General features: G+C 43.4%; 1 protein-coding gene and 3 long non-coding RNA genes across 4 annotated transcripts; all 4 read left to right on the top strand.

Annotated features, from left to right (window-relative positions):
* Positions 1 to 33,528: 33,528 nt before the first annotated feature.
* On the top strand, positions 33,529 to 35,014 carry LOC137327700 (uncharacterized). The gene is made up of 3 exons (XR_010964525.1): positions 33,529 to 33,593; positions 34,306 to 34,386; positions 34,956 to 35,014. It is a non-coding gene; the product is annotated as an uncharacterized lncRNA (long non-coding RNA).
* A 1,470-nt stretch (positions 35,015 to 36,484) lies between these two features.
* LOC137327699 (uncharacterized) lies at positions 36,485 to 37,971 on the top strand. Its single transcript, XR_010964524.1, has 3 exons — positions 36,485 to 36,549; positions 37,263 to 37,343; positions 37,913 to 37,971. It is a non-coding gene; the product is annotated as an uncharacterized lncRNA (long non-coding RNA).
* Positions 37,972 to 39,441: 1,470 nt separating this feature from the next.
* On the top strand, positions 39,442 to 40,928 carry LOC137327698 (uncharacterized). The gene is made up of 3 exons (XR_010964523.1): positions 39,442 to 39,506; positions 40,220 to 40,300; positions 40,870 to 40,928. It is a non-coding gene; the product is annotated as an uncharacterized lncRNA (long non-coding RNA).
* A 29,089-nt stretch (positions 40,929 to 70,017) lies between these two features.
* On the top strand, positions 70,018 to 133,848 carry LOC137327780 (aspartic and glutamic acid-rich protein-like). Its single transcript, XM_067993586.1, has 16 exons — positions 70,018 to 70,124; positions 72,136 to 72,450; positions 73,308 to 73,409; positions 74,163 to 74,240; positions 94,844 to 94,924; positions 95,495 to 95,608; positions 97,008 to 97,121; positions 98,744 to 98,824; positions 99,395 to 99,508; positions 100,908 to 101,021; positions 104,453 to 104,875; positions 105,580 to 105,657; positions 118,558 to 118,638; positions 129,732 to 129,866; positions 130,797 to 130,877; positions 133,758 to 133,848. Exons 1-16 carry the CDS (start codon positions 70,112 to 70,114, stop codon positions 133,772 to 133,774), a joined length of 1,941 nt encoding a protein of 646 aa, XP_067849687.1. The 5' UTR covers positions 70,018 to 70,111; the 3' UTR covers positions 133,775 to 133,848.
* Positions 133,849 to 144,179: the final 10,331 nt, after the last annotated feature.

Genomic DNA, 144,179 nt, shown 5'->3' with positions numbered 1-144,179 from the left:
ATCGTTTTGACGTGTGTTTCCAGCTCAGCAATGATCTCTTTTAAGTGAATGGTCATTGCCTGGTCTTCCTTTAGCTCCGAACCTTCCACCTCGTTCCCTTTCCCCAGTATCTTTCGCAGCTGGTCCCTTAAAATATTAACCTGGGTCTGTAGCTGTGCGTTATCCATGCTGTTGACGAGGGACCTGCCCGTGTTAAAAGCTGTGGTCATGCCATTAAACGTCCCTCGCCTCTGTCTACTCGGATTAATCCCATCGTACGCATCCATATTATACAGTTCTTCCCGACTCACATCCCCGTGGCTGAGCTTGAAAAATTGACGGAACATCTCTTTAATAAGGGCTTCGTAAAACTGCTCAGTCTCCTTCGGACATCACTCGGGCAGCTGCACCCGGGTTAAATTTAAAATGACCGACATGACCGCGTAATGCACCCCCTGGAATATAACCTTCCCGGTGGAGATTAAAACTAAACCATTCCCTGGGCCCGGTGTGGTGCTGGGACACCCAGCCTCTGTTCCCTGTACCCGTGGGGCTGTGGGCAGGGGCTTCCTCTCCAGTGCTACATGTTCTGTGGCATTTATTATGTTGGGAGGGTCTGGGATCACGCAGGAAGCCATACTCCGATCCCATTCGATCCCGGTCCCAGAATCCTGCCATCGCCGCAAAAAGGCAATCGACACACCCACGGGGCAGATCCGTTCCGACCCCCCCCCACACACACACGTAAATGCCCTGCTCCTCCTTCCACCACTTGTTCCGGCACACTTCCGCGCCCCCTTTATCCCCGTAATCTGTCGGTACGTGTCGTCCCCCAGTCGCTCCCAGTCCGTGGATGTGTCACCCTTGGCCTGGTCCAACTTCCTCAACCACCACCACTGTCCCAAGGGAATGTGTCCCTTACATCTCAAGCACACGCGCTCACCCTCGGTTAGGACATCAAAGCACTTCTTACACTGAACCCAACTGCGTGAGCTGGTGCCGCTGCTGCTCACCTCCTCTGCCATCTTGAGCCAGGTGACAGAGGCAGGGCGCTTCCTCATGTCTGCTGGGTACAGCGCCTCCCTCCTCCTCCTCACCCCAGCCAGTAGCACCTCAAGTGAGGAGTCACTGAACCTGAGTGCTGGTTTGCTCCTTTGTTGCTCCATTTGGCTCAATTCCTCCTTTCTCCCACAAAAGCCATTCTTGCGATGGCCCTTTAAATAATCCAGCTGACAGCACTCGGGTGCGCAGTGCGCCCGCTGCGCAGCTTGGAGACGCCAAACCCGGAAGCCACACTAATCACCATCAATAACGTCGCGACCGCTCGAGTAAAGGTCGGAAATATTTCCCCGGGTTTCCCACGTACCCATTGATCCCCTGCTGACATCGCGCCGTAAATCACGCCCAACGATTCAGGTCGATGACCTTTCGCCAGAACTGGAAGAAGTTAAAGATTTAACAAGTACAGAGCCAAGCAAAAGGTGGGGAGGAGGTGGAAGGGAGGAAAGAACAAATGGGAAAGTGTGTGATAGGGTGGAAGGCAGGAGTGATTGTCGTTGTTGTTGCACTCTGGATGGCTTGCACTCAGATAAAAACCTAACCAGGCGGGTCACCTGCCCATTTGGAATGAAAATCGGGCGGCTTCCAAGCCGGAGGGCAATCTTCTCTGGCTGGTTGCCACCCAGGTGACAAGGTTGAAAATTGCCCCGCTTATATTAAGGAAAAGTGACATTTTGTTTGTTTATGAACAACAACAGCAAAATGGTATGAGGTGCGAGTGATGTGATTTCATCTTTTTTCGATGCAATATGTGTTTAGAAAAATGTTCTTGTTCACAATCTTTTTATAATTGAAATGCTTCTCCTTTAGATATCAGTCAGTAATTAAACTGCTGAGCTTGAACTCTGTCCCAGATAAGAAAAGTTCTATTTTATTTGCTCGCCCTTGGTAATCAACCATACAAAGGTTAACAAAGTTAATAGTGAAAGTGGAAGACTGAATTTGCTCTGCAGTGAACACCCACCTGTTCATGGATATAATTTAGAAGCTCACAGTTCTCAAAATAAGGATGGAAACTTTGACTTTGTGCTTTATTGTATCATTTATTTCAACATCAGGTAAGGTATTACTGATCTAAGTTCTCTTTTAGTATTTGTACGATGACAAAATGCAGCTGGATAACAAAAACGTTTGGCGAGTTTTTGCTTCTTTGCAGTCGACAACTACAAGTTTAAGGAAGATCCGTTTAATAGCAAAGTCCACTCATTGCTGCATAGAAAAGTTACAAATCAACTATAGTAAACTATAAGACAGTACATTGTAGCTTGTATAGTAAGAAGGTTAGGGAAAGTGGGGGACGGAGGAGAAATGAATTTAAACACCTGCAGGGTTGGGGGCAGGTTATAGATTAGCAATTGTAATAAAAGAACAATCAAGAAGAAATAAGGAGAGCAAAGGTAGCTAGAAACATGCTGATAAGAAACATGGAGAGTTGTCATGGGTAAATAAAGACATGTCGAAACTAAAATTTAATATAATGTGTATTTCATTTTACACTTGCCCATGTTCTTGGAAGCTCCAAAGAGATTCTGTTCAGTTTGCCAAAGTTTGATTACAAAGACATAAGGAATAATAATGAAAGTAAAACCATAATAATTCACTAAAAATTATGGCCACGTCTTAGAATCTATAGGTAACAAAAAGGGGTCAAATTCCTTTTTAGTGTAAGGTAAAATCAAATTTCTTACTTCTATGTATTGCTTCTTTCTGTTCAATTTCTCGAAACATTACTGAAATTATTTATTTTGATTTTCAAAACTGTGTGAACATGAAATGAAGGCAGTAAGACAGCAAGCTATTTACAGTGAGTTTTTATTGAGAGATTGTGGGAAATATATTATTATTAATGCTACCAAGGGTTGTTAATCTTTCTTAATAATAACTTCCACAATGATTCGGGCCTGAGTGTGACCAAACATACAAGCTTGAATATATACACAAGAACAACGTTCTAATGCAGTAAGACCAAACAACAAGTATTTCTACAACAACTTCCCTAGGAAGTTACAGGATGATCAGGCCTGGTTCGTAGGGTGTCTGGACCTCTGTTCGTCCTGAGAAACTGCTTCTGACTTGTAGTGCCTCAGTTTATTTATCTTTCTGAAGCATATTTGCTTCTAGTAGCTTAATGACATTAGTCCCATGATGTCACCTGTCCCGGACATCTTCCCCCCAGGGTGCCCTTGTTCCAGACCTCCTTCCGCTATCCATTCTATGGTGTTAACTGTTGTCAATTCTATCTGTCTTATGGGGGAGGGACATGCCCTTCTCTTTCTGTGCATTTGGATTGTTCAGATGCAGACATTTAAGAAGTCTCATCCTCTGTATGCCAATCACGAAGGTTCCCTAATTATCCGAACAAAGCTCCTGCAATTAACAGAATAGGATTATAGAATCATAGAATAGTTACAGCATGGAAGGAGGACATTCGGCCCATCGAATCCGTGCCTGCTCTCTGCAAGACCAATCCAGCTAGTCCCACTCCCCCGCCCTTTCCCCGTAGCCCTGCAAATTTTTTCACTTCAAGTTCTTATCCAATTCCCTTTTGAAAGCCATGATTGAATCTGCCTCCACCACCCCCTCAGGCAGTGCATTCCAGATCATAACCACTCGCTGTGTAAAAAGGTTTTTCCTCATGTCACCTTTGGTTCTTTTGCCAATCACCTTAGATCTGTGCCCTCTGGTTCTTGACCCTTGCGCTAACGGGAACAGTTTCTCTCTATCTACTCTGTCTAGACCCTTCATGATTTTGAATACCTCCATCAAATCTCCTCTCAACCTTCTCTGCTCTAAGGAGAACAACCTCAGCATCTCCAGTCTATCCACATAACTGAAGTCCTTCTTCCCTGGAACCATCCTACTAAATCTCTTCTGCACCCTCTCTAAGGCCTTCACTGCCTTCCTAAAGTGCAGTGCCCAGAATTGGACACAATATTCCAGTTGTGGCTGAACCTGTTTTTTTATAAAGGTTCATTATAACTTCCTTGCTTTTGTACTCTATGCCACTATTTATAAAGCCTAGGATCCTGTATGCATTTTAACTGCTTCCTCAACCTGGCCTGCCACCTTCAATGATTTGTGCACATATACCCCCAGATCTCTCTGTTCCTGCATCCCTTTTAGAATTGTTCCCTTTAGTTTATGTTGCCTCTCCTCATTCTTCCTACCAAAATGTATCACTTCGCTGCGTTAAAAATTTCATCTGCCATTTGTCTGCCCATTCCACCAGCCTGTTTATGTTCTCTTGAAGTCTATCACTATCCTCTTCACTGTTCACTATACTTCCAAGTTTTGTGTCATCTGCATTAGTCTGTGTGCAAGTCCTGAGCCTTTGATTATGCCTTGGGACTTCTTATCTGTTTCTGACAATTGGTCCACAATGTGTCTGTTTCACACTTGCATTGTCTCTGCAATATTCCCAATTGCTTTGCCGATGGCCTGATGTCAGACGTATAATTTCCTGTGGAATGCTGGCTCCCTTTGTATTCTCACAGATGCAAGGTCTGCGCTTTGTGTTTTTGCCAAGCATCTGAAGCTTTGCACGATGGGATACGTGATTATGATTTGGTCTAGAAATCACATTTCTTACAGAGGGCAACTTGATATTATCATTTCCCTCATCTGAAATTTTTTACTTTTTATTAGTTCACAATTGGTTAACTTTCAAGATAATCAGAGTAATGAACAAGATTTGGATTGTGCTGTTTGTGTCTTACCTGAGTTATTTTACAATTGTTCTAATTTTGTACTGTAATGCTGGTTCAGTACAATGACCTAACTTGGCCATGTCCAGCCTGTGGCCTGCAGGCCAAATCCAGCCCCTGACCTGATGTGCATGGCTGTCGAACGTTTGGTTCCTCCAACTGGTAGAACCATCTGATCTGCTGGTGGGTGCATGGAAAATTTAAAAAATACTCAGGCAGCACCATGGGTTTTTGTAAGCAGGAGCACTGTCATATTTTGGGATTTTTGATTATTTGGCCTAAGGATGGCAAGTAGGTTTACTTTACATTTACATGCTATTAAGTTAAGTTCAGCACACGAGGGGTTAACATGTCACAAGCTTCTGGGAGTGTGGATTAAATTCAGACAGACTATGTGTTCAGAATGGTGTTTCGTGCTTAGTGCAACAGTTTGAGACAATGAGGTTTGTTAATATGTTTCAGTGACATTCACGCACCAATATGCTCGAATAGTTATATTTATTTGAGCCCAGCAGGGGCAGGAGGACGTTAGCTCCAAGGGGAGCCTACACCTGACAGGGCAGTAGGAGGTTTGATTAGCAGCTCAACTGGCTAATCCCTGACATGGAGAAGATCAGAGGTTAGGTTTTAGGTTCCCTGCCTCGTTGGATCATAGACAGTCTGCAGAGATTTGGAGTAGAAACAGTCACTGAGGCAGAATTCTCTCTTCCTAAGGTTAGCGATGACTAGTTTCAGAGATTTGTCAGTGTGTAAAGCGAATTTAGCCCAGTAACAGAGGTAGTGTCTCAGGCTGAATCAGACTGTTTACAACCTTGGCGTCTTACTTGTCCCCAAGCTGAGTCCCCGACCTCATATCCTCTTCATCAGCTAGACTGCCTACTTCTACTTCTGTAACATAACCCACCTCCGCCCAAAACTCAACCAATCTGCCATTGAAACCCATATCTGTGCCTTTGTCACCTCCAAATTCGACTAATGCTCTTTGGGCCTGACCCCATCGACCACCGTCCCTAAACTTCAACTCATTCAAACTCTGCTGCCCAGATTTTAACTCGCACCAAGTACTATTCACTCAGCACCTCTGTCCTTGCTGACCTACATTGGCTCCTGGTCTCCCACTGCCTCAATTGTTATCTTTGTGTTTAAATCCCTCATGGCATTGTCCCCCACTATTTCTGTAACATGGTCCAGCCCTACAACCCTCCAACTCTGGCCTCTTGTGCATCTCACTCCATTTGCTCCACTATTGGTCGTCATGCCTTCAGCTGTCTAGACCCTATACTCTGGAATTCCCTCCTTAAACTTCTCCGCCTCCCCACTTTCCCATCTCCTTTAAGACCCTCGTTATACCCCACATCTTTGACCAAGATTTTGGTAATACTTCCCCTCTTTGGCTCAGCATCCATTTTAATCTCATTATATTTCTATAAAGTGTCTAGGGATGTTTATCCACATTAAAGGCACTGTATAAATGCAAGTTGATGTTGTTTAACCTTTTCTAACCTTACAATCCCTCGCAAACTCTCCACTCCTCTAACTCTGACTGTAATGACGTAATGGCATAGGGGAAGAAGTAGCAGATGAGTGGAAATGCAATTCAGCCACAGGATGCCATGGTGCGTGTGTGTGTGGGCAAGAGAGTTAAGTGGTAAGAGTAAAGGAAGGGAAACGGGCCAAATACCCTGCTCTGCGTGGCCTCTAACCTCACCATCTCCAATGTGTGTCCTCCCCCTGCCAGTAATATCGATGGCAGCATCCTCCATTGGAGTGAGAGTTTGCAACGTGACTTGTCCTTCCCCGGTTCCTGCAGTCTCTCTTCTGTTGTGTGCAAGCTTGTCCTGTGAGAAGAGTGGGAGTGGGTTAAAGTGCAGCCTGTGAAAAATGTCTGAGGCAGCTTGGCATCAGATGCATGCTGCGAGGACGAAGGAGCAAGTGTGTGCAAGAGGGGAGAGTTATTGAAAGAAAGTGTCTATAATGTGAAGTTTCAAGGAGCTAAACAGAAATGTGAACTTTACCTGAAAGTCCAAACAAAATAAAAGCCGAATGTTGTTTGTTCCTGTTTTGGAGGTGGCAGCAGGTGTTTAGTCTGTGGGTACGAAAAAGGAGATGTAGTGAAGTGATTGTGATTGGAAGAGAGGTTTGCGCAGTGGGGGAGAGAAGGACTGGCAGTGCTGGGGGAAAATGTGGTATTCCAGGGCTGTATTCAGAGTAAGAGAGATGTGAAGAGGAGTCGTACTCCTCCTGTCTTGATAAGGTCATTAAATTTTTTCCTGCATCTACAGCCAGCTCCTGGGAATGACATTGCTGGTATTGACCTGCTCAGCCACGTCTCTCCACACCTGCTGACTTATTTGGCGTGGCACCCGTCTACCATCTGAAGGAAAGAGGACCTCTTTCCTGACTCTGATTTGTTCAATAAGCACCTCCACGGCAGTAAATGAAAATCAGGGTGCCCTGGCTGTCGAAATTCTGCCTGCTGCTCCAGAAATTCGCTTCCCACACACCACCAACAAAAATTTCACCTCCCCTTTAAAAGTCTAAGGTTGGCTTTGAGAAGCAGCTGGCCTGCTAGATGTCCTGCCCTCCCAAACAGCGAGCTGCCTGTATACAGCAGGATTAGCGGTGGCAGCTTGCCAATCAAATTTGAACAAGGCCTCGTGTCGAAATGGATTGGGCCTCCCATCGACATCATTGGGCAGGTGTAGTGGTTGTCCCGCCCACCCGATGTATGCCACAGACGAAAATCAACCCCGTGCTTTCAGCTTCATTTCAGGGGGGAAAACGGCCTCATGAGTTGATGGAGCTTATGTCAATATACCTGATGTCTCATTAACTTCCTTGAGAAAGAGATATTTTCATTGTACTCTTTTCACTTTTTGGTTTAAAGAAGAACATTTCTGAAGCGAGAACTACTGTCAGTTTGCAGTAATTCGTTCCTTTTCATAACACGCATTTGCTGATCAACTCTGACCTCTGAAGGTCTTGTAGTGAAAATTTTGGACATTCTATAAAGATTGCATTAAAAGTAAACACGGCACGGATATGTAAGTTGCTGCTTTAAACTTACAAGGAATATACAAATGTGTCTTGTGCACAATGCCGTATAGTTTTATCGTGGTAGTATATCTTGTTCGATGTTTTTATAACTTTTATGTTTTTTTTAAAGAAACCATAGGCCTGGAGATATTTCAAAGCCCACTGAAAGTATTAGTAAATGAAAATGTTCAACTGAAATGCAAGGTAACGGGCTATGTTGGTGCCAACATCGACCTAAGAAAGGTAGGAATCGAATGGATCCTTAACAAACAAACAAAAGTGTATTCGTTTGCGGGAGGAAAACATTTACAAACGCGACCTGAAGCACACATTTCTGAAAGTGATCTACTGAAAGGAGATGCTTCACTTTATCTTCCGAAAGTACAGTTAGCAGATGAAGGAAGATACACTTGCATTGTGTACATAACCCCTGAAAAAGCAGAACAGACTTCAGAAATGCAGGTGTTAGGTAAGGATCACAAAAAACACATGTGTGATATCTTTGTGTTCAATGATGTCAGAAAGTGCATAAATATAAAGATGACAGGGTAGAAATTGCTTGGAGCGGTGAACCAACATTTTAGTTGTTTAGATACATAAGAAGCATAAGAAATAGGAGCAGGAATAGGCCGTAAGGTCCCTTGAGCCTGCCCCACCATTCAATAAGATCATGGCTGATCTTCGACCTCAACTCCACTTTCCTGTCCGATCCCGATATCCCTTGATTCCCCTAGAGTCCAAAAATCTATCTATCTCAGCCTTGAATATATTCAACGACTCAGCATCCACAGCCCTCTGGCGTAGAGAATTCCAAAGATGCACAACCCTTTGAGTGAAGAAATTCCTCCTCATCTCAATCTTGAATGGCTGACCCCTTATCCTACGGCTACGCCCCCTAGTTCTAGACTCTCTAGCCAGGGGAAACAACCGCTCAGAATCTACCCTGTCAAGCCCCCTCAGAATCTTATATGTTTCGATAGATCACCTCTCATTCTTCTAAACTCCAGAGGGTATAGGCCAATTCTACTCAATCTCTCCTCATAGGACAACCCTCTCATCCCAGGAATTAATCTAGTGAACCTTCGTTGCACCGCCTCTAAGGAAAGTATATCCTTCCTTAGATAAGGAGACCAAAACTGTACGCACTACTCCAGGTGAGGTCTCACCAAAGCCATGTACAATTGTAGTAAGACTTCCTTACTCTTGTACTCCAACACCCTTGCAATAAAGGCCAACATGCCATTTGCCTTCCTAATTGCTTGCTGTACCTGCACATGTAAGGGGTTTTATTTCCAGGGCTTATTGTAGGTCAGCCAGTTATGTTTTCCTGAGCTGCCCTGCCCGCTGTGCGGTTTCGAATCGCTTTCCCCTTCCTGATTCTGAACTCAGGATTTATCGAGTGGTAATAAGGACAGACGAACAGACCAGTGGATTGGTGAAAGGAAAACCAATGTTTATTAATAAGAAAACTAAAACTACAAGGTAAACAGTATTATACAGAAGATAAAAGGAATCGCTATGGATGCAATACAGTCTTACACTTAACGGGGTGGAAGAAACGGACACATCGAGGGAAAATTCTAAAATCACAATTTTAGCAATACCCCTTTAACTCCCACCCTTACACCTAGCTAGGTTGTCTTGTGACGGCCAGAAAAAAAATAATGCTCACCGGTGAAACAGATGAAAAGGCCTGGCCCCTGTGTCCTGCTGCTGCCTTCGACAGGTGGTTGCAATGTTTACTGGACAGCCTTCCTTCTTGGTTGCTAGCAGGCAAGCAGGACGCCGGGCCGAGGCGAAGAGAAAAAGAGAGAGAGGTTCTGAGACGCCCCAGTTATACCCTCCCGGTAACAGGTTATTTTCGCGCCTCATCAGTTTGCTCCATTGTCCGATTTGGGCGTGAAAATGTAAGACAAAAGGGCCCCGATCTTGACCCATTTACATTAATGGCCGGTACCTGTACTGATCTGTTCCATAACTGCTTTCCATTGTTCCGAATGTTCCTTAATGGGTTACCTTAGTCCTGGGATTATTCCTGCTCGAATTTTGATGTGTAGGCCGGCAACGTTGATGGCTTGCCTCAGGGCATGAATGCAACTGCATTGTTCAAAGATCCCTGTCTGAAACACGGAGCCTGCCAAGCTGTGAGAGAATCCAATTTCAAATGCTGCAGGCCTTTGGCCATGTGTCTGACCGCAGCCATTTTGAAAGACCCTGGATTTTTTAAAACCAGGGTTTCTTTAATAACTCCAATAAATCTTCAGTGGGGGGGGGACATGTGAAATTTTGCGAATCCCTTCACATGCTAACTTTTTTGTATCTTGTATGAGGACACCCAAATCTCTCTGAACACCAACATTTATTAGTTTCTCACCATTTAAAAAAAATTCTGTTTTTCTATTCTCCCTACCAAAGTGAATAACCTCACATTTCCCCACATTATACTCCATCTGTCACCTTCTTGCCCACTCACTTAACCTGTCTATATCCCTTTGCAGACTCTTTGTGTCCTCCTCACAGCTTACTTTCCCACCTAGCTTTGTGTTGTCAGCAAACTTGGATACACTACACTCAGTCCCTTCATCTAAGTCATTAATATAGATTGTAAATAGCTGAAGCCCAAACACCGATCCTTGCAGCACCCCACTTGTTACAGCCTGCCAACCTGAAAATGACCCGTTTATCCCTACTCTGTTTTCTGTCCATTAACCAATCCTCTATCCATGCTAATATATTACCCCAACCCCATAGCCCTTATTTTGCGTAACAACCTTTTATGTGGCACCTTATTTGAGGTTAGGATCAGATCAGCCATGATCTTATTAAATGGCGGAGCAGGCTCGAAGGGCCGATTGGCCTACTCCTGCTCCTATTTCTTATGTTCTTATGTTCTTATCGAATGCCTTTTGAAAATCCAAATATACTACATCCCCTTTATTTACCCTGCTAGTTACATCCTCAAAAAACTCTAATAAATTTGTCAAATACGATTTCCCTTTCATAAAACTATGTTGACTCTGCCTAATCACATTATGATTTTCTAAGTGCCCTGTTACCACTTCCTTAATAATGAATGTTTGGCAGTCATTAAGACTTACCGCACAGTTAAAACTTACTTTAGACCTGTATTTTTAAGCGTACCTGTTCGGTGGTTTAATTAGTTACTTTCCAGCTGGGCTTTTCCAGTTGGCATTTTTTCAATGATTTCTCTGATTGCAGCGTGCGATGTCCCTTTAATTCGAAGCTGTCATATTGCCAGCGAACCCCCAGGAGCAAGTTCCGGATTCAATGCACATGTGCAAACACGGGAACTTGCTCCTGCATTTCACCACTAACAACGGAGAGCGCTGTTGAGCTCTCCGTTATTTCAGGAGTGATTTCTGCCCCAACGATTATTTCCTCAGAGTTGCTCCTGCTCCGCTGCCATAACTTCACCGGACGTGAGGCAGAAATCTCGTCTATGCACGTAAACAGTATTTCTGCCACACTTCAGCATTACAGGATCATGCCAGATGTATCTCGGTGTCCATCTTCCCCCTGAGGTCGCATACTGTTGCATAGTCAGATGGATCTGGGTGCAGGGGGTTACTGTCTCTGCTCTCCGGAAAGAAGAATGAATTGCTTCATCTGCTTCCTTTATAAGGAGCTATTTAAAAAAAACTCAACTACATTTTTGAGGGCCATCAGGCTCGACCCACATATAGGACCCACAACCAGCATTCGGCACACCGGTTTGCCTACTTGTGCTGGCTGCTGAATATGCCCTGTCCTGCTGCTAGGCCAGGGAAACAAAAAAGGCCAATGTAGAGAGATCTCTGGCCCCACTCCATCTGCGTCAAAGCCCATAGGTTACAGGGAATTCCTGGATCAGGTCACGACCCTGTGACCCTGGCTTTCAAAGCACATGCCCAAGGGGAGACTAAGAAAAACACTTAGGATGCAAATTCGTAAAGTTCCATTTCAAACCAAAAGTATTTTTGTTTGCTGGAAAATCCTATGGCTTGGTGTCATCACAAAGACTAATTGTATTCAGATTTGAAAAGGTTCCATGTGAGAATGTAGAAAGGGAAAAGAAGGTATTTTGATCAAATCTAATGTAATTTTCTGGTTTTGTGGTAACTATCAGTGAGGTCTTGCCAGCATATTGCTGGTGTATTATTAACCTATACATTCCTTTACTTAAATTTACATCTGTTTTCTACACAGCTCAACCAAAGATCAGCTTATCCGCACAATCCATTACAATCCAGAGTGGGTCTGAGGACTCTGTGGGATGTGATGTTACTGGATTTTATCCTCGGCAGCTAGACATCCACTGGGTCAAGATATCAGGATGGAGAACAGAAAATGTTTCGTTAGATAAATATACAAATGCTTTTGTCATAAATAGTGATAAAACATTTAGTGTTTACAGTCAACTGAGGATTCAACCAACAATGAATGATGATGGTGACAAGTACAGATGTGTAGTGAGGCACCCAACATTTCCTGATGATTTCACAATGGAATCTTTACTCACTGTACGAGGTAAGTTCTATCATGAGAGGAACATAAATGTGAGGGGAGGATGGAAGAGAGGAGGGGAGGAGGGGTGAGTGAGTTGAGGGAAGGGGAGGAGAATGGGAAGATGGATGCGTGACAGGGAATGGAAGAGTGGAGAATGGGAAAGAGAAAGTAGGTGGTGTTGGAATAATCCTTATTCTTTTAATAACAGATTTGAAAAGCTATAGACAGTAATATGTCTGGCAATTAACTTCATTTATTATTGTTTCAAAACATTCATCTTAAGACAGCATACAAAGCAGTACTTGCGCGTAAAGAACTTCCCAAGAATCGTGAGTGATTGTCTATCCAGACTGCTCACGGTACATCGCCTTGAAGGTAGCTAAAGTTCCTAACTTGAGTGAAGGTTTGTATCCCTCTTCATAGCATGTTAAAAACAATCATACATTGCCCAATTCATGCTAAGTTTAACTTTGTTGGGCGTTTTATTTATTTTTTTACTCGTTCATGGGATGTGGGCGTTGCTGGCGAGGCCAGCATTTATTGCCCATCCCTAATTGCCCTTGAGAAGGTGGTGGTGAGCCTCCCCCTTGTCCCGTCTTTCTGCTTGGCCGGGTGGGACAAGTCTAAGATTAATCCTGGGCATAGCTTCCTGCTTATTTTTTCATACTGTCATGTCATGACTTTCTGATCTGTGGGTGGAGGATGGTGGAGGGAGGGATGGGAGAAGAGCAGTACATGTACTGTTCTCTCCATTCTCAAGTTTATGTTCAGTTACTTTGCTATTTTCCCCAGTCCCGGCTTTGTCCTTGGTGAACGTGGAGAGGCTTGGCCAAGGCCACTTCAAGTTGGGTCACGGCAAGAATTTCCATCTGTGCGAAAGTATCGCTGCATTCTCACTGGGGTCTAGGTTTTGACTTATGGGATCTAATGCTAATTCGGCAATTTAATATCCAGCCTTCCTGTTCCCGTAGGTTACATTGATGATCGTATCATTACTGTTAGACTCAGCAAACAAATTGTAAAAAAAAACTACAAGGGCTCGGCATAATCTTGAAAGCTGTGGGGATGATTGCCAAATGCCACTTACCCTGTTTACACTGGAAAATAGGCTGGCCGGCAATTGAAAATTGGCCTTTTGAGGCATCACCCGACGCAATTTTTTGGTGGGCCTTTTCTGGCGGAAATGAGCAGCTCGCGTTCCAAACCCAAAACAGGCGGAGCCTACTCAAATATTTAAACCGCGGAAGTTGGAAGACCCCAATGCATTTTTCAGGTCACAATGGGCAGACCATTCAATCTATCTTAATTCATCTACCCAGAGAGATCCTAATGTCACCCCACTATAGATCCAATAGTTTCTTAAATGATCTCAGGGATTTTATCTCCACTAGTCTATCTGCAAATCTACTGCACATCTTGTTCACTCTTTGTGTAAAGAACTTCCTGATATCATTTCTAAAATTACATTTTACTAGTTTGAACCTGTGTCTCTTGTTCTATTTCCACAATTTAATTTCAAATAATATTCTCGGTTTACTTTTTCCATTCTCGCAACAAGTTTATGTCCTTCTGGAAGAGCGTTATTTAAATGCCTCCTTTGTATTCTGAAAAGTCTGTCCTTCCAACCTTTCCTCACAACTCAGACTGTTGGTACTAGTGATCAACCTAATGGCTCTTCTCTGTACTGGCTCCAGCACATGAATGTCTCTCTTGTTTTCTGGTGACCAGGAAAGTTCAGGTAAGGACTGACCAGAGCACAATGAAGTTTGATCACTACTTCCTCTGATTTATATTCTACTGTTTTGGCTGCGTAGTTCAATATTCTGTTGGCTTTGTTGATGGCTGCTCTACCTTGGCTGGACATGTTTAGCATTGAGTCGGCCAAGACGCCTAGATCTCTTTCAGCTTCGTTCTTAATTATTTCAACATCACTCATGGAGTATGCGTGTTGTCAATTTTTTCTTCCTGTATGTAGCATGTTAACGACTGCTTCATAGGTTATTATTGCACAGATAATCCTCAAGTTTACTCCTGATAACAATTCCATTATTTTACACTTTATTATTTGAAGTAAGACTAATGGGGCCCGTAGTTGCCTGAGTCTATTTTGTCACCCTTTTTGGTTATGGGCACCTCATTAGCCTATTTCAGACTTTTATTAGCTCCCCAGTGTCCATGGACTCCCTCATAGTGATTGTTAGTGCCTCACAAATCTCCTCCCTCGTCTCACTCAGCCCTCTGGGATAAATATCATCTTTCCCTTTTGACTTATTCATTTTAAGCACTTTTAACATTTCTAAGACTTCCATCTTATTTATGCCAAAGTAATTAATTTTACTTGGAATATCTTTGTTTGGTGAGGGCACATTGCTCATGTCTTCCTTTGTGAATACTTGGATGAAGTAATCATTTACAGCATTTAATTTTTTGTTCTCATCCTCAGTTTTGAGCCCAATCGCTTGTTTTCTAAGCTCTTGTTCTGAGGAACTGAGTGTTAACATTAAATCTGTATGAGCACTGTTAAATATCATGGATCATTACCAGTTCTCCTTACACTTTGAGCCAATTCATTGTTATGGATTTTCAAATAGCTATTTGTTTTTCTACTCTTAGAATTTACAGGATCCAGGGGCCGTTCAAATGTTGTTGCAGCTATAGTCGGTGCTGTGTTAATATGCGCAGCACTTGGCTTTGGAATTTACATTTGGAGAAAAAGTTCAAAAGGTAAGGTACTTCATAATCTTATAAAAAAATAAACTTATCTGTTATTAATTTCTCCTTTCTTTTTAGAAATTCATTCTTGGGATATGGGCGTCACTAGCATGACCAGCATTTATTGCCCATCCCTAATTGCCTTTGAGCAAGGTGGTGGTGGGCCTTCTTCTTGAACTGCTGCAATCCATGTGGTGAAGCTACTTCCACTTTGCTGTTGGGTAGGGAGTTCCAGAATTTTTACCTAGTGGCGATAAAGGAACGGCGATATATCTCCAAGTCAGGATGGTTTGTGACTTAGGAAGGGAACAGGGAGGTGATGGTGTTCCCATACACCTGCTGCCCTTGTCCTTCTAAATGGTGGAGGTCGTAGGTTTGGGAGGTGCTGTCAAAGAAGCCTTGGTAAGTTGCTGTGGTGTATCCTGTAGATAGAACATTCTGCAGCCATGGTGCGCTGGTGGTGGGGGGAATAAATGTTTAAGCTGGTGGATAGGCTGCTGATCTCGCATCTGCTTTATCCTGGATGGTGTTGAGCTTCTTGAGTGTTGTTATGGCCGCACCATCAGACAAGTGGAGAGTATTCCATCACACTACTGACTTGTGCCTTGTAAGTGGTGGAAAGGCTTTGGGGATTCAGGAGGTGAGCCATTCACTGCAGAATACCCAGCCTCTGACCTGCTGTCCATGAATTGATTAATATATAACTGTGATAAAGTGGTATATAGTATTGAAAGAATCATCTTGGCACTGCTGCAGCTCCTTTTGTCTAACTGGCTTCCCTATTCAATGATTCTGATCATTGTTGCCCAATCATGGTGGTTATTGGCCAAACTGATTTGAGAGCAGTCTCTGCAGTTGCATTAATCCTTTCACTAACTCAATCCTCCAGTCATATTTGAAGGAGCCATACTTACGGACATTTTTCTTTTCATCACAGCTTGTTTTGTTTCAACAATGACATTTCAAATCCTTCAACATTGTATGAATGAAATGCATATAAACCAGCTGTGGTTCAATCAGTAGCACCCTCTTCTGAGTCAGAAGGTTGTAGGTTCATAGTCCCAGTCCAGAGACTTGAGCACAAAATCTAGGCTGGCACTCCAGTGCAGTACTGAGGGAGTGCTGCACTGTTGGAAGTGCCGTCTTTTGGATGAGACGTTTCAGGTGGACATAAAGGACAAGCAGGGGGATTCTCCCTGGTGTACTGACCAATCTTTATTCCTCAACCAGCATCACTAAAAAAAATAGATTATCTGGTCATTATCACCTTGCTGCTTGTGGGGAACTTGCTGTGCACAAATTGGCTGCCACATTTCCTACATTACAACAGTGACTACACTTCAAAAGTACTTAATTGGTTTAAAGCACCTTGGGACGTGCTGAGGTCATGAACAGCGCTATATAAATGCAAATCTTTCTATTTAATACAACAAAAATGAATAATTAACAAAAAATACTATTCAGAGGTAAGTTGACTATAGCAGAACTCTGTATATTACTGAATTGTTGCAACAATATAGTGAAAAATGTCAAGCAGTTTTGTTCTTTGTGTGTACCAAAAATAACATATTTTATTCTTCTGAAGAGATCATAAAAATCAGTTTACTGTGAAATAAAATTAAAGCCCCAACTGTATAGTTAGAAAGTAGAAGTATTTAATATATTTAAAAGAATTGTTTCACTATTATTGAATACACAGTCATCCAATTGATTCATGGTACACGGTAGTCCTCAGATACAAATTGAGACAGAGCAATATTGGAATAATGGAAAATCACTTCACATGCTATCTGTGACTAATTGGGTCATTACCAATCAATCTCCTGTAGCACCAATCAATCTCCCGTGGCATTGCACACAGGAATTTAAAACAAGCCTTAGTCTTCAGCTGAAGCAGGCTTAGAACAGGATAAGCAGCAGGAGGAGGAGGAGTGGGGATTTGGGGGAGAGAATAGTGGAGGGAGGGTAGGAGGAGGAGGGAATAAGGAGAGGTCACGGAACCGAGGAGAATGCTGAAGGTGGATGTTGGAAAAAAGAAAACATTTTTAATAAGTTTTTAGAATTAGTAAAATTTGGATTCAAAGTACTTAAATATAATGAAGATAGAAGTGATAAATCTCTAAAACATGCTCCGAAAACCCATATACAAAGTATTCCATTTGAAAATTACCAGTTGGACTGGCAATTATAGTATTTGCCAATTCTGGAACGACAACTGTACTGAAGGATGGTGTTCGAAACTGCTGCACTGGACTATTGGGTGTTGTCTAAAATAAAAGCAAGAAACCTGAAGTGGGAGTGCCCAAGTCTGAGGACTGAGCAGAGAGACGGGGGGGGGGCTTAGGGTCAAGCACTGAGCAGAGAGAGAGGGGGGGGGGGGGGCTTAGGGTCAAGCACTGAGCAGGAAGCGCACAACATCATCATAGACCAAACCAGGAGGCCGAAGACCTGGGTCAGAGCTGCGAATGAAGCGAAAGGAAAGCATTACTTCGACTCAGGAGCAAAGTTAGAGTGGCGAGTGAGCCAGATATCAGGAGCCTGGGCTTCAGCAGGAACAGTCACCTGGGTGGGAAAACGGGGCACAGAGAGGCTGATGGGTGGATACGGGGATGGCAGCTATGGGACGGCGATGGGTCTAGTGATTTGATCTCAAGAGAAGACAGGTGGTGAGGGATGGAAATTGATAAGTTTGATGAGGAGAAAGACGGGACACATTGCATAGTGGTTATGTTACTGGATTAGTAATCCAGAGGCCTGAACTAATAATCCAAAGTCATGAGTTCAAATCCTGCCATGGCAGCTGGGGAATTTAAATTCAATTAATTAAATAAATTCTGGAATTAAAGTATCAGTAAGGGTGGCCATGAAACTACCGGATTGTCGTAAAAACCCATCTGGTTCACTAATGCCCTTGAGGGAAGGAAAACTGCCGTCCTTACCCGGTCTGGCCTATATGTGACTCCAAACCCACAACAATGTGGCCGATTCTTAATTGCCCTCTGAAATGGTCGAGCAAGCCACTCAGTTGTAAAAACTCGCTTAAAAAAAGGTCATAATAAGAATAAAACCGGGCGGACCACCTGGCATCGGACACGACAACGGCAAACCAAGCCCAGACGGCCCTGCAAAGTCCTCCTCACTAACATCTGGGGACTTGTGCCAAAATTGGGAGAGCTGTCCCACAGACTAGACATAACCATACTCACAGAAACATACCTTTCAGCCAACATCCCAGACTCTTCCATCACCATCCCTGGGTATGTCCTGTCCCACCGGCAGGACAGACTGACCAGAGGTGGCGGTACAGTGATATACAGTCAGGAGGGAGTGGCCGTGGGAGTCGTCAACATTGACTCTGGACCCCATGAAATCTCATGGCATCAGGTCAAGCATGGGCAAGGAAACCTCCTGCTGATTACCACCTACTGCCCTCCCTCAGCTGATGAATCAGTCCTCCTCCATATTGAGCACCACTTGGAGGAAGCACTGAGGGTAGCAAGGGCACAGAATGTACTCTGGGTGGGGGACTTCAACATCCATCACCTAAGAGTGGCTCGGTAGCACCACTACTGGCCGAGTCCTGAAGGACATGCCTGCGGCAGGTGGTGAGTGAACCAACACGAGGGAAAAACTTACTTGACCTCGTCCTCACCAATCTACCTGTCGCGAATGCATCTGTCCATGACAGTATTGGTAGGAGTGACCACCGCACAGTCCTCGTGGAGACGAAGTCCCGTTTTCGCACTGAGGACACCATCCAATGTGTTGTGTGGCACTACCACCGTGCTAAATGGGATAGATTCAGAACAGATCGAGCAGCTCAAAACTGGGTATCCATGAGGTGCTGTGGGCCATCAGCAGCAGCAGAATTGTATTCCAGCACAATCTGTAACCTCATGGCCCGGCATATTCCTCACTCTACCATTACCAACAAGCCAGGGGATCAACCTTGGTTCAATGAGGAGTGCAGAAGAGCATGCCAGGGGCAGCAACAGGCGTACCTAAAAATGAGGTGCCAACCTGGTGAAGCTACAACTCAGGACTACATGCATGGTCAACAGCGGAAGCAACATACTATAGACAGAGCTAAGCAATTCAACAACCAACGGATCGGATCAAAGCTCTGCAGTCCTGCCACGTCTAGTCGTGAATGGTGGTGGACAATTAAACAACTAATGAGAGGAGGAGGCTCTGTAAACATCCCCATCCTCAAAGATGGTGGAGTCCAGCACGTGAGTGCAAAAGACAAGGCTGAAGCGTTTGCAACCATCTTCAGCCAGAAGTGCCGAGTGGATGATCCATCTTGGCCTCCTCCCGATATCCCCACCATCAAAGAAGCCAGTCTTCAGCCAATTCGATTCACTCCACATGGATACAGCAAAGGCTATGGGCCCCGACAACATCCCGGCTGTAGTGCTGAAGACTTGTGCTCCAGAACTAGCTGCACCTCTAGACAAGCTGTCCCAGTACAGCTACAACACTGGCATCTACCTGACAATGGGGAAAATTGCCCAAGTATGTCCTGTCCACAAAAAGCAGGACAAATCCAATCCGGCCAATTACCGCCCCATCAGTCTACTCTCAATCATCAGCAAAGTGATGGAAGGTGTCGTCGACAGTGCTATCAAGCGGCACTTACTCACCAATAACCTGCTCACCGATGCTCAGTTTGGGTTCCGCCAGGACCACTCGGCTCCAGACCTCATTATAGCCTTGGTCCAAACGTGGACAAAAGAGCTGAATTCCAGAGGTGAGGTGAGAGTGATTGCCCTTGATGTCAAGGCAGCATTTGACCTAGTGTGGCACCAAGGAGCCCTCGTAAAATTGAAGTCAATGGGAATCAGGGGGAAAACTCTCCAGTGGCTGGAGTCATACCTAGCACAAAGGAAGATAGTAGTGGTTGTTGGAGGCCAATCATCTCAGCCCCAGGACATTGCTGCAGGAGTTCCTCAGGGCAGTGTCCTAGGCCCAACTATCTTCAGCTGCTTCATCAATGACCTTCCCTCCATCATAAGGTCAGAAATGGGGATGTTCGCTGATGATTGCACAGTGTTCGGTTCCATTCGCAACCCCTCAAATAATGAAGCAGTCCGAGCCTGCATGCAGCAAGACCTGGATAAAATCCAGGCTTGTGCTCATAAGTGGCAAGTAACATTCGAGCCAGACAAGTGCCAGGCAATGACCATCTCCAACAAGAGAGAGTCTAACCACCTCCTCTTGACATTCAACGGCATTACCATCGCCGAATCCCCCACCATCAACATCCTGGGGGTCACCATTGACCACAAACTTAACTGGACCAGCCATATAAATACTGTGGCTATGAGAGCAGGTCAGAGGCTGGGTATTCTGTGGCGAGTGACTCACCTCCTGACTCCCCAAAGCCTTTCCACCATCTACAAGGCACAAGTCGGGAGTGTGATGGAATACTCTCCACTTGCCTGGATGAGTGAAGCTCCAACAACACTCAAGAAGCTCGACACCATCCAGGACAAAGCAGCCCGCTTGATTGGCACCCCATCCACCACCCTAAACATTCACTCCCTTCACCACCGGCACACTGTGGCTGCAGTGTGTACCATCCACAGGATGCACTGCAGCAACTCGCCAAGGCTTCTTCGACAGCACCTCCCAAACCTGCGACCCCTACCACTTAGAAGGACAAGAGCTGCAGGCACATGGGAACAACACCACCTGCACGTTCCCCTCCAAGTCACACACCATCCCGACTTGGAAATATATCATCGTTCCTTCATTGTCACTGGGTCAAAATCCTGGAACTCCCTTCCCAACAGCACTGTGGGAGAACCTTCACCACATGGACTGCAGCAGTTCAAGAAGGCGGCTCACCACCACCTTCTCAACGGCAATTAGGGATGGGCCATAAATGCTGGCCTTGCCAGCGACGCCCACATCCCATGAACAAATAAAAGAAAACAGGCCAGAGTCGGGGAAGAAAGGACGGGAGACACCTGAGGCAAAAGAACTACTGAAGGCACATTTTAAGCATTATTTAATATCTGAAGTGAAAAATAAAAAGTTTATATGTATAAGTATAGTTTAAAAAATAAACATTAATGAACTGGTTTCTTACCTCGCACAGGTCCAAAATGGCACTGATTTAGAGCTGAGTAGATGAAAGTAAAATGTCACGTGTCACCGGGGTAGATTTTTGAAGTTTGGCAGCCGACCAGCAGAGTGCGCTGGTCGATTGCCCATTCCGGTGATGAAGAAGCCCCTGTGATTTTGAAGCTCCGGCTTCATTTAAATTTGTCGGACTAGCTGCAGGTCGCCCAAGAGGCATCCTGATGTAGCTCGCCAGATTGAAGCCTGAAAATCGGGCCGGAGCGGCCACCAGCAAGGTAAGTTGTGGGGGGTGGTGGGTGGGGTTCGTAATCGTGGAGGGTAGGGATCCCGTGGCGACAGCGGCCCAGATTATTTTTGTGGGCCACGGAGGAGAACAAAAATAGTTGAACACTAACCTTTAAGCCTCATCTCTTCCATTGCCCTTGGATCTGATCGTCTCCTACCCAAAATGGCAATTTCACACCAGTGGACCCAAATTTTCATATTAAAAGGGACCTACCACCTGAATGAGGCGAGCACTTTGGCCACACCATAAGTGTTAACAGGGCGGCAAGGCTACCGATCATATTTTTATGCCATTGCCGTCCCAGTTAATGCCAGGACAAGGCATTCAAAATTGACCCCAACCAGTGGCCAAAGCCTGCTACTATCCGTAGACTGAAAGCATGTTTTAGCTTTCTAGCGTCACAGGCTGTCATAACAATGGGAAAATTTTATTAAAAACATTACTACACCTACAGATGTGGACACAATTATCATTGTGAACCTCATAAGCACTGTTGACATATATCTTTTGAATAGAAATATGCCAGGACAGACCAATATTAATAATGTACAGATGATGTCAGGTATTACATTTAACACTTAATTCTTCATTACATTTTGAAATGTTTAATTTCTTGTACTCTTGACATTTGTATTCTATCTAGGCCTCAATCCAGGTGATGAAGAATCGCAATCATTAATGAAGAGTAAATCACCGGACCCTAAGGCAGAGACAAGTGCTGTGCAAAAATTAACCGAAACTGAATCAGGTAAGCCATTCGCCATTTGTATCACACAATATTTTTCATTTTTCCATCTTGATCCCAAGTAGTACGTCATTCAGGTAAACTTAGGCTTTAGATTTCAAGGGGAAAGTTTCCATTCTCCAAATCCAAAGAGACAAGTGTATCCAAATTTAATATGGTCTAAATTGACTCAAATTTTGGTGCTTCCAAACATAGTCAATGTGAGATGAAAAGAGGCAACCTGGAAGTTTCCATCTCAGTGAGGTTGAATCTCACCACTGGCTATTATAAGAATGGAACTGGATGTAATGGTTCTTATTTTGTGTATCCCTATACACTATTTGTGTGTGAATTATAACCTTAATCTTTGTTTTTGTAATAATATCTGGATTTTGATCTATTCATTTTGTGTATCTGTGCCATACATGCTAATCGAGAAAACGATCAAAATCTGATAAAGAGCTTCAAAAAATAAAAGAGGATTGTGCCAAAAATTTTGGGGATCTTCCTTCACTTCTTGCTTTGAAATTACAAGTTGATGTGACACGTATTGGCACTGCCTCTTGCTGAATCTGATTATTAAAGTGTTTTAAAATTATTTGTATGTCTGTCACGAAGTGACGTAGTGGCTGCCTCCTCCCCATTCCCAGGTCAGAGAAACCTTTTTCCCTTCCCCTTGGTTTGTGCTGTCATTTTTCTTCATCTCCTCTAAGTTCTTCTCCCCCGCCCTTCTGTTCATGCAACACTGTCAACCCCGGTTCATGCCAGCACTGTCTACTCCAGTTCATGCCAGCACTGTCAACCCCGGTTCATGCCAGCACTGTCTACTCCAGTTCATGCCAGCACTGTCAACCCCGGTTCATGCCAGCACTGTCTACTCCAGTTCATGCCAGCACTGTCTACTCCAGTTCATGCCAGCACTGTCTACCCCAGTTCATGCCAGCACTGTCTACCCCAGTTCATGCCAGCACTGTCTACTCCAGTTCATGCCAGCACTGTCTACTCCAGTTCATGCCAGCACTCTCTACCCCAGTTCATGCCAGCACTGTCTACCCCAGTTCATGCCAGCACTGTCTACCCCAGTTCATGCCAGCACTGTCTACTCCAGTTCATGCCAGCACTGTCTACTCCAGTTCATGCCAGCACTCTCTACCCCAGTTCATGCCAGCACTGTCTACTCCAGTTCATGCCAGCACTGTCTACTCCAGTTCATGCCAGCACTGTCTACCCCAGTTCATGCCAGCACTGTCTACTCCAGTTCATGCCAGCACTGTCAACCCCGGTTCATGCCAGCACTGTCTACTCCAGTTCATGCCAGCACTGTCTACTCCAGTTCATGCCAGCACTGTCTACCCCAGTTCATGCCAGCACTGTCTACCCCAGTTCATGCCAGCACTGTCTACCCCAGTTCATGCCAGCACTGTCTACTCCAGTTCATGCCAGCACTCTCTACCCCAGTTCATGCCAGCACTGTCTACCCCAGTTCATGCCAGCACTGTCTACCCCAGTTCATGCCAGCACTGTCTACTCCAGTTCATGCCAGCACTGTCTACTCCAGTTCATGCCAGCACTCTCTACCCCAGTTCATGCCAGCACTGTCTACTCCAGTTCATGCCAGCACTGTCTACTCCAGTTCATGCCAGCACTGTCTACCCCAGTTCATGCCAGCACTGTCTACTCCAGTTCATGCCAGCACTCTCTACCCCAGTTCATGCCAGCACTGTCTACCTCAGTTCATGCTAGTACTGTCTACCCCAGTTCATGCCAGCACTGTCTACTCCAGTTCATGCCAGCACTGTCTACCTCAGTTCATGCTAGTACTGTCTACCCTAGTTCATGCCAGCACTGTCTACTCCAGTTCATGCCAGCACTCTCTACCCCAGTTCATGCCAGCACTGTCTACCTCAGTTCATGCTAGTACTGTCTATCCCAGTTCATGCCAGCACTGTCTACTCCAGTTCATGTCAGCACTGTCTACCCCAGTTCATGCTAGTACTGTCTATCCCAGTTCATGCCAGCACTGTCTACTCCAGTTCATGTCAGCACTGTCTACTCCAGTTCATGCCAGCACTGTCTATCCCAGTTCATGCCAGCACTGTCTACCCCAGTTCATGTCAGCACTGTCTACCTCAGTTCATGCCAGCACTGTCTACCCCAGTTCATACCAGTACTGTCTACCCCAGTTCATGCCAGTACTGTCTACCCCAGTTCATGCCAGCACTGTCTACTCCAGTTCATGCCAGCACTGTCTACTCCAGTTCATGCCAGCACTGTCTACTCCAGTTCATGCCAGCACTCTCTACCCCAGTTCATGCCAGCACTGTCTACTCCAGTTCATGCCAGCACTGTCTACTCCAGTTCATGCCAGCACTGTCTACCCCAATTCGTGCCAGCACTGTCTACTCCAGTTCATGCCAGCACTCTCTACCCCAGTTCATGCCAGCACTGTCTACCTCAGTTCATGCTAGTACTGTCTATCCCAGTTCATGCCAGCACTGTCTACCCCAGTTCATGTCAGCACTGTCTACCTCAGTTCATGCCAGCACTGTCTACCCCAGTTCATGCTAGTACTGTCTACCCCAGTTCATGCCAGCACTGTCTACCCCAGTTCATGCCAGCACTGTCTACCCCAGTTCATACCAGTACTGTCTACCCCAGTTCATGCCAGTACTGTCTACCCCAGTTCATGCCAGCACTGTCTACCCCAGTTCATGCCAGCACTCTCTACCCCAGTTCCTGCCAGCACTGTCTACCCCAGTTCATGCCAGCACTCTCTACCCCAGTTCCTGCCAGCACTGTCTACCCCAGTTCATGCCAGCACTGTCTACCCCAGTTCCTGCCAGCACTGTCTACTCCAATTCTTGCCAGCACTGTCTACTCCAATTCGTGCCAGCACTGTCTACTCCAGTTCATGCCAGCACTGTCTACCCCAGTTCCTGCCAGCACTCTCTACCCCAGTTCATGCCAGCACTGTCTACTCCAATTCTTGCCAGCACTGTCCACTCCAATTCGTGCCAGCACTGTCTACTCCAGTTCATGCCAGCACTGTCTACTCCAGTTCATGCCAGCACTGTCTACCCCAGTTCATGCCAGCACTGTCTACCCCAGTTCATGCCAGCACTGTTTACCCCAGTTCATGCCAGCACTGTCTACCCCAGTTTATGCCAGCACTGTCTACCCCAGTTTATGCCAGCACTGTCTACCCCAGTTCATGCCAGCACTGTCTACCCCAGTTCATGCCAGCACTGTCTACCCCAGTTCATGCCAGCACTCTCTACCCCAGGTCATGCCAGCACTCTCTACCCCAGGTCATGCCAGCACTGTCTACCTGCAGTTTCTTCTCTCTTTTCCCCACTCAGATCACATCAGTACTCTGCCTCCTCCTGGTTCATGTCAGGATTCTTCTTTAAAGAGCTCCTTGCTCCTACTTAAAGCTGCTGCCACTCTGGGGAATGTAATTCTGCTGCAAGCTGTGGATGAAAACAAAACTAACGTGAGAATTCATGCTCACAGTGGGCAGCAGCGTTCCATCCCCTAGTACAGCAGCAGCGTCAGGTGGCAACTGTGAGGGGCGCAGCCCAGATCCAGGCTGCTTTTCATCCTCAAACGTGGGCACTGACTCAAACACTTTGTGCGTGACATGTGTACAGTCACCTGTCCGTAATACTGTGGCCCAGATTTTTCTCATAAGAAATACTGTTTTCAACTGCATAAATGCAAGAGCGAAGCAAAGGGTTTGGGGGATACATTAATGATCGTGTATTTAAACAGAAAAACAGAATTAATAAGTTGTGACTGTCACAGGTTTCACTGTTCTATATTCTAAATTATTTTATTTTCTAAAATCAATCTAACAATTGTGAATTTTTTTATTGTTTCTATAATCTGTAGTTTAAAAAGAGCAAAATACAATAAGCTCGAGCACAATGTATATTGCATTAAAGATAACTCTATCAGGTTGATGATCTTTCATCAGAACTCATTTTATGCTAGTAATGTCCGTAACATTAAGACCCTGAAGTTCCTTGCAATGGGGAAGGTGGAAAAGGAGAATGAGCGAAGAGCCACTGTTTAGGGCTGAAACTTGTTCTGCCGGGAGTCCATTGCATATCTTCAGGATAACTATTTTCTGTGCCGGGGTCGGGGGAGGGTGAGCGTAATGCGGCTAGATATTCTCCGTCCATTTCCCACATTCAGGGGAATGTCTAGGGAAATTCCCAGGTGACCCTGGAAACTCCGCCTACTGCAGCCACAAATCTTGCCTCAACAAACTTCTTGTTAACTAAGAGCTCAGATAAGTGCTATTGAAGCCTTTTCAAATCCCCAAACCTCACCAGCTAAAGCTAGCTGATCCCAAAGGTGTAGGATTGCCCTTTTAAAATGTATCCCTTAATTCCTACATTACTTCAGTGACTAAATTTCAAAAGTACTTCATTAGCTGTGAAGCGTTTCGGGACGTCCTGAGGTTGTAAAAGGCGCTATATAGATGCAAGCCCTTCTTTCATTTTAATATACTGGAAACCAAAGATGCGCTCCCTCTACCGTCCTCGGAGTGACATGGTGCCAATCCAAGGTTCAGGGCCGATGTCGGGACGGGCGTTGCTCATGCACCCTTGCAGCCTACAGGGGACATCCACATCCATGCCGAAGATCCCTGTCCCTGGTATCTGGGACAGGATCTGAAATTGTCTGTTCAGGCGAATATAGTGTCCGCTCCTCTGCTTTCCCACTGGTGCAGCAATGCAACAGGACTTCAGGAGCTAAAGTTCAGATTGTCTGAATGGGTTGAGGTTTCTTGTCTCAAAACCGTTGAAACATTAAACCTGGAAGTCTTTTCCTTTATTTGAGTGCAGTGTCTAGGCAGAGGACACAAAAGAAACAGGCGATGGAGTTAAGGCAGCACAAAATAACCCTGATGTATACAGTATTGAGAAACAAGAAAAGACAACAAATGTAAAGGATGGTGGAGGTAGTAAATTTGGTGAAACACCTTATGTACTATTGAAAGTGAAAAAAAGAATTGTTTGTAGTCCAGGAATTGAAGTCTGCACAGTGTGACTTCCCAAATTCCTGGAAATACTCTTGCCTCTGAGACAGAAGGTAGTGTGTTGAAGTCCTATTCCAGGACTTGAGCAAATATCTCGACTGACACCCCAGTCCATTATTGATGGAAAATTGCATTGTCACAGCAGCCATCGTATTCAGACTAGAGGAATCTCCTCTTTTCTCAAATTCAGAATTGATGAAATTTTCTACTGAGAACTCCGCTGATGTATCCTTACATCATCCTTGCACAATGGTTAGATCAGAATAAAATATCAAGCTAGAACCTAAATGGGGCAAATGAAGAACCAAGTTGTGGAATTCTGCCAATACTATTTGAAGCTAGTTGACTGAGGAAAATTAATTGCAGAGAGTGAATCCGACCAGCAGATAATATTCTCAGTGAGCAACAATTCTGGATTATTGTCAGGGTCTTTAATGTGGCGCCAATCTGAGAAATAACGACATTTCTACTTTGATAAAGTTGCATCGTGCTCAACAGAATACATGCCTACTCTTTCAGTATTGGTCAATAGCGTTATCACTGCTGTTTCTGCTCCTCTGCACTATGGGGTTTATACTGTTCATATTGTTTTTATCTATTCATGTAGAATCACAGGAACCCCCCGCAATAGAACAAAGCAATATTCAGAAAACAGAGCAAGGTATTGATTATAAGCAGTGTAGATGAAAACATAAAATTACAAAGGGATATTGATAGATTAGGTGAATGGGCAAAACAGTGGCAAATGGAATTCAATGCAGACAAATGTGAGGTCATCCACTTTGGATCAAAAAAGGATAGAACAGGGTACTTTCTAAATGGTAAAAAGTTAAAAACAGTGGATGTCCAAAGGGACTTAGGGGTTCAGGTACATAGATCATTGAAGTGTCATGAACAGGTGCAGAAAATAATCAATAAGGCTAATGGAATGCTGGCCTTTATATGGAGAGGACTAGAGTACAAGGGGGCAGAAGTTATGCTGCAGCTATACAAAACCCTGGTTAGACCGCACCTGGAGTACTGTGAGCAATTCTGGGCACTGTGCCTTCGGAAAACATATTGGCCTTGGAGGGAGTGCAGTGTAGGTTTACTAGAATGATACCCGGACTTCAAGGGTTAAGTTACGAGGAGAAATTACACAAATTGGGGTTGTATTCTCTAGAGTTTCGAAGGTTGAGGGGTGATCTGATCGAAGTTTATAAGATATTAAGGGGAACAGATAGGGTGGATAGAGAGAAACTATTTCCGCTGGTTGGGGATTTTAGGAGTAGGGGGCAGAGTCTAAAAATTAGAGCCAGACCTTTCAGGAGCGAGATTAGAAAACATTTCTACACACAAAGGGTGGTAGAAGTTTGGAACTCTCTTCCGCAAACGGCAATTGATACTAGCTCAATTGCTAAATTTAAAACTGAGATAGATAGCTTTTTGGCAGCCAAAGGTATTAAGGGATATGGGCCAAAGGCAGGTATATGGAGTTAGAGCACAGATCAGCCATTATCTTATCAAATGGCGGAGCAGGCACGAGGGACTGAATGGCCTACTCCTGTTACGATGTTCCAATGTTCCTATGATCGCTGCAATGAAGAAGGCAAGTTTGAAAGGATCAATAAGCAAGGAACTCAAGGTGAGATTAATAAAGAAGACAATATGTTGGGTAAATATCTGACCTAATGAAAAAATATCATCATATATTTAAGGTGAGACATTCAGGAGAGTGTCAGATAAAACTAATTGATTCCAAAGGTCAACAATTCCCATTTAAAATTGTATCTCTTAATACATTGGGTGCAAAAGATGTAAAAAATGACCCTGTGCATTGGGTCCTTCCTGTGCTCTGTCTGTTGCAGTGTCAAAGGCAGAGGACACAAGAGAAACAGGTGATATATATAAGGCAGTATTGTGACCCTGATGCTCACAATACTGAGAAACAAGAAAACATAAATGCAAAGGACAGTGGAGGTAATAAATTTGGTGAAAGACCTTATCTACTATTGTTTGTAGTCCAGGAATTGAATAGAATTAAAGTGATTGGCAAATTAACTATAGGTGACATGAGGAAAAACCTTTTTACACAGAGAGTGGTTAGGATCAGGAATGCACTGCTGGCAGGGTGGATAAAGGGGAACCAGTGGATGTAATGTATTGAGACTTCCAGAAGGCATTCGACAAGGTGCCACATAAAGGATTATTGCTCAAGATAAAGAATCACTGGATTGGGGGTAATATTCTGGCATGGGTGGAGGATTGGTTATCTAACAGGAAGAAGAGAGTTGGGATAAATGGTTCATTCTCGGACAGGCAACCTGTAGCCAGTGGTGTTCCGCAGGGGTCGGTGCTGGGTCCCCAACTCTTTACAATCTATATTAACGATTTGGAGGAGGGGACCGAGTGTAACATATCAAAGTTTGCAGATGATACAAAGATGGGAGGGAAAGTAGAGAGTGAGGAGGACATAAAAAACCTACAAGGGGATATAGACAGGCTGGGTGAGTGGGCGGAGATTTGGCAGATGCAATACAATATTGGAAAATGTGAGGTTATGCACTTTGGCAGGAAAAATCAGAGAGCAAGTTATTATCTTAATGGCGAAAAACTGGAAAGTACTGCAGTACAAAGGGATCTGGGGGTCCTAGTGCAAGAAAATCGAAAAGTTAGTATGCAGGTGCAGCAGGTGATCAAGAAGGCCAACAGAATGTTGGCTTTTATTGCTAGGGGGATAGAATATAAAAACAGGGAGGTATTGCTGCAGTTATATAAGGTATTGGTGAGACCGCACCTGGAATACTGCATACAGTTTTGGTCTCCATACTTAAGACAAGACATACTTGCTCTAGAGGCAGTACAAAGAAGGTTCACTCGGTTAATCCCGGAGATGAGGGGGTGGACATATGAGGAGAGGTTGAGTAGATTGGGACTCTACTCATTGGAGTTCAGAAGAATGAGAGGCGATCTTATTGAAACACATAAGATTGTGAAGGGGCTTGATCGGGTGGATGCGGTAAGGATGTTCCCAAGGATGGGTGAAACTAGAACTCGGGGGCATAATCTTAGAATAAGGGGCTGCTCTTTCAAAACTGAGATGAGGAGAAACTTCTTCACTCAGAGGGTAGTAGGTCTGTGGAATTTGCTGCCCCAGGAAGCTGTGGAAGCTACATCATTAAATAAATTTAAAACAGAAATAGACAGTTTCCTAGAAGTAAAGGGAATTAGGGGTTATGGGGAGCAGGCAGGAAATTGGACATGAATTTAGATTTGAGGTTAGGATCAGATCAGCAATGATCTTATTGAATGGCGGAGCAGGCTCGAGGGGCCGATTGGCCTACACCTGCTCCTATTTCTTATGTTCTTATGTTCTTATATAGGGTGATGGAGGCAGATTCAATCGTGGCTTTCAAAAGGGAACTGGATAAGTACTTGAAAGGAAAAAACTTGCAGGCTACGAGAATAGAGCAGAGGAGTGGGACTAGCTGGATTGCTCTTGCATAGACTCGGCACGGACTCGATGGGCCGAACGGCCTCCTTCCGTGCTGTAAACTTTCTATGATTCGATGAAAGTGAAAACAATAATTGTGCAGACTTGAATGCATATACAACATTGTGACTTCCCAAATTCCGTGAAATATTAGTTGCTTCATTCGGTAACTCTTGCCCCTCAGTCAGATGATAGTGTATTGAAGTCCTATTCCGTACTTGTGCATATATCTCGACTGACACCCCTGTACATTATTGATGGAAAGATACATTGTTACAGGAGCCATCGTATTCAGACGAGGGGAATCTCCTCTTTTTTCAAATTCAGAATTGATGTAATTTTCTTCTGGTAACTCCACTGATGTATCCTTACATAAAAGTACAGTATGTGCAGAATGATTGGATCAGAATAAAGTATCGTGCTGGAACATGACTGGAGCACTTGAATAACCAAGTTGTGCAATTACACTAATATTATTTGAAGCTGGTTGACTGAGGTAAATTCAGGGAAGCGAGAGAAGCCTACGAGCAGTTAGTGTTCTCACTGAGAAACAAGTCTGCATTATGCTAAGGGTCTTTAATGCGATGCCATCTTAGAAATAATGACACTTCTCCTTCGTTAAAGTTGCATCGTGCTCAACTGAATACCTGTTTATTCTTTAAATATTGGCCAATGGCATTATCACTACTGTTTCTGCTCCTCAACACTAGCGGGTTTATACTGTTTATAGTGTTTTATTCGACTCATGCAGAATCACAGAAAATCTCCCCAATAGAACAAAACAATACTGGGAATACAGAGCAAGGTGCAGATGATCAATGCAAAGCAGGAGGTGAGTCTCAAAAGAACAATAAGCAAAGAACTGAAGGTGGGATTAATAAAGAGGATAATATGTTGGGGAAAGTATTAGACCAAAGGAAACAATGTCATCACTTATTTAAGTGAGACATGTAGGAAAGTGTTACAGTTAGAGAAAGCTAATTGATCCCAAAGGCGAATGATTCCCTTTTAAAATTGTATCCCTTAATACACTGAGAGCCAAAGATGAAAAAAAATGACCCTGTTCATTGGGTCCTACTTTTGCTCCCTCTATTATCCCTGGAGTGAAATGGTGCCACCCAACGGTTCAGAGCCAATGTCGGGGCGGGTGTTGCTCATGCACCCTTGCAGCCTCCAGTGGCCTTCCCCATCCATGCAGATGACCCCTGTCCCTGGCATCTGGGGCAGGGTCTGAAATTGTCTGTTCAGGCGAATAAAGTGTCCTCTCCCCTGCTTTCCAACTGGTGCAGCAATACTACAGGACTTCAGAAGCTAAAATTCAGATTGTCTGAATGGGTTGAGGTTTCTTGGCTCAAAGCCTTTGAAATATTAAAACTGAAAGTTCGTTCCTTTGTTTGAGCGCAGTGTCAAAGCCAAAGGACACAAGAGGAACAGATGATGGAGAAAAGGCAGGACAAACTGACCCTGATCCACAAAGCACTGAGGAACAACAAAAGACAAGTGTAAAGGATGGTGGAGGTAATAAACTTGGTGAAACACCTTATCTAATGTTGAAAGTGAAGAAAATAATTGTTTGTAGTCTAGGAAATGAAGTCTGCACAGTGTGACTTCCCAAATTCCTGGAAATATTAGTTGCTTCATTCAATACTGTATTCCCTGAAGGCCGTGTGATGAAGATCTATTCCGTACTTGTGTATATATCTCGACTGACACCCCAGTACATTATTGATGGAAAGATGCATTGTTACAGGCACCATCGTATTCAGACCAGAGGAATCTCTTTTTTCACAAATTCAGAATTGATGTAATTTTCTTCTGTAATTCCACCGATGTATCCTTACATAAAAGTACAGTATGTGCACAATGATTGGATCAGAATCAAATATCGTGCTGGAACATGACTGGAGCACTTGAATAACCAAGCTGCGCCATTACGCCAATATTATTTGAAGCTGGTTGATTGAGGTAAATTTGGGGAACCGAGAAAAGCCTCCGAGCAGATAGTAACCTCACTGAGAAACAAGTCTGCATTATTTCAAGGGTCTTTAATGCGATGCCATCTTAGAAATAATGACACTTCTCCTGTGATAAAGTTGCATCGTGCTCAACTGAACACCTGTTTATTCTTTAAATATTGGCCAAAGATATTATCACTCCTGTTTCTGCTCCATTACACTATGGGGTTTATACTGTTTATAGTGTTTTATTCTATTCATGTAGAATCACAGAAAGTTTCCACAGTAGAACAAAACAATAATGAGAAAACAGAGCAAGGTGCAGATGATCAATGCAATGAAGGTGTGTTTCAAAGGATCAATAAGCAAAGAACTGAAGGTGGGATTAATAAAGAAGATAATATGTTGGGAAAAGTATTAGACCGAAGGAAAAAAGGCCTCTTTTAATTAAGTGAGACATTTAGGAAAATGTTACAGTTAGATAAAGCTAATTGATCCTAAAGGTGAATGATTCCCTTTCAAAATTGTATCCCTTAATACACTGAGAGCCAAAAATGAAAAAAATGGCCCCATTCTAGGGGTCCTTCCTGTGCTCCCTTTAGTATCCTCGGAGTGACATGGTGCCACTCCAATGTTCAGAGCCAATGTCGAGGCGGGTGTCGCTCATGCACCCTGCAGCCTCCAGTGGCCTTCCCCATCCATGTCGAAGATCCCTGACCCTGACATCTGGGACAGGGTCTGGAATTGTCTGTTCAGGCGAATATAGTGTCCGCTCCTCTGCATTCCCACGGGTGCAGCAATGCAACAGGACTTCAGGAGTTAAAATTCAGATTGTCTGAATGGGTTGAGGTTTCTTGTCTCAAAGCCTTTGAAATATTAAAGCTGAAAGTTGTTTCGTTTGTTTGAGCGCAGTGTCAATTTGCGAGGGCACAAGAGGAACAGATGATGGAGATAAGGCAGCACAAACTGACCCTGATCCAAACATCACTGAGAAACAACAAAAGACACGTGTTATGGATGGTGGAGGTAATAAACTTGGTGAAACACATTATCTAATGTTGAAAGTGAAGAAAATAATTGTTTGTAGTCCAAGAAATGAAGTCTGCACAGTGTGACTTCCCAAATTCCTGGAAATATTAGTTGATTCATTCAGCACTCTTGCCCCTCAGTCAGATGGTAGTGTATTGAAGTCTGTTCCGTACTTGTGCATAGATCTGGACTGACACCCCAGTACATTATTGATGGAGAGATGCATTGTTACAGGAGCCATCGTGTTCAGACAAGAGGAATCTCCTCTTTTCTCAAATTCAGAATTGATGTAATTTTCTTCTGGTAACTCCACTGATGTATCCTTACATAAAAGTACAGTATGTGCACAATGATTGGATCAGAATCAAATATTGTGCTGGAACATGACTGGAGCACTTGAATAACCAAGTTGTGCAATTACGCCAATGTTATTTGAAGCTGGTTGGCTGAGGTAAATTCAGGGAAGCGAGAGAAGCCTACGAGCAGTTAGTGTTCTGACTGAGAAACAATTCTGCATTATTCTAAGGGTCTTTAATGCGATGCCATCTTAGAAATAATGACACTTCTCCTTCGTTAAAGTTGCATCGTGCTCAACAATGCAATACCTGTTTATTCTTTAAATATTGGCCAATAGCATTATCACTTCTGTTTCTGTTCCTCTACACTATGGGGTTTATACTGTTTATCGTGTTTTATTCTATTCATGTAGAATCACAGAAAACCTCCCCAATAGAACAAAACAATACTGGGAATACAGAGCAAGGTGCGGATGATCAATGCAAAGAAGGAGGTGAGTCTCAAAGGATCAAATTTCAAAAAGAGAAGGTGGGATTAATAAAGAAGACAATATGTTGGGAAAAGTAATAGACCAAAGAAAACAATGTCATCACTTATTTAAGTGAGACATGTAGGAAAGTGTTACAGTTAGAGAAAGCTAATTGATCCCAAAGGCGAATGATTCCCTTTTAAAATTGTATCCCTTAATACACTGAGAGCCATGATGAAAAAAATGACCCTGTTCATTGGGTCCTACTTTTGCTCCCTCTATTATCCCTGGAGTGAAATGGCGCCACTCCACGGTTCAGAGCCAATGTCGGGGCGGGTGTTGCTCATGCACCCTTGCAGCCTCCAGTGGCCTTCCCCATCCATGCAGATAACCCCTGTCCCTGGCATCTGGGGCAGGGTCTGAAATTGTCTGTTCAGGCGAATAAAGTGTCCTCTCCCCTGCTTTCCCACTGGTGCAGCAATACTACAGGACTTCAGAAGCTAAAATTCAGATTGTCTGAATGGGTTGAGGTTTCTTGGCTCAAAGCCATTGAAATATTAAAACTGAAAGTTCGTTCCTTTGTTTGAGCGCAGTGTCAACGCCAAAGGACACAAGAGGAACAGATGATGGAGAAAAGGCAGCACAAACTGACCCTGATCCACAAAGCACTGAGGAACAACAAAAGACAAGTGTAAAGGATGGTGGAGGTAATAAACTTGGTGATACATCTTATCTAATGTTGAAAGTGAAGAAAATAATTGTTTGTAGTCCAGGAAATGAAGTCTGCACAGTGTGACTTCCCAAATTCCTGGAAATATTAGTTGATTCATTCAGCACTCTTGCCCCTCAGTCAGAAGGTAGTGTGTTGAAGACCTGTTCCGTACGTGTGCATAGATCTTGACTGACACCCCGGTACATTATTGATGGAAAGATGCATTGTTACAGGAGCCATCGTATTCAGACAAGAGGAATCTCCTCTTTTCTCAAATTCAGAATTGATGTAATTTTCTTCTGGTAACTCCACTGATGTATCCTTACATAAAAGTACAGTATGTGCACAATGATTGGATCAGAATCAAATATTGTGCTGGAACTTGACTGGAGCACTTGAATAACCAAGTTGTGCAATTACGCCAATATTATTTGAAGCTGGTTGACTGAGGTAAATTCAGGGAACCGAGAAAAGCCTACGAGCAGATAGTAACCTCACTGAGAAACAAGTCTGAATTATTTTAAGGGTCTTTAATGCGATGCCATCTTAGAAATAATGACACTTCTCCTTCGTTAAAGTTGCATCGTGCTCAACAATGCAATACCTGTTTATTCTTTAAATATTGGCCAATAGCATTATCACTTCTGTTTCTGTTCCTCTACACTATGGGGTTTATACTGTTTATAGTGTTTTATTCTATTCATGGAGAATCACAGAAAATCTCCCCAATAGAACAAAACAATACTGGGAATACAGAGCAAGGTGCAGATGATCAATGCAAAGCAGGAGGTGAGTCTCAAAAGAACAATAAGCAAAGAACTGAAGGTGGGATTAATAAAGAGGATAATATGTTGGGAAAAGTATTAGACCAAAGGAAACAATGTCATCACTTATTTAAGTGAGACATGTAGGAAAGTGTTACAGTTAGAGAAAGCTAATTGATCCCAAAGGCGAATGATTCCCTTTTAAAATTGTATCCCTTAATACACTGAGAGCCAAAGATGAAAAAAAATGACCCTGTTCATTGGGTCCTACTTTTGCTCCCTCTATTATCCCTGGAGTGAAATGGTGCCACCCAACGGTTCAGAGCCAATGTCGGGGCGGGTGTTGCTCATGCACCCTTGCAGCCTCCAGTGGCCTTCCCCATCCATGCAGATAACCCCTGTCCCTGGCATCTGGGGCAGGGTCTGAAATTGTCTGTTCAGGCGAATAAAGTGTCCTCTCCCCTGCTTTCCAACTGGTGCAGCAATGCAACAGGACTTCAGGAGTTAAAATTCAGATTGTCTGAATGGGTTGAGGTTTCTTGTCTCAAAGCCTTTGAAATATTAAAGCTGAAAGTTGTTTCGTTTGTTTGAGCGCAGTGTCAATTTGCGAGGGCACAAGAGGAACAGATGATGGAGATAAGGCAGCACAAACTGACCCTGATCCAAACATCACTGAGAAACAACAAAAGACACGTGTTATGGATGGTGGAGGTAATAAACTTGGTGAAACACATTATCTAATGTTGAAAGTGAAGAAAATAATTGTTTGTAGTCCAAGAAATGAAGTCTGCACAGTGTGACTTCCCAAATTCCTGGAAATATTAGTTGATTCATTCAGCACTCTTGCCCCTCAGTCAGATGGTAGTGTATTGAAGTCCTGTTCCGTACTTGTGCATAGATCTGGACTGACACCCCAGTACATTATTGATGGAGAGATGCATTGTTACAGGAGCCATCGTGTTCAGACAAGAGGAATCTCCTCTTTTCTCAAATTCAGAATTGATGTAATTTTCTTCTGGTAACTCCACTGATGTATCCTTACATAAAAGTACAGTATGTGCACAATGATTGGATCAGAATCAAATATTGTGCTGGAACATGACTGGAGCACTTGAATAACCAAGTTGTGCAATTACGCCAATGTTATTTGAAGCTGGTTGGCTGAGGTAAATTCAGGGAAGCGAGAGAAGCCTACGAGCAGTTAGTGTTCTGACTGAGAAACAATTCTGCATTATTCTAAGGGTCTTTAATGCGATGCCATCTTAGAAATAATGACACTTCTCCTTCGTTAAAGTTGCATCGTGCTCAACAATGCAATACCTGTTTATTCTTTAAATATTGGCCAATAGCATTATCACTTCTGTTTCTGTTCCTCTACACTATGGGGTTTATACTGTTTATCGTGTTTTATTCTATTCATGTAGAATCACAGAAAACCTCCCCAATAGAACAAAACAATACTGGGAATACAGAGCAAGGTGCGGATGATCAATGCAAAGAAGGAGGTGAGTCTCAAAGGATCAAATTTCAAAAAGAGAAGGTGGGATTAATAAAGAAGACAATATGTTGGGAAAAGTAATAGACCAAAGAAAACAATGTCATCACTTATTTAAGTGAGACATGTAGGAAAGTGTTACAGTTAGAGAAAGCTAATTGATCCCAAAGGCGAATGATTCCCTTTTAAAATTGTATCCCTTAATACACTGAGAGCCATGATGAAAAAAATGACCCTGTTCATTGGGTCCTACTTTTGCTCCCTCTATTATCCCTGGAGTGAAATGGCGCCACTCCACGGTTCAGAGCCAATGTCGGGGCGGGTGTTGCTCATGCACCCTTGCAGCCTCCAGTGGCCTTCCCCATCCATGCAGATAACCCCTGTCCCTGGCATCTGGGGCAGGGTCTGAAATTGTCTGTTCAGGCGAATAAAGTGTCCTCTCCCCTGCTTTCCCACTGGTGCAGCAATACTACAGGACTTCAGAAGCTAAAATTCAGATTGTCTGAATGGGTTGAGGTTTCTTGGCTCAAAGCCATTGAAATATTAAAACTGAAAGTTCGTTCCTTTGTTTGAGCGCAGTGTCAACGCCAAAGGACACAAGAGGAACAGATGATGGAGAAAAGGCAGCACAAACTGACCCTGATCCACAAAGCACTGAGGAACAACAAAAGACAAGTGTAAAGGATGGTGGAGGTAATAAACTTGGTGATACATCTTATCTAATGTTGAAAGTGAAGAAAATAATTGTTTGTAGTCCAGGAAATGAAGTCTGCACAGTGTGACTTCCCAAATTCCTGGAAATATTAGTTGATTCATTCAGCACTCTTGCCCCTCAGTCAGAAGGTAGTGTGTTGAAGACCTGTTCCGTACGTGTGCATAGATCTTGACTGACACCCCGGTACATTATTGATGGAAAGATGCATTGTTACAGGAGCCATCGTATTCAGACAAGAGGAATCTCCTCTTTTCTCAAATTCAGAATTGATGTAATTTTCTTCTGGTAACTCCACTGATGTATCCTTACATAAAAGTACAGTATGTGCACAATGATTGGATCAGAATCAAATATTGTGCTGGAACTTGACTGGAGCACTTGAATAACCAAGTTGTGCAATTACGCCAATATTATTTGAAGCTGGTTGACTGAGGTAAATTCAGGGAACCGAGAAAAGCCTACGAGCAGATAGTAACCTCACTGAGAAACAAGTCTGAATTATTTTAAGGGTCTTTAATGCGATGCCATCTTAGAAATAATGACACTTCTCCTTCGTTAAAGTTGCATCGTGCTCAACAATGCAATACCTGTTTATTCTTTAAATATTGGCCAATAGCATTATCACTTCTGTTTCTGTTCCTCTACACTATGGGGTTTATACTGTTTATAGTGTTTTATTCTATTCATGGAGAATCACAGAAAATCTCCCCAATAGAACAAAACAATACTGGGAATACAGAGCAAGGTGCAGATGATCAATGCAAAGCAGGAGGTGAGTCTCAAAAGAACAATAAGCAAAGAACTGAAGGTGGGATTAATAAAGAGGATAATATGTTGGGAAAAGTATTAGACCACAGGAAACAATGTCATCACTTATTTAAGTGAGACATGTAGGAAAGTGTTACAGTTAGAGAAAGCTAATTGATCCCAAAGGCGAATGATTCCCTTTTAAAATTGTATCCCTTAATACACTGAGAGCCAAAGATGAAAAAAAATGACCCTGTTCATTGGGTCCTACTTTTGCTCCCTCTATTATCCGTGGAGTGAAATGGTGCCACCCAACGGTTCAGAGCCAATGTCGGGGCGGGTGTTGCTCATGCACCCTTGCAGCCTCCAGTGGCCTTCCCCATCCATGCAGATAACCCCTGTCCCTGGCATCTGGGGCAGGGTCTGAAATTGTCTGTTCAGGCGAATAAAGTGTCCTCTCCCCTGCTTTCCAACTGGTGCAGCAATGCAACAGGACTTCAGGAGTTAAAATTCAGATTGTCTGAATGGGTTGAGGTTTCTTGTCTCAAAGCCTTTGAAATATTAAAGCTGAAAGTTGTTTCGTTTGTTTGAGCGCAGTGTCAATTTGCGAGGGCACAAGAGGAACAGATGATGGAGATAAGGCAGCACAAACTGACCCTGATCCAAACATCACTGAGAAACAACAAAAGACACGTGTTATGGATGGTGGAGGTAATAAACTTGGTGAAACACATTATCTAATGTTGAAAGTGAAGAAAATAATTGTTTGTAGTCCAAGAAATGAAGTCTGCACAGTGTGACTTCCCAAATTCCTGGAAATATTAGTTGATTCATTCAGCACTCTTGCCCCTCAGTCAGATGGTAGTGTATTGAAGTCCTGTTCCGTACTTGTGCATAGATCTGGACTGACACCCCAGTACATTATTGATGGAGAGATGCATTGTTACAGGAGCCATCGTGTTCAGACAAGAGGAATCTCCTCTTTTCTCAAATTCAGAATTGATGTAATTTTCTTCTGGTAACTCCACTGATGTATCCTTACATAAAAGTACAGTATGTGCACAATGATTGGATCAGAATCAAATATTGTGCTGGAACATGACTGGAGCACTTGAATAACCAAGTTGTGCAATTACGCCAATGTTATTTGAAGCTGGTTGGCTGAGGTAAATTCAGGGAAGCGAGAGAAGCCTACGAGCAGTTAGTGTTCTGACTGAGAAACAATTCTGCATTATTCTAAGGGTCTTTAATGCGATGCCATCTTAGAAATAATGACACTTCTCCTTCGTTAAAGTTGCATCGTGCTCAACAATGCAATACCTGTTTATTCTTTAAATATTGGCCAATAGCATTATCACTTCTGTTTCTGTTCCTCTACACTATGGGGTTTATACTGTTTATCGTGTTTTATTCTATTCATGTAGAATCACAGAAAACCTCCCCAATAGAACAAAACAATACTGGGAATACAGAGCAAGGTGCGGATGATCAATGCAAAGAAGGAGGTGAGTCTCAAAGGATCAAATTTCAAAAAGAGAAGGTGGGATTAATAAAGAAGACAATATGTTGGGAAAAGTAATAGACCAAAGAAAACAATGTCATCACTTATTTAAGTGAGACATGTAGGAAAGTGTTACAGTTAGAGAAAGCTAATTGATCCCAAAGGCGAATGATTCCCTTTTAAAATTGTATCCCTTAATACACTGAGAGCCATGATGAAAAAAATGACCCTGTTCATTGGGTCCTACTTTTGCTCCCTCTATTATCCCTGGAGTGAAATGGCGCCACTCCACGGTTCAGAGCCAATGTCGGGGCGGGTGTTGCTCATGCACCCTTGCAGCCTCCAGTGGCCTTCCCCATCCATGCAGATAACCCCTGTCCCTGGCATCTGGGGCAGGGTCTGAAATTGTCTGTTCAGGCGAATAAAGTGTCCTCTCCCCTGCTTTCCCACTGGTGCAGCAATACTACAGGACTTCAGAAGCTAAAATTCAGATTGTCTGAATGGGTTGAGGTTTCTTGGCTCAAAGCCATTGAAATATTAAAACTGAAAGTTCGTTCCTTTGTTTGAGCGCAGTGTCAACGCCAAAGGACACAAGAGGAACAGATGATGGAGAAAAGGCAGCACAAACTGACCCTGATCCACAAAGCACTGAGGAACAACAAAAGACAAGTGTAAAGGATGGTGGAGGTAATAAACTTGGTGATACATCTTATCTAATGTTGAAAGTGAAGAAAATAATTGTTTGTAGTCCAGGAAATGAAGTCTGCACAGTGTGACTTCCCAAATTCCTGGAAATATTAGTTGATTCATTCAGCACTCTTGCCCCTCAGTCAGAAGGTAGTGTGTTGAAGACCTGTTCCGTACGTGTGCATAGATCTTGACTGACACCCCGGTACATTATTGATGGAAAGATGCATTGTTACAGGAGCCATCGTATTCAGACAAGAGGAATCTCCTCTTTTCTCAAATTCAGAATTGATGTAATTTTCTTCTGGTAACTCCACTGATGTATCCTTACATAAAAGTACAGTATGTGCACAATGATTGGATCAGAATCAAATATTGTGCTGGAACTTGACTGGAGCACTTGAATAACCAAGTTGTGCAATTACACCAATATTATTTGAAGCCGGTTGACTGAGGTAAATTCAGGGAAGCGAGAGAAGCCTACGAGCAGTAAGTGTTCTCACTGAGAAACAATTCTGCATTATTCTAAGGGTCTTTAATGCGATGCCATCTTAGAAATAATGACACTTCTCCTTCGTTAAAGTTGCATCGTGCTCAACAATGCAATACCTGTTTATTCTTTAAATATTGGCCAATAGCATTATCACTTCTGTTTCTGTTCCTCTACACTATGGGGTTTATACTGTTTATCGTGTTTTATTCTATTCATGGAGAATCACAGAAAACCTCCCCAATAGAACAAAACAATACTGGGAATATAGAGCAAGGTGCAGATGATCAACGCAAAGAAGGAGGTGAGTCTCAAAGGATCAAATTTCAAAAAGAGAAGGTGGGATTAATAAAGAATGTAGGGGGTGGTGGTGTGTGTCAGCTTCACCTCTGACTTCTGAGCGGTCCGAATCGCTCCCACTCCCTGGGTTCTAGACCTTGGACTTATTTGGGGGTTGTGACAAAGTGCAGCAGACAACTGATTTTGGTGCAAGAAACTTTGACCTTTATTCAAGAGAGGAAATACAACACAACAATCTTTACACTCTAATAAAATGGGGAACACTACAGTACACGCGAGGGAAATTACAGTAGAAGGACACCTCACCCCTCCCAATCCCACTGTACTAGCTGGGTTGGACTCTAAAAGACCAGGGATAATTCTCACCAAACGAAACCTTGACAGTAATTCACCCAGAGGTAAGTCAGAAATAGATTGTAGAGTGGCAACTTTGCGGATCTTCGGTTTTCTCCCGAGTTGGTTTTCTTTGGTCGCAGTGGCTCAATATCACCCGGTTTGTTGGTGGTAATATTCGGTTGGTTGTTTCGTAAGGCCCTTGTTGCCGCGAGGTGTCTGACGGTCACTGGGGCTGTTGCTCTGGTCTCTTCTTGTTTTTCGGCCAGCTTCTAGAGCTGCTGCCCTTCCCTGTCGAACTGCTTTCCTTGTTGTCTGCTGGAAACTGCAAACTGCTCTTCTTTCCAGACACAGGCAGAACCAACACAAGCAGCCCATCAGAGCCAGCAAGCCAGAGAGAGAGAGAGAGCTTTTGCCTTGTGGCTGTCTCTCTTACAATGGTCTGTTTAAACAGTTCATACAAAGTTCTTTGATGGCCTTTTGATGGTCCCAATCATATTGCAAATTGCTTCTCCCAATGTGTCATTGTTTTAATTCTGATTTGGAGCTTGTCACATAAGGCTTCCTTTTGTATCCAACGTCCTAGGTGTTGATGGTTTTGCTTTAAACAAAGGAATGGCCCCACCATGTCTGGAACAGTTATCTCTTTCAATGGGAGACGGCCTTTTGAATTCGTGCTGAGTGTCGACCACCTGCTGTCGATTTTACATTAAAACAGAGTCATGTCTGAAGCATTAATTCTCCGAAGTTCCACGGTGTGTGTGTTGTTGATTTCGTCTGGTGACCTCTCAACTATCCTTCCATTTAAGGATGATAGTCAATGGCCAAAGTTTTCCCATACTCAGGGTAAAGGTGAATTTCTTTAGGGTTTTTCTCTGGGGGATCTGTGAATTTTGAGAATCTTACACTCCCCCCTGTGATACTTTAACCTTGCTTCAAGTCTCATACTGGTCAAAGGTGAGCAAAATTCTCGATCCTCGAGAGCCAACCTTCCCCTGTAGTTTACCTATCTAAGACCCAAAACATACATTCTGTTCAGATGCAGACACAGGTAAGAATTCAGTTACATTCATATCCAAGCACGGAGGGGGTCCAACACCCCTGCACCACTTGGAAAATACGGTACATACATAGAAAAAGTAATACACGGTAAACAATAATACTTAAACTACCAACCACCTTGTATAAAATTTAACTAAAACACCCAAACTTAACAATCTCAAAATTAAATAACAGAAGCTCTGTACATCCGCCGCCCGTCCCCGGGCGGCCAGGCTAATCCCTGTTCGGGTTACAACACACTACTCCCTTCGGTGTGGCTGCCCTGTCCTGTACCTTTGGTCCCTCGCAACCTGCGGCTGCTGGCTGGGGACCCCTGTGCTCAGATCGATCCCTGACTTGAGGGGCTGCCCTTTTAAACTGGGGAGCCGGTGACCACGGTTTCTTTGGCCGTGGTGTTCGTGGGGGCCTTCTAGGGATTCTGGCTGGTCGGGGTTTTCTGGCTGGTGAGTCTTTAACTCGAGTCACTGTCCCCTCTTGTGCGGTCTGTGGAATCTCCACTGCCGCTGGCTGGGGATTTCTGTCCTCAGGCTGTACCTCTTCTAAACCTATGTCAGGGGCAGGTAACTCTCTGCCCTCAGGTCCCACCTCGTCTGAGTCCCAGATGAGCGGGGGAGTGTCCCAAACGGTGGGTGGGATGGCCCTTCCCTTAAAACAAGTAATTGCACCCGCTTGTGCAGTCTGTGAGTTTGCTCCTGCTGCGGGCTGAGGATTTTTATCCTCAGACCTTGCCTTGCCCCAACTGGCTGTTCCCTTCTCTCCGATTTAAACAACTTACATTGGTTAATGTGGAACCATTTGGTGCGCCTAGGCAGCTTTATGGCGTATACCATGGGGCTTGCCTTATCTACAATGCTGTAGGGCCCCATGTATAATGGTTCTAGACTGCCTACCCGAGCAAAATTCCTAACCATAACCTGATACCCTATCTCCCACTCGTGGTGCGTACGGGGTTCTAACAGCAGTCGGTTACTCCGATGCTGTTTTCCCATGTTGCTAGCAGCCTGCCAGTGAACCTGTTTAAGATGTTCAAACAGATTCCAGACGAAGCTGTCCCGGTTCACCTCTCTGAGCTGACCCTCCGTGAGCACCGGGGCTAGCACATGGGTGGGGGTCCGCATAACCCTACCAGTCATGAGCTCGTGTGGGGAATACCCCGTGCTTTTTGACTGGCTGGCTCGGATCCCCATTAGGACCAACGGTAAGACTTCTACCCACTTTCTAGGTGAGTCTACCGTCTCTTTCCTCAGCCTTTCTTTCAAGGTTCTGTTCATCCTCTCTACAATCCCTGAGGACTGTGGGTTGTGTGCAACGTGCCATTTCCCCTTTATGCCAAGTACCATAAGGGTATTCTGCATGACCTGCCCGGTAAAGTGGCTCCCTTGGTCGGACTCCACGTACTGTGGTAGCCCCCATCGTGAGAACACCTCCCTGACCAGGATCCTGGCTGTACTCATAGCCGTGGCTGTTTGACAAGGGAAGGCTTCTACCCACTTTGTGAACACATCCACCAGGACTAGGCAGTACTTATAGCCTCCCTGGGCGGTGGGTAGGGGCCCGATGTAGTGGACCTGGATCGACTGCCATGGTCCCTCTACCCTCCTGATGTGTCCCATAGGTACTTTCCTTTTGTGGGGGTCAGGGTTGTTAGCAGCACACACCAGACAGCTGGCACAGAACTCGCGGACATCTTCCCTGAGTCCTGGCCACCATCCTGCCTGTTCCACCCGCTGCCAGGTGGTCTCAGGCCCGGGATGCCCCGCTCCGGGACCCTCATGGGCCAGTTGAAGGAATTCCCTCCTGTGCTGCTGCGGTACAACCCATTGCTCTCCCTTAAACAGCATGCCCTCCTTTACAGAGAGGACTGCTGTGCTGTAAGGGCCCTCTACCCTTTTCCCTTCTGCCACTGCACTGAGGACTGCCTTGAGGACGGGGTCTTGGGTTTGGACCGTCTTAAGGTCCGGGGTTAAAGCTACCCCTGCACTCCCCTGTGTCCCATTCCTACCCGTGACTGCTGCTATAGGACGGGACCCAAATGGGTCCCAGAAAGTGCCTGTGCGGGCACCCTCCTTAGCTAGCACGTCGGCCTGCCGGTTGCTCTCACTCCGGGGTTCTGCGGAGGAATGGGCTTTCACCTTATGGATGAAAACCTCCCCTTCCTCCCCCACTGCTGCTAAGATTTTCTCCAGCAAGGGTTTCACTGTGAGGGGTCTCCCGTCAGCGGAGGTGTATCCGCGGCGGGACCAGATGGCCAGGTACTCTGTACACGAATTGCATGTGAACATGCTGTCCGAGCAAATCGTGTATGGGGTGGGGAAGATCTCGGGGTGTGTAACCACGTACACTACCGCGGACAGTCCAGCCTGCTGGGCGCTCATGGTGCTGGGGAGCTTAATTGCCAGGGCAAGGTTTGCCGCTGGGTCATAAACTCCACACCCTGTGAGTCGCTCACCAGCAGATACTGTGCTGGAGCCATCCACATAGATTTCACGGCCTGTGGGGTGTATCCCGGCCCGTAAACCTATGTTTACTTCCCAAACCCCTTCTATGGAACACCGGTGGGCTGTTCCAGGATATATCAGGTTAGCTGCGAGCTTTGACTCGCAGAGCCCTTTTACTTTCAGGTCCATCTGTGAGAGAAGCAGGGTCCAGCGAGCAATGCGGGCACTGCTCACTGTCCCATCCTTGATTCTCCCGTCCAGGAGCATCTGGGTGGGCATGTGATGGGTGAGGAGGGTGATGGGAGAGGTGCCTGTGAAGATCAGCGATCTTTTCACAGCCCAATATGTGGCCAAGAGGTGCCTTTCACAATTGGAGTAGCTCTTCTCCACATCTGTGAGTATCCTGGAGGAGTAGACCACCGGTCTCAGCTTGCCATGCCGCTCTTGGAGCAGCACAGCACTCAGGCTGTCCCCGCTGGCTGCTACCTCCAGTAAGAACTCTTTCCCTCCATCTATGGCCCCTAGAGCTGGTGCGGTCTGCAGATCTTTCTTGAGCCTGACAAATGCTGCCTGGCAACCCTCATCCCAAACCCACTCCACTCCCTTATGCAGGAGTCGGAGCAGAGGGGCTGCTGTGGCCACATAGTCCTCAACGAAGTCTCTACAGTACCCAGTTAGCCCTAGAAACGATCTCACTCCCATGACTGTGTTGGGGACTGGTAACTCCTGTACTGATTCCCTTCTAGCTTTATCTATGGCCCTTTCCCCAGCGCGTATTGTCAGGCCCAGGAATTTCACCTCCTGCTGGTCAATCTGTGCTTTCTTTCGGTTCACTTTAAAACCTTCCTGCCCGAGCAGTTCCAGCAGTTCGGCCAGAAGTGGGCCATGCTCCTCTCTCGAATCGGTGAATAGGAGCAGGTCATCCACGTATTGTACCAGCTGCCTGGGCTGGCTGAAGCCCTTTAAACTGTTTGCCATGCATTGGTGGAAAATGCTGGGGCTATTGTGGAAGCCCTGAGGCAGACAGTTCCAGGTGTACTGTTGCCCTTTAAAGGTAAAGGCAAACTTGTACTGATCCTCTCTCCTTAAAGGGATGGACCAAAACCCGTTGGAGATATCCAGCACCGTGAAAGTGGTCGCGGATGCTGGGATACTTCCTATCAGGTCGGCAACTGCTGCTACCGTGGGTGCACAGGCTGTGATGTTACTGATGAGCACCCGATAGTCCACTGTGGCCCTCCAGGAGTTGTCCGGTTTTCTAACCGGCCACAGTGGAGAGTTCACGTGGGTGGCTATCGGTCTCAGGACGCCCTGTTGCACTAAAGAGGACATGGCTGCTTCCATGTCTGGCTCCGCTTCCCTGGGGAAGTTATATTGCTTTTGTGGTCGGGCCATAGGGTCCCCGTCTACACTGACCTCGAACCCGTTGACCCTCCCACAGTCGTGTTTGTGTGTGGCAAATGTGGCTAGGTGGGCTCGCACAAATGCCTGGAACTCCCTTGGGGTATTGCTGACCATGAGTTCGAGGTTATAACCCTCTTGAGGCTTCATGGTGCACAGGGTCCCCTTCCCCTGTTTCCCTGGGATGACTACTACTCCGCCTTCCTTTCCTGTATTTGCTCCCCACAGGCAGTGATTCCTCAAATCCACTAGGATCCCGTGGCCTACAATAAAGTCGGCTCCCAGGATCCCTTTTCCACCCTCCACTTCCCACTTCATTAGGACACAGGCCCACTTAGAGCGGAGTGTTCCTAAACGAATGTTCAGCGGGATGTAAAATGAGCCAGCCTGTTCTTTACCTGTGAATCCCGACAGACTGTATGGGACCCCGTTAGATAGAGGTGAGGTGGTGGGGTTAGCTGAATGGATCACGGTACATGATGCTCCCGTGTCCAACAGATAGGTCCCCTTTACCTCTTCTACCTCCATCTCAACGAGGGGTCTCTTCCATAAGTCGTAGGTAAGGGAACACAGGTAAACAGGCTGCGCTGTCTCCAGTCAGGGTTGTGGGTTAGATAGGGCTGATGGGGTCAGAGCGCCGGTGGTGGCTGCTACCTTCCCTGGGCCAGTCAATAGGGTTCTCATGGCATCCAAAAATGACTCGACCGTGGCGGGAGGGATTCCTGTCTCTGCCTTCTGGGCTGGGGTTGAGGAATTCTTTCCCTTGTTATCTTTCCAAGGATTCTTACACTCCTTCCTCCAGTGTCCATCCTTCCCACACCCATAACAGTTGAGTTTTGTGCTGGAAGGGTTATTCCCTTCCTGATGCCACTCCTTCCTACCCTGGCCGGGTTTCATTTCATGCACTTTCCCTTTAGGTGGGTGTGCATCGGTTCCTTTACCATTACGGTAAGCTATGGTCAATTGTCTGACCACTGTGAGTTCGGTAGTCAGGGGACTCTTTGGGTCAAACCACATTCCTGCCGTGGCCCTGAACTGTGGCAAGCTGTTTGCCACCAGGCAACGGAGCCAGTGGGCCCGCTGATCCTGGTCCAGGTTAGCCCGGTTAGGCATCCCACTGCATGCGCTCCTATACACCGGCCACAACCTGTCTGCAAAAGCCTGCGGGGTTTCTCCTACGAGCTGCACTGTTTTTTCCACCCGGGAGAAAGGACTTCCCTCATTCATCCCCATGGCCTCAAGAACTTCCTCCTTGAGCTCCCCATAATCACACTGTCCCATCTTTCATTGGTCAGAGAGGGACTGAAAGAGCTGACTCTCCAGGGAGAATAGCAGCATTTTGGCCTGTTCAGCATCATTGCACTCGTTGATGCTTGCTGCTTGTTCCACTTCCCTGAAGTGGACTGAGGGGTCCCCATTTGCAGCAAGTTTAGTTAAATGGCTTACCATGGCCCAAAGCTGTTGGGTGCCGTGGGGAACTACGAACTGGTTTTGGAGGGGTCCCTCATCCCCGTTACCAGCTGGCGGGCCGAACCTTTGCTGCCGGGCCGGGCACATCGGCCCCGGTCCCAGCCTCTCTTGCTGGGGGTTTTCCTCCTCTGCTTCTGCCCCTAATTCCACCCCCCTCTCCTGCCAGATTTCGCTAAAGCTTGGCGCTACGGGTGGTGGTCGTGGGCCCTCCTGCTCCTCAACCAGGTCGTCCCTTGGCACTACCTGTGGTGTCTGAACCGTTCTCCCCAGGTTCCCTGTGAAGTCGACCTGGGCTGCACTAGGGCTTATGAGGCATACCATGCCTTTTGCCGTCCTTAGAGCAAGGTTCAGACTCTCTATCTGCTTCTGGCAGGGGCCATGGTCTGTATCTTCAAACCTCTGTGCGCTCACTATCTTAAAGGCTGCCTGTAAGCCTTTTACTTTCTCCTCCTGCTCTCTTACTTGACTTGCTAGGCGGGCATTCTTTTCCCGCAACCTCAGCTCGTTGTTCTTGGCCTCAGTGACCTGACACTGTAAATATTCCTGCTGGGTCTTATGCTCCCCCACTAACTGCACCCTTTCCTGGTTCAGAGTCTGCAATGCTAACAGTAACTTCTCCCCTGATAGGGCCTTTATTTGGACTTCAAGAGTTGACTGCCGAATATCAGCTGCCTTTGCTTCAACGAGCCTGTCCAAAAGCTGGATCTGTTTCTTGAAGCACATCAGCCAGACTGCCTTTTCTATGGATTTTTTATGATCCTTCCCTCCTGTCCATTTCGCTGCAGCATCTACCGGGCGCCCAGCCTTTAACAGATTAGTGACCCATTTTTTTTCCATATTCACCTTACTGAACACATAATCTGAAATCCTCTCTTCCATTACAGTTCTCTCTTCCAAATCAGTGTCCAATGTGTCACATCCCTTTTGCCAAAGTCCCATCTGGGTCGCCATTTGTAGGGGGAACAATTCTGCATTATTCTAAGGGTCTTTAATGCGATGCCATCTTAGAAATAATGACACTTCTCCTTTGTTAAAGTTGCATCGTGCTCAACTGAATACCTGTTTATTCTTTAAATATTGGCCAATAGCATTATCACTGCTGTTTCTGTTCCTCTACACTATGGGGTTTATACTGTTTATAATGTTTGATTCTATTCATGTGGAATCACAGAAAACCTCCACAATGGAACAAAACAATAATGAGAAAACAGAGCAAGGTGCAGATGATCAATACAAAGAAGAAGGTGCGTTTCAAAGGATCAATAAGCAAAGAACTGAAGGTGGGATTAATAAAGAAGATAATATGTTGGGAAAAGTATTAGACCGAAGGAAAAAATGGCATCTTTTATTTAATGAGACATTTAGGAAAGTGTTAGAGTTAGATAAAGCTAATTAATGCCAAAGACGAATGATTCCCTTTTAAAATTGTATCCCTTAATACACTGAGAGCCAAAAATGAAAAAAATGACCCCTTTCATTGGGTCCTTCCTGCCCTCCCTCTATTATCCTTAGAGTGACATGGTGCCACGACAATGTTCAGAGCCGATGTCGGGGCGGGTGTCTCTCATGCACCCTTGCAGCCTCCAGTGGCCTGCCCCGTCCATACAGATAACCCCTGTCCCTCGCCTCTGGGACAGGGTCTGGAATTGTCTGTTCAGGTGGATTTGGGGTCCAATCCTCTGCTTTCCCTCTGGTGCAGCAGGACTACAGGAGCTAAACTTTAGATTGTTTGAATGGGTTGAGGTTTCTTGTCTCAGAAAGCCTTTGAAGTATTTGTTTGAGCGCAGTGTCAAAGCCAGAGGACACGAGAGAAGCAGGTGGGGGATATAAGGCAACCCAAAGTAACCCTGATGCTCACAGTACTGAGAAACAAGACAACACAACATGTGTAAAGGACGATGGTGATAATAAATTTGCTCAAACGCCTTATCTACTATTGAAAGTGAAAAAAATAATAGTTTATAATCCATGGATTAAAGTCTGCACATTGTGACTTCACAAATTCCTGGAAATTTTAGTTGCCTCATTCAGCATTCTTGTCTCTGTGTCAGAAGGTACTGGGTTGAAGTCTCATTCCATGACTTGATCATATATCTTGACTGACACCCCAGTGCAGTATTGATGCAAAGATGCATTGTCACAGGTATCATCATATTCGGGGCTGATGCTCCAACGGACATCGCTCAAGCATCCTTGCAGTCTCAGGTGGGCGGCACCCGTGTCGATGACCCCTGTAATTTGCATCTGGGACATGGTCTGAGCTACGTAATCAAATGGATTTGGGGTCTGCTCCACTGCTTTCCCTTTGATGGAGCAGCCCCACAGAAAACCTCCACAATGCAGTAGAAAGTGAGATGCAGATGATAATGGGGGGGAAGGGTGTAATTATAGCAAGACAAGTTTACATTATAAATGTGAACATTCGGAATTTATAATATCAAAAAGTTGACAAGAAATGTGTGTAGACATTAGATGTTTTATATATGACTAGAGCAGTATCGCATGATTTTAATTGTAATTTGAACCAGGGCAAAAGAGTAACTAGGGAGAAAGTAGGGCCTCTAAAGGATCAACAAGGTCATCTATGTGCGGAACCACAAGAGATGGGTGAGATCCTAAATGAATATTTCGCATCGGTATTTACGGTTGAGAAAGGCATGGATGTTAGGGAACTTGGGGAAATAAATAGTGATGTCTTGAGGAGTGTACATATTACAGAGAGGGAGGTGCTGGAAGTCTTAATGCGCATCAAGGTAGATAAATCTCCGGGACCTGATGAAATGTATACCAGGACGTTATGGGAGGTTAGGGAGGAAATTGCGGGTCCCCGAGCAGAGATATTTGAATCATCGACAGCTACAGGTGAGGTGCCTGAAGATTGGAGGGTAGCAAATGTTGTGCCTTTGTTTAAGAATAAGAACATAAGAACATCAGAAATTGGAGCAGGAGTAGGCCAATCGGCCCCTCGAGCCTGCTCCGCCATTCAATAAGATCATGGCTGATCTGATCCCAACCACAAATCTAAAGAACACAAGAAGTCGGAGCAGGACCCGGCCACATAGCCCCTGGGCCCTCTCCGCCACCCACAGGGCATTGACCGATCCGAACTCAGCTTCATGTCCAATTTCCTGCCCGCTCCCCATAACCCCTAATTCCCTTTACTTCTAGGAAACTGTCTATTTCTGTTTTAAATTTATCTAATGATGTAGCTTCCACAGCTTCCTGGGGCAGCAAATTTCACAGACCTACCACCCTCTGAGTGAAGAAGTTTCTCCTCATCTCAGTTTTGAAAGAGCAGCCCCTTATTCTAAGATTATGCCCCCTAGTTCTAGTTTCACCCATCTTTGGGAACATCCTTACTGCATCCACCCGATCAAGACCCTTCACAATCTTATATGTTTCAATAAGATCGCCTCTCATTCTTCTGAACTCCAATGAGTAGAGTCCCAATCTACTCAACCTCTCCTCATATGTCCGCCCCCTCATCCCCGGGATTAACCGAGTGAACCTTCTTTGTACTGCCTCGAGAGCAAGTATGTCTTTTCTTAAGTATGGAGACCAAAACTGTATGCAGTATTCCAGGTGCGGTCTCACCAATACCTTATATAACTGCAGCAATACCTCCTTGTTTTTATATTCTATCCCCCTAGCAATAAAAGCCAACATTCCGTTGGCTTTCTTGATCACCTGCTGCACCTGCATACCAACTTTTTGATTTTCTTGCACTAGGACCCCCAGATCCCTTTGTACTGCAGTACTTTCCAGTCTCTCGCCATTAAGAAAATAACTTGCTCTCTGATTTTTCCTGCCAAAGTGCATAACCTCACATTTTCCAATATTATATTGCATCTGCAAATCTCCGCCCACTCACCCAGCCTGTCTATATCCCCTTGCAGGTTTTTTATGTCCTCCTCACTCTCTACTTTCCCTCCCATCTTTGTATCATCTGCAAATTTTGATATGTTGCACTCGGTCCCCTCCTCCAAATCGTTAATATAGATTGTAAAGAGTTGGGGACCCAGCACCGACCCATGTGGAACACCACTGGTTACTGGTTGCCAGTCCGAAAATGAACCATTTATCCCAACTCTCTGCTTCCTGTTCGATAACCAATCCTCCACCCATGCCAGAATATTACCCCCAATCCCGTGATTTTTTATCTTAAGTAATAATCTTTTATGTGGCACCTTGTCGAATGCCTTCTGGAAGTCTAAATACACTACGTCCACTGGTTCCCCTTTATCCACCCTATACGTTATATCCTCGAAGAACTCAAGCAAATTTGTCAGACATGACTTCCCCTTCATAAAGCCATGCTGACTTTGTCCTATTAAATTATGCTTATCTAAATGTTCCGTTACTGTCTCCTTAATAATAGACTCCAAAATTTTACCCACCACAGATGTTAAGCTAACTGGCCTATAATTTCCAGCCTTCTGCCTACTACCCTTTTTAAATAACGGTGTTACATTAGCAGTTTTCCAATCTGCCGGGACCTCTCCTGAGTCCAGGGAATTTTGGAAAACTATCACCAAAGCATCCACAATCCCTACTGCCACTTCCCTCAAGACCCTAGGATGGAAGCCATCAGGTCCAGGGGATTTATCCGCCTTGAGTCCCATTATTTTACTGAGTACCATCTCTTAAGTGATTTTAATCGTATTTAGCTCCTCCCCCCCGAGAGTCCCCTGTTTGTCCAGTGTTGGGATATTCTTAGTGTCCTCTACTGTAAAGACTGAAACAAAATATTTGTTCAGCATTTTTGCCATCTCCATGTTTCCCACCATTAATTTCCCGGTCTCATCCTCTAAGGGACCTATGTTTGCCTTAGCCACCCTTTTTCTTTTTATATAACTATAGAAACTCTTGCTATCTGTTTTTATATTTTTTGCTAATTTCTTTTCATAATCTAACTTCCCTTTCTTAATCAATCCTTTAGTTACTTTTTGCTGTCTTTTGAAGAATTCCCAATCTTCTATCCTCCCACTAAGTTTGGCTACCTTATATGTCCTTGTTTTTAGTCGGATACTATCCTTGATTTCTTTACTTAGCCACGGGTGGCTGTCATTTCTTTTACACCCTTTTTTCCTCAGTGGAATATATTTATTTTGAAAGTTGTAAAATAACTCCCTAAATGAACACCACTGCTCATGTACCGTCTTACCCTTTAATCTATTTTCCCAGTCCACTTTAATCAATTCCGCTCTCATACCATCATAGTCTCCTTTATTCAAGCTCAGTACGCTTGTTTGAGAATCAACCTTCTCACCCTCTAATTGGATATGGAATTCAACCATGTTGTGGTCGCTCGTTCCAAGGGGATCCTTAACTAGGACATTATTAATTAATCCTGACTCATTACACAGGACCAGGTCCAAGGTTGCCTGCCCCCTTGTAGGATCAGTTACATACTGCTCAAGAAATCCATCCCTGATGCACTCAATGAACTCGTCCTCAAGGCTGCTCTGCCCAATTTGATTTGTCCAGTTAATATGATAATTAAAATCCCCCATAATTATGGCTGTTCCCTTATTACATGCCCCGACTATCTCCTGATTAATACTTCTTCCAGCAGAGTTGCAACTATTAGGAGGCCTATATACTACGCCCACTAATGTTTTTTTTCCCTTATTATTCCTTATCTCCACCCAAACTGTTTCATTATCTTGATGCTTTGTCCCAATATCATTTCTCTGTATTACAGTGATTCCTTCCTTTATTAACATAGCCACCCCACCTCCCCTTCCTTCCTGCCTGTCCTTCCTGATTGTTAAATACCCTGGCATATTTAATTCCCAGTCGTTGTCACCCTGCAGCCATGTTTCTGTAATGGCCACAAGATCATACCCATACGTAGTTATTTGTGCCGTTAACTCGTCCATTTTATTACGAATGCTACGTGCATTCAGATAAAGAACTTTCAAATCTGTTTTGTGACGCTTAGTTCCTGCTTTTTCCTTTTTTAACACTTTACCTATTACTCCATACCTTCTGTCCCTTCCTGTTACGCTTTCCTCTCTCTCCCTGCTCAGGTTCCCAACCCCCTGCCACTTTAGTTTAAACCCTCCCCAACAGCACTAGCAAACACTCCTCCTAGGACAGCGGTCCCGGCCCTGCCCAGGTGCAGACCGTCCGGTTTGTACTGGTCCCACCTCCCCCAGAACCGTTTCCAGTGTCCCAGGAATTTGAATCCCTCCCCCTTGCACCATTCCTCTAGCCACGTATTCATTTGAAATATCCTCCTATTTCTACTCTGACTAGCACGTGGCACTGGCAGCAATCCTGAGATTACTACCTTTGAGGTCCTATTTTTTAATTTACCTCCTAACTCCCTATATTCTGCTTTTAGGACCTCATCCCCTTTTTTACCTATATCGTTGGTGCCTATGTGCACCACGACAGCTGGCTGTTCGCCCTCCCCCTCCAAAATGTTCTGTAGCCGCTCCGAGACATCCTTGATCCTTGCACCAGGGAGGCAACACACCATCCTGGAGTCTCGGTTGCGGCCGCAGAAACGCCTGTCTATTCCCCTTACAATTGAGTCCCCTATCACTATAGCTCTGCCACTCTTTTTCCTCCCAGCCTGTGCAGCAGAGCTACCCGTGGTGCCAGGAAGTTGGCTGCTGCTGCCTTCCCCTGATAAGTCATCCCCCCCAACAGCATCCAAAGTGGCATATCTGTTTGAGAGGGGGATGGACACAGGGGACCCCTGCACTACCTGCCTGCATCTCTTACTCTTCCTGGTGGTCACCCATTCACTTCCTGCCTGTATACCCTTTACCTGCGGTGTGACCAACTCGCTAAACGTGCTATCCACGAGTTTCTCTGCATCGCGGATGCTCCACAGTGAGTCCACCCGCAGCTCCAGCTCCGAGATACGATCGGTCAGTAGCTGCAGGTGGACACACTTCCCGCACACATGGTCGGCAGGGACACTGGTAGTGTCCATGACTTCCCACATCTTGCAGGAGGAGCATATCACGGGTGCGAGGTCTGCTGCCATGACTTGCCTTAGCTGAGTTACCCCTTTTAAATTACGTTGAAATTAGAAAATGTTAACTATACTAGGGACCTAGGTTCACTAAAAAAAAACACTATCTGCTATAAAACCTGCAGATTTTCCCTTTCTTATTACTTTACTTACAGTAAAATGGTAGAAATACTCACCAATCAGCTGCCTCCCCTGTGCCGCGTCACTTTCTGACTGGTGACGTCACCCCGAACTGCCGCTGGTTCTCAGAGTCTCGCTCTCAGAGTAAGCTCTGGTCTCGCTCTCTCCGCGCTGTTTATATCTCCGCTCTGGTCTCGCTCTCTCCCGCCGCTCACCGACTGGACTCTCGCTCTCTCTGCGCTGTTTTTATCCCCGCTCTGGTCTCGCTCTTTACCGCCGCTCACCGCTCTCAGGTCCACTACCGCTCTGCAGGAAAAGCAAGGCAAAGCAGCACCTCCTTCCCCCACTTTACCAAACTCCCACACGTACCGAACTCTCAGCACACTGTGTTGTCCTCACACATGGCGGCAGGGAAAAGCCTGGGAACTACAGACCGGTGAGCCTGACATCTGGAGTGAGTAAGTTGTTAGAGTTTATTCTGAGAGACAGGATCTACGGGCATTTGGAGAGGCAGGGACTAATTAGGAACAGTCAGCATGGTTTTGTGAGAGGAAAATCATGTCTCACGAATTTGATTGAGTTTTTTGAAGGGGTAACCAAGAAGATAGATGAGGGCTGTGCAGTGGACGTGGTCTACATGGACTTTAGCAAAGCCTTTGACAAGGTACCGCATGGTAGGTTGTTACATAAGGTTAAATCTCACGGGATCCAAGGTGAGGTAGCCAATTGGATACAACATTGGCTTGACGACAGAAGACAGAGGGTGGGTGTAGAGGGTTGTTTTTCAAATTGGAGGCCTGTGACCAGCGGTGTGCCTCAGGGATCGGTGCTGGGTCCGCTGTTATTTGTTATTTATATTAATGATTTGGATGAGAATTTAGGAGGCATGGTTAGTAAGTTTGCAGATGACACCAAGATTGGTGGCATCGTGGACAGTGAAGAAGGTTATCTAGGATTGCAACGGGATCTTGATAAATTGGGCCAGTGGGCCGATGAATGGCAGATGGAGTTTAATTTAGATAAATGTGAGGTGATGCATTTTGGGAGATCGAATCGGGCCAGGACCTACTCCGTTAATGGTAGGGCGTTGGGGAGAGTTATAGAACAAAGAGATCTAGGAGTACAGGTTCATAGCTCCTTGAAAGTGGAGTCACAGGTGGATAGGGTGGTGAAGAAGGCATTCAGCTTGCTTGGTTTCATTGGTCAGAACATTGAATACAGGAGTTGGGATGTCTTGTTGAAGTTGTACAAGACATTAGTAAGGCCACACTTGGAATACTGTGTACAGTTCTGGTCACCCTATTATAGAAAGGATATTATTAAACTAGAAAGAGTGCAGAAAAGATTTACTAGGATGCTGCCGGGACTTGATGGGTTGACTTATAGGGAGAGGTTGGATAGACTGGGACTTTTTTCCCTGGAGAGTAGGAGGTTGAGGGGTGATCTTATACAAGTCTATAAAATAATGAGGGGCATAGATAAGGTAGATAGTCAAAATCTTTTCCCAAAGGTAGGGGAGTCTATAACGAGGGGACATAGATTTAAGGTGAGAGGGGATAGATACAAAAGGGTCCAGAGGGGCAATTTTTTCACTCAAAGGGTGGTGAGTGTCTGGAACGAGCTGCCAGAGGCAGTAGTAGAGGCGGGTACAATTTTGTCTTTTAAAAAGCATTTGGACAGTTACATGGGTAAGATGGGTATAGAGGGATATGGGCCAAGTGCAGGCAATTGGGACTAGCTTAGTGGTATAAACTGGGCGACATGGACATGTTGGGCTGAAGGGCCTGTTTCCATGTTGTAAACTTCTATGATTCTATGATTCTAACTGTATTGTTATTTATTTCAAACATGTTACATTTTTACAAGTTAATTTATATATATATTTTATCAATTGTATATAATTTTCGTGGCCAAAAATCAATTTGTGTCATTTGTGGCCCCAAGACTGTGCAGGCCTCAGATCGGAGCACTGTTTTAAAACTTCTAATTGAGAGAATTTTCAGCAAACGCCAAGTCAGAATGACTGGTTTGCACCACAACATTTTAAAGCAGGGAAATTGTTTCCCAATATTCAATAAATATAAAAATGTGAAAAAGAGGAGGCTGCAAAGACATTTTGTTATCTCCAATTCTATGTCTGTTTTTGCATAAAAAAAACTTTGGAAACAGAAAACAGTACCTCCAAGTTATCCAGTTGATTGGACAGTGCACAAAGAAATGAAATGCCACTTGCTTGTCATCTGGAGAGCTCAGGCTAACTACTTTATAACAGAAAAATTGTAGCATTAACATCCCAATTTGTTCAACCTAGTTGAACAACTCAGATATTCATACCAGACATGACACCGAAGAGCTAGGACACATAACAGATTGATTCATTCACTCTCTTCTATGGGAGAGTGTTGGATTGATTTTTGAGGTAAAATTATAAAAAGCTACTTTTTGCATTTATAATTATTAATAATTATCAATCTCCCATAGCATTGTTCATGTGGGGATCAAAGACCAAGTATAGTTGTCAGGAAAAGTGTGATTGGAGGACAGGGTATCATTCAACCAAGGTGCACAGACATAACTCAGTCCCCGTTCTGTCTTTATTTTGTATTGTTGCTTATAGTTAAATAGAAACACTTACGGCCAGTAGGGAAGCGGATAAATAAAGTTGTTTAGATTGTCGGAGTCTTTCTGTGATACAGACTGAGGAACGGAGAGGTGCAAAACTGGGGCACTGCAGCGCCACCAATGGCGAGAGAGTGTAATTACACTGTGAGGTGTTTACATAAGCAGTTTTCATTATAATTTTAGGCATAAATATTTATAATGGAAGTGTGCAGAGATGTAAGCTTTTTAATATATATACAGAGATATGGGCCATATTGGTCAAATGCTGAAGTTCAGTTTTTTCCATCGCACTTTCTCTTGTTAAAATCTGAGGATAATTATTCATATTTTTTGTCATACAGAGAAAGTGATCAATGATCCAAGTTAACCCCAGACCGATTCCAGACGCAGAACACTTGAGTATGAGGAAATGTGGTTTCCAACGGTCACGGAGTCTATATGGAGATATTATTTTATTTTAAGATAATGTTAAAACTCTGATATTAAAGGAACTTCAATCGGAACCCATTGCATATTTATTGATGCATCTTTTTTTCTCGTGTTCTGGGCTTTCTGCTGCTGGGTATTGATTAGGAGGAAACTTTGGAATGATGGAGCTGATCCCAGTAATCATTTGGTGCAGCATTTCCTTAAACTTTGGAATAGGATTCAACAGGGTTGTAGATGTTTGGATAATCAAACCGATCTGTACCAGGACTGACAAACCAAAATATTCCACCTTTGTGTCTAATTGGATGGTTGGTTCCAATTTTTTATTGAAACATTTCCTTGAGATATTCTACTGCGGCTTCTCAAGAAGAATTGTTAGATTATTTTATTTTCTGCTTTCTCCTATTGATCTTCCAGAAAGACATAATTATTCATTAATCATACAACAGGGACTGGCTGCTCTTGTGTGCTCATGAGTTAACCCAGCAGCCGAACCCTTACAAGGGAAACAATAGCATTTTGTAAAAAATAATAATCTTACAAGTGTGCATCTTCAATGTATTCCAATAAGAAAAAAGTAGAAAAGAATACGTGGCTTTTTTTCAATAGTGTCCATTGTACAACATTGATATTAGGGAACAGCCGTTCCCCTTCACATGATGTCAGCAGTTTGGAAGCCTTATACTAAGATGCCAGTTTTGAAAACCTTCATATTAAAGGCCTCCAACCACAATTTTTAATCAGTGGAATCTACGATCTGGCGGAAGGAATAATTCAGGAGGCTGATTAGTTGAGGTACTATATTACAAAGTAATTTAAACATATCTTGCCTGACTACAATCTTATCTTACAAATGTTATCTTAGGGCATCATCAAAAGAGAATTTTTAAAGACGTTTGAGGTCGCAGCTGAATTTTTCAATTTCAAAATTGCTGTTTTGGTGCCAAGATGTTGTAATCTTGCAGTTTCTTCTGAAAATGTTTAACTTCTTTCCCTATCACAGCTTGTTTAAATCATGCACTATTCAGATCACTTGCTGTCTGTGTGATTGTATTCTGCAATTGTGTGTGTTTGTCTGCTTATAATTTCTGTCGAAAACTAATTTCCAATTTCAGCTGCAAATGTTTCAAAATGTTTTTCATTGTGAACCAAATTACCATTTAAATCACTAAGCTGTGTATATGTTAAACCTTAACGTCACATGATAGACTCATTTTATCTGGAAATCACATCAAACAAATATTAATTAAAAAATAGCACAAGTACAAAAGTTCCATGCAGTTTTGTGTTTTTTTAATAATTCATAGCTATTACGATAACTACTATTTATTGGGCTAAATTCGGCTGTTGTGCACCAGATGCTGGAAATTGTGGAGCTCTGGCCTTGCAGTAGAAGTGTGTTAACGTCTGCCTGACCTAGCCCCAGTGCTATCCTTATCTGACAGGATGGCACTGGAGGTACAAGAGGCTCCCATTGCTTCAGGGCATAAGTCTCATTAAGCTGCAAAATATATTTAAAACAAAGCCTCAAATCTCAGTGGTAATGCAAGGTCATTATTGTGTTCTGGAAAAGGCCGGCCGACGCACAGCACCTCTCAGTAGGTGCATTGCCACCCAAAGTCCATCTCAGATTGGGAACTGAGAGAAAGACGATATCAGACCTGTGTTCACCATCCTGTGAGGGCTGTGCATCAGTGCTCCAATGTGTGTTATCATGACACTGCCCCACTACATGTAACCTATTATTCTACCTAATATACACAAAAGAAAAGATGTGCCATAATATCACATGGCTGGAAAGGACTTCGAATCAACTGCCCGGTTGCTAAGAGATCACAAGCCAGAGTGTGCAGCAAATATTGGCAGCTTGTTCTGAGTTCAGTTTTAAGTTTCAAAGAATGAACAAAAATCATCCAAGTACTGAATTTAGATAAGCAAGTTTTCTCTTTGTAGAATGGCAGTTCAAATCTCTGAGCATAGTACTTCAGAAAACATTTTTGACAATAAATGATACACTTTAAAATTCCAATCTCACAGCTTCATTTAGTGTTTTATAGAATAAAAAAACAGCTGACTTCCTGAAATGATTCACTGGGGCAGAAATTGCTCAGAGTGGTGAACCAACAGTGCTCACCGCTCCATAGATTTATACGAACCCACTAACTTACTTCGGGCACTTCCTCGAATAGGAAGCGGAGAAGAGCCCAGTGTCAGTTCAAGCGAAGCTAGGAACTGTGGGAAAAGCGAGTGGATCGCTCTCTCCCCTCAACCAATCAGATTGCAGCATTTTTCACAAGCTGTGAAACTGTTTCTGCAGGCTTCCAACCTGAAACCGAGTGAGTGAAAGATACAAAATTAAAATCATTGTAAAAACAGTTATAGACAGTGAAAAAAAGAGAGGGTAAGAAATACTTGAATTAAATAAAAGTGACAGAAGGGAAACGTTTTTTAAAAAGTTTTAATTTTTGAATTAAAATATTGTTAATGACCAAAAGCTATGAAAATAAGGAGTAATGAGACTCCACATTTTGAAAAGTTAATCTTTAGTTGTTTGGCAGTCATTAAGACTTACCGCACTATTAAAATTTAGTTTAGACCTGGTATTTTTAAGCAGGCCTGTTTTGTGGCGATGTTAGTTAATTTCCAGCTGGGCAGATGAGCAAGTTGGCGCTTTTTCAATGATTTTCTTGATTGCAGCCGACGATATACCTTTAATTCGAAGCTGTCATATCGCTGGCGAACTAACAGGAGCAAGTTCTGGATTTCCCCGTTTCACTGCGCATCCCAGAACTTTCTCCTCCATTTTGCCACTAACAACAGAGAGCACTGTTGAGCTCACTGTTATTTTGCAAGCAATGTCTGCCCCATTGGCCCATGAATTGCTCCGAGTGGCGAATCAGCAGAGGTCGCCACTGATTCGATTTAAATTAACCCAATAAATTACCATGTTTTTTGCCGGCAACTTCCTTGAACCGTGAGTTCAAATAACATCAGCGTTCCTTCCTGGGCTGTGTGATTGGTGAAAGGATCGCTAAGGCCCCTCAACCAATCAGCTTGAAGCAAACCACTCTGTGAGAACCAGGAAATGCAGTTCATTCACAAACTGCACAAACTAAAAACACGGATATGTTCGATAAAGTATTATAAAGTGACATAGAGAAAGCAAATAAACACAGGATAAGATTAAAAGACTGAGATAAAAGAGACAGAAGCAAAAAGTTAAAAAAAAAATTTAAATGTTATTTTAAATATCCAAACGCTATTAAAATCACGAGTAATGAGACTCCACATTTTTAAAAGTTAATTTTTAGTACCAGAGAAGTTCTTTGGCAGTTATTAAAACTTACCACACTGTTAAAACTTAGTTTAGACTTAAAAAACTGAGCGCTCCTGTTTTGTGGCGATATTAGTTGGTTTCCAGCTGGGCAGGACAACAAGTTGACGCTGGTCCATTGATTCCATTGACTGCAGCCGGCAATGTCCCTTTAAGGTGAAGCTGTCAGATCGGCATCAAACCAGGCAGAACAAGTTCTGGATTTCTGTGTTTGAGTGAACATTTTCGGGCGCTGTTAGACTCGCCGTTACTGTGAAAGCAATTTCTGGCCCGTAATTCTGGGTTAATTTTAAGCATTTTTATATTTCACAAAATATAGAATTTCATTTTTTTAAAAGAAGAAACAGTGACACTTGGATTTTCAACAGACCAACCAGACCAACACTTAAGAACATAAAAACATAAGAAATAGGAGGAAGAATAGGTCATACGGTCCCTCAAGCCTGCTCCACCATTCAATAAGATCATGTCTGGTCTTCGACCTCAACTCCATTTTCCTGCTCGATCCCCATAATCCTTGATTACCCTAGAGTCCAAAAATCTATCTATCTCAGCCTTGAATGTATTCAATGATTCAGCATCCACAGCCCCCTGGGGTAGAGAATTCCAAAGATTCACAATCCTCTGTGTGAAGAACTTCATCCTTATCTCAGTCTTAAATGGCTGACCCCTTATCCTGCAACTGTGCCCCTTAGTTCTAGACTCTCCAGCCAGGGGAAACAATTTTCCCAAATGTTATCCCCACAGTCACTCTCCTACATCTGACCCCCTTGCCTCAGTTCACAAAGGCAATCTACCCCCTCCAGGCCCAATTCACAGAGATGCTGTACCCCATCCAATTCACGAATCTTTCATAGAGACACCCTATTCTCGCTCAACCCTCCCAGTTCATACTGTTCCTCCGTCAATTCAACCAGGCATTCTTCTCCCCCTCTAGCCTAGTAAAGCTGGTATTCTTCTTCCACTCCCCAGTTAAAGCTAGTACTCTTCCTATTCACCCTCCCTCAAGTTCATGCTGATACTCTCCCAACTCCCCTACTCCAAAATGCTGCTCTGAACGTCTCTCCTCCTCACCCTATCCCAAAAGCACTACTCTCAGATTTTCCCCCTTTCCTCCCCTTTGTTACCATTTCTCCTTCCTTCTCCCCTTAATCCCCCCTTTTCATTTTACTCTTCACTTCCACCCACTCCCCCCTTTTATTGCCATCTATTTCTCTCTTCAATTGCCCATTCATTACGACTATTTGTCCTCTTTCACTTTCACCCACTTCTTCCTTTCATTGCCATCTATTTGCCTCTTACCATTTGTTCCATTTAATTGCCATCCACCCACTGTTCTGCTCAGTCACCGTCCTATTTAAATATACTGGACCAGGTGGCTTTTTCCCGTCAGCGTCGGGAAAACTGAGGGACTGTTCTTGTGAAAGTTCCTGCCTACAGTATGCAGAAATCTGCAATCCCTACCCTGGCACTAGCAGCGGTGTTGAGATTACCCAGATCTGGTGCAGTATACATTGGCAGCCAGACACAAGCTGAAGTGACACTGAGCCCAGCTACGCTGAATGTTGTCAAGCATGCAGACCAAACGCCCCAAACACTGACTGAGAGCATGAAATGGCTGAAGGCTTTGCCACCAATAGTGGAGGAGGAGGGGCACACCGTGGTTCAGGGTTGGAAGATTTCTGCAAACACGATGCAGTGCAATGGAAGAACCAGGAAGGAGCAGGATGCTCGTTGATTAAATTTTCCTCCACCATTCACATTGTCTCTTCTTTAAAAATAAAATACACTCAATGAAATAAATGCTATCTACTCAGCCTGAACATGTTCTCTTGCCAGTGGTAATAATTCTTTCTCGTTGAAAAGGTCATTTAAACCTGGACAGTGAAAACTGAGTTGGGCTGGGGAGTGTTTGCCATGAGTCCAGGAATATGTTGGGAGTTGTCGGACAAAAACAATCGTGTAAAACCAACCAGTTGAACAATTTCATCAGCAGAAAACAAACGAGAATATTCCCTTGCATTTAACTTTAAAGAGTATAAGTTACATGTCAGTTTACAAAGATTCCAGTGAATGTTTGCCCCAGCTTGCTGCGAAAAGTCCTTGGAACAGTCGCACCAGCAACACATAGCTGGGCGTGATAAGTGAAAGTGAAAATCATCCGATACTGGGCTGCAGGTATTCAAGGATCTCCGCCCAGGGGAGAAAATTGTTGGATTTTCCAGTTCAAAGATGAAGATCTTATTTTTGTCTGTTGTCATCGTGTCCTTCATTTCATTATCAGGTAAAATACCAGGGTTCTGGTTTCTCTTGGGTCAGATTGTATGGCACTGGAAGCCGAGACAAACAACCATTTAACGTAGTTCGGGATCATAAACTCGACCTTTTATTTTGCTTCAGACCAATTCTCCGTCCAAGCACAGAGGTTAGTCCCCCTCTGTGCTACATGGAGGTTTTTTTAACCAACGGTTTACCAAAACGTTCAGTAATTGAAATACTCGTAGTCTTGGGTTTTATTTGGACGCAACAAAAAGGGTTGTGCAGTATAATGATTCTTAAGTGTCGGTCCTCAATTAATAAATAGCTGTGTAATAAGGAATGTAAAACAGGCAATAATTCTAAGACACTGTTAAACTGCAGGTTTTCAGATATATATCGGGGGCGGGGGGGGGGGACATTATAATATTGGAGTTTCCAGTTCAAAGATGAGCTTTTGTGTTGTCATTTTGCTTTCAATTTCTCCATCAAGTGAATATTACTGATCTGATTTTTCTTTAACAACTTCTATTACTTTACAAACTTGTGTGGTCACAAACTGAAAGCACAAATAGAAAAGTTTGAAGTTTTTCCGTTGAACTGGACTGTACACTGTCACAACCCACCGATAATATCTAATGTTATAGAAACAGAATAGTATTTAATTTATACTTTTCTGATACTTAAGAACTTTGCACATCTAAGCTCATACTTTTATGTATTTTGCCCTTCTGTTTACTCTTTTAACAGAATTTTTTTTAAATGTAAAGATTATTGCCATAATAATGAGTACTCTTTCAATCATGAATCGCTGTGGTAGGATTTAATGTTGCACTGTAATACAATGTTACTAATCGTTGTCAAATTAAATGTTGCACTGTAATAGAACGCCACTAATATTTGTAAAATTAAGTACAATGGGGCAGAGTTTCCGCTTTGATTTATTGACTCCACCCAACGTACACTTGAAATTGTGCTGGTTAGGTTACATTTCAAGTTTCTGCTAAAATTCATTTGCATACTCACAAAGGCAAAATCTTCCAAATACCAGCGCAATCAGGCAGTGTCATTAAAAACTATCCCTTGATGTATTTAAGAGTGCAGTTTTATTATTACAGCTGGAAATGGGTTTATCACCAAAAATAAACAGTCCTCTGCCTGTGAGTAACCTGATTTAAAATCACTGAAAATGATTTTTAAAAACTATACTGAACCATTTAATAGTTTCATTGGTGTACACTAGTCAGTTTCTTAGTAATGTGAATATTTGTTGATATGAAAAAACTTAAAAACATGCCCACAATGCCTGAGCGCCTAAGAAAATGAGCACAATTTGAAGATCCTTCCAGAACCAGCACAAGCGGCGGAGTCTCGCAATTTTGACCTGGGGGCGCGACCAGTTTTGTGATATAGACGGTCTACAACCGCTTAGCGAGCCCCTGCTCCACGACTCACTTCCCTGTTCCAAAAGTTTCGAGTTGACCCCAATTGGTTACGGTGGCACATACTTTACTATGAAGAATACACTCAGTATATAAGCAGCAGTCTGCTGGATGGAAACTGAAGATATATTACCCGCTTCCACTCTGGGTAGAGCTCGTGCCTTTCCCTCTCACTTCTCACGGTTCTCATAGCCCTCACCCTCTTGGATCCCACAGATCCTGCCTTCTGCAGACTTCTGAGGGATCCTCTACTCTGAACCTTGTTTGAGCTTTACCTTTATACACTGTTAGCTGGGAGTCCTGTGGTGAGCTGATTTAACAGCCTCAGAATAGATGATAATGCCAGACGTAGCCCTTCAGCTTGCTGAAAGGATCCCGGCTGGGTGGCACCCGACCTGACATCACCTGACGAAGGAGGAAAGCTCCGAAAGCTTGTGATTTCAAATAAAGCTGTTGGACTATAACCTGGTGTTCAAATGTAAGGAATCTTACAACACCAGGTTATAGTCCAACAGTTTTATTTAAAAATCACAAGCTTTCGGAGGCTTTCTCCTTCGTCAGGTGAGTGTCGAGATTCATTGAAAATTACCGCATATATAGTCATAGAACAATGCCTGGTGATTACAGATAATCTTTCCAACTGCCCATTATCAAGGCCATCAAATTAATTGAATAGTGTTCAGACAGAGAAACCTTAGATACCCCAGACAACTGAATATACAAACGGCCAGAACCAAAGAAAGAGAGGGAGAGAGAGAGAGAGAGAGAAACATCCGAAAGGAAGAGAAAGAGAGAGAATGACCAGTTGTATTAAAAACAGATAACTTTTTTTTCCCGCTGGTGGGGTTACGTGTAGCGCGACATGAACCCAAGATCCCGGTTGAGGCCATCCTCATGGGTGCAGAACTTGGCTATCAATTTCTGCTCAACGATTTTGCGTTGTCTTTTTGGACCTGGGGAGTGTCTTCAGTGCCACGGTAAACAGCTGGCACTGAGAATGGATTTTTAAAATTTGCTTTTTTGGATAAGGTTTAGCTTTCCCCTCAAGAACCTACATTTATATAGTGCCTTTCACAACTTCAGGACATCCCATGATGATATTGCAAATTGACTGTGTATTTTCAGTTTACATTTTTATATTAGGAATTATATTTGAGGAGTCAGTCACTAAGTTATATTTGATGTTCTTAATCTTTTAAGAGCAAATAATTAAATTTAGCATTCGGGTGGGTGGGGTGGGGATGCACTGAGGATGATGATATATAATACCTGAATAATGAGAAGTCCTGGATATTTTGTGTGCCCGGGATGACAACAAGTGCAGCAAGTTCCTCCAATTGAGTGAGGTATTGAGGAAGGGAAAGTGGGGTGGGTGGCAGGGAAAGTGGGGGTTGGGGAAACCATCCATCTGGGTAGGAAGAATAGACAGGAGACAGTGCAGGGATCTCCTTCGAATGGTGCACTGACAAACAGATATTCAGTATTCAATAGCTGTGACAAAGACAACAACTTGATAGAGGGCAACTGCAAACAAAATGATGGCACTATGGAGCGTATGGTGGCCATGCCTTTTGCTGTTTGGACCCATGCTCTGGAATGTCCTATCTAAACCCCTCCTCCTTTCCACCTCCCTCTCCTTCTTAAACACCCTCTTTAAAACCACCTCTTTGACCAAACTCTGGGTCACCCATCCTAATACCTCCTTTGGCTCAGCATCAATTTTTCTCTGATTACACCTCTGTGAAGCACTTTGGAACGTTTTCTATGTTAAAGGTGCTATATAAATGCAAGTTGTTGTTGTAGATTGGGCAGATGTCAGATGAAATTCAGTGCAGTGAAATGCAAAGTGATACATTTTGGGAGCCTGAATAAAGAAAGGACATATACATATTATACGTATACATATACTAATGGTTAAACTTTAAATGGAGTAGAGGAGCAGACCAAGATTTAAGGGTTCAAATACATAAATCTTTAAAAATAGGAGGATCAGTTGTAAAGAAAAATAGGTGATTCTTGATTTTATAAATAGGCGTACAGGATGCAAAAGTAAAAAGGTAATGCTGAACTCATACAAATCATTGGTTTGACTGCAGTTAGAATATTGTGTCCAGTTTTGGCCGTTTTACTTTAGAAATGACATTGAGCCCATTGAAAGGCTGCAGAAGATATTCACCAAAATGCTACCAGGATGGAAGGCTTTAGATCTGTATTGACACTGGAGAAACTAGGGCTCTTTTCTTAAAACAAAGGTTAAAAGGTGATCTGATACACGTTACAAGGGATTTTGATAAGGTAAATTGGGAAAAATTATTTCCACTGGTTGGTGAGTCAGCATAAAATTATCAGCAGAAGATCAATGGTGGAGGAAAGGAGAAATTATGCAGAGGACTGTTAGGGTATTGAATGCTCGACCAGAGACAATGGTGGAAGCAGAATCCATAATGGTTTTTAAAGGAAAGTGGAGAAATATTTGAAAAGGAAAAATTTATACAGGTATGGAAAAAACAGGGGACTAGGACTAAGTGGATAGCTCTTTCAGAGAGTCGAATCACCTTCTGTACTGTAAAATTCTATGATATTATTTGCTGAATTTATTCTAATTTTTCGACCCATTATACATCCCATCCAATTTTGCTTTCGTTAACATCAATGAAAAGGAATATTGGAATTGTATAATGGTGACCGATCTGCTCCTGCTTATTTTCCACCATCTCCAAAAGTTAAATTTATCCCGATAGTGTGAGACTGGAGTTACATGTCGGCCAGACCAAGCAGTGGTGATAGGTTTCCTTCCCTGAAGGACATTAGTGAACCAGTTGGGTTTTTACGATACGTCATTTTCCGGTGCCAGCACACAAATTTATTTATTGAATTCAGTTTCACAACTTTGCCATAGTGGGATTGTGAATTCACAACCTCTGGGTTGCTGGTCCAGTACCGTAACCACTAGACTAATAATAATTTAAAATTGAATGTAACTTACAATAAAGACTATTAATGTTCAATCCAAATAATGTCCAATTGTATCATATTGAAGCATTGCTCCTCAAACTTGCTCTGAAAAATAATGAAAATAAAGGAAATTTCTTTTTGAAACTATCATGTTTTTAATTTTTAAAAAATTTTACTTTAACTTTAAAAAAAATTACTTTACACAGGCTTATGCAGTGGTGCAGTTGTAGCACTTTTTATACATGTACTTATAGACGTAAATATTGATACTTCTGTTCACCAAAGTTCAAGTATAAAAGCCGCTCACACTATGTTGCTGTGCGTATTAGTTTTTAAGTGGACCAACACCTGCATAATATAGTATGAGTACATTAACCGTTTGTATTATTTCAGGAGTTCATTATTGTTTTGAAGGCTTTTGATCATAAAAAAAATCATATATGGTTATGAGCAGTTGTACTTTACTATCGTTTGTCAGCTGACATAGTAGAATACTGACTAAATAGATGTGACAATCTGTAAAGTTATTTACAAATTGGAACTTAGCAATTTTCATTTGAGCAAATTTGTGATGCTGACATAAATAAATGATCCCTGGTGTGTTTTCTTAAGGAGATCAGGAGTGCTGCTGCCAATAGTGCAGTGTAAATATACAGTATTAGTTTGGAGCTGTATTGATACAAATTAGATTGGAACGCCCCCATCCCCATTTTGGTTTGCACTAGTAATGGTGTAACTGTAGTCAGTGTGAAACTTGCCTGTAATTTACCCTTGCTGAAGAAATTTTTAAAACTATGGTATTACAGTAGGAGATACAGGACTGGAACATGTTAGCGCAGTAAGACAGAATCAGAATCAAAAATATTTTACATACTTTATTTTATGGAAAGACTCCAAACCTATAAAATTTATATTCTTAAGAAAGAAAACCTTTCACTGTCTAAAAATGAAAGTTTACTAGAAATATGGGCAACTATTTACAGGAAATTGTTACAGAATTGATACTTTGTAGCAATCAGTTTTCAAATGTCTTTTTTTGTTGTGTGGAACAACAGCTAAAAATTTTAAAACTCCTTCTATAATTTTGCATCTATTTCAAATAAAAGGTACTTTTATATGTATTAATTTTTTAAAATATTAAATTATTTTTAAGGCACTTTAGAATTGGAGATATTTCCCTCTCCGCTGGAAGTTTCGGTAAATGAAGATGCTCTTCTAAAATGCAGAGTAACTGGCTACAATAAACCAGAACTTGACCTCAAACATGTAGCTGTTGAATGGGTTTTTGAATCGCAAGTAAAGAGAAGAGTGTATATATTTGATGGAGGGAAACATTCCCCAGAGAGAAATGGAGCAAAGATTTCTGACGCCGCTTTACGGAAAGGAAATGCTTCACTTTACCTTCCAAATGTACAACTTAATGAAGAAGGAAAATACACCTGCATTGTTTTCGTTACTCCCCAGAAAGAACAAAAGAGTTCAGTAATGCGAGTATCAGGTAAGAGAGAAAAATCATTTTTCTGCTTTGTTATATAATTTCCCGTTACATTCACAGTACTGGGCATTTGCTGCTATAAGCAATAATATTTGTTTGCAACCTAAAAATGGCAACATTGTTTTGCAAACATCAACATTCTGGCTTCCCTGATGACACAATGAGCATACCAGTCAGTAACTGAGCGATACAGACCATGAAGAATGCAGTCTTTACAAAGTTAACCAACCTCAGTTGGGGCAGCAATCAGGCTGCTAGATTTGGCCTCAGTAAACATAAGTTAAGGGAAGGAAAATTCGTCTGGGATTCTGGTCCTGATTACAATGCAGAAACCACTTCTGGAAGTGTGTGTAAAGTGAGGAAATACCCTTTACTGTCAAATAGCCCGCTAACACTCACATCAAGCCTAATTCATTAATAAGTACCACTTGGGAAGGTACTGGAGGTGGCCAACACCCATAAAGTCAAATCCCACGAATGTGTCAAAGCCTTCAGCGAAAGAGGGGAACAAATCAAGAAAGGAAAAAATGGGGAAAAAAAGGACTTTAACAACAAAAAAACATTGGTATAACTTCTTTAATGTAACAAAACAACCCATGGCACTTTAGGAGACAAGCAAGGGAAAGAAACGTAAAGCACGGTAAATGAGAACGATTTTGAAGGTAGTGAAAGAGATCACAAGGTGAAGAGATTCAGGGAGAGAGTTCCAGAGTTCAGGGCTGTGGTGATGAGAATCTCTACCATGGATAAGGAGGGGAGAATGAGGGAAGGAAGGGATGGAATTCGTTCCCTGAATGACCAGTGAGTGAGGTTAGCCATCTCATTATGCACGGCAACGCCTGTGACCCGGGGAATAGCCATGATGCTTATTCTTAATCCAGGATATCTGCACTGATCAGCCAGAGCAAGGTGATAGGGTGGGTGATAGGAGACCAGGGTACCAGCTTCAGCCTTGCATTTCAAAATCCAAGTACTGAAGCAGAAAACAGATTCAGTGAGGCCTTGGGTACTATCAGGATCATTGTGGAACAGACCATCGGGGAGCCCTGCAGTATAGTCCAGCAGGATGTCCAGAATTCTAGTGGTTTGTTGCATCTTCCATAATTTCGCTGTTACAAGGGGATTGGGCCTTCCAAACATAGGAGATGAAGACAAAGAAGGTGTTGAAGACTAATCCCCTGCTCATAATGAAGAAGCCCAGGAGAAAGAAGGGGTGGGCCAGCACCACATGTCCCCAGGCAAGAGGTCATCATCCAATGTAGAGGGTGCCCTCCATCCGCATGACACAATAAAACCCTTTACAGTCCCTTGCCTTGCGCTCAGAAAACCGTTCAGCTAATCTGTAATACCTCTGATATTATCTCTGGAAGAGGGCAATTACAAACATCAATCACCAAAAGCAGGGATGACAGGAGGCCTTCCTGGGAAGAAATACACATGTATACAAAGTTACCAGAAAAGTACCATATTATCCTTTCATTGTGCCCTACTACCACTACTACTACGACCACTTATCACTGTGACTAACCCATGTGACAAACTGTTTCCATATTTGATCTTAATCTCCTATGTGGAGCTACTTCAGTGTCATGAGGTTGTGAGGTTTGCAGCTGGGACTGTGTCAATGGAGGATTGAGGTTTCGCTCGTCACAGTGGAGCTGATGTTCTTGAAATTGGTGGAGGGCTGAGATTAGGTGGCAATCCAGTGGGATTCCTTTTCACCTGATTTCTTTGTCTTCTACACCCCATCTGCATGCCAAAAATAGATGTAAACAGGGAATATTTGGACACAAAAACCATCCCCCACAGTGTTTCCAACAAAGATGGGAAGAAATTTGAAAAGAAAACCAAGAAAAAGGTATGAAGGGAGTGAAGGACAGAAGAAGCAGTGCAGTAGCTTTTCTGATATAACTAGGTTGTATTTTTCTGGTTTCTCAGAGCAAGAATCAGTAAGATCTAGCTTGATATATGGTAATGTACTAATGACTCCCATATCCTGTTCTCTCTTACACAGCCCAACCAAAAGTCAGCACTTCCACACAAAAAGTTATGACTGCAAATGGTACAGAAACCTTTGTGACATGTGATGTTAAGGAATTTTATCCTAAGCAGATTGATATCAGTTGGTTAAAGTTATCAAATGGAAAAATGGAAAATATTTCAACAAGTCAACCCACTGAGGATCTAGTTATGAACAGTGATGGGACATTCAGCATTTCCAGTAAAATAAGAATTGAACCAATGTTGGATGATCGTACTAAGTACAGATGTGTGGTGATGCATAAAACATTCCCTGACAATTTTGCACTGGAAACTGACCCAGTTGAAGGTAAGATCTGGTTAAAGAAGAGTACAGCTTTCATTTCTAATTTCTTTTCTTTCAATAATGATGCTCCCATGGCATTCCTCACACATAGCATCCAGAAATTACCAGCCATCTGCTTCTGGAGCAGACATCAGCTTTTCAGGCCCCAGGTCACATTGTTCACGTGGGCCCTGGAAAACTGCTGATCTGAGACTAGTTGGACTTGCCTCATAATACATTGTGGCTTTCTTCTGCACTGCACAACGTTTTTTAATACTTTGTAAAAATAGAATTTATGAGACTGATATGTTGTGTTCTATATTCAGGATAGTTCAACTCAATTTTTAGGAGAACTGAAGCAATCAGGGTTGGTTGAAATCAGGGTGTAAACTTTGTCTTGTCATCCTTGTAGAATTTTCTGTTTGCATGGCCCTGTCAGTTATTGAAGTCCAAGAAAGTTACCCTTTCTTTTTTCTGAAGTTCTATGTATTTTTCTCCTTTACTTGAATCTCTATCGTTCCACTTCCCTCAATCAGCTCTTCAGTCAATTAGCATTACCTCAACACGGCTCCCTATTTTGTGCATGTCAAGTTTAGGGATAGTTTACATACTATAGCTTGTCTTAACAAAGTGCACATAAAAAGGGATAGTCAAGGACAAAAAAGCAGCTACAATGCCTAAACTCTGGACTCTGTTGCGCCCATTTCACACCTGAAAAACAGACACAATGCATGCCAATTTCTATCCCATTTTGTAGAAGGTAATGAACAGATCTGATTAATAGAACAGGATAGTTATAAATTCTAATGAATGTATGCAAATGACACAATTTATTTATTGACAAGTTTTCAAAGAGCTGTGTATGTTTTATACTTTAGCAGAATCATTACAAATTGGACCAATTATTGGAGGCATCTGTGGATTTGTTGTGCTGATTTGTGCAGCATGTTTAGGAGTTTATATCTGGAAGAAAAAATGTAACGGTAATGTCCTTTTCATCTTCATAAAGAACAACTACAAATATTAAAATAAAAACTACCAGGTTATTAACCTCTTGCATGCCAATTTGTTTAAAGATGGTCAATATTTGTTGTTATTGTACTGAACTGTAGAAAAAGTAATGATTTCTTAACAAATAATCACAATTTGTGTATTGTCTTTTTCTCTAACAATCCATTTGACTAACATTGACTGGCCTCATTATGATAATCTAACAAGATATAAGCTAAAATGGTGATTAAATATTATGGGTTGGTGTTGAAGTAGGGTCTATCAGCTGAAAAAAAGAAGTCTTTACTTCACTTGGCAGGTGTGGAAGGTATTTCATGTATTAATACAGAGTCTTTAATATGTAGCTTGCTTACATTTCAAGAAATAATTTTCCTTATTATCCATGTGGACATCACATAGCGAATACTATAAAAAGGCGGAGTATAAAAATGTTTGAAATTAAAAACCATATGAAAAGCCACCCCTTTTAATTATTTGCACAACATGAGGAAATGGGACAGCAATGGAAGAACTTGTGAAATTTATTATTTGAACTATGAATGAATTTTTCCTTTTTAAGTTGATAACGTCAAGTTAATTCTTGTTTCACATATGTACGATAGGGAGATTAAATTAGGATCTAGAATGATGTACTTAAAAAAATTGTCACATTCAGGAACTAGCTGCTGTGGATTCAGATCAGTTTGTGTGCTGGCTAATATATTTTCACTGCATTGTTGTTTAAGGACAAACAAAACCACAGGAAAGTGAAGATGCCACTGGCAAACCACTTCTTGAAAAGAAAGTTCCTCAATCTGAAAGAGGTAATTCATTAACCAGAATAATTATGTCAACTGCAAGATTTCCATTCTTATCAGTGCACTCTGAACACCCTCAGTCATATAATCTGTAACAGTGAGCATACAGATAACTTCAGAATGGATTTGAATGGGAGAGAGAGGGTCCAAATTTCATTCTCCAGATTCATAGGGGTCGATTTTAGCACCCGCGATCGGGTGCATTCCTGGCGGGGGGGCCACAAAAATCGTGGATTCACGGGGCGGGTCAGGAGCCCGGCTTCAACCCGCCCACTTCCAGGTTTCCCACAGACGCACTGACATGCGCGCGCAGCCCCCGCATGTGGGACTCCTGCCGGCAATTAAAGCCGGCGGGGTGCCACTTAAGCTATTTATTTTGGTATTTCAGGTTGTTTACAGACCTGATAAATGAGATATTTTAGGAGGGTTGGAATTTTACAAACAACTGGGACTGTTTCCCGTACTGGGGGAAACACTCCCAGTTCAAAAGGACGTGTTGCAGCCATCAGCCTGTGGCAGCTGCAAAGGTTCATTTGACAGGTGGTGGGGGGAGACCCTCACTCATTGCAGGAGGCCACTCTCACTTTGGACAAGGTTTGGCCTCCACCACCCTCCTCCTAACAATAAAATTCACCAACTTGCACACTTACCCCGGTGTCCAGACACATGTACCTACCTTGCGGACCCCCTCAGATGTACATCTTCCGGATGGGGGACGCCGTAGCTGCAGTCATGACTTCCTCGGAGGGCGAACAGCATCACCAGCCTCGCCGGCCACGCCGTCCACCTCTGACACGTGGAGCTCCACAACACAGTGCTGTGACACATCCACCTGCACAGCAGGAGGGAGGGCAACCGCAGAGAGAGATGCATCACAGAGGGCACTACCCTCTCCACAGGGTCCACAGATCGAGGCTCAGCTTCCTGGACCTCTCTGAGCAGCAGTACACACGGAGGCTCAGAGTCATTCGACATGTAGTCGTGGACATCTGCAGCCTCCTTCATGCCGAGCTGCTCTCGGCTGGCCGGAGCACCATCTTCTTACCTGTCACTGTCAAAGTCACCTCTGCCCTCAACAACTTCTCCTCTGCATCCTTCCAGGGTGCCACCGGGGACATCGCCGACGTCGCTTAGTCGTCTGCACAAAAGAGCCCTGCAAATACACCTACACCCACTCTGCAGTGACACAATGGGTGGCATCAGGTGTGGGTCTTCATTGTGATCCTCCGGAAAGGGCGTTATTGCACAAACCAGACAAGATTCGCAAAAAGGTGGCAGTAGTGGTGACAATATAATATGTTTTGTGAGTTGGTCAGAAATTAAATATAGGTAAAAACCATGACAAACCCTCAAACACCCTTGTGCATCCCCTTCATGCTCACGACACGTTTGCCTTACGCTGCCTACTGCACATATGTGATGCATGCCCTGTGGCTGCAGCACAGGTAGTGGCAGGTTGAGTGAGGCTGACTGTGAAAGAGATGCATGAGAGGGTAAGTATGAGATAGAGCCATGAGATTGTATGAGGATTGGGTTGAGTGGTAGTGGCGGGATGAGTACTGGCGAGGTGAGTAAGTGCAGGTAAGATGAGGATGAGGTTTGAGTGGGTGTGAGGGGTGATGTGACAGAGTAGTGTTGGCAATGCAGAAGGAGATGTGGGGTGGGGGCAGTGATGTGGCAGACGGAGTGTAGGGGAATGAGTAAGTGTACTCACTTTGCCTGACCTACTAATGTCATTTCAGCGCCTCCTGCACTGTATGCAGGTGGGCGATATGTTGGTGGTGCAGGTGACCTCCTCTGCCACCTCGAGCCAGGCCTTCTTGGTGGCAGAGGCAGGCCACTTCCTCCCCCCCACCGGGGGGAAGATCTCTGTCCTCCCCCTCCTCCTCACCCCATCCAATGATACCTGGAGTGAGGCATCATTAAACCTGGGAGCAGCCTTCCCCCAGGGCTGCTCCATCCTGTAATTTTTCCTATTTCTTGCAGCGTCAGTCAGTGGAGGACTGCCCCTTTAAATAGAGCTCCTCCAGCTGACAGACCTTACTGTGCATGCGCAGTCCGCCCGACACGCAGCTTAGCAGCGGGGAACCCGGAAGACCAGGTAAGTGGATCCAATCAGCCTGCGATTGCGTTCGGGGCAGACTGATTTCACCGGGCGCGTTACACACGCGCCCAATCGCCCCCCCACCGCCGTGAACCCGCCGCCCCGGTAATATCGGGCCCAAAGGGGCTGATGTAAAAATTTGCTGTAAACCCCATACTTCCAAGATCCCTTGATCTACCTCTGTGTGGACGTTTTATTGTGTCGAGGGACTGAAAGCTCATCGAGGGCATCCAATGTTGTGATGTCTGTCCTGGAGATGCCGGTGATTGTCTGGTGTGGACAAATGTCAGGAGTCGCACAACACCAGGTTATAGTCCAACAGCTTTATTTGAAATCACAAGCTTTCGGAGCTTTGCTTCTTCACCTGACGAAGGAGCAAAGCTCCGAAAGCTTGTGATTTCAAATAAAGCTGTTGGACTATAACCTGGTGTTGTACGACTCCTTACATTGATAAATACTGAGTTAATGGAAAGCAAAATACTGCAGATGCTGTAAATCTGAAATAAAAACAGAAAATGCTGGAGAAGCTCAGCAAGTCAGGCAGTATCTGTGGAGAAAGAAAGAGTTATTGTTTCAGGTTGAAGACCTATCGTCAGAACAGGAAGATGTTAAAAGAGTTAAAGTTTTTAAGCAAGTACAGAGCCAGGGAAAGTGGGGGAGGGAGGGGAGGAAAGAACAAACGGGAAAGTCTGTGATCGGGTAACGGGCACGAGTGATTAAATGACAAAAGGGATGATGGTGCAGGCAAGGAAGGTGGTAATGGGACAGGTTAGGAAACAAAAGATTGATCAGGAGTAGCTGTAAATGGCAGCAGCAGAACCATTACCAACACTAGCTGACTGATAAAATGGGAGCAGTGGTTATGATCTGAAGTTATTGAAGTCAATGCTGAGTCCGGAAGGGGTTGTAAAGTGCGTAAACGAAAGATGAGGTGCTGTTCCTCGAGCTTACGTTGAACTTCATTAGAACAGTGTAAGAGGCTGAGGACAGAACGATCAGAGTAGGAGTGGGAAGGGAAATGGCAAGTGACCAGCAGATCAGGTTCACGCTTGCAGACAGAGTGGAGGTATTCAGCAAAGCGATCACCCAGTCTGTGTTTGGTCTCCCCAGTGTAGAGGAGACCGCATTGTGAGCAGTGGATACAGTTTACTAAATTGAAAGAAGTACAAGTAAACCGCTGTTTCACCTGAAAGGAGTGTTTGGGGCCCTGGGCAGTGGGAGGGGAGGAGATGAAAGGGCAGGTGTTGCATTTCCTGCGCTTGCATGGGAAGGTGCCGTGGGGAGGAGAGCGGGTGTTGGGGGTGATGGAAGAGTGGACCAAGGTGTCGCGAAGGGAACAGTCCCTTCGGAATGCTGAAAGGGGAGGGGAGGGTAAGATGTGTGCGGTGGTGGGATCACGCTGGAGGTGGCTGAAATGGCAGAGGGTGATATGTTGAATGTGGAGGCTGGTGGGGTGGAAGGTGAGGACAAGGGGGATCCTATCATGGTTCTGGGAGGGAATGGAAGGGGTGAGGGCAGAAGTGCGAGAAATAGAACGGACACGGTCGAGGGCCCTGTTGACTACAGTGGAGGGGAATCCTCGGTTGAGGAAATAGGAAGACATATCGGAAGCACTGGTGCGGAAGGTGGCATCGTCAGAACAGATACGACGGAGACAGAGAAACTGGCGGAAGGGAATAGAGTCCTTACAGGAAGCAGGGTGGGAGCAAGTGTGATCAAGGTAGCTGTGGGAGTCGGTGGACTTATAATAGATATTGGTTAATATTGATTGCTTTCAATCAATATCTATTATAAGGACATAATTAAGGACAAACAAAACCAAAGGAAAGTGAAGATGCCACTGGCAGGGAATTTTTAAAAAATTCATTCATGGGATGTGGCCGTCACTGCCAAGGCGAGCATTTATTGCCCATCCCGAATTGCCCATGAGAAGGTGGTGGTGAGCCACCTTCTTGAATCACTGCAGTCCGTGTCATGACGGTTCTCCCACAGCGCTGTTAGGAAGGGAGTTCCAGGATTTTGACCCAGCGATGGAGCAGGAATGGCGATATATTTCCAAGTCGAGATGGTTTGTAACTTGAAGGGGAACGTGCAGGTGGTGTTGTTCCCATGTACCTGCTGCTCTTGTCCTTCTAGGTGGTGGAGGTCATGTGTTTGGGAGGTGCTGTCGAAGAAGCCTTGGCGAGTTGCTGCAGTGCATCCTGTGGATGGTACACACTGCAGCCATGGTGCGCCGGTGGTGGAGGGAGTGAATGTTTCGGGTGGTGGATGGGGTGCCAATTAAGCAGGCTGCTTTGTCCTGGATGGTGTGGAGCTTCTTGAGTGTTGTTGAAGCTCTCCCCATCCAGGCAAGTGGAGAGTATTCCATCACACTCCTGACATGTGCCTTGTAGATGGTGGAAAGGCTTTGGGGAATCACTCGCCGCAGAATGCCCAGCTTCTGACCTGCTCTTGTAGCCACAGTATTTATATGGCTGGTCCAGTTAAGTTTGTGGTCAATGGTGACCCCCAGGATGTTGACGGTAGGGGATTCAGCGATGGTGCAGGGGAGGTGGTTAGATGCTCTCTTGATGGATGGTCATTGCCTGGCATTTATCTGGCATGAATGTTACTTGCCAATTATCAGCCCAAGCCTGGATGTTGTCCAGGTCTTGCTGCGGGTGGGCACGGATTGCTTCATTATCTGAGGGGTTGCGAATGGAACTGAACACTGCAATCATCAGCAAACAACTCACTTCTGATCTTATGATGGAGGGAAGGTCATTGATGAAGCAGTTGAAGATGGATGGGCCTAGGACACTGCCCCGAAGAACTCCTGCAGCAATGTTCTGGGGCTGAGATGGTTGGCCTCCAACAACCACGACCATCTTCCTTTATGCTAAGTATGACTCAAGCCAATGGAGAATTTTCCCTTGATTCCCAGTGACTTCAATTTTACTAGGGCTCCTTGATGCCACACTCAGTCAAACGCTGCCTTGATGTCAAGGGCAGTCACTCTCACCTCGCCTCTGGAATTCAGCCCTTTTGTCCACGTTTGGATCAAAGCTGTAATGAGGTCTGGAGCAGGTTATTGGTGAGTAAGTGCCGCTTGATAGCACTGTTGATGACTCCTTCCATCAGTTTGCTGATGATTGAGAGTAGACTGATGGTGCAGTAATTGGCCGGATTAGATTTGTCCTGCTTTTTGTGGACAGGACACACCTGGGCAATTTTCCACTTTGTCGCATAGATGCCAGTGTTGTAGCTGTACTGGAACAGCTTGGCTAGAGGCGCACCTAGTTCTGCAGCACAGGCTGTTGTTGGGGCCTATAGTCTTTGGTGTATACAGTGCACTCAGCCATTCCTTGATATCACGTGGAGTGAATCGAATTGGCTGAAGACTGGCTTCTGTGATGGTGGAGATCTCAGGAGGAGGCCAAGATGGATCATCCATTCGGCACTTCTGGCTGAAGATGGTTGCAAACACTTCAGCCTTGTCTTTTGCAATCAGGTGCTGGGCTCTGCCATCATTGAGGATGGAGATCTTCACGGATCCACCTCCTCCCGTCAGTTGTTTAATTGCCCACCACCATTCATGAGTGGATGTGGCACGACTTCAGGGCTTTGACCTGATCCGTTGGTTGTGGGATCACTTAGCTCTGTCTGCAGCATGCTGCTTCCACTGTTTAGCATACATGTCGTCCTGTGTTGTAGCTTCACCAGGTAGGCACCTCATTTTTAGGTATGCCTGCTGCTGCTCCTGACATGCTCTTCAACACTCCTCATTGAACCCGGGTTGATCCCCTGGCTTGATGGTAATGGTAGAGTGAGGAATATGCCGGGCCATGAGGTTACAGAATGTGGTGAAATACAGTTCTGCTATATAAACATAACTGAAAAGTTGGAAAGTAATTATTAATAATGAGTATGACAGTTTTCACTTTAAGATTCACAATAACTGGACATTTGGATCTGCTTCATTACACTTGGGCAGAGAAAGATTTGATACAATTGTTTTATTAACGAGGTATCAAAAATCCCTACTACCAGGTGCTTAAACTGAGATCTAGAATGACGTACTTTTAAAATTGACACATTCAGGTTGGTTTGTGTGCTGGCAAATATATTTTGACAGAAAATATCAAAGTATCCCTATCAGCAGGATAGCATAATGTTTCCTGATTCTGATTCTGACTGTCTCTGGGTTTGAAATGAGTGACTTTTCTTCGCTAGGCCCAACTGGCTGACTTACTGCCCCTGTATTGCTCTGTCCTTTCTCTTGTGTTTCCAGTAAGTGGGAGGGCTGTCCCTCTGACTTCTTCCCTTTTCAGTAATTCACCAGTGGATCTGTGAACCATAAGACCTTAAGAGATAGGAGCAGGAGTGGGCCATTTGGCCCCTCGAGCCTGCTCCGCCATTTAATGAGATCATGGCTGATCTGATTTTTACCACAACTCCACTTTCCCGCCCTTTCCCCATATCCTTTGACTCCCTTGCTGATCAAAAATTTGTCCAAGTCAGCCTTGAATGTATTCAATGACTCAGCTTCCACAGCTTTTTGGGGTAAAGAATTCCAAAGATTCATGACTCTCTGGGAGAAGAAATTCCTCCTCATTTCTGTCTTAAACGGGCGACCATTTATTCTGAGACTAAGCCCCTTAGTTTTAGATTCCCCCATGAGGGGTAACATCCTCTCAGCATCTACCCGACCGAGTCCCCTCAGAATCTTGTATGTTTCAATAAGATCTCCTCTCATTCTTCTAAACTCCAATGAGTATAGACCCAATCTGTTCAAACTTTCCTCAAAAGACAACCCTTCCATGCTTGGAATCAACCTAGTGAACCTTCTCTGAATGCCTCCAATGAAAGTATATCCTTCCTTAAATAAGGGCCCCAGAACTGTATGCATAACTCCAGGTGTGATCTCACCAGCACCCTGTACAGTTGTAGCATGACTTCTCTGCTTTTATACTGCATCCTCCTAGAAATAAAGGCCAATATTCCGTTTGCCTTCCGGATTACCTGCTGACTTTTTGGGCTCGATTTTAGGATCGGGTTACCTGCGGGTTTCCAGCGGGGGGGCCCCGAAAATCCCGATCTCCGATCACGTGACCGGATTCGGACGAAATCCCGGCCACTTCCGGGTACCGCGCTGACGTGCGGGGCTGCGCGCGAAAGCCCCGCTGGTGGGAATCCCGCAGGCAATTAAAGCCAGCGGAGTTCCACTTGAGAGCACTTAACTTGCTCGTTGTGGTCACTTAATGAGCTGAAGCAGCTGTCAAAAGAGGAAGTGTGGGATTTTAGGTTCAAAGCAGTCAGTTTCCCACACTGGGGGAAACAGGACCCTTCAAACCAGGCGTGTTGCAGCCAGCAGCCTGTGGCAGGTGCCAAGGTGCACTCCACGGGGGAGAGCCCTCACCCACGCACGAGGCCACCGCGTCACATAGGGCAACCCCTGCCCCCCACCACCCCCCGGCCAAGCCAGAGGACAGACCGACACGAAACCGCAGCCCCAGTCCGAGGACCCACACACCTACCCTGCACAACCCCTCAGACCAACACCTGCCAGTTGGGTGGTGTATGGACACCCTCGGAGGACGAAGAGCATGACCACCACCAGCAGCCTCGCAGTCCACGCCGTCCGCCGCAGAGACGTGGATCCCCCCAACACGGTGTGGTTGCACGCCCACCTGCACAGCAGGAGGGAGGGCTACCGCAGAGAGAGACACGTCGCAGAGGGCACTACCCTCGCCACAGGGTCCACAGACCGAGGCGCAGCTCCCCGGACCTCTCCGAGCAGCAGTGCACAGGGAGGCGCAGATTCGCTCGACATGTAGTCGTGGAGATCTGCAGCCTCTTTCATGCCGAGCTGCTCCTGGCTGGCCCCAGCACCAACTGCTTACCTGTCGCTGGCAAAGTCACCACTGTCCTCCACACCTTCTCCTCCGCATCCTTCCAAGGTGCAGCCGGCTACACCGCCGATGTCTCTCAGTCGTCTGCGCGGACGAGCCCTGCAAATACACCTGCACCTACTCTGCAGTAACACAATGGGTGGCATCAGTGGTGGGTCCTCATAGTGATACCCAGGAGTGGGCATTATTGGACACAATGGACAGGATTCGCGGAGACATGGCAGTGGTGGTGTCAATATAATGTGTGCTGTTTGTGGCTCTGAAATTCAATATGGGTAACACCCATGACAAACCCTCAGACACCCTTGTGCACCCCCTTCATGCTGACGAGACGTTTGCCTTACCCTGCCTACTGCACATATGTGATGCATGCCCTGTGGCTGCAGCACAGGTGGTGGCAGGTTGAGTGAGGCTGGCCGTGAGGGAGATGCACGAGAGGGTGAGTATGGGATGGAGCCATGAGATTGTATGAGGATTGGGTCGCGTGTTAGTGGCAGGATGAGTACTGGCGAGGTGAGAAGGTGGAGGTAAGATGAGGATGGGGTGTGAGTGGGCATGAAGGATGATGTGACAGAATAGTGTTGGCGGTGCCGAAGGAGATTTGGGGTGGGGGCAGTGTTGTGGCAGACGGAGTGTAGGGGAAAGACTTCGTGTTCTCACTGTGGCTGACCTACTGCGGTCATTGCAGCACCTCCTGCACTGTATGCAGGTGGGCGATATGTTGGTGGCGCAGGTGACCCCCTCTGCCACCTCGAGCCAGGCCTTCTTGGTGGCAGAGGCAGGCCGCTTCATCCCGCCCGCCAGGGGGAAGATCTGTGTCCTCCCCCTCCTCCTCACCCCATCTGATGATACCTGGGGTGAGGCATCATTAAACTGGGAGCAGCCTTCCCCCTGGGCTGCTCCATGCTGCAATTTGTCCCATTGGTTGCAGCATCTGTCAGTGGAGGACTGCCCCTTTAACTAGAGAGCCTCCAGCTGACAGATCGTACTGCGCATGCGCAGCCCGACCGACGCGCAGGCCAGCGCCGTGGACCCCGGAGGAGCAGGTAATTGGATCCTATTAGTGGATTGCCTGCTACGATCGCGTGGGCAACCCACTAATTTCGCCGTTCGCGTTTTCGACGCTCCCGGAGGACCACCCGCTGGGAACCCGCAGGCCTGCTAAATTCGAGCCCTTTGTGTTTCATGTATGAAGATACCCAGATCCCTCTGTACTGCAGCATTTTATTGTATTTCTCCATTCAAATAATATTTTGCTTTTTTAATTTTCCTCCCAAAGTGGATGACTTCACATTTTCCCACATTATAATCCATCTGCCAAATTTTTGCCCATTTGCTTAACTTGTCAATATCTCTTTGCAGACACTTTGGGGGTGATTTTAGGAGGCAAATGCGGGTGTGTTGAGGGTGGGGGAGCTCCAAAAATTGCGCAAATCCCATTCGGTTTCGGAAGCTGACTCCAACCTGCCGGCTTTCGAGTTTCCCAGGGATCCACCTGTGTGCACACGGGCTACCCGAAAACGGAAGTCCTGCCGGCAATTAAAGCCGGCGTGATGACAATTAAAGAGCCAAATGTACCTCATTGAGGTACTTAAGGCAATTTACCTGTGACAGAATAAGTGATTAGAAAGATTTTTAACTTACCTGGGCGGCTTGCCCATTGCTTCTGATTCACGCCTGGTGAAACCAGGAGTGAAGGGCCGGAACAAGAAATTAATTAAATTAAATAAAGAAAAATGCAAATAAAGAAACACTAAATGCACCTACCTTTGAAACCTGCTCCAATGTCTCCTGCTCCGATGTCCCCCCGATCTCATCCTCCCATTCTCCCCCCGATCTCACCCTCTCGATCTCCCCCCCGATTTCCCCTGATCTCCCCCCAATCTCACAGTCCCGATCCACCCCGATCTTCCCCTCTGTCACCCCGATCTTCCCCTCTCCCCACCGATCTTCCCCTCTCCCCCAACCCCGGTCTTACAGTCCATTGCCGGATCTTCCATTCACCCCCCGCCCCCCCACCGTCTTCCAGTCCAGCGCCGGATGACGTCTGGCTCTCTCCCTTTCTCGCGCCCCCCTCCCCCCGCCTCGCGTTGCAGCTCCTGATGGCAGCCAACCTGTCAATCAGGTTAGCTGCCGGGCATGAAACCCGGAGAGTACGTTAACCACTATCAGTCAACGTGCGAGCGCGTCAGAAATCGTAAGTTTGGTTCATGCGGGTTTGCCACGTGCCCAATCGCCCCCCCACCCTCCTCCTCCCCGCTGCCATCCACCTCCCCGCTAATATCGGGGCCTTTGTGTCTTCATCGCAACTTGCTTTTCCAACTATCTTTGTATCATCAGCAAATTTGGCCACAATACACTCTGTTCCTTCATCCAAGTCATTGATATATATTGTAAATAGTTGAGGCCCCAGCACTGATCCCTGCGGCACCCCACTAGTTAGGAATTGCCATTTTGAAAATGACCCTTTTATCCCGACTCTTTGTTTTCTGTTAGTTAGCCAATCCTCTATCCGTGCCAGTATATTACCCCCAATACCGTGAGCATTTATCTTGTGCAGTCACCTTTTTTATGTGGCACCTTATCGAATGCCTTTTGGAAATCCAAATATACTGCATCCATTGGTTCCCCTTTATCCACCCTGTCTGTTACTTCCTCAAAGAACTCTAATAAATTTGTCAGACATGATTTCCCCTTCATAAAACAATCTTGACTCTCCTTAATTGTATTATGAGTCTCCAAATGTCTTGCTACTACTTCCTTAATAATGGATTCTAGCATTTTCCCATTGGCAGATGCTAACTGATCTATCGCTACCTGCTTTCTGTCTCACTTCCTTCTTGAATGTTACGTTTGCGGTTTTCCAATCCGCTGGGACCTTTCCAGAATCTAATGAATTCTGGAAGATTACAAGCAATGCATCCACTATCTCTGTAGCCACTTCCTTTAAGACCCTCAGATGCAAGCCATCAGGTCCAGGGGGCTTGTCAGCCTTTAGACGCATTAGTTTACCAAGTACATTTTCTCCAGTGATAGTGGTTGTTTTTAGTTCCTCCCTCCCCTTTGCCCCTTGATTATCTACTATTATTGGTATGTTATTAGTGTCTTCTACTGTGAAGACAGATACAAAATATCTGTTCAATTCCTCTGCCATTTCCTTGTTTTCCATTATTATTTCCCCAGTCTCATCCTCTAAGGGACCAATGTTTACTTTAGCTACCCTCTTCCTTTTTATGTACTTGTAGAAGCTTTTATTCTCAGTTTTATATTTCTCGCTAGTTTACTCTCATAATTTATTATCTCCCTCTTTATTATTCTTTTTGTCATCCTTTGCTGGTTTTTAAAGTTTTCCCAATCTTTGTGCTGACCAATAATCTTTGCCACATTGTATGCCTTTTCTGTTAACCTGATTGCATCCTTAACTCCCTTAGTTAGCCATGGTTGGTTCACCCTTTTTGTGGAGTCTTTCTTCCTCACCGGGATATATTGTTGTTGCAAGTCATAAAATATCTTTTTAGTTGTTTGCCACCATCATACAGTCCTGAATACACTCTATGAACTCCTCCTCAGGGCTACTTTTGCCAATTTTGATTTGTCTAATCTATGTGAAAGTTAAAATCACCCATGATTATTGCATTACCTTTTTACAAGCCCCCCCTATTTCCTGATTGATATTTTGCCCTATGGTGTAGCTATTGTTAGGGGGCCTGTATACTACTCCCACCAGTGATTTCTTTCCCTTGCTATTACTTACCTCCACTCAAATTGATTTAAGAACATAAGAACATAAGAAATAGAAGCAGGAGTAGGCCAATCGGCCCCTCGAGCCTGCTCCGCCATTCAATAAGATCATGGCTGATCTGATCCTAACCTCAAATCTAAATTCATGTCCAATTTCCTGCCCGCTCCCAGTAACCCCTAATTCCCTTTACTTCTAGCAAACTGTCTATTTCTGTTTTAAATTTATTTAATGATGTAGCTTCCACAGCTTCCTGGGGCAGCAAATTCCACAGACCTACTACCCTCTGAGTGAAGAAGTTTCTCCTCATCTCAGTTTTGAAAGAGCACCCCCTTATTCTAAGATTATGCCCCCTAGTTCTAGTTTCACCCATCCTTGGGAACATCCTTACCGCATCCACCCGATCAAGCCCCTTCACAATCTTATATGTTTCAATAAGATCGCCTCTCATTCTTCTGAACTCCAATGAGTAGAGTCCCAATCTACTCAACCTCTCCTCATATGTCCACCCCCTCATCCCCGGGATTAACCGAGTGAACCTTCTTTGTACTGCCTCGAGAGCAAGTATATCTTTTCTTAAGTATGGACACCAAAACTTTATGCAGTATTCCAGGTGCGGTCTCACCAATACCTTATATAACTGCAGCAATACCTCCCTGTTTTTATATTCTATCCCCCTAGCAATAAAAGCCAACATTCCGTTGGCCTTCTTGATCACCTGCTGCACCTGCAAACTAACTTTTTGATTTTCTTGCACTAGGACCCCCAGATCCCTTTGTACTGCAGTACTTTCCAGTTTCTCGCCATTAAGATAATAACTTGCTCTCCGATTTTTCCTGCCAAAGTGCATAACCTCACATTTTCCAATATTGTATCGCATCTGCCAAATCTCCGCCCACTCACCCAGCCTGTCTATATCCCCTTGTAGGTTTTTTATGTCCTCCTCACTCTCCACTTTCCCTCCCATCTTTGTATCATCTGCAAACTTTGATATGTTACACTTGGTCCCCTCCTCCAAATCGTTAATATAGATTGTAAAGAGTTGGGGACCCAGCACCGACCCCTGCGGAACACCACTGGCCACAGGTTGCCAGTCCGAGAATGTACCATTTATCCCAACTCTCTGCTTCCTGTTAGATAACCAATCCTCCACCCATGCCAGAATATTACCCCCAATCCAGTGATTCTTTATCTTGAGCAATAATCTTTTATGTGGCACCTTGTCGAATGCCTTCTGGAAGTCCAAATACACTACGTCCACTGGTTCCCCTTTATCCACCCTGTACGTTATATCCTCAAAGAACTCAAGCAAATTTGTCAGACATGACTTCCCCTTTGTAAAGCCATGCTGACTTTGTCCTATTAAATTATGTTTATCCAAATGTTCTGCTACTGTCTCCTTAATAATAGACTCCAAAATTTTACCCACCACAATTGTTAAGCTATTTGGTCTATAATTTCCAGCCTTCTGCCTACTACCCTTTTTAAATAAGGGTGTTACATTGGCAGTTTTCCAATCTGCCGGGACCTTTGCCGAGTCCAGAGAATTTTGGAAAATTATTACCAAAGCATCCACAATCCCTACTGCCACTTCCCTCAAGACCCGAGGATGTAAGCCATCAGGTCCAGGGGATTTATCCGCCTTGAGTCCCATTAATTTACTGAGTACCAATTCCTTAGTGATTTTAATCGTATTTAGCTCCTCCCCCCCTAGAGCTCCCTGTTTGTCCAGTGTTGGGATATTCTTAGTGTCCTCTACCGTAAAGACTGAAACAAAATATTTGTTCAGCATTTTTGCCATCTCCATGTTTCCCACCATTAATTTCCCGGTCTCATCCTCTAAAGGACCTACGTTTGCTTTAGCCACCCTTTTTCTTTTTATATAACTGTAGAAACTCTTGCTATCTGTATTTATATTTTTTGCTAATTTATTTTCATAATCTATCTTCCCTTTCTTAATCAATCCTTTCGTTACTTTTTGCTGTCTTTTGAAGACTTCCCAATCTTCTATCATCCCACTAAGTTTGGCTACCTTATATGTCCTTGTTTTTAGTCGGATACTATCCTTAATTTCTTTACTTAGCCACGGATGGCTGTCATTTCTTTTACACCCTTTTTTCCTCAGTGGAATATATTTGTTTTGAAAGTTGTAAAATAACTCCTTAAATGAACACCACTGCTCATGTGCCGTCTTACCCTTTAATCTATTTTCCCAGTCCACTTTAATCAATTCCGCTCTCATACCATCATAGTCTCCTTTATTCAAGCTCAGTACGCTTGTTTGAGAACCAACCTTCTCACCCTCTAATTGGTTATGGAATGTAACCATGTTATGGTCGCTCATTCCAAGAGGATCCTTAACTAGGACATTATTAATTAATCCTGGCTCATTACACAGGACCAGGTCCAAGGTTGCTTGCCCCCTTGTTGGTTCAGTTACATACTGCTCAAGAAATCCATCCCTAATACACTCAATAAACTCTTCCTCAAGGCTACCCTGCCCAATTTGATTTGTCCAGTTAATATGATAGTTAAAATCCCCCATAATTATAGCTGTTCCCTTATTACATGCCCCGACTATTTCCTGATTTATACTTCTTCCAGCAGAGTTGCAACTATTAGGAGGCCTATATACTACGCCCACGAGTGTTTTTTGCCCCTTATTATTCCTTATCTCTACCCAAACTGTTTCATTATCCTGATCCTTTGTCCCAATATCTTTTCTCTGTATTACAGTGATTCCTTCCCTTATTAACATAGCCACCCCACCTCCCCTTCCTTCCTGCCTGTCCTTCCTGATTGTTAAATAGCCTGGCATATTTAATTCCCAGTCGTTGTCACCCTGCAGCCATGTTTCTGTAATGGCCACAAGATCATACCCATACGTCGTTATTTGTGCCGTTAACTCATCCATTTTGTTACGAATGCTACGTGCATTCAGATAAAGAACTTTCAAATATGTTTTGTGACACTTAGTTCCTGCTTTTTCCTTTTTTAACACTTTACCTTTTACTCCATACCTTCTGTCCCTTCCTGATACGCTTTCCTCTGTCTCCCTGCTCAGGTTCCCAACCCCCTGCCACAGCTTTGATGCTGGGTTAATCGCCTTACGCCTTCTAGTTTTCATTTTATCTGTCGTGCCTAAAGTACCTGAAGTGCCTAAAGTACACTTTCTTTCCGCTGCTCTATGCTTTTCCCTTTCACTTGTTCTTGAACAACTGTTTGTACTATTTGTATTGTAGATTTCCCCTGGGTCTTCCCCTCTCTTGCTGCTCTCAACTTTATTCCCTTCTGACTCCCCACTCAGGTTCCCATCCCCCTGCCACTCTAGTTTAAACCTTCCCCAGCAGCACTAGCAAACACCCCCGTGAGGACATTTGTCCTGGTCCTGCTCGGGTGTAACCCGTCACACTTGTACAGGTCCCACCTTCCCCAGAACCGGTCCCAATGTCTATTCTCCTGTTCCTATACTCACTAGCACGTGGCACCGGTAGTAATCCTGAGATCACTACCTTTGAAGTCCTGCTTTTTAATTTATCTCCTAACACCTTAAATTTACCTTGCAGGACCTCATCCCTTTTTTTACCTATGTCGTTGGTACCAATATGGACCACGACTACTGGCTGTTCACCCTGCCCCTCCAGAATGCCCTGCAACCGCTCCGTGACATCCTTGACCCTAGCACCAGGGAGGCAACATACCATCCTGGAGTCACGTTTGCGGCCACAGAAATGCCTATCTGTTCCCCTTACAATGGAATCCCCTATCACTATAGCCCTGCCACTCTTCTTCTTCCCCTCCTGTGCAGCAGAGCCACCCGTGGTGCCCCGAACCTGGCTCTTGCTGCTTTCCCCTGATAAGCCATCTCCCCCAACAGCATCCAAAGCAGAATATCTGTTTGAGAGGGAGATGGCCCCAGGGGACTCCTGCTCTACCTGTCTAGTCCTTTTACTCTGCCTGGCGGTCACCCATTTCCTTTCTGCCTGCGTATTCTTTACCTGCGGTGTGACCACCTCACAGAACGTGCTATCCACGATAGTCTCAGCATCACGGATACTCCACAGTGAGTCCACCCGCAGCTCCAGCTCCAATTTGACATTGTGATCTTCTGAGCCAAGATCATGTTAAATAACCCTGAATATTTAGCTCCCAAACTTGGTCACCTTGCAACCACGTATCTGTAATGAGATCATACCCATTTGTTTCTATTTGTGCCGTCAATTCATCTATCTTATTACAAATGCTGCGAGCATTCAGATAATGAAGCTTTAATTTTGTCTTTTTACCATTCTTTCCTACCCTGGCCCCATTTTCTAGTGCACTCTTATGTTTGTACGCTCTGTCCCTTCCTGACACACACTGTTAATCATTACCCCCATCACTTTCCTGTACTACTTCCTGTCTTTTCTCTTTATCAATCTAAACTTCATCCCCCCTGAACCCTCCTCCCCCAGCATGGTTCAGGTGAAGCCCGTCCCAACGGAACAGCTCTTTCCCCAGTACTGGTGCCAGTGCCCCATGAATTGAAACCCATTTGTCCCACACCAATCTTTGATCCACGCATTCATCTCTCTGATCTGATTTACCCTGTGCCAATTTGCTCATGGCTCAGGTAATAATAATTATTACCTTTGTGCTTCTGCTTTTTAATTTACTCCCTAGTTGCTCAAACTCCCTCAGCAGAACCTCTTTCTTAGTCCTACCTGTGATGTTGATACCGACATGGACCATGAAAACTGGATCCTCCCCATCTCTTTCCAAGTTCCTCTCCAGCCCTGTAGGGGATGGTGGTGTGTGTCACCTTCACCTCTGACTTCTGAGCGGTTCGAATTGCTCCCACTCCCTTGGTTCTAGACCTTGGACTGATTTGGGGGTTGTGACAAAAGTGCAGCAGACAACCGAGTTTTGGGGGATCTGTGAATTTTGAGAATCTTACAGCCCTGAGGAGATGTCCTTAACCCTGGCAACACAGCCTTCAGGACTCTCGCTCTTGGCTGCAGAGAACAGTGTCTATCCCTCTAACTATACTGTCGCCTACAACAACCACATTCCTTTTTACTCCCCCCACTTGAATGGCCCCCTGAACCATGGTGCCGTGGCTAGTTTGCACATCGTCCCTGCACCTAACCAACTATCCCCTCTCCCAAGAGTATGTCCTCAGCAAACACTTCACTCTAGGCTTACATGAATTGAAACATCCCCACCTGAATAGGTACGAATGTTCTTGAAATCTCAAAACTAACTTTCATTGTTTAAAGCACTTTGGCTCAGAATACTTGTTTGAATCCTAAACTATATTTTTCAGCTCTGCTGTTCGATGAATTTAACTCCTTCATTACATTTGAACTGAAGAACAGCATGTTAATGTAAATTGCACCAATATTCTTTTCTGGAGGCAGTCTGAAATAAAGCAAAATTTGTATATAACCTTATCCTGTAAAGTTTTCCTCATTCCAATTCTTTCCACCACAACAGAAACAGACCCTGATGGTTTGTTTCCTTCCATTGTTTTCCAGTACTCGGAAGCATTGAAATGATGTGGAATATTGGCAGAGTATCCTATTAGCTCCCCCGACTACTCTTACTGCAATTGCCAGTGACGGAATTATACTTTAAATTCAAGCATTTGTTTATGATGTGATCTGAATCATGTTAGAACATAAATGGGACATATATTTTTATACTCTGCTTTCCTGGAGAAAACCAATTGGAACATAAAAAAGGGGGAAAATGCCACTGAAGTAATCAAGTTATGGAATTCTGCCAGTCCTAATGCAAACTAGTTGTCAAAGGTAAATTTAATGCAGCAAGAGAGGTTCACTGGCAGTTAATATTCTCAGAGGTACAGGTCTTCATTATTCTGAGATTCTCCGAGGAGGAGCCATTCTGAAAGTTAATGACATTTCCCCTTTTGGTGAAGCGACATTTTGTCCAACTGAATACATGTGTTTTCTATCAGTATTGGCCAACAGCATTATCACCGCTGTTTCTGCTCCTTTACACGATGGGGTTTACACTTTTTACAGTGTGATTTCCTTTGAATTAACATAGAATCAAAGAAAACCTCCACAGGTGAAGAAAGCAACACTGAGGAAACAAAGCAAGTTACAGATGATAACTGCAGACAAGGAGATGAGTTGCAGGGAAAAAATAATCTGGAAGCTGGTCCAATGGAAAAATGTTGTTGCTTAATTAAAGTCAAGGAGATGCAGGAAAGGAGTACAGTGATGCAACTCTACATTGTATAGGGGGAGGGGATGTCTATGGGAGGTACTTTTAGTTCAACTTACTCATATTTTATAGATGGAAGCAATATCATCAGAAATTTCCTTGACCATTTTCTAAAATCTGTCAATTTTATTTCTGACATGGAGACGGTCAAGTGTAATTTCCCTCCCTGGTATGGTGCTCCAGTATTACGTCAATTATGGGCACATTCCGAGCATTCTGCAGTAGCTGCTTCGGAAACAGTGAGGGCCAAGACCTCAAAATGGCCTTCAGACCCCAGGGGAACAAGCTACAAGTTAGAAAATCTGCATCCTCCATCTGAGCATGGTTACCTGAGGTTGGACAGTTCCAATGCAGCTCTTAGGCCAGTTTGAAGTCGTGCACAACAATACATCTCCGCTGTCTTGTCTTGTTTGCATGCTGCTTCAAAATGCTTTTCGTAATTCATGTCACTGGAATAGCCTGGCGGGGAGGGAGACTCTGGGGCTTTGTGTTGGCAAAAAATTGGTGTTTTAAAAAAGTCAAAGAAATTTATGGTAAGTTTTCACTTCCATAAAAAGAGGAACAAAAAAGTACCTCCCCCTTTGGCTTTTCTTCAATAAAATTCTGGAAATTTTAGTTAATTCATTTTACAAATGCAAATATCAGATGGAATCAAATATCCTGTTCGAAATTTAAATGTTTTCAGTTTTCTGATATAAATTGTTCTGGAATAAATTAGATGTTACTCAGTGAATGATATCATTCATATCTGTGACATTTCTGTTGCCTTTCATTCAGTGTTTGCACTATTTCCAATGCTCTTTCTATTCTGATCGTATTAGATTAAAAGAAGAGGCTTGTAATGTTGCCAAGAAGAGTAGTAAGCCTAAGGATTGGGAGAGTTTTAGAAACGAGCAAAGGATGACCAAAAAATTGATAACAAGGGAAAAATAGAATATGAGAGTAAGAGAGCAAGAAATATAAAAACAGATTGTAAAAGCTTCTACAAGTACGTAAAAATGAAAAGAGTAGCAAAAGTAAACATGGGTCCCTTAGAGGCTGAGACAGGAGAAAATATAATGGAGAATAAGGAAATGGCAGAGATGTTAAACAAATAATTTGTATCTGTCTTCACAGTCGAAGACACAAAATACATACCAGTAATAGTGGAGAACTGAGGAGCTAATGAGAGTGAGTAACTTAAAGTAATTAATATTAGTAAAGAAAAAGAACTAAAGAAATTAATGGGACTAAAAGCTGACAAATCCCCTGGACCAGATGGGCTACACCTTAGAGTTCTAAAAGAGGTGGCAGCAGAGATAGTGGATGCTTTGGTTGTGATCTTCCAAAATTGCCTGGATTCTAGAACGGCCCCAGTGGATTGAAAGGTAGCAAATGGAATACTGCTACTCAAGTAAGGAGGGAGAGGGAAAACAGGGAAGTACAGGCCAGTTAGCCTGATATCGGCCACCGGGAATATTCTGGAATCCATTATTAAGGAAGTGGTAATAGGGCACTTAGAAAATCATAATGTGATTAGGAAGAGTCAGCATGGTATTATGAAAGGGAAATCGTGCTTGACAAATCTATTAGAGTTTTTTGAGGATGTAACTAACAGGGTAGAGAAAGGGGAACCAGTGGATGTAGTATATTTGGATTTTCAAAAGGCATTCGATAAGGTGCCACACAAAAGTTTATTACACAAGATGAGGGCTCATGGGGTTGGGGGTAATATATTAGCATGGATAGAGGACTGGTAAATGGACAGAAAACAGAGAGTAGGAATAAACGGGTCATTCTCACATTGGCAGGATGTAACTAGTGGGGTGCCACAAGGATCAATGCTTGGGCCTCAGCTATTTACAATCTATATCAATGACTTAGATGAAGGGATCGAGTGTAATATATCCAAGTTTGCTAACAATACAAAGCTAGGTGGGAAAGTATGCTGTGAGGAGGACACAAATAGTGTGCAAAGGGATATAGACAGGTTAAGTAAATGGCAAGAAGGTGGCAGATGGAGTATAATTTGGGGAAATGTGAGATTATTCACTTTGGTAGGAAGAATAGAAGAACAGAATATTTTTTAAGTGGTGGGAAACTATTAAATGGTGGTGTTCAGAAAAATTTGGGTGTCCTCGTAACACAGAAAGTTAACATGCAGTTACAGCATGCAGTTATAAAGATATCTGGAAATATTACAGGCACCTTCGTATTCAGATGAGAGGAATCTCCTCTTTCCTCAAATTCAGAATTGATGAAATTTTCTTCCGGTAACTCCAATGATGTATCCTGACATAAAAGTACAGAATATGCACAATAATTCGATCAGAATAAAGTATCGTGAGGAACATGACTGGAGCACTTGAATAACCAAGTTGTGCAATTACGCCAATATTATTTGAAGCTCCTTGAATGAGGTAAATTCAGGGAAGGGAGATAAGCCTACGAGCAGTTAGTGTCCTCACTGAGAAACAATTCTACGGGTCTTTAATGCGATGCCATCTTAGAAATAATGACACTTCTCCTTTGATAAATTTGCATCATGCTCAACTGAATACCTGTTTATTCTTTAAATATTGGCCAATAGCATTATCACTGTTGTTTCTGCTCCTCTACACTATGGGGCTTATACTGTTTATAGTGTTTTATTCTATTCATGTAGAAACACAGAAAACCTCCCCAATAGAACAAAACAATACTGGGAAAACAGAGCAAGGTGCAGATGATCACGGGAAACAAGGAGGTGAGGCAGAAAGGATCAAATTTCAAAAACAGAAGGTGGGATTAATAAAGAAAATAATGTGTTGGGAAAAGTATTAGACCAAAGGAAACAATGTCATCACTTATTTAAGTGAGACATATAGGTAAGTGTTACAGTTAGATAAAGCTAATTGATCCCAAAGGCGAATGATTCCCATTTAAAATTGTATCCCTTAATGCACTGAGAGCCAAAGATGAAAAAAATGCCCCAGTTCATTGGGTCCTTCCTGCGCTCCCTCTAGTATCCTTGGAGTGACATGTTGCCACTCCAATGTTCAGAGCCAATGTCGGGGCGGGTATCGCTTATGCACCCTTGCAGCCTTCATTGCCCTCCCCCATCCATGCAGATGACCCCTGACCCTGGCCTCTGGGACAGGGTCTGAAATTGTCTGTTCAGGCGAATATAGTGTCCGCTCCTCTGCTTTCCCACTGGTGCAGCAATGCAACAGGACTTCAGGAGCTAAAATTCAGATTGTCTGAATGGGTTGAGGTTTCTTGTCTCAAAGCCTTTGAAATATTAAAGCTGAAAGTTGTTTCCTTTGTTTGAGCGCAGTGTCAAAGCCAGAGGACACAAGAGGAACAGATGATGGAGAAAAGGCAGCACAAACTGACCCTGATCCACAAAGCACTGAGGAACAACAAAAGACAAATGTAAAGGATGGTGGAGGTAATAAACTTGGTGAAACACCTTAGCTAATGTTGAAAGTGAAAAAAATAATTGTTTGTCATCCAGGAAATGAAGTCTGCACAGTGTGACCTCCAAAATTCCTGGAAATATTAGTTGCTTCATTCAACACTCTTGCCCCTGAGTCAGAAGATAGTGTGTTGAAGTCCTGTTCTGTACTTCTGCATATATCTCGACTGACACCCCAGTACATTATTGATGGAAAGATGCATTGTTACAGGAGCCATCGTATTCAGATGAGAGGAATCTCTTTTTTCTCAAATTCAGAATTGATGAAATTTTCTTCTGGCAACTGCACTGATGTATCATAGGAACATTGGAACATAGGAACAGGAGTAGGCCATTCAGCCCCTCGTGTCTGCTCTGCCATTTGATAAGATCATGGCTGATCTGTGATCTAACTCCATATACCTGCCTTTGGCCCATATCCCTTAATACCTTTGGCTGCCAAAAAGCTATCTGTCTCAGATTTAAATTTAGCAATTGAGCTAGTATCATTTGCCGTTTGTGGAAGAGAGTTCCAAACTTCTACAACCCTTTGTGTGTAGAAATGTTTTCTAATCTCACTCCTGAAAGGTCTGGCTCTAATTTTTAGACTGTGCCCCCTCCTTCTAAAATCCCCAACCAGCGGAAATAGTTTCTCTCTATCCACCTTATCTGTTCCCCTTAATATCTTATAAACTTCGATCAGATCACCCCTTAACCTTCGAAACTCTCGAGAATACAACCCCAATTTGTGTAATCTCTCCTCGTAACTTAACCCTTGAAGTCCGGATATCATTCGAGTAAACCTACGCTGCTCTCCCTCCAAGGCCAATATGTCCTTCTGAAGGTGCGATGCCCAGAACTGCTCTCAGTACTCCAGGCGCGGTCTAACCAGGGTTTTGTATAACTGTAGCATAACATCTGCCCCCTTGTACTACACTCCTCTAGATATAAAGGGCAGCATTCCATTTGCCTTCTTGATTATTTTATGCACCTGTTCATGACACTTCAATGATCTATGTACCTTACATAAAAGTACAGTATGTGCACAATGATTGGATCAGAATAAAGTATCGTGTGGAAAATGACTGGAGCACTTGAATAACCAAGTTGTGCAATTATTTGAAGCTCGTTGACTGAGGTAAATTCAGGGAAGCGAGAAAAGCCTACGAGCAGTTAGTGTTCTCACTGAGAAACAATTCTGCATTATTTTAAGGGTCTTTAATGCGATGCCATCTTCAAAATAATGACACTTCTCCTTTGTTAAAGTTGCATCGTGCTCAACTGAATACCTGTTTATTCTTTAAATATTGGCCAATGGCATTATCACTGCTGTTTCTGTTCCTCTACACTCTGGGGTTTATACTGTTTATAGTGTTTTATTCTACTCATGTAGAATCACAGAAAATCTCCACAATAGAACTAAACAATACTGGGAATACAGAGCAAGGTGCAGATGATCAATACAAAGAAGGTGTACTTCAAAGGATCAATAAGCAAAGAACTGAAGGTAGGATTAATAAAGAAGATAATATGTTGGGAAAAGTATTAGACCGAAGGAAAAAATGGCATCTTTTATTTAAGTGAGACATTTAGGAAAGTGTTAGAGTTAGATAAAGCTAATTGATGCTAAAGGCGAATGATTCCCTTTTAAAATTGTATCCCTTAATACACTGAGAGCCAAAAATGAAAAAAATGGCCCCGTTCATTGGGTCCTTCCTGCCCTCCCTCTATTATCCTTGGAGTGACATGGTGCCACGACAATGTTCAGAGCCGATGTCGGGGCGGGTGTCTCTCATGCACTCTTGCAGCCTCCAGTGGCCTGCCCCATCCATACAGATAACCCCTGTCCTTGGCATTTGGAACAGGGTCTGGAATTGTCTGTTCAGGTTGATTTGGGGTCCGCTCCTCTGCTTTCCCTCTGATGCAGCAGGACTACAGGAGCTAAACTTTAGATTGTTTGAATGGGTTGAGGTTTCTTGTCTCAGAAAGCCTTTGAAGTATTTGTTTGAGCGCAGTGTCAAAGCCAGAGGACACAAGAGAAGCAGGTGGGGGATATAAGGCAACCCAAAGTAACCCAGAAGGTATTGGGTTGAAGTCTCATTCCATGACTTGATCATATATCTTGACTGACACCCCAGTGCAGTATTGATGCAAAGATGCATTGTCACAGGTATCATCATATTCGGGGCTGATGTTCCAACGGACGTCGCTCAAGCATCCTTGCAGTCTCAGGTGGGCGGCACCCGTGTAGATCACCCCTGTAATTTGCATTTGGGACATGGTCTGAACTACATAATCAAATGGATTTGGGGTCTGCCCCACTGCTTTCCCTTTGATGGAGCAGCCCTGCAGAAAACCTCCTCAATGCAGTACTAAGGGAACAAATGCAGATGATAACTGTGGGGGGGAAGGGTGTAATTATAGCAAGACAAGTTTACATTATAAATGTGAACATTCGGAATTTATAATATCAAAAAGTTGACAAGAAATGTGTGCAGATATTAGATGTTTTATATTTTACTAGAGCAGTATCGCATGATTTTAATTGTAATTTGAACCGTGGCAACTGTATTGTTGCTTATTTCAAACATGTTAAATTTTTACAAGTTAATTTATATATATATTTTATCAATTGTATATAATTTTCATGACCAATAATCAATTTGTTTCATTTGTGGCCCCAAGACTGTGCAGGCCTCAGATCGGAGCACTGTTTTAAAACTTCTAATTGAGAGAATTTTCAGCAAACGCCAAGTCAGAATGACTGGTTTGCACCACAACATTTTAAAGCAGGGAAATTGTTTCCCAATATTCAATAAACATAAAAATGTGAAAAAGAGGAGGCTGCAAAGACATTTTGTGATCTCCAATTCTATGTCTGTTGTTTTTGCATAAAAAAACTTTGAAAGCAGAAAACAGTACGTCCAAGTTATTCTACATTATTCTAAGGGTCTTTAATGCGATGCCATCTTAGAAATAATGACACTTCTCCTTTGATAAAGTTGCATCGTGCTCAACTGAATACCTGTTTATACTTTAAATATTGGCCAATAGCATTATCACTGCTGTTTCTGTTCCTCTACACTATGGGGTTTATACTGTTTATAGTGTTTTATTCTATTCATGTAGAAACACAGAAAACCTCCCCAATAGAACAATACAATACTGGGAATACAGAGCAAGGTGCAGATGATCACGGGAAACAAGGAGGTGAGTCGGAAAGGATCAAATTTCAAAAACAGAAGGTGGGATTAATAAAGAAAATAATGTGTTGGGAAAAGTATTAGACCAAAGGAAACAATGTCATCACTTATTTAAGTGAGACATGTCGGTAAGTGTTACAGTTAGATAAAGCTAATTGATCCCAAAGGCGAATGATTCCCGTTTAAAATTGTATCCCTTAATACACTGACAGCCAAAGATGAAAAAAATGCCCCAGTTCATTGGGTCCTTCCTGCGCTCCCTCTAGTATCCTTGGAGTGACATGTTGCCACTCCAATGTTCAGAGCCAATGTCGGGGCGGGTATCGCTTATGCACCCTTGCAGCCTTCAGTGCCCTCCCCCATCCATGCAGATGACCCCTGACCCTGGCCTCTGGGACAGGGTCTGAAATTGTCTGTTCAGGCGAATATAGTGTCCGCTCCTCTGCTTTCCCACTGGTGCAGCAATGCAACAGGACTTCAGGAGCTAAAATTCAGATTGTCTGAATGGGTTGAGGTTTCTTGTCTCAAAGCCTTTGAAATATTAAAGCTGAAAGTTGTTTCCTTTGTTTGAGCGCAGTGTCAAAGCCAGAGGACACAAGAGGAACAGATGATGGAGAAAAGGCAGCACAAACTGACCCTGATCCACAAAGCACTGAGGAACAACAAAAGACAAATGTAAAGGATGGTGGAGGTAATAAACTTGGTGAAACACCTTAGCTAATGTTGAAAGTGAAAAAAATAATTGTTTGTCATCCAGGAAGTGAAGTCTGCACAGTGTGACCTCCAAAATTCCTGGAAATATTAGTTGCTTCATTCAACACTCTTGCCCCTGAGTCAGAAGATAGTGTGTTGAAGTCCTGTTCTGTACTTCTGCATATATCTCGACTGACACCCCAGTACATTATTGATGGAAAGATGCATTGTTACAGGAGCCATCGTATTCAGATGAGAGGAATCTCTTTTTTCTCAAATTCAGAATTGATGAAATTTTCTTCTGGCAACTGCACTGATGTATCATAGGAACATTGGAACATAGGAACAGGAGTAGGCCATTCAGCCCCTCGTGTCTGCTCCGCCATTTGATAAGATCATGGCTGATCTGTGATCTAACTCCATATACCTGCCTTTGGCCCATATCCCTTAATACCTTTGGCTGCCAAAAAGCTATCTATCTCAGATTTAAATTTAGCAATTGAGCTAGTATCATTTGCCGTTTGCGGAAGAGAGTTCCAAACTTCTACAACCCTTTGTGTGTAGAAATGTTTTCTAATCTCACTCCTGAAAGGTCTGGCTCTAATTTTTAGACTGTGCCCCCTACTCCTAGAATCCCCAACCAGCGGAAATAGTTTCTCTCTATCCACCCTATCTGTTCCCCTTAATATCTTATAAACTTCGATCAGATCACCCCTTAACCTTCGAAACTCTCGAGAATACAACCCCAATTTGTGTAATCTCTCCTCGTAACTTAACCCTTGAAGTCCGGATATCATTCGAGTAAACCTACGCTGCTCTCCCTCCAAGGCCAATATGTCCTTCTGAAGGTGCGGTGCCCAGAACTGCTCTCAGTACTCCAGGCGCGGTCTAACCAGGGTTTTGTATAACTGTAGCATAACATCTGCCCCCTCGTACTACACTCCTCTAGATATAAAGGCCAGCATTCCATTTGCCTTCTTGATTATTTTCTGCACCTGTTCATGACACTTCAATGATCTATGTACCTTACATAAAAGTACAGTATGTGCACAATGATTGGATCAGAATAAAGTATCGTGTGGAAAATGACTGGAGCACTTGAATAACCAAGTTGTGCAATTATTTGAAGCTCGTTGACTGAGGTAAATTCAGGGAAGCGAGAAAAGCCTACGAGCAGTTAGTGTTCTCACTGAGAAACAATTCTGCATTATTTTAAGGGTCTTTAATGCGATGCCATCTTCAAAATAATGACACTTCTCCTTTGTTAAAGTTGCATCGTGCTCAACTGAATACCTGTTTATTCTTTAAATATTGGCCAATGGCATTATCACTGCTGTTTCTGTTCCTCTACACTCTGGGGTTTATACTGTTTATAGTGTTTTATTCTACTCATGTAGAATCACAGAAAATCTCCACAATAGAACTAAACAATACTGGGAATACAGAGCAAGGTGCAGATGATCAATACAAAGAAGGTGTACTTCAAAGGATCAATAAGCAAAGAACTGAAGGTAGGATTAATAAAGAAGATAATATGTTGGGAAAAGTATTAGACCGAAGGAAAAAATGGCATCTTTTATTTAAGTGAGACATTTAGGAAAGTGTTAGAGTTAGATAAAGCTAATTGATGCCAAAGGCGAATGATTCCCTTTTAAAATTGTATCCCTTAATACACTGAGAGCCAAAAATGAAAAAAATGGCCCCGTTCATTGGGTCCTTCCTGCCCTCCCTCTATTATCCTTGGAGTGACATGGTGCCACGACAATGTTCAGAGCCGATGTCGGGGCGGGTGTCTCTCATGCACTCTTGCAGCCTCCAGTGGCCTGCCCCATCCATACAGATAACCCCTGTCCCTGGCATTTGGAACAGGGTCTGGAATTGTCTGTTCAGGTTGATTTGGGGTCCGCTCCTCTGCTTTCCCTCTGATGCAGCAGGACTACAGGAGCTAAACTTTAGATTGTTTGAATGGGTTGAGGTTTCTTGTCTCAGAAAGCCTTTGAAGTATTTGTTTGAGCGCAGTGTCAAAGCCAGAGGACACAAGAGAAGCAGGTGGGGGATATAAGGCAACCCAAAGTAACCCAGAAGGTATTGGGTTGAAGTCTCATTCCATGACTTGATCATATATCTTGACTGACACCCCAGTGCAGTATTGATGCAAAGATGCATTGTCACAGGTATCATCATATTCGGGGCTGATGTTCCAACGGACGTCGCTCAAGCATCCTTGCAGTCTCAGGTGGGCGGCACCCGTGTAGATCACCCCTGTAATTTGCATTTGGGACATGGTCTGAACTACATAATCAAATGGATTTGGGGTCTGCCCCACTGCTTTCCCTTTGATGGAGCAGCCCTGCAGAAAACCTCCTCAATGCAGTACTAAGGGAACAAATGCAGATGATAACTGGGGGGGGAAGGGTGTAATTATAGCAAGACAAGTTTACATTATAAATGTGAACATTCGGAATTTATAATATCAAAAAGTTGACAAGAAATGTGTGTAGATATTAGATGTTTTATATTTTACTAGAGCAGTATCGCATGATTTTAATTGTAATTTGAACCGTGGCAACTGTATTGTTGCTTATTTCAAACATGTTAAATTTTTACAAGTTAATTTATATATATATTTTATCAATTGTATATAATTTTAGTGACCAAAAATCAATTTGTGTCATTTGTGGCCCCAAGACTGTGCAGGCCTCAGATCGGAGCACTGTTTTAAAACTTCTAATTGAGAGAATTTTCAGCAAACGCCAAGTCAGAATGACTGGTTTGCACCACAACATTTTAAAGCAGGGAAATTGTTTCCCAATATTCAATAAACATAAAAATGTGAAAAAGAGGAGGCTGCAAAGACATTTTGTGATCTCCAATTCTATGTCTGTTGTTTTTGCATAAAAAAACTTTGAAAGCAGAAAACAGTACGTCCAAGTTATCCAGATGATTGGACAGTGCTTTTCTTCAATAAAATTCTGGAAATTTTAGTTAATTCATTTTACAAATGCAGATATCAGATGGAATCGAATATCCTGTTCCAAATTTAAATGTTTTCAGTTTTCTGATATAAATTGTTCTGAAATAAATTAGATGGTACTCAGTGAATGATATCATTCATATCTGTGACATTTCTGTTGCCTTTCATACAGGGTTTGCACTATTTCCAATGCTCTTTCTATTCTGATCGTATTAGATTAAAAGAAGAGGCTTATAATGTTGCCAAGAAGAGCAGTAAGCCTAAGGATTGGGAGAGTTTTAGAAACCAGCAAAGGATGACCAAAAAATTGTTAAAAAGGGAAAAATAGAACGAGAGTAAGCCAGCAAGAAATATAAAAACAGATTGTAAAAGCTTCTACAAGTATGTAAAAATGAAGAGAGTAGCAAAAGTAAACATGGCTCCCTTAGAGGCTGAGACAGGTGAAAATATAATGGAGAATAAGGAAATGGCAGAGATGTTAAACAAATAATTTGTATCTGTCTTCACAGTCGAAGACACAAAATACATACCAGTAATAGTGGAGAACTGAGGAGCTAATGAGAGTGAGTAACTTAAAGTAATTAATATTAGTAAAGAAAAAGAACTAAAGAAATTAATAGGACTAAAAGTTGACAAATCCCCTTGACCAGATGGGCTACACCTTAGGGTTCTAAAAGAGGTGGCAGCAGAGATAGTGGATGCTTTGGTTGTGATCTTCCAGAATTGCCTAGATTCTAGAACGGCCCCAGTGGATTGAAAGGTAGCAAATGGAATACTGCTACTCAAGTAAGGAGGGAGAGGGAAAACAGGGAAGTACAGGCCAGTTAGCCTGATATCGGCCACCAGGAATATTCTGGAATCCATTATTAAGGAAGTGGTAATAGGGCACTTAGAAAATCATAATGTGATTAGGCAGAGTCAGCATGGTATTATGAAAGGGAAATCGAGCTTGACAAATCTATTAGAGTTTTTTGAGGATGTAACTATCAGGGTAGAGAAAGGGGAACCAGTGGATGTGGTATATTTGGATTTTCAAAAGGCATTCGATAAGGTGCCACACAAAAGTTTATTACACAAGATGAGGGCTCATGGGGTTGGGGGTAACATATTAGCATGGATAGAGGATTGGTAAATGGACAGAAAACAGAGAGTAGGAATAAACGGGTCATTTTCACATTGGCAGGCTGTAACTAGTGGGGTGCCGCAAGGATCAGTACTTGGGCCTCAGCTATTTACAATCTATATTAATGACATGGATGAAGGGATCGAGTGTAAAGTAACCAAGTTTGCTAACAGTACAAAGCTAGGTGGGAAATTACGATGTGAGGAGGACACAAATAGTGTGCAAAGAGATATAGAAAGGTTAAGTAAATGGGCACGAAGGTGGCAGATGGAGTATAATTTGGGGAAATGTGAGATTATTCACTTTGGTAGGAAGAATAGAAGAACAGAATATTTTTTAAATGGTGGGAAACTATTAAATGGTGGTGTTCAGAAAAATTTGGGTGTCCTCGTAACACAGAAAGTTAACATGCAGTTACAGCAGGCAATTAGGAAGGCAAATGGTATGTTGGCCTTTATTGCAAGAGGGTTAGAGTACAAGAGTAAGGAAGTCCTGCTACAATTGTATAGGGCTTTAGTGAGACCACACCTGGAGTACTATGTACAGTTTTGGCCTCCTTATCTAAGGAACAATATCGTTGCCTTAGAGGCGGTGCAACAAAGTTCACCAGATTGATTCCTGGGATGAGAGGATTGTCCTATGAGGAGAGATTGAGTAGAATGGGCCTATACTTTCTGGAGTTTAGAAGAATGAGAGGTGATCTCATTGAAAGATATAAGATTCTGAGAGGGCTTGACAGGGTAGATGCTGAGAGGCTGCTTTCCTCTGGCTGGAGAGGAAAAAGAATGCATCGGGGAGAATTGGAATATAAAGTTTATTTCACATTATTGTTTTTTCTTTTGTAGTTCCTCCTAAAATTAGTGATATCAAAATGCCAAATAAAATCAAAGATGGCGAGGAAACCGATCTGAGCTGGGAAGTTACTTTGCACAATCCAAAGGTGGTGAACATTGTTACATCCTTCAAGAGGAAAGGGGAGCAGGAAGCAAAGAAGTTATTTCACTGGCAAATACCAGCAGAGAAATTGTCAGGACCAACGAAAGTATCTCTTCCCCTCACAAATGTATCCAGTTGCTGCAACAAAGATGATTCCTTCAGTGCTGAGGTGCCAGAATTACAACGTACTGAAGGGACTTTCACCATATTCTGCGGCGTTACCCTGTATCCTGACATATCCAAGCATGATGGTGCTGAGTTAATCATCGAAGTTACACAGGACACACCTGAGGAACCTTTAACTAAAAGTGCAGTACTGAGCGTTACAGCAGGTAGATTTTACATTTTGTACTTCATGCAAACCCCTGCACATGATGGTGAAAACATTTAGCTGGGAAACATGGCACCAACATAAAGATATCTGGAAATATTACTTCCCATCAGTGTTACTCAGTAAATTATTGGCCACGTCAGAGAGTAGTTAAGACTCAATCACATATAGACCAGATCCCGTAAAGATAGCAGATTTCTTTTCCTAAAGGATATTAGTTAATCAGTTGGGTTTTTATAGCATACCAACAGTTTCGTGGTCACTGTTATTTCCAAATTTCACAAACGGCCATGGTAGGACTTGAACTCATATTCTCTGCAATATTAGTCCACTAACAGAACCGCTGTGCGACCATATCCATATTCTATTATTGGAGCTGCCCTATTATCCCTTACATCACATGTTCCTATTCCAGTTTGAAGAAACTACCCTAACTGGAGAGTAATTATTACTCATGATTATGAGAGTTTTCATTTGAAGATTCACAATAACCAGTCATTTGGTTCTGCTTCATTACATTTGGATAGTAAAAAATTTAATACATTTGCTTCAGTAAAGAGGTATCAAAAATCTTGACTTCAAGGAGCTTAAACTGGGATCTCGAATCATGTACTTCTTAATATTATCACATTCAGGATGCAACTGCTATGAATTCAGGTTAGTTTGTGCCCTGGCTAATATATTTTGACTGCATTGTTGTTTAAGGACAAACAAAACCAAAGGAATGTGAAGATGTCACTGGCAGGGAATTTCTTGAGAACATCATTCCTCAACCTGAAAGAGGTAATTCATGAACCACAAAATTACGTCATCTGCATGATTTGCATTCTTATCAATGCACTCTAAACACACTCAGTCATATAATCTATAACAGTGGGCATACAGATAATTTCAGGTTGGATTTCAATGGGAGAGGGACATTCCAAATTTTTTATGCCCCAGATTCAAAGATTGAAAACTGAGATGAGGAGAAACTTCTTCACTCAGAGGGTGGTGGGTCTGTGGAATTTGCTGCCACAGGAAGCTGTGGAAGCTACATCATTAAATAAATTTAAAACAGAAATAGACAGTTTTCTAGAAGTAAAGGGAATTAGGGGTTACGGGGAGCGGGCAGGAAATTGGACATGAATTTAGATTTGAGATTAGGATCAGATCAGCCATGATCTTATTGAATGGCGGAGCAGGCTCGAGGGGCCGATTGGCCTACTCCTGCTCCTATTTCTTATGTTCTTATGTTCTTATGAAAAGTGGATTCAGTGTCACAATAGAGATTCCAGGGCAGTGACTGAGATGCCGATGGAAAGGAGACTCTTATAGAGTTATGCACAGCAAGATCCTCTAAACAGCGAATAAAAAGAATGTTAGTTTCTTCTGTGGTTTTTTGGTGACATTGATTGAGGAGGAAATATTGTTCAAAATAACCAGAAAGCATGTTGCTCTTCTTGGAATCATGTCATGGGATCTTTTACATCCACCGAAGCAGACAGATGGGACCTTAGTTTAATACAGGATCTTAAAGATGGCACCTTCAGCTATGCAGTACTCCCACAGTACAGCATTGAAGTGACACCTGGATTATGTGCTCAAGTCCTGGAATGGAGCTTAAACCCTCAATCTTTTGACTTAAAAGCAAGCATGCTACCCACTGAGCCAACTGAAAGTCCTGTAGGTGGGCCTATGTGACAGGTTCCAGCTAATTGATAATAATGGTGAATACACTCCCTTAGTCATTGCATAATATGCAGTTGAGCACCAAATTATTTCAAGTCTTCTTAGAATATAAAACAAAGAGCTGCCAGGACTTCCTGCACTCTGTATCAATCTACACAGCAAACCCCACGATCGCCATATGGCTGAACTACAACTGAATCTACAGTTCACTAATCTGACGTGCTGAAGCCAATATTATTACAAAGCTGCCACCAAGTGAGAAACTTCAAATCACTCACTTGAAGAGGCTCAAACAGTGGTCCATCAGCTTATTAATAACCCAGTTAAAAACAATAGAAGCCAATTTAAGCACAACTTGAATGTAGCATGGGAGAAAGTGAGATAGCAACAATTGAGAAAAAAATCGTCCTCAATCTAATAGTCCACGGAATGTTACTATTATAAAGTTTGTTTTTTAAGTCTGAACAAAAATGCATAGGAGAGAATTAGAACATAAAGGTTATATTGCCACTGGCAGGGAATTTCTTTTTTTATATTAATTCATGGGATGTGGGCATCGCTGCCAAGGACAGCATTTATTGTCCATCCCTAATTGCCCTTGAGAAAGTGGTGGTGAGCCGTCGTCTTGAACCGTTGCAGTCCGTGTGGTGCAGGTTCTCCCACAGTGCTGTTAGGCAGGGAGTTCCAGGATTTTAACCCAGCGACGACGAAGGAATGGCGATAAAATTCCAAATCAGAATGGTGTGTGACTTGGAGGGGAACGTGCAGGTGGTGGTGTTCCCATGCGCCTGCTGCTTTAGTCTTTCTAGGCGGTAGAGGTCACGGGTTTAGAAGGTGCTGTCGAAGAAGCCTCAGCGAGTTGCTGCAGTGCATCTTGTAGATGGTACACACTGCAGACACGGTGCGCCGGTGGTGGAGAGAGTGAATGTTTAAGGTGGTGGATGGGGTGCCAATCAAGCGGGCTGCTTTGTCCTGGATGGTGTCAAGCTTCTTGAGTGTGGTTGGAGCTGCATACATCCAGGCAAGTGGAGAGTATTCCATCACTCCTGACTTGTGCCTTGTAAATGGTGGAAAGGCTATTGGAGTCAGGAGGTGAGTCGCTCACCGCAGAATACCCAGCCTCTGACCTGCTCTTGTAGCCACAGTTTTTATGTGGCTGGTCCAGTTAAGTTTCTGGTCATTGGTGACCATCCGGATGTTGATGGAGGGGGATTCAGCGATGATAATGCCATTGAATGTCAAGGGGGGGTAGTTAGATTCTCTTTTGTCGGAGATGGTCATTGCCTGGCACTTGTCCAGCGCAAATGAAACTTGCCACTTATCAGCCCAAATCTGAATGTTGTACAAGTCTTGCTGCATGCGGGCATAGACTGCTTCATTATCTGAGAGGTTGCGAATGGAACTAAACACTGTACAATCATCAGCAAACATCCCCACTTCTGACCTTATGGTGGAGTGAAGATCATTGATGAAGCAGCTGAAGATGGTTGTGTCTAGGACACTGCCCTGAAGAACTCCTGCAGCAATGTTTTGAGGCTGAGATGGTTGGCCTCCAACAACCACTACCATCTTCCTTTGTGCTAAGTATGACTCCAGCCAATGGAGAACTTTCCCCTGATTCCCATTGACTTCAATTTTACTAGGGCTCCTTGATGCCACACTCAGTCAAACGCTGCCTTGGTGTCAAGGGCAGTCACTCTCACCTCACCTGTGGAATTCAGCTCTTTTGTCCATGTTTGGGCCAAGGCTGTAATGAGGTCTGGTGCCAAGTGGTCCTGGCGGAACCCAAACTGAGCACCAGTGAGCAGGTTATTGGTGAGTAAGTGCCGCTTGATAGCACTGTTGATGACTCCTTTCATCAGTTTGCTGATGAATGAGAGTAGACTGATGGTGCAGTAATTGGCCGGATTGGATTTGTCCTGCTTTTTGTGGACAGGACACACCTGGGCAATTTTCCACTTTGTCGCATAGATGCCAGTGTTGTAGCTGTACTGGAACAGCTTGGCTGGAGGCACACCTAGTTCTGCAGCACAAGTCTTCAACACTACAGCCAGGCTGTTGTCGGGGCCTATAGCCTTTGATGTATACAGTGCACTCAGCCATTTCTTGATATCAGGTGGAGTGAATCGAATTGGCTGAAGACTGGCTTCTGTGATGGTGGGGATATCGGGAGGAGGCAGAGATGTATCATCCACTCGGCACTTCTGGCTGAAGATGGTTGCAAACACTTCAGCCTTGTCTTTTGCAATCAGGTGCTGGGCTCTGCCATCATTAATGATGGGGATCTTCACGGAGCCTCCTCCTCCCATTAGTTGTTTAATTGTCCACCACCATTCATGATTGGATGTGGCAGGACTGCAGAGCTTTGACCTGATCCGTTGGTTGTGGGATCACTTAGCTCTGTCTATAGCATGCTGCTTCTGCTGTTTAGCATACATGTAGTCCTATGTTCTAGCTTCACCCGGCAGGCACCTCATTTTTAGGTATGCCTGCTGCTGCTCCTGGCAAGCTCTTCAACACTCCTCATTGAACCCAGGTTGATCCCCTGGCTTGATGGTAATGGTAGAGTGAGGAATATGCCAGGCCATGAGGTTACAGATTGTGGTGGAATACAGTTCTGCTATATAAACATAACTGAAAAGTTGGAAAGTAATTATTAATAATGAGTATGACAGTTTTCACTTGAAGATTCACAATAACTGGACATTTGGATCTGCTTCATTACACTTGGGCAGAGAAAGATTTGATACAATTGTTTAATTAAAGAGGTATCAAAAATCCCTACTACCAGGTGCTTAAACTGGGATCTAGAATGACGTACTTTTAAAATTGACACATTCAGGATCCAACTGGTATGAATTCAGGTTGGTTTGTGTGCTGGCTAATATATTTTGACAGAAAATTTCAAAGTATCCCTATCAGCAGGATAGCATAATGTTTCCTGATTCTGATTCTGACTGGCTCGGTGTTTGAGATGAGCGACTTTGTCCTTGCTAGGCCCAACTGGCTGACTTACTGCCCCTGCATTGCTCTGTCCTTTCTCTTGTGTTTCCAGTAAGTGGGAGGGCTGTCCCTCTGACTTCTTCCCTTTTCAGTAATTCACCAGTGGATCTGTGAACCATAAGACCTTAAGAGATAGGAGCAGGAGTGGGCCATTTGGCCCCTCGAGCCTGCTCCGCCATTTAATGAGATCATGGCTGATCTGATTTTTACCACAACTCCACTTCCCCGCCCTTTCCCCATATCCTTTGACTCCCTTGCTGATCAAAAATTTGTCTAACTCAGCCTTGAATGTATTCAATGACTCAGCTTCCACAGCTTTTTGGGGTAAAGAATTCCAAAGATTCATGACCTTCTGGGAGAAGAAATTCCTCCTAATATCTGTCTTAAATGGGCGACCCCTCATTCTGAGACTATGCCCCTTAGTTTTAGATTCCCCCAAGAGGGGTAACATCCTCTCAGCATCTACTCTATCGAGTCCCCTCAGAATCTTATATGTTTCAATAAGATCTCCTCTCATTCTTCTATACTCCTTTGAGTATTGACCCAACCTGTTCAAACTTTCCTCATAAGACAACCCTTCCATACCGGGAATCAACCTAGTGAACCTTCTCTGAACTGCCTCCAATGCAAGTATATCCTTCCTTAAATAACGGCACCAGAACTGTACGCAGTACTCCAGGTGTGATCTCACCAGCACCCTGTACAGTTGTAGCATGACTTCCCTGCTTTTATACTGCATCCCCCTAGAAATAAAGGCCAATATTCCGTTTGCCTTCCGGATTACCTGCTGACTTTTTGTGTTTCATGTATGAAGATACCCAGATCCCTCTGTACTGCAGCATTTTGTAATATTTCTCCATTCAAATAATATTTTGCTTTTTTATTTTTCCTCCCAAAGTGGATGACTTCACATTTTCCCACATTATATTCCATCTGCCAAATGTTTGCCCATTTGCTTAACTTGTCAATATCCCTTTGCAGACACTTTGGGGGTGATTTTAGGAGGCAAATGCGGGTGTGTTGAGGGTGGGGGGGCTCTGAAAATCACACAAATCCCATTCGGGTACGGAAGCTGGCGCCAACCCGCCGGCTTTCGAGTTTCCCAGCGATCCACCTGTATGCACACGGGCTACCCGAAAACGGAAGTCCTGCCGGCAATTAAAGCCGGCGGGATGACAATTAAAGAGCCAAATGTACCTCATTGAGGTACTAAAGGCAATTTACCTGTGACAGAGTAAGTGATTAGAAAGATTTTTAACTTACCTGGGCGGTTGCTCATACTTCTGATTCATGCCTGGTGAAACCAGGAGCGAAGGGCCGGATCAGGGAACAAGAAATTAAATAAATTAAATAAAGGAACATGCAAATAAAGAAACACTCAATGCACCTTTGAAACCTGCTCCAATGTCTCCTGCTCCGATGTCCCCCCGATCTCACCCTCCCATTCTCCCCCCGATGTCCCCCCGATCTCACCTTCCAGTTCTCCCCCCAATCTCCCCCCGATCTCACCTTCCCGTTCTCCCCCCCGATCTCACCCTCCCGTTCTCCCCCCGATCTCACCCTCCCGATCGCCACCCAATCTCACCCTCCCATTCTCCCCCCGATCTCCCCACAATGTCCCCCCGATCTCACCCTCCCATTCTCCCCCCGATCTCCCCACAATGTCCCCCCGATCTCACCCTCCCGTTCTCCCCCCGATCGCCCCCCGATCTCACCCTCCCAATCTCCCCCCGATCTCACCCTCCCGATCTCCCCCGATCTCACCTTCCCGTTCTCCACCCGATCTTCCCCTGATCTCCCCCCAATCTCCCCCCGAACTCACCCTCCCGATCGCCCCCCAATCTCCCCCCGATCTCCCCCCGATCTCACCCTCCCGTTCTCCCCCCGTTCTCCCCCCGATCTTCCCCTGATCTCCCCCCGATCTCACCCTCCCGATCTCCCCCTGATCATCCACTGATCTCCCCCTGATCTCACCCTCCCGATCTCCCCCCCCCATGATCTCACCCTCCCGATCCCCCTTCGATCTTCCCCCGATGTCCCCCCAATCTTCCCCTCTCTCACTCCGATCTTCCCCTCCCCCCCCCCCCCCAATCATACCCTCTCGCACCCATCCCAGTTTTACAGTCCAGCGCCGGATCTTCCATTCTCCCCCCCCACCCCGTCTTCCAGTCCAGCGCCAGATGATGTCTGGCTCTCTCCCTTTCTCGCCCCCCCCCCACCTCACGTTGCAGCTCTTGATGGCAGCCAACCTGTCAATCAGGCTAAATGCCGGGCATGAAACCCGGAGACAACGTTAACCACTATCAATCAACATGTGATTGCGTCGGAAACGGTAAGTTTGGTTCATGCAGGTTTGCCATGCTCCCAATCGCCCCCCCCGCCACTGCCGTCCCACCTCCCCGCTAATATCGGGGCTTTTGTGTCCTCCTCGCAACTTGCTTTTCCAACTATCTTTGTATCATCAGCAAATTTGGCCACAATACACTCTGTTCCTTCATCCAAGTCATTGATATATATTGTAAATAGGCCCCAGCACTGATCCCTGCGGCACCCCACTAGTTACAGATTGCCATTTTGAAAGTGACCCTTTTATCCCGACTCTTTGTTTTCTGTTAGTCAGCCAATCCTCTATCCGTGCCAGTATATTACCCCCAATACCATGAGCATTTATCTTGTGCAGTCACCTTTTTTATGTGGCACCTTATCGAATGCCTTTTGGAAATCCAAATATACTGCATCCATTGGTTCCCCTTTATCCACCCTGTCTGTTACTTCCTTAAAGAACATGTCAGACATGATTTCCCCTTCATAAAAACATGTTGACTCTCCTTGATTGTATTATGAGTCTCCAAATGTCCTGCTACTACTTCCTTAATAATGGATTCTAGCATTTTCCCATTGGCAAATGTTAGGCTAACTGGTCTATAGTCACCTGCTTTCTGACTCACTCCCTTCTTGAATACGAATGTTACGTTTGCGGTTTTCCAATCCGCTGGGACCTTTCCAGAATCTAGTGAATTCTGGAAGATTACAACCAATGCATCCACTATCTCCGTAGCCACTTCCTTTAAGACCCTCAGATGCAAGCCATCAGGTCCCTTGTCAGCCTTCAGACCCATTAGTTTACCTAGTACTTTTTCTTTAGTGAGAGTGGTTGTTTTTAGTTCCTCCCTCCCCTTTGCCCCTTGATTATCTACCATTTTGGTATGTTATTAGTGTCTTCTACTGCGAAGACAGTTACAAAATATCTGTTCAATTCCTCTGCCATTTCCTTGTTTTCCATTATTATTTCCCCAGTCTCATCCTCTAAGAGACCAATGTTTACTTTAGCTACCCTCTTCCTTTTTATGTACTTGTAGAAGCTTTTACTGTCAGTTTTATATTTCTTGCTAGTTTACTCTCATAATTTATTATCTCCCTCTTTATTATTCTTTTCGTCATCCTTTGCTGGTTTTTAAAGTTTTCCCAATCTTTGGGCTTACCAATAATCTTTGCCATGTTGTATGCCTTTTCTTTTAACCTGATTGCATCCTTGACTTCCTTAGTTAGCCATGGTTGGTTCACCCTTTTTGTGGAGTCTTTCTTCCTCACAGGGATATATATTTGTTGCGAGTCATAAAATATCTTTCTAAATATTTGCCACCATCATACCATCTAATCTGTTTACCCAGTCCACTTTAGCCAATGCCGCCCTTATTCCTTTGTAATTGCCCTGATTTAAGTTTAATACAGTAGTTTCAGACCAAGATCCTCGCTCTCAAACTGGATGTGAAATTCTATCATGTTATGATCACTGCTTCCCAAGAGATCCTTTACTTTGAGATCATTAATTAATTCTGTTTCGTTAGCCATTACCAAATCCAAAATAGCCTGTTCTCTGGTTGGTTCCCCGATGTATTGGTCAAAGAAACAGTCCCTAATACACTCCACGAACTCCTCCTCAGGGCTATTTTTGCCAATTTGATTTGTCTAATCTATGTGAAAGTTAAAATCGCCCATGATTATTGCATTACCTTTTTACAAGCCCCCCCTATTTCCTAATTGATATTTTGCCCTACGGTGTAGCTATTGTTAGGGGGCCTATATACTACTCCCACCAGTGATTTCTTTCCCTTGCTATTTCTTACCTCCATCCAAATTTATTTGACATCGTGATCTTCTGAGCATTGATCATGTTAAATAACCTTGAATAGTTAGCTCCCAACCTTGGTCACCCGGCAACCACGTCTCTGTAATGAGATCATGCCCATTTGTTTCTATTTGCGCCGTCAATTCATCTATCTTATTACAAATGCTGCGCACGTTCAGATAAAGAACCTTTAATTTTGTCTTTCAACCATTCTTTCCTACCCTGGCCCCATTTGCTAGTGCACTCTTATGTTTGTACGCTCTGTCCCTTCCTGACACACACTGTTTATCATTACCCCCATTACATTCCTGTACTACGTCCTTGTCTTTTCTCTTTATCAATCTAAACTTCGTCCCACATGAACCCTCCCCCCCTCTAATTAGTTTAAAGCCTTCTCTTCTGCCCTAGTTATTCAGTTTGCCAGAAGACTGGTCCCAGCATGGTTCAGGTGAAGCCCATCCCAACGGAACAGCTCTCTCTTTCCCCAGTACTGGTGCCAGTGCCCCATGAATTGAAACCCATTTCTCCCACACCAATCTTTGAGCCACGCATTCAGCTCTTTGATCTGATTTACCCTGTGCCAATTTGCTCATGGCTCAGGTAATAATAATTATTACCTTTGTGGTTCTGCTTTTTAATTTAGTCCCTAGCAGCTCAAACTCTCTCAGCAGAACCTCTTTCTTAGTCCTACCTATTTTGTTGGTACCTACATGGACCATGAAAACTGGATCCTTCCCCTCTCACTCCAAGTTCCTCTCCAGCCTTGAGGAGATGTCCTTAACCCTGGCACCGGGTAGGCAACACAGCCTTCAGGACTCTCGCTCTTGGCTGCAGAGAACAGTGTCTATCCCTCTAACTATACTGTCGCCTACTACACCCACATTCCTTTTTACTCCCCCCACTTGAATGGCCCCCTGAACCATGGTGCCGTGGCCAGTTTGCTCATCCTCCCTGCAGTCCCTGTACCTAACCAACTATCCCCTCTCCCAAGAGTATGTCCTCAGCAAACACTTCACTTCAGGCTTACATGAATTGATACATCCCCACCTGAATAGGTGTGAATGTTCTTGAAATCTCAAAACCAACTTTCATTGTTTAAAGCACTTTGGCTCAGAATACTTGTTTGAATCCTAAACTATATTTTTCAGCTCTGCTGTTCGATGAATTTAACTCCTTCATTACATTTGAACTGAAGAACCGCCTGTTAATGTAAATTGCACCAATATTCTTTTCTGGAGGCTGTCTGAAATAAAGCAAAATGTGTATATAAACTTATCCTGCAAAGTTTTCCTCATTCCAATGATTTCCACCACAGCCTGATGGTTTGTTTCCTTCCAGTGTTTTCCAGTACTCGGAAGCATTGAAATGATGTGGAATATTGGCAGAGTATCCTATTAGCTCCCCCGACTATTCTTACTGCAATTGCCAGTGACGGAATTATACTTTAAATTCAAGCATTTGTTTATGATGTGATCTGAATCATGTTAGAACATAAATGGGACATATATTTTCATACTCTGCTTTCCTGGAGAAAACCAATTGGAACATAAAAAAGGGGGAAAATGCCACTGAAGTAATCAAGTTATGGAATTCTGCCAGTCCTAATGCAAACTAGTTGTCAAAGGTAAATTTAATGCAGCAAGAAAGGTTCACTGGCAGTTAATATTCTCAGAGGTACAGGTCTTCATTATTCTAAGATTCTCTGATGAGGAGCCATTCTGAAAATTAATGACATTTCCCCTTTGGTGAAGTGACATTTTGTCCAACTGAATACATGTGTTTTCTCTCAATATTGGCCAACAGCATTATCACCGCTGTTTCTGATCCTTTACACTATGGGGTTTACACTGTTTACAGTGTTATTTCCTTTGAATTAACATAGAATCAAAGAAAACCTCCACAAGTGAAGAAAGCAACACTGAGGAAACAAAGCAAGTTACAGATGATAACTGCAGACAAGGAGATGAGTTGCAGGGAAAAAATAATCTGGAAGCTGGTCGAATGTAAAAATGTTGTTACTTAATTAAAGTCAAGGAGTTGCAGGAAAGGAGTACAGTGATGCAACTCTACATTGTATAGGGGGAGGGGATGTCTATGGGAGGTACTTTTAGTTCAACTTACTCATATTTTATAGATGGAAGCAATATCATCAGAAATTTCCTTGACCATTTTCTAAAACCTGTCAATTTTATTTCTGACATGGAGACGGTCAAGTGTAATTTCCCTCCCTGGTAGGGTGCTCCAGTATAACGTCAATTATGGGCACATTCCATGCATTCTACAGTAGCTGCTTCGGAAACAGTGAGGGCCAAGACCTCAAAATGGCCTTCAGACCCCAGGGAAACTAGCTACAAGTGAGAAAATCTGCATCCTCCATCTATAGCATGGTTACCTGAGGTTGGACAGTTCCAATGCAGCTCTTAGGCCAGTTTGAAGTTGTGCATAGCAATAAATCTCCGCTGTCTTGTCTTGTTTGCATGCTGCTTCAAAATGCTTTCAGTAATTCATGTCACTGGAATAGTCTGGCGGGGAGGGAGACTCTATTTGGGGCTTTTTGTTGGCAAAAAATTGGTGTTTTAAAAATGTCAACGAAATTTATGGTAAGACTATTGTTTTCTTCCATAAAAAGAGGAACAAAAAAGTACCTCCCCTTTTGACTTTTCTTCAATAAAATTCTGGAAATTTTAGTTAATTCATTTTACAAATGCAGATATCAGATGGAATCGAATATCCTGTTCCAAATTTAAATGTTTTCAGTTTTCTGATATAAATTGTTCTGAAATAAATTAGATGGTACTCAGTGAATGATATCATTCATATCTGTGACATTTCTGTTGCCTTTCATACAGGGTTTGCACTATTTCCAATGCTCTTTCTGTTCTGATAGTATTAGATTAAAAGAAGAGGCTTATAATGTTGCCAAGAAGAGTAATAAGCCTAAGGATTGGGAGAGTTTCAGAAACCAGCAAAGGATGACCAAAAAATTGATAACAAGGGAAAAATAGAATATGAGAGTAAGAGAGCAAGAAATATAAAAACAGATTGTAAAAGCTTCTACAAGTATGTAAAAATGAAGAGAGTAGCAAAAGTAAACATGGGTCCCTTAGAGGCTGAGACAGGAGAAAATATAATGGAGAATAAGGAAATGGCAGAGATGTTAAACAAATAATTTGTATCTGTCTTCACAGTCGAAGACACAAAAAACATACCAGTAATAGTGGAGAACTGAGGAGCTAATGAGAGTGAGTAACTTAAAATAATTAATATTAGTAAAGAAAAAGAACTAAAGAAATTAATGAGACTAAAAGCTGACAAATCCCCTTGACCAGATGGGCTACACCTTAGAGTTCTAAAAGAGGTGGCAGCAGAGATAGTGGATGCTTTGGTTGTGATCTTCCAGAATTGCCTAGATTCTAGAACGGCCCCAGTGGATTGAAAGGTAGCAAATGGAATACTGCTACTCAAGTAAGGAGGGAGAGGGAAAACAGGGAAGTACAGGCCAGTTAGCCTGATATCGGCCACCGGGAATATTCTGGAATCCATTATTAAGGAAGTAGTAATAGGGCACTTAGAAAATCATAATGTGATTAGGAAGAGTCAGCATGCTATTATGAAAGGGAAATCGTGCTTGACAAATCTATTAGAGTTTTTTGAGGTTGTAACTAACAGGGTAGAGAAAGGGGAACCAGTGGATGTAGTATATTTGGATTTTCAAAAGGCATTCGATAAGGTGCCACACAAAAGTTTATTACACAAGATGAGGGCTCATGGGGTTGGGGGTAATATATTAGCATGGATAGAGGATTGGTAAATGGACAGAAAACAGAGAGTAGGAATACACGGGTCATTTTCACGTTGGCACTAGTGGGGTGCCACAAGGATCAGTACTTGGGCCTCAGCTATTTACAATCTATATTAATGACTTGGATGAAGGGATCGAGTTTAATGTAACCAAGTTTGTTGTTGATACAAAGCTAGGTGGGAAAGTACGCTGTGAGGAGGACACAAATAGTGTGCAAAGGGATTTAGACAGGTTAAGTAAGTGGGCAAGAAGGTGGCAGATGGAGTATAATGTGGGGAATTGTGAGATTATTCACTTTGGTAGGAAGAATAGAAGAACAGAATATCTTTTAAATGGTGAGAAACTATTAAATGTTAGTGTTCAGAAAAATTTGGATGTCCTCATGCACAAAGCACAGAAAGTTAACACGCAGGTACAGCAAGCAATTGGGAAGGCAAATGGAATGTTGACCTTCATTGCAAGGGGGTTGGAGTACAAGAGAAAGGAAGTCCTGCTACAATTGTATACGGCCTTAGTGAGACCACAACTAGAGTACTGTTTTGGTCTCCTTACCTAAGGAAGGATATACTTACCTTAGAGGCGGTGCAATGAGGGTTCACCAGATTGATTCCTGGGATAAGAGGATTGTTCTATGAGGAGAGATTGAGTAGAATGGGCCTATACTCTCTGGAGTTTAGAAGAATGAGAGGTGATCTCATTGAAACATATAAGATTCTGAGAGGGCTTGACAGTGTTGATGCTGAGAGGCTGCTTCCCCAGGTTGGAGAGTCCAGAACTAGGGTGCACAGTTTCAGCATAACGGGTCAGCCATTTAGGACTGAGAAGAGGTGGAATTTCTTCACTCAGAGTGTTGTGATTCTCTTATGAGGACTGTGGATGCTCAGTCGTTGAGTGTATTCAAGGCTGAGATCAATAGATTTTTGGACTCTAAGGTATCAAGGGATATGGAAATTGGGCGGGAAAGTGGAGTTAAGGTAGAAGATCAGCCATGATCTGATTGAATGGGGTCAAGGGACCTTATGGCCTACTCTTGCTTCTATTTCTTAATTCTTATGTTCTTTCCTTTGCATAAATGCAGGATCAAAGTCAATGGGTATGGAAGAAGCAAAAGGAGACAATGAAGCAGAAAATAGCCAAGAAGCTCAGATTGAGGAAGACGGTAGGTGTACAGTAGTAAACAAAGCTGTGGAAAACAAATGAAAACTGAAGGTGACGATCCGGATTCTTTCCCCTCAGTCTGGTTCAGTAATAACTGAAGTCGAATACATTTTAAAGTCCAACACATCTTTAATAGCAGGGTTCTTAGTCTGCAGCATTGATTTGGACTCCTGATAGAGTCCCTCTATGCTGGCAGAGCAAGAACAACAACATACAGAAGTCCACACGTTTTTATACAAATCAATAGGGTTGGAACATACTTAACGAGGGTCAACACCAATCATAAGCCGGGCACAGGTTGCCATGCGAGGTTACATTATTTCCGGCCAATCATAGATCGTCCATGTGCTGATCATGCTGCTGTTAGACATCAAAGGGGATAACTTCCTCACTTTCCAACTTAGAATGTTCTTCCTGTTCCTTCTGTTCCTTATCTCCCAACCTGGAATGTCTTTCAACTTTGGCTAAGCTCGTTACCTATATTGATCTGCCATAAACATGGAGACATTCAGACCAGTCCTTGACTCAAATCAAAGACCTATCATTGATAAGACAATGCAGGCCTGCTGACTAAGCAAACATATGGCCCAGCAGGAGGGCCAGGCCACTTGTACCAATCTCAGTTACTAACTAATTAACCCTTTCTAACCATTTTGCATTCTGCTTCTTTGCCACGTAGACATTTTAATATTTTACTGAAAACTGACCACGTAGGGATTCTCATTCCCCCCTTTTATCATTTTATGATAACCAATTATTACGGTGCTCACTGGTTCTGCAGGTTCTGCAGTGCAGCAACATTTAAGTAAGCAATAAACTATAAGAATTATAACAATGAATATGACTAGCCCTTGAACTGGAGAAGTCCCAATGGAACACAGACATGTTTCATCAATACGCCTTTGTATTCTTATCTGTTCTCAGGAACAGACTCCTTCTAAACATCTCTCAAGTAAGCTGCGAATGTCCTTGGTCAGCTAAACCTATTCATGTTAGTTTGAAAAGGCTAACATAGTCAAATAATCCCATGGTGCTTTATATTTTGTTTCCAGCCTAACTAGACTGAATGGTACCTTTCAGACCATTTTACACCTGTGAATTGGTGCCCTCCCCATTATATCCCTTAATCCAAATTCTCCCTACTGTATCCCATTAGATGCTGTACCTCATCTTAACCAGGTTCCCTTCGTGTTGGCCACCAGTCCGGGTGGAAGAGAGGCAGAGCATCTGATAATCCTATCAAACTATAATTGTCTTCCCTTTTACATGCACCTTACCCCAGCGGGTGCTACTCCCGGTACCATTAAGATGTGTTCTTAGTTGAAACCACAGAGACAATGGGGACATTCTCACCCAGGCTCTGTTTTACTATCTTTGCCAAACCCTTCATCCTCTACTTACATTTATTACATGCAATGAAAATCAAGAAGCACATTACAACAAACTGCACTACGACTAATACATATGAAATTAATCTAATCCAAGGATGGATCTGTATATTCAGTCCCAAATTCCAGAGGTCATTTCACCAGGTGGTGACTTTAATTTGGTCAATGTCATGCTTAATGTTGTTATTGTCCTGTTGTAGGTTATAATAAACCTTCTGGGAGAGGCGTATCTCCATTCGCAATACTTCCAAGTATTTAGGCAACAGGGGTGTCAGATACCCAAATGTGTCCTGATATGCTTTTAAGTCCTTTCTGACATTCTCAGAAACTTGTACGGTGGTGAGGTTATGCCGGTGTATCTCTACCAGTTCCTCGGGTCCAATCCGAACCAGGACTTCAGGAATGGAGCAGAATTCTGGACTTAAAATATCACAAGTTAGATTGGCATATTTAAACGTTTTCAAATTAGTTGTAACACAGTATTCGCCCTCTCCGGCATGTACCACTTAAGTGGGTTTTAGATCCGCCTCTAGGGCCTCCATGGTACAGTTAATATCCCGATTGGTACCGGTATTATTAAACCCACACTGTGCTTCTAGGCTGTGTCCAACACTATGTGGACACACAGTGACAGCATGTCTAGTAACACATCCCTTTAATTTTGTTCCAGCCAATCAGCTTAAATCTACGTCCTCTAGTTCTTGAACCCTCTGCTAGGGGAAACAGGTACTTCCTGTCTACTCTATCTGGGCCCCTCATAATCTTGTAATTTTGTATCCATCGTGCGGATATCTTCTAAATATTGTTTCTCCCAATTTTATTGTTAACTGATGGGAACCTAACCCTGAATTTTGGAAATCCAAATTACTGTGTCCCTCTTTACTTTAATTTCAGTCCTTTTGATTGATACCAGTGTTTCCTGACTGTTTCATTAATTAGTTGGTTTCTCTATGGACCATGTGTCAGTGCCTTGTTTAAAAGGATTTCTCACTCGCCTGGACCACATTAACCATTTTCCTGTTGTGCTGTTGTCAAGTAACTGAGCCTGTCTGAGACTCATTCTTCAATGTATCTTCTTCATGTATCTCCGCATACTAGCAGCATCTCATAGGAATGAGCTTAGTGTTCTTGGATATTAACTTTCTGCTGGCCAGTCTCTTCTTCCTCATGGTATTTCCGAACATTTTCCATGGCACACATCATATGTCCTGTAGGATTCAGTCCTGTAAAAGCAACTGGTTTGTTTAAAGAGTGGTTGTAATAGCTCACCAGGCCACAGGCCTTTGTAATCCTGTTCTTCATCCTGGTCTCCGTTTCAGATGATGGCAACATACATTTGTATCTTTTATGTCCACTGTAGCCATTCTTAGGTTTTCAGGTTATCTTATCAAAAAGATCAGGGGTGTCTAGAGTGCTTATCTCCCCCTGCATGGTCCCGATGTCAGGGTAGTGGCCAGGCTTTCGAGTGTAGTTTTCTCATTATTCATTATAGGCAAGGACACAAATATCTCCACGAGAAAGCTATCAATTTACTATTCTCAACTACACTTTCCTGACTTCCACTAGATTGTATATTTATGCCAGATTGATTTTTTATCATGCCCAATTCAATGACTTTAGAGAAATTCCCATATCTCCCCACCTCGAGCATTCTGTCTCGGAAGACAACAAATAGGCTAAAACAAAACAAATCAAAATGTTTTCAAAAGAAGAGAATCAGGTTGATATCACCTCACTGTGACATTTGGTATCCGCTGATGTCTGCAGCTAAAGTCTTCAATCTTTAACACCACTGGATCGTTTCCTGCACCAAATTTCTCCAGCAAAGGTTGCACCGTAACTTTGTAACTACTCTTGGTAATCCTGCACCATCAACACTTACGTGGTCCCAAAAAAAAACCAGGGTCACCTGTTTTAAAAGAAACACAGAAAATCCATTGCGGCTCTTCTTGAGAGCCCAAGTGATTAATTTGTCAAATCTTCATTTATTACTTACTTATCCAAAGGAATAATCCCTATACCCAAAACAAATTCAGAAAACAAAACAGGAGAGAGAATTTGCCTAGTTCCACTCTCTCCCTCTCTCTGAAGCACGCAGCCTGTCTGAAATAAACACTGTCTCTTCCACATGCAGATGTACGCAGGGCTGCAGACTGGAATTTCTAACTCCAAGTCCTGATCTCTGTGTTTTCAAGATGTAACCACATTAAGCAGATATCATTAGCAGCCGCCTGCTAAGATACGTTATATTCCTCTTTTATTAATTTATTAATGGTTTGGGCATGTGTTTCTAGCACTGTAGCTATCCTTTGCAAATATATGGTCAGCATTTGATCCTCAGACAATTCCTTATCTGTATTTTCATTTATCTTTTAATATATCTTTAATGCGAGACCCTAAATCTCTGACCTTTTGATCTAATGTTGTCAAATCAATGGTGTTAACAACTGAGGCAAAGGCAGTTGCTATATCACTTATCACAGATCTTTACGTCTCCATATTTGCCTATCTCTTTTTACGATGTCCACCTCCATTCCATGTCGCTCTTTGTTTTAACACTTGAGTTAGGAGGTGTTGATCTAATTGTTGAGTTTTCTTAGCAGTCTCAATGCGAGTTATATAATTTGTCAGGGAAGGTCTCCCCTCTTTGGTCAGATCTTGTATTCTACTATTAATTTCAAATAAAATTGAATAGCCCCAGAACTTGTCAAAACTTCCTTATCATACTGTGGCAGGGTAAAACTGATAGGTGTTTAGTACCCTGTGTCAGTACATAGCTCAAGTAATGGACTTCCAATTGTCTAACCTATGCTTCCTTTTCATATGATTTGTTTTACATTCCTTTATCAATTCTTCACTGTAGCATGAAAACTTATATCTCAGTCAATTGTAGCCTTTGGCATTTCTGAGTGATTGGGACAATTTTACTAATATAACCTATACCAATTATTACCTCATGTTCACCTGTGTTCTGGGCAAGCCTCAGACAGTTCTCAACCGACTGGGTCATTTCTATCTGTTTGAACTGGTCTTGGCATGACAGTCTGGCTTCTTGGGATGGAAGGGGTTAATATTAACTTGCTCTTGTGGTAGGAGTAACTTGATCCTTCTCCCTTTTGAGATTAAGTTCCCACCTTCAAAATTTCACTTCACACAGGTTTGACTGATTTTTTACTTCTCACATTTGTGGATTGCTTTATACTATATTTTTGCACACTATTTTTTCACATACTTTTAGTGGATGTGATTATAATCAACGCTGCGAGCTGTTCCAGCTTTCTGACTTTTCCTATCACAATGATACCAGATAGTTTTTTAATGTATCCCGTTAATTTTTAACCTCTTTTTAAACCACAGCCAATCACAAAATAAACATTCAAAATGCCAATTTTTTGAAGATCCCATCTCTGGAATTTAACATGCCCACACTTTATAAGAACCAGAATTTAATAGGTCACTTAACCTCAATAACTCCAATTTTAATTCAGCAGTATCAGAATTAAACACACGACAAGACAGATACATTACACAAAGGAAGAAAACACACAAGACACAGTAAGAAGGGGGCGTGGCCCACAACACCGACAAAAAAAACACTGATCAAGACAGGCTTTTTAAAGGGACAGTACACTGAAACAACAAAACCTTTCTTTTTCGGGTCTCTGTCTTTTAAACATTTGTCTAGTCACTTAATTCTATCCATTTTTTTTACAGTACTGTCTCCATAAAGCAATTAGTTCTTTGGCTGAGGTACCTCTGTTATTGTTCCAAATTAATTCTAATTCCTGAGCCTTTTTGGCGGCATCTAAGTTTTATCAATAGTTCCTGTTTATATCCAATCATCAGGAACTTAAACCCTGACTACCCTCAGTGATATTAACCACTGACCTACCGCTTACAAGTTATTCCCTCAGTGATATTCGACCACTGACCTCTTCCTGCTATATCTGTGTATTCGCCAGACTGACCTGAATCTTGTAAGGACACCACACGAGTGTTAGCGATTGGACGATTCATCGTCAGACTGACGGATTGGAGGAAAACCGACGTAGTAAATTAAGACTACTTACATCGGGGCGCCATTTCCTTCCTCCGTGTCTGAGACAATCCGCCTCTTACTCCGCGAACTCTCGGTGAACGACCGTTAAGATCCCACCGCTGCCACCAAATGACGATCCGGATTCTTTCCCCTCAGTCTGGTTCAGTAATAACTGAAGTCGAATACATTTTAAAGTCCAACACATCTTTAATAGCAGGGTTCTTAGTCTGCAGCATTGATTTGGACTCCTGATAGAGTCCCTCTATGCTGGCAGAGCAAGAACAACAACATACAGAAGTCCACACGTTTTTATACAAATCAATAGGGTTGGAACATACTTAACGAGGGTCAACACCAATCATAAGCCGGGCACAGGTTGCCATGCGAGGTTACATTATTTCCGGCCAATCATAGATCGTCCATGTGCTGATCATGCTGCTGTTAGACATCAAAGGGGATAACTTCCTCACTTTCCAACTTAGAATGTTCTTCCTGTTCCTTCTGTTCCTTATCTCCCAACCTGGAATGTCTTTCAACTTTGGCTAAGCTCGTTACCTATATTGATCTGCCATAAACATGGAGACATTCAGACCAGTCCTTGACTCACATCAAAGACCTATCATTGATAAGACAATGCAGGCCTGCTGACTAAGCAAACATATGGCCCAGCAGGAGGGCCAGGCCACTTGTACCAATCTCAGTTACTAACTAATTAACCCTTTCTAACCATTTTGCATTCTGCTTCTTTGCCACGTAGACATTTTAATATTTTACTGAAAACTGACCACGTAGGGATTCTCAAAGGTAGAACAACTGGTGAAATTATAAAATGGAGCAATGTGATAAAACAGAAAGGATTTCTGTCGACATTGAAAATGATGAAGGATTGGGGCACAGTGATGAAAGATGTTATTGTTTTTTTTATTCATTCATGGGATGTGGGCATTGCTGGCATGGCCAGCATTTATTGCCCATCCCTAATTGCCCTTGAGAAGGTGGTGGTGAGCCGCCTCCTTGAACCGCTGCAGTCTGTGTGGTGAAGGTTCTCCCACAGTGATGTTAGGAAGGGAGTTCCAGGATTTTGACCCAGCAACGATGAAAGAACGGCGATATATTTCCAAGTCAGGATGGTGTGTGACTTGGAGGGGAACGTGCAGGTGGTGGTGTTCCCATGCGCCTGCTTCCCATGTCCTTCTAGGTGGTAGAGGTCGCGGGTTTGGGAGGTGCTGTCGAAGAAGCCTTGGTGAGTTGCTGCAGTGCCTTTTGTACATGGTACACACGGCAGCCATGGTGTGCCGGTGGTGGAGGGAGTGAATGTATAAGGTGGCGGATGGGATGCCAATCAAGCGGGCTGCTTTGTCCTGGATGGTGTTAAGCTTCTTGAGTGTTGTTGGAGCTGCACACATCCAGGCAAGTGGAGAGTATTCCATCACACTCCTGACTTGTGCCTTGTAAATGGTGGAAAGACTTTGGGAGACAGGAGGTGAGCCACTCAATGCAGAATACCCAGCCTCTGACCTGCTCTTGTAGCCACAGTATTTATGTGGCTGGTCCAGTTAAGTTTCTGGTCATTAGTGACCCCCCGGATCTTGATGGAGGGGAATCAGTGATGGTACTGCCGTTGAATGTCATGGGGAGGTGATTAGATTCTCTCTTGTTGTAGATGGTCAATGCCTGGCACTTGTCCGGTGCGAATTTTACTTCCACTTATCAGCCCAAGCCTGAACGTTGTGCAAGTCTTGCTGCATGAGGGCATGGACTGCTTCAATATCTGAGGGGTTGCGAATGGAACTGAACACTGTGCAACCATCAGCAAGCAACCCACTTCTGACCTTATGATGGAGGAAAGGTCATTGATGAAGCAGCTGAAGATGGTTGTGCCGAGGACACTGCCCTGAGGAACTCCTGTAGCGATGTCCTGGGGCTGAGATGATTGGCCTCCAACAACCACTGCCATCTTCCTTTGTGCTAGGTATGACTCCAGACAATTTTGTTTGGACCAAGGCTGTGATGAGGTCTGGAGCCGAGTGGTCCTGGCAGAACCCAAACTGAGCATCGGTGAGCAGGTTATTGGTGAGTAAGTGCCGCTTGATAGCACTGTTGACGAAACCTTCCATCACTTTGCTGATGATTGAGAGTAGACCGATGGTGTGGTAATTGGCCGGATTGGATTTCTGCTTTTTGTGGACAGGACATACCTGGGCAATTTTCCACATTGTCGGGTAGATGCCAGTGTTGTAGCTGTACTGGAACAGCTTGGCTAGAGGCGCAGCTCGTTCTGGAGCACAAGGCTTCAGCCAGGACATTGTCAGGGCCCATAGCCTTTGCTGTATCCAGTGCATTCAGCCATGTCTTGATATCGAATGGAGTGAAATGAATTGGCTGAAAACTGGCTTCAGTGATGGTGGGGATCTCGGGAGGAGGCCGAGATGGATCATCCACTCGGCACTTCTGGCTGAAGATGGTTGCAAATGCTTCAGCCTTGTCTTCTGCACTCAGGTGCTGGGCTCTGCGATCATTGAGGATGGGGATGTTCACGGAACCTCCTCCTCCCATTAGTTGTTTAATTGTCTACCACCATTCATGACTGGATCTGGCAGGACTGCAGAACTTTGATCTGATCCATTGGTTGTTGGATCACTTAGCTCTGTCTATAGCATGCTGCTTCCGCTGTTTAGCATACATTTAGTCCTGTGTTGTAGCTTCACAAGGTAGGCGCCTCATTTTTAGGTATGGCTGTTGCTGCTCCTGGCAAGCTCTTCAACACTTCTCACTGAACCAGAGTTGATCCCCTGGCTTGATGGTAATGGTAGAGTGAGGAATATGCCAGGCCATGAGCTTAAAGATTTTGGTGGAATACAATTCTGCTTTATGAACATAACTGAAAAGTTGGAAAGTAATTATTAATAATGTGTATGCCAGTTTTTACTTGAAGATTCACAATAACTGGACATTTGGATCTTCATTACACTTGGGCAGAGAAAGATTTGATACAATTGCTTCATTAAAGAGGTATCAAAAATCCCTACTACAAGGTGCTTAAACTGGGATCTAGAATGACGTGCTTTTAAAATTGGTACATTCAGGATCCAACTGGTATGAATTCAGGTTGGTTCGTGTACTGGCAAATATGTTTTGACTGAATACTTCAAATTATCCCTATTAGCAGGCTAGTGTAACTTTTCCTGATTCTGATTCTTACTGGCTCTGGGTTTGAGATGAGCGACTTTGTCCTTGCTAGGCCCAATTGGCTGACTTACTGCCCCTGTATTGCTGTCCTTTTTCTCTTGTGTTTCCTGTAAGTGGGAGGGCTGTCCTTCTGACTTCTTCCTTGTTCAGTAATTCACCAGTAGATCTGTCAACCAAATCAACTATCCCCTCTCCCAAGAGTATGCCCTCAGCAAACACTTCACGCTAGTCTTACATGTATACGAACATACGAATTAAGAGCAGGAGTAGGCCATTCAGCCCCTCGAGCCCACTCTGCCATTCGATAAGATCATGGCTGATCTGATTGTGACCTCAACCCTACTTTCCCATCTACCTACCATAACACTTGACTCCCTTGTTAATCAGGAATCTATCTAATTCAGCCTTAAAAATATTCAATGACCCTGCCTCCACTGCTCTCTGGGGAAGGGAGTTCCACAGACTCATGACCCTCTGAGAGAAAAAATTTCTTCTCATCTCCGTCTTAAATGGGAGACCCCTTTTTTTAAAACTGTGGCCCCTAGTTCTAGTCTCTCCCACAAGGGGAAACATCCCCTCAGCACCTACCCGTTCTAGTCCCCTCAGGATCTTATATGTTTCAGTAAGATCACCTCTCATTCCTCTAAACTCCAGTGTATACAGGCCTAAATTGTTCAACCTTTCCTCATAAGATAACCCTCTCATCCCAGAAATCAGTCGAGTGAACCTTCTCTGAACCGCCTTCTTAAATAAGGAGACCAAAACTGCACATAGTATTCTAGATGTGGTCTCACCAATGCCCTGTACAACTGTAGCAAAACATCTCAACTTTTATATTCCATTCCCCTTGCAATAAATGACAACATTCCATTTGCCTTCCTAATCACTTGCTGTACCTGCATACTAACTTTTTGTGATTCATGTACTAGGACACCCAGATCCCTCTGTACCTCAGAGTTCTGCAATCTCTCTCCATTTAAATAATATACTGCTTTTCTATTCCTCCTGCCAAAGTGGACAAATTCACATTTTCCCACATTATACTCCATCTGTCAATTTTTTGCCCACTCACTTAACCTATCTATATCCTTTTGCAGACTCCTTATGTCCTCTTCACATCTTACTTTCCTACCTCCCTTTGTGTCATCAGCAAATTTAGCAACCGTACATTCAGTCCCTTCATCCAAGTCATTGATATAGATTGTAAATAGTTGAGGCCCAAGCACTGATCCCTGTGGCACTCCACTCGTTACATTGCCAACCTGAAAATGACCCATTTATGCCTACTCTCTGTTTCCTATTGTAAACAATTTTACAACACCAAGTTATAGTCCAGCAATTTTATTTTAAATTCACAAGCTTTCGGAGATTTTCTCCTTCCTCAGGCAAATGTTTCCTATTAGCTAACCAATCCTTTATCCATGCTAATATGTTACCCCTACACCATGAGCTCTTATTTTGTGTAGTAGCCTTTGATGTGGCACCTTGTCAAAAGCCTTCTGGAATTCCAAGTACACCACATCCCCTTTATCCACGTTACTTGTTACTTCCTCAAAGAACTCTAATAAATTAGTCAAACATGATTTCCCTTTCACAAAGCTGTGTTGACTCTGCCTGAATAGAAACATCCCCACCTGAATAGGTGCGAATGTTCTTGAAATCTTAGTAACGTTCATTGTTTAAAGCACTCTGTTTCAGAATCCTTACTTGAATTTTAAACTATATTTTCCAGCTCCACTGTTCTGTGAATTTAACCCCTTGAAAATTAGATTGAACTGAAGAGCCACATTTTAATGTAAATTACACCAATATTCTTGTCTGGAGACAGTCTGAAATAAAACAAAATTTGTATATAACCTTATCCTGTAAAGTTTTCCTCATTCCAACACTTTCTGCCACAGCAGAAACAGACCCTGATGGTTTGTTTCCTTCCAGTGTTTTCCAGTACTCGGAAGCATTGAAATGATGTGGAATATTGGCAGAGTATCCTATTAGCTCCCCCGACTATTCTTACTGCAATTGCCAGTGACGGAATTATACTTTAAATTCAAGCATTTGTTTATGATGTGATCTGAATCATGTTAGAACATAAATGGGACATATATTTTTATACTCTGCTTTCCTGGAGAAAACCAATTGGAACATGAAAAAGGGGGAAATACCACTGAAGTAACCAGGTTGTGGAATTCTGTCAGTACTAATGCAAACTAGTTGTCAAAGGTAAATTTAATGCAGCAAGAGAGGTTCACTGGCAGTTAATATTCTCAGAGGTACAGGTCTTCATTATTCTAAGATTCTCCGATGAGGAGCCAATCTGAAAGTTAATGACATTTCCCCTTTGGTGAAGTGACATTTTGTTCAACTGAATACATGTGTTTTCTATCAGTATTGGCCAACAGCATTATTACCGCTGTTTCTGCTCCTTTACACTATGGGGTTTACACTTTTTATCGTGTTATTTCCTTTGAATTAATGTAGAATCAAAGAAAACCTCCACAGGTGAAGAAAGCAACACTGAGGAAACAAAGCAAGTCACAGATGATAACTGCAGACAAGGAGATGAGTTGCAGGAAAAAACTAATCTGGAAGCTAAAGGTGGAATTAGTAACGAAGGTAATAGTATCTGGTTTAATGGAAAAAATGTTTTTATTTAATTAAATTAAAAAAGATGCAGGAAATGAGTACATTGGTGCAACTGTATATTGTATAACATAAAGGGGAGGGGAAGTCTATAGGAGGTACTTTTGGTTCAAATTATTCATATTTCGTAGATGGAAACAATTGTCTCATCAGAAATTTCTTTGACTTTTTTTTAAAACTGTCAATTTTATTTCTGACATGGAGACGGTCAAGTATAATTTCCCTCCCTGGTAGGGTGCTCCAGTATAACGTCAATTATGGGCACATTCCGAGCATTCTACAGTAGCTGCTTCGGAAACAGTGAGGGCCAAGACCTCAAAATGGCTGTCAGATCTCAGGGGAACTTGCTACAAGCTAGAAAATCTTCATCCTCCATCTATAGCATGGTTACCTGAGGTTGGGCAGTTCCAATGCAGCTCTTAGGCCAGTATGAAGTTGTGCACAGCAATACATCTCCACTGTCTTGTTTTGTTTGCGTGCTGCTTCAAAATACTTTTAGTAATTCATGTCTCTGGAAGAGCCTGGAGGGGAGGGAGACTCTATTTAGGGCTTTGTGATGGCAAAAATTGGTGTTTTTCAAAAAATGTCCAAGAAATTTACGGTAAGACTATTATTTTCTTTTACAAAAAGAGGCAACACATTCAACAAAAAAGTATTTCCACCTCAGACTTTTCTTCAATAAAATTCTGGAAATTTTAGTTAATTCATTTTACAAATGTAGATGATATATGGAATCGAATATCCTGTTCAAAATTTAAATGTTTTCAATTTTCTGTTACAAATTGTTCTGAAATAAATTAGATGGTACTCAGTGAATGATATCATCCATATCTGTGACATTTCTGTTGCCTTTCATAATGGATTTGCACTATTTTCAATGTTCTTTCCTTTGCATAAATGCAGGATCAAAGCCAACGGGGATGGAAGAAGCAAAAGGAGACAATGAAGCAGAAAATGGCCATGAAGCTCAGACTGAGGAAGAAGGTAGGTCTGCAGTAATGAACAAAGCTGTGGAAAACAAAGAAAAACTGAAGGCAGAACAAATGCTGAAATTATAAAATGGGGTAATATGATAAAACAGAAAGGATTTTCATTGAAATTGAAAATGATGAAGAATTGGAGAACAGTGATGAAAGACATTATTGTATGATAACAAAAAACTGAAAAGTTGAAAATAAAATGGAAACTGAAGATTAATCACTTTGTTCATTCTACAAATAAAAATAATACATGCAATTGAATAATATTAATCCTATATTTAAACAGAAATCTTAATTGGGTAATTTGTGACTTGCACAAGCTTCACCCTTCAATATTTCAAAAAAACTTTATTTTAAATCAATCTATCAATTGTATAGTAGTTTTGTTGGTATAATATATAATTTTAGAAGGGTATTTGTCTTCTGGGCCAAATTCTGGTCCAAATCATAAATGTATTCAATTGTGTGTTGCAATTAGTCCTGATGCAATTTAGACCTGACTATTTGAGCACAATTATAAACCTACTGATTCTGTTTTTAGTTTTAAGACTTCAGAAAGTGTATAAAGCTGAGAGAGAGACTCGGCTGGAGGAAGACAGAGAGAATATCTTTCTTCAGGTTAATGTTACTTCAATTTTAAAAGATCACACCAGATGAATGTAAGGTGTCAGACTCGGTTCAGTGGTAGCACTCTTGCCTCTGAGTCAGGAGGTCATGGGCTCAAGTCCCAATCCACAGGTTGATCACATATGCTCAGCTGACACTTTGTCACAGCTCCAGTCTTTTGGACCAAGGTCCTGTCTACCCTCTTCAGTGGACATAAAAGATCCCATGGCACTACTTGAAGAAGATCAGGGGAGTTCCCACATTTATCCCTCATCAAACATCATTAAAAAAATTATTGAGTCATTTATCTCATTGCTGTTTGTGGAACCTTGCAATGTACAAATTGATTGCTTTGTTTCCCTACAGTACAACAGTGACTAAACTTCAAAAGTACTTCATTGGCTGTGAAGTTCTTTTGGACGTCCTGAGGACATAAAAGGCACTATGTTAATACAAGTTCTTTCTTGTCTCACCTGTGTCTTGTTGACAGTTAGGAAAAGTAATTGCTAATTTCACTTGTGAGATAGAGATTTTAATTGCTAACATCTATGAAACAGCCAGAAAGAAAGAAAGCGACGGATAGACAAAGACAAAGGCAGACAGGGTCTTTCCTCATTCTAATTTGATTTCTTTTTAAAAAATGAATTATGTTGAAATTTGAAAGCACACAAAGCCCTAAACTTCACATTAGCAGAGGTGGGCATCCTGCCGAAAAACTGCATTTTGCTGTGAATTCACAAACTGAAAATACAAATTTGGATCCCATCTCCCACCTTCTGTTAAACTTTCTGCTGCCTAATCAACTTGAACAACACCCCAGATTGAAACTCCCAGTATTCAAATAGTAGATGAGTGGCAACAGTGAAAGGAGGGGCAAGGACAGGAAAAACCAAAGTGGACATGAGGTGCAACAGTGAGGGTAGGGAGAGGAGAAATGATGAGGGAGATGAGGTGTTACAGCAAGGGGAGACTAATGGGAAAGGGTGAAGGAGGTGATGGCAACAATAAAAGAGAGGGGGGGATGAAAGGGGAAAAGGTGAGGGGCAACAGTGAGGGGAGGGAGAGAAGAGTCCATTGCACTCCCAATGGAGTTACTGTGGGAGGCCAGTGCAATTTCAGGGCCAACCTTCCTTTTTTGATTCTTTGCTCCCATACTAATATTTCACATCTATAAGACTTTCCTGCTAGTGGTTTTGAATGAGAACTAGTTCTGCATGAATCCCATTTATCTATGAGCCCAAGTAAGAAACCTTGAAATCACCTTAAAGGGAGTCAGATTCTTACATCAAAAATGGTTAAAACTGAATGTCAGGCTGCCTGAAAGGGAGACACATTGCCCACTAATTGTGACAACAATCTGACTCAAATCACTTGAAATATTGAAGTTGAAAGACAAAGTAGTAAAGAGTGTATGAAAATAAAGGAAGTGAATGTTAAGAGGAATGGAGTTGCTGCAGAACACAGGCAGCTGCTTCCCACCAGCGACATCACCACAGATCCTTTGGAAGGAAATAGCTGAAGTTTGCAGATCTCTGTAATGGGCAAGTCATTTTTAATGTAATAAGTATATATACTTTGAACAGAAGGTACTCACTTTAGACTTTCCTTCTTTTAAATTAAATTTAGATCCACCCCCAATATTTGCCCAATTTGTTTTCTTAGTCCATAGTGTAAGACATTCACTGTAGGCTTTTCAACCCTCCAGGTTTGCCCTGGAGTCTCCAGGAATTAAAAACTAATCTCCAGGACACTGCTGAGAGCAATCCAGGAGAAAAATCATAGGGGCAATAAAAAATTGTGTTTTTAAAAAAAAATTCTTTGAACACTTTCGTTATTAGTAATAAAAATATCTGACATGGGAAAAAAGGCTGTTTGACTGGCTGTCAAAAATCTTCCAATCGGGTAATGAGGTGTCTATTCGCTTTCCGATTGGCGTGGGAAGGCGGTGCGCCATGAGGATGGAGATGTTGGCCGACCAATGGTGGGCGTGTTGGGGCGGTTGGAGGCAGAAGGTCATGTGATTACACCACCTGGAATATGTGCAACCAGAATTGGCAATCCTATTTCACTGCCATGTGAAATGTGCATGGAATTTGTTAACAAGCGCTAATGGTGGCAATAGCAGTCTTTCAGGCCTAGACTTTCTGCACAAAGATAATTGGCTACGAAAATGACTAGTAATCAACTGGCCCCTTTATCACTTAAGGGTATGACGTTCATTGGATGCTAAAATTGAACTATTCTATAACAATACTTTAGTAGTTTATTTTCTTTGCAGAGAATCCAAGTCAGTAGCAGACCCTCAAGTGAAGGGCACATGATGTCGTACTGCTACCACATGAAGATGCTCTTCTACTATAAGATAATGTTGGACTTCTGATGTCAGAGAGACCTCAAATGCACCAAAATGGACCTGTTGACCATGTCAACTTAGCTGTTTTCTCACCATACTACATTTCTCCTGCTGTTGAAGAAGCCAAGGATTGATCTGCATTGGTTGCTGATTCTAGTGGTCATCTTGTACAATGAGAGCTATGCTGCCACATGCAACTTCGTGGAGCACACCATAGGCCTCCTCAAACAACGTTTTCGCTGCCTGGACCATTCTGGAGGAGCCCTGCAGTACTGCACTGAGCGGGTGGGAAGATTCGTGATAGTATGCTGCATGCTGAACAACCTCGCCATTATGAGGGACCAGCCCTTGCCACCAATGATCAGAGAATACCCTGAGCCGGAGGCGGAGGAGGAAGAGGGGGAGGAGCCGGAGGAGGAAGTGGAAGAAGACGCAAGGGTGCAACAATGAACCCATGCCTTGTCTACAAGGCTCTGCGTGCTCGCCTGATCTGTGCCCACTGCCAATAATGTCAACTATATCCCCCAACTCACCAACAGTCCTACACTCCCCAACTGTCCGCTCCCACATGACCATCAAATCGCCCTCCACCTAATTACACATTGCTTTCCCCCTCAGCTCATCATACAAATAAAAACCACCACCAAATGCAAATTCAAAGTCACATTTATTAATTAACAAATTAAATTATACAAACAGAATAGAACTATTCACCCTTGTGCATTCCCTTAGTGCTTGTTGTTCCTGTGCCGTTACCTATCCTAGTGCTCCTACGAGGTGCATCTCCAGTGGCTGGAGCATGGGTGGTGGGAGGCTGCTGGCCTTCAATTGAGGAGCATTCAGATGGCCTTGGAAGACGACCTAGAGCAGCTTTGGGCCGGGTGGGCTCGCCTTCAGACTGCACCATCTCAGCATGGACTGCAGCAGTCTGGCCTGGCTAGCTGATAGGCAACAACAAGGGCACTGGCGGAGTGGCAGGAGTGGGAGCAGGAATGCTGTCATCCTGAGGCGCCTCTTCCAGGGTGGCACCTCAGCAATCCTGGTGATCAGCTGGAGAATGGATTGCTGGAGTGCTGTGATGCCCTGGGAGTCCCATTCAAAAGTGGTACCCAGAGCCACGATAGCAGCAGTCTGACCTTCCATTGCAGCATTCTGAGCTTCAACCATAGCTTGCAGACCTTTGATCATATTGGTTTGTACTGCAATGGAAGCCGCGACATCGGCCATCAGGCGCTGCGTCATGGTGTGCTGATGGAGGTGACCACCCGTTCCATGTGAAAAAGGTTGGGCTCCAAACTCTGCGCAAAGCCCTGTGCCAAGTTCGAGGTGGACTCCTCTATGCCCCTAGTCATTGTGCGCAGGTTTTCTGGCAGGCTTTCCAGTGCCCCAAGCATTTGGTGGTGTACGCCCATCAGCCGTCTTCTGTAGCCTGGCCCATCAAAGTCCTCATCTGACTCCTCTACAGCAGAACTAGTGAGCGACCTCGTCCTCCAACGAGCTGGCAGCTGTGGTATCCATTCTCCCCGCCCCGTCTCCTGCGCACTTGTGCCCGGTGTCTCACCACATGCAGAACCCTCCTCTAAATAGCCTCTAAAGGACGCGCAATGTCAGTCTCTGAGCTGGTGGATGGGGGTGTCAGATCGAGTGACGGTGTGGCTTCAGTTTCCCCCTCCTCCTCGGACGGTGCCACCACGTGTTCTTGGGTATCTGCAATGACAAAGGGAAGCAGGCTGAGTTGTGAAGTGGGGAGAGGAGCAGATAAGATGTGCCTGTCGAAAGTATCTGCAGCACGTGAGTCAGAAAAGATTATGGGAGGAGAGAGATGTGGGAAATGAGAAGGAGCATTAGAAATGCAGAGACCCCCTTCATCGGGACCTCCAGTGTGGCATGTGGTCATGGGTGCAGCGATGGTCTGCCCAATGATCTGAAGCACAGTTTCCTCCAAGGGGGTGAGGACATATAGGCATGCCTGTACTCCGTCAGGTTTCTCCTGCTGCCGGCTGTTATGCACCACCTTCTCCTACAAGACAGAGGGCGGTGTGTCAATGAGTATCCTGCAAGGTATCTGGGTGATGTGCCTGTCATGGTCAAATAGCTGCCAGTGTGTGTGAGACCTGTGATTGGTTGTTGTGTGGCCTGCAAGTGTGGAACTATGTGCGGGTGAGATGCAGCATGCCAAGTGCAGCATTGCGTATGGATGGGTAGTGTTTGTTGGTTGGTGGGTGACGGGGTTGTGATGAGTGGAGCAGTGGTGTAGTTGGTTGGATGTGCCACTTGACACTTGCATTTACTCACCTTGACCATTCGTGTCAAATCGTTGAACTTCTTTCGGCATGCACCCATGTGCATGGTGCCATACTCCTAGCACCCACTTCTTGGGCCGCAACCTCCCAATGCCTGTAGAGCTGGAGTCTGGAGGGTCTCCTGCCACCCTGCGGGTACATGTTGGCCCTCCTTTCATCCACCCCCTCCACCAGGGCCTCCAGTGCATCGTCGGAGAAGCGTAGGGCCTGCTCTCACGTCGTTCCCGCCATCTCTCCCTCCTCCCAGTGAACTGTGCATGTGCCATTTAAAATGTGCATCTGCACCTTTAAGAGGTGCAGGCTGCTGATGACGTGTGCTGAGCATGCCCCATTTTGGACTTCCTGATTCTCCATGCAGCCTCTCAGCTACACGGGTAGCGCTGGCTGCATGGAACTATCATGCTAATTATCAGGCAGAACGACGTTCACATGCTGCCTGCGGAGGGCGGGGCCACCGGGCACGGGTTCATAGCGGATCACGTGACCCGCGCCCAATTATCGGCCTTATCCAATTTAACCCCCACTCAGTCCTTCCCTTGCTTGAGATTAAATTATCTAGTTTGATGAATGGCAGGTTCTCACTTGTTATCAAAGCTTCCCCTTTTCAGTATATTTTTCCTGCACTTCTAAGTTCATTCCCATAACACTTTTAAACAGCTCTGCCTTTGACCAATTTTATCTACTTTTCTTCTACAAATGCTTCAGTATCTTATTTTTTATCATCCTTATGTTCATGTAAAAAACTTAACAACACTGGTAGTAGGAATCATTAAAATATTGATCGAATTGTTTATTGATTTTTACTTCCTAGTTTCTTAATGCATTACTTCTCTTGTCATGACTTTTTTAAAATCCATTTAATGCTTGTTGTGATGGTGTATGGTGTTGAAGAGTTCAAATCCAAGGGTCAGTTGTTGAAGAGTTCTTCTCACAAATGTTGCCAACCTGTGATATTTTGATGCTTTATCACTATCTGAACATGAGTCCCTTGTAGCGCGAAAACATCAGTCTTCAGTTCAAATAGCAACTTGGTCAGGTAGTTGCATTTGGAGGTGAAATGCATTACACATTGAGGTGACAGACATGTAGATGTGGGCCTATGTCTCTTGTTTAACGTTGGCCCTAAAGAGAAGTGTCTTGGTTAAGAACAAGTGTGTTGCTTTTTGGACCAGGAGTTTAGCTCTTAAAACCTCAGAACTCTCACCTAATGGCAAGTTCTACCATTCTAGTAAAATCTCTTCTGCACCCTCTCTAAGGCCTTCACATCCTTCCTAAAGTGTGGTGCCCAGAATTGAACACAATACCCCAGCAGAGACATCACCAGTCTTTTATAAAGGTTCAGCATAACTTCCCTGCTTTTGTACTCTTTGCCTCTATTAATAAAGCCCAGGATCCCATATGCTTTTTTAACAGCCTTCTCAACTTGTCCTGCCACCTTCAAAGATTTGTGTATGTGCACCCCCAGGTCTCTCTGTTCCTGCACCCACTTTAGAATTGTACCATTTAGTTTATATTGCCTCTCCTCATTCTTCCAACCGAAATAAATCACTTCACACTTCTCTGCGTTAAATTTCATCTGCCATGTGTCTACCCATTTCACCAGTTTGCTTATGTCCTTCTGAAGTCTATACTATCCTCCACATTGTTTACTACATTTCTGAGTTTCGTGTCATCTGCAAACTATAAAATTATACCCACTACACCCAAGTCCAGGTCATTAATATATATCAAAAGGAGCAGTGGTCCTAATACTGACCCCTGGGGAACACCACTGTATACTTCCCTCCAGTCTGAAAAACAACCATTTGCCACTGCTCTCTGCTTTCTATCCCTTAGCCTATTTTGTATCCACATTTAATGGGTGGTTTGTTCACCACTTTGATATGGCAACATTACACACTGCCTTGAAAGAACATGAGCATGCCTGTGCATTTAGAAAGATCAACAGTTTGCAAAGTGAGCTGAATTCTCCCTCTCTGACGGAACGCCAAGTTTACACTGCTGAACAAGAAGAATGCTTTGCAGGGCAACATATTAAAGTGCATTCACATTTTTACCCATTTACCTTAGCTATCTTGCACAGCCTAGCAAATATCTTCCACAACTGCTCATAGGCTTGGTCCACAGAAGAGACTATATTTGCATTCTCTGTGCCTCCATCTGTGTTGTGCTGAAATTCTTTTGGATTGCTGGATGGCTCTCTCCTCCCAACGGAACACCCTTTGCTGCAGGGCCTCCTGACTCAGGACCTCTAAAGCACTATCACTCATAGAACCATTTGTCCTCCAGCCATTATTAGAAAACCTGGAACACAGCAGCTTTAAGGGTTGCCAGAAACCCTATAAGAGCTGCTGTGGCTGGTTATCCTGTCCCTACCTCCGATCTCTGAGTGCTCCTAGTATGACACACATTAAGCTCTGGGAGCATTGTCAAAATATTTAAATTAGCCGATCACGCATTACTCGACAAGGTTAGCTTGTTGCCCAACATGTTCGTGCAGCACCCGTTGTGCATGATCAGTCCGTATGAGTTTTTGGACCACTTTGAAAGTTGCACCTTAGAAACAGCAGCACTAATATGAAAACAACAATTAATTTATGGGCACTTACCTTATTAATCAGCCTTGTAGGCTTCAGCACACCAGATATGGAGGCAAACTTTTTAGTTTGATTTTAAAGATTGGTGTTGCACATGTAACAAATGGACACTTTTCATTTAAATGTTCTGGTATTAGAAATTAGGGATTGATGAACTTCAGCACCATGAAGTTTGTTCATCTGTTCAGGCAGATCGGAGTGCTGTAAAAAAATTACATTCACAATTCATTTAAAGTCATGAAACTGTGGTGAAGAAAACAAGGCTGAAAATTCACCAATTTGGTCAGTGTTTATGCATTTGTGGAATGCAGGAAGGGCATTTGGTCACTCGTGCTCATTCTATTTAATGGATTGGTGCTGCAGGCAATTGCAGTCGCAATTTGTTGTAGATGTTTAAGTTCAAATCACTGAGTTTACTTTCAGCATTATCATTATATGCCAAAATAAAGCACCTCACACAGCTTAGGGAAGGAAACCTGCCTCCTTACCTAGTCTGGCCTATATGCGAGTCCAGTCCCACACCAATGTGGTTGACTCTTAACTGCTCTCTGAAGTAGCTGAGCAAACCACTCAGTTGTACCAACCACTACAAACATAGACTGCAGTGGTTCAAGAAGAAGGCCTACCACCACCACCTCAGGGCAACTAGGAATGGGCAATAAATGCCGGCCTTGCCAGCGATGCCCACATCCCGAGATGAATTTTAAAAAATTAAGTTTAATTACAACTGAATGGAATGATGAGCAGCTGGACAATAATATTACATTGGAGTTCAAGAACTTATGCCACTCCAGATTCTTACACATCTACTTGTAATATTTGTTTGCCTTCTTAAGAGTACACAAACACAAAGACCCGAATGATACATAACCTGAAGCTAAGGAGGACAGAGTTTAAGCATACCACAGTTGTGAAAATTGATTTTTCAGTACTGTCGGTATTTTGTTTCAGTTAATTTCTTTGGATGAACATCTGATTTTATAAGTAAACATCTGATTTTCTATTAAACAGGTTGTAGAACAGTTAACACATGGATTGCCTTCCCGTGGTTGGTGTATCCGTTGGTTCTGTCTCTTCCCTCCCCTCTTTCTCTCTGTATTTTTCCAACCTTACTAAAATACCTGTTTATCTCTCGGTCTTCAGTTCTGATGTAGACTATACACTCGATACATTATAAGCTGACTTCTCTCTTATATAGTTGCTGACTGGCCTGCTGTGTATTTCCAGCATCATCTGTTTTTATGTGATTGAAAAAGCTGGTGTAACATTTATTAAGGTTCACTCCAGCTGATGCGATGCACAAATACTTAAAACAAATTCCTGCCACGGAAATATGATGTTTGGGTAAAAAATCTGCAGACTCAATGGCCCAGATTTCGCTGAAAAAATAATGGGCGGTGAACGACGCACAGCGTTATTAATGTGCAAATTGACCAGCAACTTATGGCGAGGAAGAGGTACCCTGTGAATTGCGAATCACGTGTTGCTGGCCAATTTGCGCTGCTCTGCCGTTATCTTCGCAGAAACAGCATCTCATCCTTAATCTCCCCGTGATTTTCATGAAGTTGCTGCATTTGCACATTAACTGCCCATTGAACTCACCATTGAAAGTTAAGTCTAGTAATTAACAGCATAAGTACCCTTTCGACAGCATGATAATTGTCAATGACTTCCAATCAACCTCTCTTGCTCAGAAAGTGAACAATTAAAAGTGTGGCGTCTCATTCCTTCAGGTTGTGAATTGTTATTGGAGTCTTCTTTCAATATAACGCAAAGAACTGTCAGGACTTCCTGAAGTCCTGTGTTCAGTGAATATAAAAACAAAGCACTCTGTAGGTATCTACACAGCAGAGCCTATGATTCCCATTGGGTCGATCTACAACTGATTCTGCAGTTCACTAATCCTGTGGGCTGAAATCAATGTTACCTACAAAGGTGCCACCAAGTGAGTGACTTCAAATCACTCACTCGAAGAGGCTTGAACAGTGGTCTATCGTTTTATTAATAACCCAGTTAAGAACTAAGAGAACTCAATTTGAGCACAACTCGCATGTAGCTTGGAGAAAGTGAGAGCAACAGATGTAAACCAATTAGTTCTCAATCTAATAGTTCACAAAATGTTGCAATCAATTCAGTTCATAATTTGTGTCTGAACAAGAATGCATAGGAGAGAGTTGGAACAAAGGAGTCGATATTAACCCCGCCACAATAAGCAGGCAGGGAGTGATTAAAAATTAAAAATCGCGAAACGCGACCACAACCTGCCACCTACGCGCCCGTTGCCATTTTTACAGCAGTGGGTTGCGTGACATGTCTGTGGGGTCCCAGGGCTCAGGAAACCTGGCAGCGAAATGGAGATGGGAGTTGCTGGATCAAGCAGGTAAGTGTTTTTTATAGCACTGCTTGTGAGCCAGGAGGAGCAGGAGTACTCCTCTCGGCCCTTCATGTAAATCTTCTGCCGATTGCGGCCTCTCTTCGCTGCCATGATCGGCTGATCACCCACCCCCCACCCAACCCAAACCCGTGATCCCAAACCTTCTGCCCTGTGATCTGCCGGCCCCAACCCACTCCCCTTAATGCCCCACGTTTTCCCCCGCAAACACGCTCCCTCCCCATAAATACTGGGGCCATTAAGTTTAGTTCACATTAACGCTTTTTGTCATGTAGTTCCTCCTATAATTAGTCATATCAAGAAACTGCATGGAAGCAAAGACGGTGAGAAAACCTATGAGTTGGAGATGGTGAATGTTGTTACATCCTTGAAGAGGCAAAGGGAGCAGGAAGCAAAGAAATTATTTCACTGGCAAATGCTAGTGGCAAATTTGTTAAGTTCAGAAAGTGTACCTATTCCCCTCACAAATGTATCAGATTTATGCAAGATGATTCCTTCAGTGCTGAGGTGCCAGAATTACAACGTACAGCGGAAGGGTCTTTCAGCATATTCTGGGGCATTACACTTTGTCCTGACGTATCCAAGGATGATGGCGCTGAGTTTATCATTGAAGTTAAAAAGGACAATCCTGAGGAAGTTAGGACTAAAAGCTACAGCCGGTAATTTCTGTATTTTGGACATCACACAAACCCCTGCACACATGATGGTGAAAACCTTCAGCTGGAAATCATGGCACCAACATAAAGATATCTTGAAATATTATTTCCTTTCAGTATTACTGAGTAACTCGCTAGGCCACATCAGAGAGCAGTTAAGGGTCAGCCACATTGGTTAGACCGTGTGATGAGAGTCGGTTTTTTTCCCTAAAGGATATGAGTTAACCAGTTGTGTTTTTACAACAAACCAACAGCATCCTGGTCACTTTTATTTCCAAATTTCTCAATGGGCCATGGTGGGACTTGAATTCACAGTTGTCTGGATTATTAGTCCACTAACAGAAACACTGAAGAAACTGTACCGATATTCTATTATTGGTGCCCTCCTACTAACCCTTGCATCACAACTCTCTATTCTGATTTGAAGAAACTATCCCAATTGCTATCTCTTAACTTTTCTGTTTCTGCTGCTATCATTGTTGATTTAAAGAATAAAACATTATATTCAGGTGACATTCTGCAAATTCAGTACAAGTAAAACAGACTAAACATAATTGAATAGCTGGAAAGTAATTATTAATAATAATTATTTTTTACTTGAATATTCACAATAACCAGACATTTGGTTCTGCTTCATTACACTTGATCAGTAAAAGATTTGTGACAATTGTTTCATTAAAGAGGCATCAAAAATCTCTTCCAAAGGAGCTTAAACTGGGATCTACAATTAAGTAATATTTAAAATTGTCACATTCAGGGTCCAACTGCTATGAATTCAGGTTAGTTTGTGTGCTGGCTAATATATTTTGACTGCATTGTCGTTTAAGGACAAACAAAACCAAAGGAAAGTGAAGATGCCACTGGCAGGGAATTTCTTGCAAAGAAGGTTCCTCAATCTGAAAGAGGTAAATACTTATGCCAACTACATAATTTCCATTCTTTTCAGTGCACTCTGAAACTCATGGTTATATATTCTACAACAATGAGCGCACAGCTATCTTCAGAATTAATTCCAATGGGAGAGGGACATTTCAAACTTTTTATTCTCCAGGTTGAAAGTTTCAAAGGTTGTTTCAGTATCATGGAAGAGGTTCCACAACAGTCAATATGATGCATATGCAAAGGAGACTGTTCTAGAGTCACGCACAGCAGAGAACGGCAGTTTATTCTGGGTTTTTTTTGATTGCATTGATTGAGAGAAAAACATTGTTCACAATAACCAAAGAGCACATTGCTCTTTTTGGAATGGTGTCGTGGGATATTTTACATCCACCTAAGCAGACAGATGGGTCCTTAGTTTAATGCAAGATTTTAAAGATGGCACCTTCAACTGTGTACTACTCCCTCAGTACAGTACTGAAGTGTCACCTGGATTATGTGCTCAAGTCCTGAAGTGCAGCTTGATCCCATAATCTTATGGCTCAAAAACAAACGTGCTGCCAACTTGATAACTGAAAGTCCTGCAGGTGGACCTCCATGACAGGTTCCAGCTAAATGCCATCAATGGTGAGTACACTCCATTGGCCATTACACTATGTGCTGCTGAGTACCGATTTATCTAAGGTCTTCTTACCATATAACACAAAGAACTTTCTGGATATCCTGATGTCCTCAGCTCAGTAAACATAAAAACAGAGCACTCTGTATGTATCTACACAGTAAAGTCCATGATTCCCATAGGGTCGAGCTACAACTGAACCTACAGTTCACTAATCCTGCGGGCTGAAACCAATGTTACTTCCAAAGCTGCCACCAAGTGAGTAACTTCAAATCACTCACTCAAAGAGTCTTGAACAGTGCTCCATCAGCTTATTAATAACCCAGTTAGGAACTAAGAGAACTCAATTTGAGTATAACTCGCATGTAGCTTGGAGAAAGTGAGAGCAACAGATGAGAACCAATTAGTCCTCAATCTACTCACAATTGTTCACAAAATGTTGCTATCAATTCAGTTCGAAATTTGTGTCTGAACAAGAATGCATAGGAGAGAGTTGGAACATAAAGCTTATATTGCATTAAAGCTTTTTGCTTTGTAGTTCCTCCTACAATTAGTGATATCAAGAAACTGCATAAAATCAAAGACGGTGAGAAAACCTATCTGAGTTGGGAAGTTACAATGTTCAGTCCAGAGGTGGTGAATATTGTTACATCCCTGCAGAGGAAAGAGGAGCAGGAAGCAAGGAAATTATTTCACTGGCAAATGCCAATGGCGCAATTGCTAGGACCTCAGAGAGTATCTATTCCCCTCACAAATGTATCAGCTTTATGCAAGAACGATGATTCCTTCAGTGCTGAGGTGCCAGACTTTTCAGGTGAAGGGTGTTTCAGAATCCCCAGCGGCATTACACTGTGTCCTGATGTATCCAAGGATGATGGCACTGAGCTAATCAGTGAAGTTA

This window comes from Heptranchias perlo, chromosome 12 (genome assembly GCF_035084215.1).
Source record: "Heptranchias perlo isolate sHepPer1 chromosome 12, sHepPer1.hap1, whole genome shotgun sequence".
Taxonomy (NCBI): Eukaryota; Metazoa; Chordata; class Chondrichthyes; order Hexanchiformes; family Hexanchidae; genus Heptranchias; species Heptranchias perlo.
This window is presented reverse-complemented; position numbering and strand designations above follow the sequence as displayed.

Bases quoted from the DNA above. Each gene is read 5' to 3' on its own strand.
- LOC137327780 (XM_067993586.1), top strand. The intron at 97,122-98,743 runs GTAGGATTAATA...CTATTCATGTAG, and splicing joins CAATAAGCAAAGAACTGAAG to AAACACAGAAAACCTCCCCA. The intron at 98,825-99,394 runs GTGAGTCGGAAA...GTTTGAGCGCAG, and splicing joins TGATCACGGGAAACAAGGAG to TGTCAAAGCCAGAGGACACA.